General features: G+C 45.7%; 4 protein-coding genes and 1 long non-coding RNA gene across 8 annotated transcripts in view; 1 reads left to right on the top strand and 4 right to left on the bottom strand.

Moving 5' to 3' along the window:
- IRF1 (interferon regulatory factor 1) overlaps positions 1-1,396 on the top strand; it is a 6,871-nt gene extending 5,475 nt beyond the window's left edge. For both annotated transcript variants that reach the window (XM_048319480.1, XM_048319481.1), the window contains exon 10: positions 317-1,396. In XM_048319480.1, coding sequence (XP_048175437.1) covers positions 317-417 — 101 coding nt within the window. In that variant the 3' untranslated portion in view covers positions 418-1,396. The remainder of the gene's footprint in view (positions 1-316) is intronic.
- A 13,255-nt stretch (positions 1,397-14,651) lies between these two features.
- On the bottom strand, positions 14,652-32,298 carry LOC125333541. The gene is made up of 3 exons (XR_007206899.1): positions 32,200-32,298; positions 31,178-31,240; positions 14,652-15,305 (listed from the first exon to the last, which is right to left on the bottom strand). It is a non-coding gene; the product is annotated as an uncharacterized LOC125333541 (long non-coding RNA).
- Positions 32,299-34,399: 2,101 nt separating this feature from the next.
- LOC125333694 (solute carrier family 22 member 5-like) lies at positions 34,400-62,005 on the bottom strand. The gene is made up of 10 exons (XM_048319826.1): positions 61,525-62,005; positions 52,886-52,989; positions 50,181-50,335; positions 48,655-48,826; positions 47,562-47,688; positions 43,902-44,002; positions 40,891-41,105; positions 39,444-39,626; positions 38,855-38,990; positions 34,400-38,286 (listed from the first exon to the last, which is right to left on the bottom strand). The coding sequence occupies exons 1-10, from the start codon at positions 61,915-61,917 to the stop codon at positions 38,199-38,201; spliced, it is 1,674 nt and encodes a 557-aa protein (XP_048175783.1). The 5' UTR covers positions 61,918-62,005; the 3' UTR covers positions 34,400-38,198.
- A 1,466-nt stretch (positions 62,006-63,471) lies between these two features.
- On the bottom strand, positions 63,472-87,924 carry SLC22A4 (solute carrier family 22 member 4). Of its 3 annotated transcripts, none has more exons than XM_048320121.1 (10): positions 87,459-87,924; positions 81,290-81,393; positions 79,496-79,650; positions 75,718-75,841; positions 73,654-73,780; positions 71,639-71,739; positions 70,444-70,658; positions 69,607-69,789; positions 67,062-67,197; positions 63,472-65,934 (listed from the first exon to the last, which is right to left on the bottom strand). In XM_048320121.1, exons 1-10 carry the CDS (start codon positions 87,849-87,851, stop codon positions 65,859-65,861), a joined length of 1,614 nt encoding a protein of 537 aa, XP_048176078.1. In that variant the 5' UTR covers positions 87,852-87,924; the 3' UTR covers positions 63,472-65,858. The 3 variants fall into 3 exon arrangements, with proteins under 3 accessions (XP_048176078.1, XP_048176077.1, XP_048176079.1); XM_048320120.1 differs by having other exon boundaries at positions 75,718-75,889; positions 87,459-87,923; XM_048320122.1 differs by lacking the exons at positions 75,718-75,841; positions 79,496-79,650 and having other exon boundaries at positions 87,459-87,923.
- Positions 87,925-95,536: 7,612 nt separating this feature from the next.
- On the bottom strand, positions 95,537-142,814 carry PDLIM4 (PDZ and LIM domain 4). The gene is made up of 7 exons (XM_048320086.1): positions 142,637-142,814; positions 128,789-128,940; positions 120,378-120,462; positions 105,749-105,927; positions 102,987-103,144; positions 99,147-99,267; positions 95,537-98,232 (listed from the first exon to the last, which is right to left on the bottom strand). Exons 1-7 carry the CDS (start codon positions 142,727-142,729, stop codon positions 98,028-98,030), a joined length of 993 nt encoding a protein of 330 aa, XP_048176043.1. The 5' UTR covers positions 142,730-142,814; the 3' UTR covers positions 95,537-98,027.
- Positions 142,815-144,179: the final 1,365 nt, after the last annotated feature.

Here is a 144,179-nt window from a genome sequence, read left to right as displayed (position 1 = left end):
AATTAGTTGATAAAAAGGAAAAGTCAAAAACACCTCCAGTAAGAAAATCCTATGGATTTCAGGGTTATACATGTGTAAGTTAGGTCAGCTTTCAGGAACTCCTTGGAATACAACTAAAGAATTTCTTCTAGCAATAGCTTAAATGAAACAGTTTAATAGAAAGTGTTTGATGTATTTTAGGAAAATAATAGTCTAAGGTATTTACTCTCATCTGAGAAATCTTTCAATTTTTGATATTTATTTTTAATATATATATACACACTATTTTGCTCTTGCTGCATTAATTCAGTGCCCATTCTTGGTTCCTTTTATCTAGGAGAGGTGGATTTGAGGTTCTTTGACCAGAAAAGCAGCCTAGACTTCTCCTGGCTGGATACAGTGAGGCCAACCATGCAAGTCATTCCCTGTGGGTTGTAAACCCTTGACTTCCTCCAACCACAAACTGCTCTTGGATAGAAACTTCAATGGGCGTGGAGAGAATGGAAGAAATTCTTTGTTACTGACTGAAGGAAGAAAGTAACTTTTCTATTCCGTTTCAGTTGTAGGCCTGGAAAGGTTAGCATGAAAACACCATTATCAATGTAAAAAAGGAACCCCATCTCATTAGCAGGACTCTGGCACCGAAGATGCTCAGCTGCAGCTGCCACCTTATTGCTCTGGAGGTGAAGCTTTTGCTGGAATGTGTCACTGTGCCGTGGAGTCTGACCTAGTGGGGTACCACAGGCCTGGGGAGCAGGTTACCATCCTCCCCATGTGTGGTGTGATGAGCACTTTACCCAGAGTGCTTAGAGGAGACACTGCAGATAAATCTCTGACCTGTTAGTTTTGGTTGCTGCTTACCTGTGCAACACTGGTGACATTGAGCTTAATGACTGTCATTACACTTAAGCAGAAAAATTGCACTAATGGGCCATCTCTTCTTTGATTTACTCCATCATATAGTTCATCTTTCAGACCTTTCAAACTCTGTAAATAGACCATTAAAATGTGAAAATTCAGTTTAGGCTTTGCTTCCACCAAGTCCATTCCCCAGGTGCACTCATAGGATGCTCTCTGCCACAGGCATGCCCTATCCCTTTCCTCATGAGTTCAAGAGCTGCTGCATGAAACTATTTTGCACTGATGGGGCAGAGCTCTTTATTTTTACCATGCCTTTTGCAGATCCCTTCTGGCACTCTGTGGGGATCTCTCCAGTACTGCACACAAGTTTTAACATCCCACAGATCCTCTGGACCAGCATGTGCAGGCAAGTGCTGGATGGAAGAGGTTCTAATGTGTGTGTGTGTGTAATAGATAGGAATCAAATCACTAAGCTGTAACAGACTATTTTCTTGTACATTTTATTTTTGTATATAAAGTGTTGTATATTTGTTTTAATAAAATGTTTTATATATGACATGTTTACTTTTTCTCATAGAAAAGCTCTGAGGATGAATTCCAGCATCCTTGAAAATACCCAAACAGATGCACTGTTAACAGAGACGGAGGGGTTTTTTCATGACTCATGAAAGCACAAGGAATTTAGTTTGCTCTCATTTTCTACCCCCCAGCCTCTTCCAAGTGCAGCTGATGGGTGCAATCCTACATGTCAGGGAAGGGGAGCACTGGTGCTGTGTATTGTGGGGTAGTTGGTTTGTATTTGTCATCATCTGCAAGTCAGACCTGACTCAGAGCAAGGTTACAGGCAACACTAAAAAAATCCTGTGCAGCAAGTCCCTGCTATGGATGTTCCTATCAGCAATACCATTGGCTTCTGGGATTAAATCAGCAGTGAAGCCCCAGTTAAATACCTCAGGTTTGCCTAAAAAGAAAGCACAGGCACAATTCAAACGGCAAGGGGAAAGCAAGCTGGTTTTCCCCTGAATATTTGATGCATTTGCTATACTTCATGCTGTAAAGGTCTAATGTTATTGTAGTGGGATCCCACATGTAGTGGGATACAAGTGAAGCTGAGGCAATGTGTGAGAGCCACAGCCATTGACACTGCCTGGAAAACCCCTGTGCTGTTCTGGCCTTTGGAGAATAACTTCATTTTCTGGGCCAGAGCTGAGGAGAATATTGGGCTGCAGGAGAGGAAGACCCAGCCCAAAGGGCTGGAACAAAGAAGACATTTCCTACTGCGTTTGGCACAGGCTCTACTGCAGTCTGACCTGCAGGGCAGGGACAGATGTGGGGCTTACTGAGGGAAGAGGGAAAATTGAGTACCAGGTTGTGGGTCTCAAATCCAGCACAGCAAGGTGGAGGGGCAGCCTGGGGAGGGGGAGGCTGGGCAGGGTCCCTTTGTCCTGTTAGTCATTAACCACCCCTCCCTGGCACAGCCTGAGGCAGGCAAGCTCAGGAAGCACCTACCGGGTGACAGGAGCAGAGAGCAGCTTCTGATGACCTCATCCTGGCCCTGCAGGGGTGGCAGTGTGTGTGGGGACTGTGCTGTCCCCCCAAAGCTGTCACACTCCCTAGCAGGGTATCTGGCCTGAAGGTTCACATCTTGGGAATCCCATCCAGCTGGGAATCCCCAGGTACCTGGGCTGCCTTGAATCACACACACCTGAAGTCCTGCAGATCTAGAGCAGGAACATTTTGTGCACAAGCAAAGAAATCACCCACCAGATTCTCAGCCTTCCAGTACTTAAAGTGAGCTTATAAAAGAGACAGAGAGCAACTTTTATCTCGGGCAGACAGTGACAGGACAAGGGGGTATGGCTACAAACAGGGCAGGGTTGGATTGAATAGATATTAGGAAGAAATTCTTGACTCTGGAGGGTGCCCAGAGAAACTGGGGCTGCCCAATCCCTGGAGGTGTTCAAGGCCACGTTGAGAGGGGCTTGGAGCAACCTGGTCTAGTGGAAGGTGCCCATAGCAGGTTGGAGCAAAATGAGCTTTAAGGTCCCTTCCAGCCCAAACCATTTGATGGTTCTATGTTTCCATGACCAGATTTGTGTCCTGGTCAGCTGCAGCAGCAGCTTCTACCAGAGAAAGAATGCGGGCCTGCAGGACCTAGAGCTACCTGTAGCCCTGGGACAGGACACCAGCTCAGCATCACCAACACAAGGAGGAAATCAGTTTTAAGAGCCCTTGCAAGTTTACCACACGTGGGGGGAGGAGAGAGAAGGGAAACTTTCTATGATGCAAACACTGCTAAAAATAAAGTAGAGATTAATTCACCCATTCATGCCTTAAAAGGGGCATGCTTTTCACAAACATGCTCAGATACAAAAAAACCCCCCAGCATTGAAATGCTTACAGATAAAAGGTTAGATCAAGATCTGGGAATAGAAGAAAGCAGCAGCAAGTGCCTCACACCCAGGGACCAGAGACATGCTCCAAGACTATTTTATCAGGACGTTGGAAATGCTTTCCCTTGTTACCTCCCAAGGTACCTGCACATATGACTGCATGTTTGGTATTTTACCAGTGAAAAGTGGTAAGGTCCCATGACAGAATTTGGTAGTTATTCAGCCATTGAGGCATCTGGATGGATAAATTCCACCCCAGGTATTTTGTTGTTTTGAACTCTTTGGGAGGGGGAAAAAAACAGAGTGGTGCTCTCCAGCTCATGAGTGGGGTGACTTGGAGGCTGCTACACTGAGCTGATGTCTGACTGGCTCCTCCATCACCTCCAGGGCAGGTGGGACTTGTAGGAGCAACAGACTAAAGAGACTTTTAGGCTGCTTGTACACAGAGGAGCATCATCAGCTCTTTAGGATAAACTCCCTGCATAGACTATGTGATAGAAAGAGTTTTAAACCTTGACACTGGATTTTTCTGAACTTGCCTATCCTAATCAAGCTCTTCATAAACCCAGTAAACTTCTGTTGGAATAAGAGTTGTTTTCACCTGTCATTAAATTCAACTGGGAAGTATTCACATCGCAGGAGATCAGGTCCCTGGGGAGAGCTCCTCAGCCCTTTCAAACCCAGTGAGAGCAATAAAGGCAAGTTCCTATGGGTAGAGCTCAAAGGGCAAGCAGCTCTATGCTATGAACCTTGCATGATGGAGAGAAAGATCTAAAGGCAGTGAAGCTGTTGTAAAAAAAAAAAAGATAACTTCTCTATGGTGGAAAACAAAAGGAATCGTTGCGTAATCACTGGTCATTTAGGAAATGAATGGAGCTATTGCTGCAGGCTTGGAAGGCTGCTCCAGCAGAGGCTTTCCATTACCTGCACCATCCTTACACCATCACTAGCTGCAGCTCACTTGTAAGCCTTGAAACCATTCAAAAACAAACTAAAAAAATCTCTTTATTTAGCTTTAGAGCCTTAGACCATTAACAGTACAAAACTTCCTGAAAATAACACATCAGTAAACAAGGAGTTGTTGCTTTCCCCCCAGTCTTTGTCCAAATGGATTCTTAGTGAGTGGCTCACTAAGAACCACTGGTGCCTGGAGAAGCCTCTGGCTCTTGGCTGCCCAGAGCAGTGGCACCTTATATAAGCTTTACCCACTAGGCAGCAGAGCCTGCAGTTCTTTCACCTTTGTTTGCTGTGGTGATTGAATCCTGATAATCAGACACATTTCCAGGCAGTCACATGATTTACAGTATTACACCTGGAATGGATAGCAATGCTTCAGGTCATAGGTATGAATTTATAACTGAAAAAAACAGTGGAATATTTATTTGGTTGCTTAGAAAGCAACCAAATGTCTTGGACTTCAAACATTTCTCTGCTGTCGAGGATCATTCCTCCTCTCCAGTTCCACAAGGGCCCATTCCCCCCCCATATTTGTAAACATAACACAAGGAAGACAGAAACTTTCTAAGGGCAAAAGCCTCTCTCAGAGACTTGGGAGGGCCAAGGAAAGAAGTGTTATCTGTAACTAACTTTTCTAGAGCTTAGATGGGGAAACATCTTCCCTAGAAAGGGAGATAGGGAGGAAAGTCACATTTTTCATGGACCAATTGTATCTAAGTCATATCCCTTTCACCAGTTGCTTCAGTCCACTGCCTGTACCCTCTCCCACCACAGCGCTGCACTTCAGAGCTGATTTTTCTCCCACATTTTTCTACCCCCTTTAATATTTCTCTCACTGTTAACTCATCCCTGCCCCCCTCCTCCCGCCCCCCCCCTCCCCCCCCAAGCCCTTCTATGTGCAAAAGCAACAGTAAAAGCTCATTGGTGCAGCTGCATGGTGCAGGTAGCTCCAGTTACTTGCACTACCACTAACCTTTGGTCTCATTTGTTCTGATAAGGTCAGGATGTGAATTCAGACAGTGTGGTTCCCTGCCATGCACTCTGTCCTAGCACAGCTTCCCCAGAGAAGGGAGGAGCTGGGAAGGAATGGGAAAACTTCCCATGTCCCCTTCCAGAGTTTCAACAAGAGCATGGCATGCACTGCCATCAGCTGAACTCTCAAAGGCATATCAGCCCAAGCCAGCAGAAGTCATAAATTGCCTAAAACCTAGAAAATCTTCTCATCCTGCTGTATTTAGTCACCAACTTGATATAAGCAGAGATGTCACATACAGTATGAAGGACTCAGGGCTGCCAGGCATGAACATTCTCAACCACTGACTGCCTTGCTGACCATGGTGGAAGGGCAGTGCCAGATCACAGGCAGCATGACAGGAAGATGGGGTAGCCAGGAGGACCTGTAGCCACAGGGCTCAGAGATGAGGAGGGCCAGGGACTGAGCAAGGAGCAGATCAGATGACCCACCCATCCAAAACCTCTGTGCCAGAAGTTACAGACAGAAGCCTGTCTCTGCATGAACACCAAGGCAGTTACCATCCATTCTAGTGTATGAGGCTGGAAAACTAAGTCAAGACAAACACATAGATGAAATAGGCACTGGGAAACCGTTAGCAGGAGATATCCAGGAATAAGGAATCTGATCTGCAGAGGAAACAGGACAGCAAATCCAGCCTCTCTCCTTGCTCTCTGACAGCTGACACAAACAGTGCAGCTGTTCTCAGCCTTTTTAACTTCAGAATGATCTACTACCTTCATTTTGCTCATGATTCATACAGAAACCTCACCATGAAGCTTACTGAAGAGCCTGGCAGTCAGCACCCGACCAGCCCGAGATGTCAGATGGGATGAGGGGTGAGATGTTGTCACAGCCTACTCAGCATAGACACAACACAGCATAGACCAGCCTCTCACAGCTCACCAGTGTCTCCCAGCAGCCAAAAACCAGTAGGGAGGAAGTGTTGAGTTGGTGGCCCACCAGGCTTCTGGGGCACCCAGCTCCTGGTCCAAAACAGCAGCAACATACATTACCACATGAGCATCCTGAGCTGTGATGAGAGGGTGGGTGCTCAGTTGTCACAGCTCACCACCTATTTTGGGGTAATAGTGTCACACTTCAAGCAAGGACTCCTGCCTATTGTGCTTGTTCCCCATCACATGACACACTGTGGGCACATGGTCACAGCATCAAAGCTGGGGCAAGCCAAGATGTGTCCAGCATCTTCTGGGGACCTTCCAGGGGAATTCAACCTCAACAGCATTACACGAGAGCCTGAGCAGAAACAGCTGCCTGCCCACCACAGGCATAGGCAAGGACTTTGTTTGTTCTATTTGTATGGATCAATGGTTGAAAACACAAAAACAAGGGAGTGGTAAAAGGCAGGTTCTCAAAGGCAGGAGGAAGGAGAAGGGTCTGAGGAACTCTGGGCAATCAGAAAGTAGCTGGAGGTTTTGCTCCCTTCAAAGCATGGGTGGTTTGGCGTTGATAACACAGAGAATGAAGGCCAGAAAACAGCATAAGGATGCTGGCCCTAATTCAAGCTGAATCTAGCACAAGCATTACACATAACAGCTATTTGTGAGCAGGGCTATTAAATAACAAGAGCCAGGTGAACCACAGCATATCCATTAAATATGCCCAGTTCCCATATCTCTATTGCAAGAATATGTTTCACTGAGTTTGTTCTTTCATCAGCTTAATACTACAAAGATTTCACCAACAGTCTTCAGACAGCAGAAACTAACTGAGAAGACAAGTCCAGACAGGTACAACTTTGTTTTCACCAGCTTTATTGCTGAAGAAAGCAGGGAGCAGAGTGGAGACTGTGCTGGCCTGTTCCAGCCTTGTGACTAGTTCTTAGCGTATTTTTATCAATTCTGGAGGGATGTCGCATAGATTACTAGTGGCAATACTTAAAATCAGCAAGTGAACCATTTAGACATCTACATTTCACACAAATAATAATTCTGTGTTATATCCAGCAGCTGTCATTCCTACGCAGGGCAATCCTTCACCATCAGCTTTAGAGGATCCTCACTGGGTTTCTCCTGCCTAGCCCCATGCTTCTGGAAGCCCCCAAACAGGCTTCCCACAGAGAAACATGAGGAGCTTTGCTGGAAGCACGGGCTGAGCCCCTCAGTCCCATTCCTAATGAAGAGCTCACCTCACTTCCCTTCAGTATTTCACTTGTGTTAAACAGGTAACAAATGTTCTACCTAATCAGCATCCTGAGACAAGCAGGCAACCAAGGTGTTTGATTACAACACACACACCTTTAGGTAACAGGAGCATCCAGGGGTTAAAGAGTGGGAACAGCCCTTGAACTGCTCACAGGTATGAGGAAGCCTTGAAATAACATTTTTCTGGGTTCCACAGCAGGTGACATCTCCTTCCACCACCAAGGAGCACAGCCAGGCTGAGTGGGTGTCCTGCCAAGGCAGTGTCTCCAGGAACAGGAATGACTCTGCTCTGGCAGATTTTGCAGGGACTAAAATGGTCTGGAGAAAAGGAGGCTCAGGGGGAACCTCATTGCTCTCTGTAACTCCCTGACAGGAGGGTGGAGCCAGGTGGGAATCAGCTTGTTCTCCCAGGTAATAAGTGATAGGACAAGAGGAAATGGCCTCAAGTTGTGCCGGGGGAGGTTTAGATTGGATATTAGGAACAATTTCTTCATGGAAAATGTTGCCAAGCCCTGGAATGGGCTGCCCAGGGCAGAAGCAGAGTCACTATCCCTGGAGGGATTTAAAAAACAGGCACTTGGGGAGACGGTTTAGTGGTGCGCCTGGCAGTGCTGGGGGAATGGTTGGACTCGATGATCTCAGAGGATTTTCCAGCCTAAATGATTCTGGGATTCTGTAGCTACAGACCCCCACAGTAGGATGGAGGCAGGACCCTGCTGCGGTCAGGGGAGCTGCACATGGCTGACATTTGACCATTCCCCACGCCAAGGCTGGAGCACTGATGCTGTGCCACAATCACATTGCATGGAACCTTACAGATCCAAGTAGAGACAAAATTTCTGTATTTCAGGGGAAACAGCTTATTTCCCTGAGGAAGGTCCTTGTTGTGAAGAGGAACAACTTGCTCCCTAAGCCATGTTTAAAAGTTGAGGGGTCATATTGGAGCAGAGGTGTTTCCCTGTTTTAGAAATTAGGAGGTATCTGCAGAAGCATTGGGAGCCACCAGGGTGACAGGTGGCAGGGGCTGCGCTCCCACCTCCCACAGCCTCGGCTGGAAGGAGCCAGCTCATCATCTCCATGACTTATTCACATGGCCCTTGAAATGACAAGGAGGAAGACGCTGGTCCTCCAGTTTGTTTCTTTTTGCTTTCAGAGCAGGACCTGATGAGATGTGAGTGGAAGGACCGAGGTGTGCCCTTACCACAGCACTCTCCTCAAAGTGGAGATGTGCGGGAAACCCACTAGAGCCCTCCCACACACAGGATGAGCACAGCACCCACTCGGCACAGACCTGTTCCTACTGATTGGAAATGGCCTGCAAGGGCTCATCTTCAACCCCTTTGCAGAACAACAATGCAGGGGCAGCTGAGCCACCTCTGTGGCACAGTTTCACAATGAACTCACTGCAGTTCAGCAAACCTCAGGCACCTTGTGTCTGGGGAACAGGAACCTCAGCCACTGAGATCTGCAGGATGTGAGCCCAGCTCTGCAGGAAAATGAACTTGCTACAGTGTCAAAAAGTCAATAAAAAATTCAAGAACTTGGCACACAGGACACTTCTGCTGCTGCAGGCACCCCAAGCTCACAAGTGCCTGCTGGGGTACCCCACTGTGTGCCATGAAGAGCCCTGCACAGCTTTCTGCTCTGGAAAACAAACTCAGAAAATTGAGAAAAACTAGGAGAAAGGCTCATGGTACACTCGATAACAACTTACAGCCTCCTGCACCTCTGCTGAGCAAACCACCATTTCCTGAACTGTCAGGCATGAAATATTTCACATACTGGAGCAACCGTCACCGTCTGCTAAGTGACAAACAGAACTTCAGCCTTTCCTGGTATTTAATGCATTAATCAGGGCGTGTCCTGTGTGTCTGTTTGTGATTCTGTAATTGAAAACTTGCTGTCTTGCTTGGGGAGGCAGCAGCAAAAATGTTTGTGTAGCCAGTGTAGATTTAGCCCAAATGACTTTCTGGCCAAGAGTTTCTATAGTGTGCAGTCTCATGCTGCTGCTGCAGGAGCACTGCCAGAAGTACCTGTGGGCATCAGGTAAGGCCATGTCTGAAACACCAAGAACATGCTTCCTTTCCCCCATTTATCCATTCCTTCCACTCCACATCTCACCAATGGGAGGTGACTCAGCTGTAACTCATGAGCTCATGGATCTGGCAGGCTGATCTCTGCAGAAGCATTTATTTTTGTCATTATCCCTCCAGGCCCTCATTGATTATCCCACCAATTCCATACCCAAAAGTGCCAGCAGCCAGTGTGGTCTGGGGCCACCATGTCAGCTCCTGCTTGGGTCTCCAGTTCACACAGCCTTTTCTCTTCAGGCCTCCATATGGATATACACCAAGAGAAGCACACCCAGAAGATGGAAGAAAGGGATTCTCCCCTCTACCTAGAATACAGCAGACCATGCCTAGAACACTGTGCCCAGTTTTGCATCCTTCCAGTACAAGGAAGACACTGACAAAATGGAGAAATAAGCCCCCAAAGCCTGAAGCCACCAGCACAACCAGGGCACTGAGCCCTGGTTGAGAGAGGAGGGGACAAGGGGAGTTGTTCTGCTGGAGAAGGAGAGGCTTTGCAGGCTCATAACACACTCCTGCCAGGGGCTTCTTGAGAGAGCAGACCCAGACTCTCCCTGGGGCAAAAGCTGAAATAACAGATTTAGCCAGGATATCAGGGGATGTTTCTTCCTGCAAGGTCAGCCAAACAGTGGGACAGCTCATCCAGAGAGGTTTCTCAGATTGGAAACAGCTCAGGGCAACTTAGTCTAACCTTGTGGCTGACCACAAGCAGGATGCTGGAGTACAGCCCTCCCGAGGTCCCTTCCCAGACAAATTATCTTACAGGACTAATTCTGCCATGTTCTTCATATAGAAACCAGATCTTTGCAAGTGGTGCAGCCCACCAGAAGCTCTCTGCTTTCCCCCTCCTACTTAGTGCACTGATTTACCACCTGTTTATCATCTTTCTTTAATCAGCAGCCAGCTTCAGACCACACTTACAGAGGAACTATTTTTCTGTTCAATTTTGATAATATTTCAGTTAAAGGTTTATGGTAAGCCTCCTGTTCTTCCACTCCTGCCAGCCACAGGAATACCGCTATCAGTAGCCATTCCCCCACTTGTTATGTTTCTCTGCTGCACAAGTTCAACATCGTAAAGCTCCCAGGTGAACCCATCCATATTAGCTCCAAAAGCAGAGGTGAATCCCAACAGACTGTACATGGCATTTCTATCAAAGCCTTCCACACCAGCTATGGCATTCTGTACACTGAAGTGCTGGCTTAATATTTGCTTTATCACACTCCAAAAAAACCCAAGGATTCTGAACTTATTATCCAAGAAAAGATGAAACATCAATAACAAAAACACTCTCCTTCCCCAAACCAAGAAATACTGGACCAAAAGCTCTCACTGAATTGGAAAGGGGGAATTACCTTCACAAGCTGAGACTGCTGTTGGAAGATGCAGAGGTCCATCTGCTGCCCTGTTTCTGGCTCCAGATGAACAATGAAGAGAGCACAACCAGCAATTCTGCAGAGCTCTAAGAAGCCCAACCTGTCCTGGGCTCTGATGTATCACAGCTGGGCTCACAAGTGCTTTCAATTTCTCAAGAATTTAATTTCTCAAAAGATCTAGATGCAAGAACTAAAGCACAGGAGGCCCCTTGCCCTCTATAAAATGTGAAGGCAATTTTAATGTGCGTTATTGCTAGAATAAGCCACAGTACACAATTCCTCATTTCTTAGTGAAGTATACAGGAGTGGAGGGTAATTGGCACAGATGAGTTAGAAAGAGGCAGTTGGTGCCTTGGAAGTTCCTTCCTTTTTTGCATGATATTCCTATTCACACACGGCAGACATTGCCTGCCCTCATGCTCCACTGGAAGAGAGGAACACAAAAAATAAGCACAGAAAAAAAAAGAACACGTGCAGGGAAAGACAGGGAAAACCGGAAATATGGAAGAAACAAAAAATAGAAAAGGAAAGTTGAGAATCAGTAGAATTTGGCTTCCACTATGAATGAACAAACACCAAAACAAAACCTAACCAAAACAGTTTCATTTCAAAAATGCAACACTTATTGTGCCAACGACACATTTGTGCAGGCAGCTCCACTAGAACATTTTCCTCATTTCCTTCTACTTTTCAGAGCACTCAGTACTGCTCCTAAATCAGTTTGATTCATGACAACCCATGATAGCCTGCAGCACCCACTGAATGGAAACCAGTTTTACTGATATTCAGAGGGTAAAACAGAATCAAATCCAAGAATGACTGCAGCAGCTTTAAGCCACTTGCAGTTCAAACAAGATACAAACTTCCTTATATGTATTTCTAAAACAGCACTGGAATTGCCCGATCAAGAGTTATTAAAACTACAGGGTCTGGGTTTACCTGCCCTTAATTCTTTTCCCAGTGTCCCAGTAAATTAGTTTGGGGTCTTCTCTCCAACCCCAGTATACTGGCAAACCAGTGTATCCCCACTATCAGGACTGCACTTCTGGTATCTCTCAACCACTTCTAACCTTGGGTAACAAGCAATAAAAATTTCAAATTATATTGGAGTACCTTTGCAGAGAGGAGCTGATGTGCTGCCAGCTCCCAGCCTGGCTCTGCTGCCTTTGGGAGCCCTGCTTCCAGATAAATGGATCTATTGGCTCCTTTCCCTTCCCCCTGTGCTAAATAACATCACTGCAAAGCCCTGGCTGATGGCAGGATGCAGCCACTGAGAAGTGTTCCTGGGTCAATTGCACCATGGAAAACCCCAGTGCTGAGCTCAGCTGAAGAGCTGCAGCTGCTGGTTACAACACTCAAATGCAAATGGAAATAAAAAGAACATTCACAAAGTAAACAGCACCACAATGGAGCATGCAAAAACGCATTACAGCAGCATTACTTCCTATTTCATTTTCCTTACAGCTCTGAAAATAATAGCTGCAGAAGTCAGTGGGGCTTTTGGGGACAGCTGCTTGTAATCAGGCTGCTGCGGGACTGCCTGAGTACTCAGGAGCCATGTACCACAGACCCACCACTTCTGTGGGATCATCACTTAGGGTGGAAAAGCCCTTTAGGAACTATGGCCAGAGCCCTGCAGATAGCATGGCGTAAATATCTTAGTCTAGCTTGTATTGCATGTAGTCATAAAAGAGAGAAAACTTATGTAGAAAGGGTAATAAAAACCCTTTTGAAGACAAAATGCAATAGGAACAACAAAGATTCATTTAAAATAGCTCAAGTATGTCTTTATCCAAGGCTCAGAAATCCTTGACAAGCAACTGGGAAGAGGACATGGAGACAGTGAAAGAGGCAGTATTAGGAAACGGGAACTGAAGCAATATCTACTGATGGGAAAAGAGAAGTGACTGGGATATTTCTCAGCCGGTTTCACATCCAGGCACCTCCTTTCATGCACGATCACTCCTGCTTTATAATGGGTGGGAAAGTGAGAGTTTGGAGCCAAACCCCAGATTGCCCAGGGTATGAGGCTGATGGAAACACGCCATCATGTGGGGGGCTGATTTATGAGGCACTTCTGATTTAAGAGAGAATTTTCCCTCCCATGCAAAAACAGCAGGCTGCCAGCAGGGATACTCATGCTTGATGTGGTTGTAGCATCTGCATTACCTCCCTCAAAATATGTGGTTGTGGGTTTATTTTAGAATAGCCAAATACAAAGACGGGTTTATGTTTCTGCTTTCTTATATTTACATATAAACAAACCACTTAAATATACCCCAGAACCACAACAGCCAGCAAACCCAGCTACACCCACGGAGTCTGGGCTTGGTTTAATTTCTAACAATTCTGCCAAGCAGGGACTCCCCACTTCTTCCTATAGTAACTTGTGGTGATGTACTTTGTTTAAAGACATGGTTGGAGAGGCTGTTCTATTGCAAGTGTTTCCTCAGTACCAATTTGTAACTCACATTTTCAGCCATCAGCTGCTTCATAGAACCACAGAATGGTTTGGGCTGGAAGGGACCTTAAAGACCATCTCATTCCAACCCCCCACCATGGGCAGGGACACCTTCCACTAGACCAGGTTGATTCAGAGCCCTGTCCAACCAGGCCTCGAACACTTCAAAGTCTCCCATTCAAAGCCTCACACCACTGGAACACTAGGAACCACTGGGAGTCCTATGATCAGTGGCTGGGGACTTCCACCGTGAGCAGCTTTTTTCCTTCCATCAAAGAGAAATCTTGTATCTCCATAACAATGAGCTGATGCAAGATTTCTAGTGCAAAGGAGGAAAGCCGCACAGCTGGAAATGCAGGGACATTCAGGTAAATCCCAGCAGAACACATGGGATTGCATCCACCGTGGGGGTACAACTGAGGGTGACCTGAACACACAGGTTCTGTGTTGTGTCCCCATCTGAAAACACAAGGATGATGCAATTTACCACAGGTTCATTTTTCACAGTCTTTTATCAGAATAATTTAGAAACACCAGTGGACTCTGGCAAGAGGTGGTGTGATGACTGAGCTTACCCTCACTTTGAAGCAGCCTGGGAAATATTAACCACAAACATGAAATGAACATACCACAGCCACAGGGGTTTTTCTTGTTTTTTTTCCCCTTTTCTTAGTTCTTTGGGGTTTTTTAGCTCATCAGCCATCTTACCCTCTATAAAGGTATTTTATAGATGTAGAAAAGAAGAACTCAAAATTCCAGAGGTGCATTTCATGCAATACAAAATAGGGTTTCCTTCAGTTTACTATCTTAAATGTGACTTTTGCTGTATCCCAGTATAATACTCAGCTTGAAAGGAGCATATGTTATAATGGCATATGTGAACCAATGTGTTACATGTACAAAGGAGAAATGACTCCTGCCAACATCTTTGAGGACACTTTAATTACTAAAATAGGTATTCTCCTTTTCCAAAACTTGTTTTATTTAAATTCCTTTTTAACACCCTTAATTTAATTTTCAGTGCAGCAGCCAAATAATCTCTAGATAATATCTGACTAGGGTATAGTACTCTATTTTTAGGATAATAAATGTATATGGACTTGCACAGATAGTTAAGTGAAGAACCAAAGCCTGGTGTGAGAACTGATCCACTGATCCCTGGTTCAAACCTCCTTAAAAAAATGTAACAGCCCCAGAAGGCTAGATAATTAAGACACAATGTAGACACTCATGTCCCCATGGGCCTATGGGAATATATGATCTATTTTTCTAATTAATAAAAAATCCAATTTCTAATGCATCAGGCGGTTCCAGGAAGGCAGAGACCTTCTCAACACAGGGATTAAACTGAGATGAATTAATTCGGCAGAGGTTGGGCTTTATTTACTATCAGGTAGAGGGAAGCCCTTGCTGCAGACTCCCACCTTCAAGCATTTGGCCAGTGGAATCCAGAGATTGTCTGATAATGGTCTTGGTAGGGTTGGTGTCTGCACATCAGTGAAGATAAATCAAGTGGTAACAGGAGTGTGAGCAAGGCCAAAATCTCCAAGAGCGAGACGATGTAAGGTGTAAAGTGTCCTTCATCCCACCCCAGCACAGCTGAGTATCAAGGTGGATGGCTTGTTCCGTCAAAATGAATACACTTCTCACACACCCAGCATGCTGGCATTTCCAGAGCTCTTACAGAGCAGACACAGGTTGTATTCTGGCTGCAGAATGCACAGGAAATTAAGATCTTAATCTTCACCAGTTGCAAAGCCATGGCTGTAAACCTCCACTCAAATTCAGAACTAACTCAAACCTCTTTATTCCACTTGTCCCTGTGGTGTCCTCTTGTCACCTCAGACACCCCAGTGAGAGTTCTCCCATGGCCATCTGTAGCCAGAGCTGCTGGGTGTGGAGACAGTCAACTGCTGCTCCATGAGAAGCACATCCCTGCTTCCAAGAGGGGGGATTTCCCAGCCTTGCCTTCATCCCCTGCCTCTTCCAACTACAATCCATGTATCAAGAGCTGTAAGGAAAAGGACAACGTTAACATATTGATTATCACTGTATTTCTAGATCAGCTTATAGAAAGTATTCCTTCTTCAACAAAGTGTATCCATTTCTTCATGTGCTTATACTCAGTCTCCCTGCAAGTGTTGTGTGTGTATCTGAATCTGTATCTTATCTGTTTTTAAAACACTGACTTCAAGGCACCTGATAGCACTTCACCTGTGATATACTTTATAAAGCATTTCTGCCACTGGCACGTCTGTCTACACCCTCCCATCTCACAACCTTATTCTGGCTATATCAGAATGACCCATATTCTTATTTAATAACTTATTTATCTACACAAAATGTTTAGAGTTGCAAGTCAATATGCCTGCCATAGAAAGGACAGCCTTCAAGACTTGGACCTGTAAAAATGGCTGATGACAGCAGATGGACTTTTCTCAGCCACAGGGTGAACAAAGTATATAGTATAGTTTCTTTTTAACTATTATTTTTTCCTGGTTAAAGTAGTTCCTCTGTCAGTTACAAAACAAGGAGGCTGGAAATAGCTGATGTCAACTCCAGGAAAGCCCTTGCAGAAGCCTGATTGCTTCTCAGCCAGTTATGATCCCCTGAGACTGACTCATGCATTGTCCTGGGAAGAGCTGCACTGGTATCCTGTATTTACAAGGCTTCAGACCATACTTAGGCTGAATTTCTCTGGACAACAGGGGTGGCTGGTGGCATAGAAAATTATATAAACAGCATAATTCTCATGGTCTCTGTCACCTGCACCTCGTAACCTGCCAGTGCTGGTGACAGTGAAAAACACATGAACATACAGGAGTCACTCAGTTATGTCATTAAACAAGTTGAAATCAAATACTTCAATGTGCAGAGCATTATTTGTCTCGAGTAACTAAAACAAATTTTGAAACAGGACTTGTTTGGAACTTTCTCATCTCAGCATTTTTGGCCTAGAAAACATGAATTCAATCAAAAGGAAATTCCTCACAAGTACATTTGAATTTTGCTTAAATCACCCCATATAAATATAAAATCAAAATAAAACATTTCAGTTGTGTTTATTAAAAAAAAAAACAAAAAAACCCAACCCAACAAACAGCACAAAGGACAGCCGTCTTATTGAAATGAATGAATATATTTAATTTTTGCTCAGCCTGACCATGACCTGTGTCCATCTGAGCTACCATCAAGCCATGAACCTTCTAAGTAATTTTTGCACTTCCTGACCCTGCTTCTGTGGCCAGAGTCCTTACCCAGGCTACATCACTCATAACACAATCTATTTAACCTTTAATTAATCTTGGAGCTACCCCGTGGACATTCCTGATCACTAGTGAGACTGTTGCCAAGGGATGAACCCCTGATTCCCAAGGCACCCTTCCCTGTTTCAATATTAAGGTGGGTGACTGCTCCCAGAGCAGGACTCAGTGGAGACCCTTTTTTTGCTGTATATGGAAAGGGTGACCACTAACCATTTGGATTTTCAGCTTTGTACCTGACAAATTCTTTTCTCTCCATTAATGCCCAGTAGCACACTCATAAGGCAAGATAAAGAGAAAGCATTGAGACCAACAGTGACATAACATGGCTAATATTAATAAGTTGAGTCACAGTCACTATGTTGAAATTTCCTGTGAAGATTGTGTTTCATTTTCTTATGGTATTGTTTCTTTTTAAAGTTGATGGAAACTCCTTTTAAGTCCATCTAAATACAAGCCAACAAATGCAAGTAGACTTTCAAACATGCAAAATGTTAAAATAGGTTAATTCCTCAAGGCAAACTGAGCCCTCACCAAGAACTGTGCCATCATTTTCTTCCTGTCACCCCCTGCTCTTCACACTGCAGCAGCAGCATCCGCCACAGTTCTCTGCAGCTTTGCTCACCACCAGCCCTGCATTCACAGCTATTTTTGGCACTGCTGCTGTGCAGTGGCCAAGTTCTCAGACCTTATTTGCGTGATTCTTCAGAACTTTTTCCAACTAAGTGTTTGGGTTTTTTTCTCCATCCTGACTCAACATTTTTATTCTTCCTGGGTCAACCAGCAGGCATCTAGCCTTGGCATCATTCCTATCTGCCTGGGCCAGTTGCAGCAGTTCTTATGACCGGTGCCAGTTCCCAGGTGGGTGGAGCAGGGTGGGAGGGAGGGGGGACCTGCTGTATTTACTAAGAGCCCATCAAAAACTCTACAGAGCAAACTTAGCCCCTCCGGAGCTAAAAGGGCATGGATTTGGATGTATCCCCATAGGAAGGCAGTTCCCAGGCAGCTTTCTGCTGGGTACCTGCTTTGTGGACTGAAGGCAAGGTCTTGGGGTCAAGGGCATCACCAAAACAGAAGAAAAAGTCATTAACCCGTTCTACTCAATGCATGCCAGACCACATGTGGAACACTCTCTTCAGTGTGGTCCCCACAAAGATGTGGACAAGCTGGAGAGGGTCCAGAAAAGGGCCACTAAGATGACCCAAGTACTGGAAAGTTGCTGCAAGAGGAAAGGCTGAGACAACTGTGGTTATTCAGCCTTGAGAAAAGAAGATCCCAGAGGAGAATTTAGCACCATACTTCAGTATTTCAAGAGTGGCTACAAAGGAGATGGAGACTCCCTTTTTACAAAGAGTCACATGGAAAAGACAAAGGGTACAAGTTACTCCTGGGGAGATTCTTTTTAGTCAGAGGAGGAAAACATTTCACAATAACAACAATCAGCCATTGGAATAATGTCCCCAGGGGAGCAATGGATTCTCCAACGTTGGACATGTCTACTATTCAGTTGGACAGGGTGCTGGGTTATTTTGTCTAGAAAGTGCTTTTGCCAAGAAAGGTTGGACCAGATGATTCTTGGGATCCCTTTCAATATGGGACTTGAGGATTCTATTTTTCTTCCCATCCCTGTTTTTTACACTCATTGTTGAGCTTGTGCTGGGTTCCCTCCTGCTGAGGACTTCACCCAGCACCTGATACATGCCAAGGCTCTGAGTTATTGAATGTGGAGGGGAAGGCAGAGGAAATGACACTGTGGGAGGTTAGTGCAGAGGTGCTGTGAGCAGACAAGCCCCCATACACCAACAACATCCTGCCAAGCACAGAAGGCTCCATTCACTGACAGCCCTACAGATCCCCAGTGTGAACCCTGTGGTACACAAGGTCTACACAAGGGTCCTGGGTGCAAGTCAAACGAGTGCAAATATCACATTGTCCATGCTTGCTTTACAACAGGGGACAGCTGACCTCTTTAATCGTCCACTCTTGTTCACTAACAAAGCACCAAGTGTAGGCTGGGGGCAGGCTGGAGGCACCGGTGCTGCTGGGACAACCTGTGCCAGTGCCTCACCACCCTGAGGGAACAATATTCAGTCACTTTTGGCCCCTCAAGTTACTGACTCAGGTTCAGTTCCTGGTGAGCTCCTGCTGCCCCCAGGCAGGGCAGGGCTGCAGGAAGGACAGGGCACACAGCCAGCAGTTATTGCAGTCCTTAGAAACAGCTGAGTCAGCCCTAATACATGATAAACTGTTGACTCATATTTTCAGTTTCCTTGGTTTTAATCAAAATGCAACTGTGGAGAAATCACATGATGCCATGCTCTCACAGGAAAGCTCCAAATGGATTTTTATCATTTGGAGTAAACTCCATGCTTCTCCCTTATTATCTGGTGACCTTAAAATGTTAATTGCAGCATTTTTCAAGAGCAAACACAATTCCAAAGTTCCTGTTTTCTAGAAAAGCCCAGACACCTGGTGAGGGTACAGATGGCAGTAAGGATGAGATGAAGCCATTGCTCAGAGAGAGCACCACACAAGCAGTGTGACCTCAGCTTTGAAGTTCTGAAGGCACAGAAGAAATTAAGAGGCGATTCCCAGGCAATGCCATGAGAACAATTAATCAGAAACGGGAAATGGCACACATAAAAGGAGTTAACCACAGAAACATGCCTTTGGTGCTACCTGCCAGGATTACAAATGCCAGCAAGTGAGTTAGGGAATCAGTGCACTGCTGGAAGCCTCCACCAGCTTCACAGCATTTGCTCCTTTATCTGTAGCACTTTGCCATATGGGCTTGATCCAACACCCATACAGACGTTTTCCTGCATCCCTAGCAGGCTTGTTTCTATTTTTGGTGGATCTAGAAGCTTACAATCCTTGTGTGTGCCAGTGTTGGAAAACATACCAGTTTAAAAATTTTTGTATGTGACTTTAGCCAGGTTTGTTCACATTTGCCCTAGGGGAAGGGAACTGAAGCTTCTTTCTAGGGCATTGTTTCTCTAGGTGAGGCCTGATGGGATTAGCATTTCAACAGACTGGAGTAGCCCCAACGAGATAAGGCCATCAACAGAACATCAGCGGCCATCTATGAACATTTACTCCAGACTCTGGCAGAACTGGAGACATCTCCTCTGGAAAAGAGGAGGAAATAGAGATAAGAAAATCAAGGAATCTAATTCTAATTAACATCAGAAGCGAAGAAATCCGGATCCAATAGGAGATCAAATACTAAGAACTACACAACTTGAGACCAATGAACACTGACCCAATTAGTTTCTATGAGTTTTGCCTGTATTAAAGATCTGAAAAGCCTAGTAATGTTATGTGTCATGGAATGATTCTCTCTGCACACCCCATGTGAAAAACGAGGTTCACTCTCCTGTTAGAATTTAAAGAGTTTAATATAAAGACAATAAGAGACACATAAAATAAAGCAAAGGGATAACAGCCGGGTGCCTTGGCGCTCTGCCAAGAGCACGCCTGATGCCCGAGGTGAGTCCTTTTTATACCATTTTTACTGTCTGTTCTCTATTCATATTAAAACTTTTCCAGGAATTGATCTGCATGGCCACTCTTTGGGTCCGCCTTTTTAGAGCATGCGTAGTCTTCGGCCTTGTGGTTTTATTTCTTTTGATTCTTGGGGTTGGGCCCGCTAGGTAAGAGTCGATGGTAGGGTGGATCTCTTAATTCCTCAGACAGTCAGGGCTGATTGCAGCTTTGGGCCTCTTTGCCCCCCGGGCAGAGCGGTGATAGCGGCTCTCGGACCCTCCTGGCCGCCCGTTCTCCGGGCGGAGTAGCCTTTGGGCCCTTTTGTTCCCTGGACAAAGTGTTGATTAGCAGCTCCTTGGGCCTCATCCTCTGTTCGCTTGGAGGTTATCTTACTTGCTCACACTTGCTAACATTCTTGCTAAAACGAGAGAAAACTACATCCACACAGCAAAAAGCATTTCTAACATTATATAATATCTACTTTAATACTTTGCGAGAAGCCAATACTATAATATATGTTTATAACACCCCAGCTATGTGTGGATGAGATGATTTCTGTGGTACATCCTGGCCAGAACAATATCCTGGCCAGAGAATAAAGTAATGCCTTGACTCTCTAACATTAAAAATGTTGTTGGAGGGCTTTTTTGTTTTTTTCCCCCACAGTTTCGGTGACACCAACATGGCCCAAACTCCTGATTCTGAAGAACCCCAGGCATTTCTTGTGCTTCCTCTGATGCGCTCAGCATCAGCTCCTGTTAGAAATTCCCAACAACTCCCAGAAGTTTCCAAATAGTTGCCACATCTGCAGGCAAGACATGCTGGGCAACAGCTTGTTCCTTGGGGTTGCTGGACGAGCAGCTAGCAGTTCCCATTTGTGGAGCACGTGTATGTCTGCATGCCCAAAAGCTTCCCATCCCATTCTTCCCATGTCACATAGCACTTCTTTTCAACTCTGAGAATTCCTGTAGGAATAACGCTTCATCTCAGGAACACCTGAATATCTATTATCACCTTAATTGAGCTTTGATTTATTCAAGCAGTTAAATTAAAACAACAAACTAAGGCTGAGAGTATAGAAAAACCTCAGCTGCTTGGCTATCTACCTAAGAAACTCTGATAATTTGATTCACCTTAATCATCTGAATCAATAATACCACCAAGGTCATTAGGGCAACTGCTGTGCATGAACAGGAAGCACAAATGGTGCTTAAGGCAGATTAGGATCAGGAAATGTGCCACTATTTGTTTTTCCTCTCTCTCCTGTACATCCATTACCTCTAAATCAGTAATACTGACATTTTTCCTAGCCTACAGTTGCACATTAACAATTATGGAGAGGTTCAGGTGAAAAGGGCTGAAGATGTGAAACCACAAAGGTTGTGAGTGGTTCAGGAGAGCTGGAACCGTGGGAAGCACTTAGGTGCCAAGCGTGAGTGTTGGCTGCATAGTTCCTCTGCAGACAATGCTTGATGCAAAATAAGCACCAAACCAGGAAAGAGTGATGCTCTGGAAAAAAATGAGAGAGGCAAAAATCGACAGCTAAGTACCTCAGGAGGTGTCCCAGATGAATATCCCTTTTTGAATTTATTATGTTGCACAGGTTGTTAGAGACTTAAAACAGTGGGCTTTATTTCCCCCTCACTGCCTAGAAGTCAGAATTTCTTGGATCATTGCTTCCTGTCACTGGAGTCTGGGACAGAAAAGATGCTTCACATGGCAACTGGAATGGTTATTACAGGGTTAAACTAGTAAAATTAAATTAAAGCTAATTTATTTAAATAACTCTAGGAAATATTGGCTGTAACACAACTGCAAACCTAAAGTGCTAGCCAGGTTTGTTAAATAATCATAATTAAATCAAATACATCTCCATTAGCAACTTATCATGCTTTACAACACAATTCATTTAGCAAGATGGTTCAAATTTTTATGAGTTTATTTTATAATACCTGGATATCAGAGTAAGTTTTTTTGTATGCAGTCCAGAAGCCAAAATTATGATTGCTTTCAGGCTGCAACTAATCAGCTATGAAGCACTCTGCTCACTTCACTGTGTAAGCACAAGGACAAGCCAAAACTTTCCTGCCAATCTGGGGGATTTTTAGCAAAAACCTGAGTTTTTGATGAAGCTGTTTACTTGCAGCCATTATTTTCATTTCAGAAGAGTTCCCTTGGTGGTATTTTTAATTTTCAGTGGGTTAAACACTGCTGCAGCTTTCTGTGAGTAGTAAAGTACTTTAGCTTTGCCATTTTCTTGCACATGGGTACACATTTGTACCTCGCTTTGGGCTGAGTTGTTTCTTTATCCAGACCACACCAAAACAGTGCCCTCCCTGCCCCAGCCGGTTCACCCCTCAGCTCTGCATGTCTCTGCTACTTCACCCTGATCTACGGGAAGCAATATTTTACATTCTGATGACTCAAGGTTCACACAGCACATCGTAGTTCCCTATTTATGGCACAGTGACCCTTTGCATGGCTCCCCACCCCGGCAGGTTTAAAGCCACCATGGACACTCCTCAACACGGTAACCCTGATCCTTGAGGTTGGGTTTGTTCCTTCACACCACAGGATTTATTCCTGGGGTGTCTCATTCTTGCTTAAAGCAGCCTCTGTGTCCAGGCTTCCACAGCACAGCTGGTGTGACAGTGACAGCACTGGGGTTCTGCTGGCCTGTTGTGTTACAGGCACAAACAAATAGCTCCAGCACCCTGCATGCACTGAGTTATTTCTCATTCCCTTATTGCTAGGTTTCCCTAGTTACACTGAAACTATAGAGGATTTGATTACATACTTCAAGATACAGCCCCAGTAACAACCAGATCATGAGAGCAGGAATCAATGACCCAGCAGCAGTAACCCCAGGTTTATCACCTCACCTGCCTCCTGCCAGCTCTCTGTGCTTTCATCATCATCAAAGTGGCATAAACACAGAATGGTTTGGGTTGGAAGGGATCTTAAAGCTCATCATGTTCCAACCCCCCTTCCATAGGCAGGGACACCTTCCACTAGACCAGATTGCTCCAAGCCCCATACAGCCTGGCCTTGAGAACTTCCAAGCTTCTCTGAGCAACCTGTGCCAATGCCTCACTACCTTCTCAAGGAAGAATTTCTTGTATATATTCAATAAACCTCTGCCCTCTGCCAGTTTGAAGCCATTTTGCCCCTTGTCCTGTTACTCCAGGCCCTTGTCAGGAGACCCTCTCCAACTTTTACATTTGCTGATCAGCTTCAAACCAGAACTAAAGGCAACACAGAATACTGCTCCTATTTTTTTAATCTTCGATTTTTCTTTCCTTAGCAGGGTATGTCTTCCAAGAACACAACACTAACAAAGGAAAGCTTCTGCTAACACAGACTCGGGTCCTCAGGGCTATCTCTGCACTGCAGTGCAATCTGTCCTTAGAAATGCTAGTGCCAGGAGGAAACCAGACACTTTTGCAAATAGGTCCAAATCAAATATGTCAACATTACAAGCCCTAACAAACAAAAAACTCACTTGAAAGCTACAATCCTTCCTGCTCAAGGCCATAATACAGTCATGTTCTTGGGCTCACCTTCATCAGGCTCAAAATAGCCCAAGAGTCCCCAGCCCAGTGCAGCCAACACCTGTGCCCAACCTGCACCAGCAGCACCAGCCTGACTCCAGTGATGGAGCCAGTACAGCACATTGGGAAGGCAGAACTCATCCTGGATATGCTCAGGGTCAGAAACACATAGGTCTGCCAAGTCATCCAGCCTTGAGCTTGAGTGTATTTACAAGGTGGTCTAGCAAGCCTGACTCTGTGTCTCTAGCTGTCATGAAGAGCTGGATGCTCCTGTTCAGCCCAAATGCCCTCTAATGGAAAGCAAGGCACAGGGAGAAGGGGAACAGTGTACCTCTGCCTTGACATGGAGACCCAGGACCAGGACTCCTACAGCCCACAGTGTACAGTGAGCAACAGTTACAGACACAACTCCCAATCCAAAATCTTATCTATACTCCAACTGTATTACTTGCACAAAAAATAGTGTTAGCCACCAGGGGTTTTTTTTCTCTTTCCCATGATGTTTCCAAGGCAAAAGAACAGACATTATCAAGCAGGTTTGATGACTATAAAAGAGAAATATCCTACCACTGAACACTCACATAGTCTTTTTTGTCCCTTTCTCCATGTAAATTCTTAGTTCTAAACAAAGGAGAGCAGACAAGATAAATTACAGAGGAAGATATACTTGAACAAATAGATATACTTCTTTTTTCCTAAAACTGTCTCAATCCAGTTTATACTGGCTGGGAAACAGCACCCTCCATTCTCCTCAAACAACAAACAAACCCTGGGCTACTGATGCGTTCTGCAATCAAAAACAGGCCTGGTTTTGCTGGAGCAGGCACTGAATGCTGTACTTAGGGCAGAACTCAAAACCTCATGTAAAATGGGCTAAGAATCAACAAGTTAAATAATCTGCTGAACAGGAGGAAAAGCACTTAGGGAATGTTTTTCTCACAAAAGAAAAGAGGAAAGCTTATGGGTCATCTTGAGTGCTTCCCGCAGAGGAAGCCACAGGGAGGGCTGTACTGTAGCGGCAAAGCTCCTCTCCACCTGGGTGAAACCAGGACTTTGCTCTATCTCCTTTAGGCTACACCCAACCAGGAAAGAGGGGATTTCAAAGAGAAAAGGGATGGCTCACCACTCAAACCTGTCTGCAAACATAAAAGTAATTTCCCAGCTGTGAAATTCACTTGGGGTGTCAGTGCCTTAAAATAACAGCTGTGACTCGGCACCGCAAACAGTGGCTGCTCCAAATAAAATGCTGGATGCATGGGAGGGATGAGCACCAGGGATGCAGGCCTTTAATTTATTAGACTATCACTATCCTTGCCTGTCTGGACTAAGCCCATGAAAAGCTGCAGGAATGAGTGTCCTCAGGAGCCCAAAGAGGGCTTGGTAGTCCTGTGAAGACATTTTTCCTAATATCCAACCTAAACCTCCTCAAGTTTGAGGCTATTTCCTCTTTTCTATCACTTGTTACCTGGGAGCAGAGACCGATCCTCACATGGCTCCAACCTCCTGTCAGGGAGTTGTGGAGCGTGAGAAGGTCCCCCCTGAGCCTCCTTTTATCCAGGCTGAGCCCACCACAGCTCCCTCAGCTGCTCCTCATCAGACTTATGCTCCAGGCCCTTCCCCAGCTCTGTTGCCCTTCTCTGGAAACACTTCAGCCCCTCAATGTCCTTCTTGTCACAAGGGGCCCAAAACTGAACCCAGGGTTTGGGGTGTGGCCTCACCAGTGCCCAGCCCAGGGGGACAGTCACTGCCCTGATTTCTGCACAGCAGGAGCTGGTTTTATCTGCACTGTGTATTTGATATAAATTAAAGCTCTGTTTGAGACAGCTCCTCCAAAGCTCCTTTATGTGCTGAGGGACCTCCCATATTGACGCTTGTTATCATCAGGCTGTCCCAAACTACAATTTTATCTTGTCCAGAGGAAGATGATGCAACAGCTGCATGGGAAGTGTCAGCTATTTTATGCAGTGCTGTTTATTGTTTCAAAAAAGCAACTTTTAGAATGGAGTGGTTGCAGCCATGTTTACTGACCTCCTCAAGAAGGCTTTTGGCTGTGCCTTTTCTTTCCTCTAAGGGAGGGAAAAATACGAGCATGAGAGAAAATTGGCGTATGGTAGTGGAGAAATCAAGCAGGACTGTCCCTGACTTGGGCTCCTCCTCTGCACCCATTCTGGCTTCTCCCAGGGGCTGAACTCCAAGGGTTGAGCAGATAAGACAATCCATTTCTCTATCTTATCTCTTGTTCATTGCATTATCTTAGCACAAACACAGTTGTTTTCTCCACTGCTCAGTTAAATTCCCTCGGAGGGAGCAGCAGCCACGGCATTGCCTAGGATGCAAACAGGGCTGGGGGAACTGGTCCATCCTCCACTGACTTTGCTGGAAGACGTGGCAACACTCTCCCAGCAAAGGAACATTGCCCCATGCAAATAACTCACTTGGAATTAAAATGCCTGCCTGCTTTCTTTTCTGGAGCTTGCAGTTACCCTTCTCATTCAGGGGCATAGAACCAGTTCAGCTTTATCGGCTCCAGCCACCTCCATCATCACTAACCTCATGCCATGACAATATGACATCACCCCTCAAGAAATAAAGGATGGCAGCAGGATTTGGGCTCCTGAGGACACATATTCCTGCAGCTTTTCACAGGCTTGGTCCAGACAGGCAAGGATAGTGATAGTCTAATAAATTAAAGGCACATTGACACCACATTAAAATCAATTTCAGGCTTCCAGAAAGGCCAGTTCAGTTCTTCCCATCAGCAGGTGTCACTGCCTCAATAATGACAAGCAGGTAACTAGCAGGCTGTAATTAGCAGGCTGCCCAGGCCCACACACCGATGCTGGCAGGACCATGCATCCTGTCCCTCAGCATTATGGTTCAGCAGGACTGGGGAAGGATGAAGCCCAGGACCCGTGCATCTTTAATTTCCAAGGCTCACAGCCCACATTCCCCAGGAAGGAGCAATATTTTAATTGTCTCCAGGAAGGACATTTTTTTAAATTTGCAGGACATGGAAGTCACCAGGTAAATGCTTTAGGTGGCATTTCAATAGGTCTTATGAGAAACCCAGAGGAAAGAAGGCAGAAGTTTAAAGTTTTTCAGCTCCAAATTTTCCTGTTCTGTGCCTTCCACCATCAGATGGTGCACAGGAAAAATCTGTTTCATCTGTGGAGCCATGAGCAGACAAAGCTACTGAGCCATGTCCAGGAGTCAGCAGCCACCTCTGATCCACTCAACAGTGCTATGAAAATATGGTATTCAAGACGATCCCTTCCCTGAAACAGACTGGGAAAACTGGTTTTGCAGCCCTTCAGTCATGCTAATTTGCTGACAGAAAACAAGGTGTTTGTAAGGGAAAGCCAGTTATGTGGGCTTTACTCAGCTTAATCACTGTATTAATTGTATAGGAGATGAGCACCATTTAAGTTGTATAACTAGTGTACAAGTCTCCTTAAGCAGGGTTCACTTAGAACAAGAGCATCTCAGCCATGAAACCACTTTCTCTCCAAAAGTGTCCCTCCTAATAGCTGGAAGAGGTAAAAAGAGAGGAGAGGCTGCCCTGAGGCTCTTCACCACAACCATGAAGGTCAATAAAGTCACACAAGGCGTTCCCTTTTCTCCAGCGACAAGGTTTCAGCTGCAAGAGGTTTACTTGGGCAGAATAAGCTGTGGACATATTTTGCTAAAATAAATGCAAAGGCTCTATAAGGCAAACGGGACTGACTCAAACTCCTCTGAAGTAACGGAGTGCTTTTAGCAGCAGCTTAACTGCTCCGCAAGGGAGGACACCTCACATCTCCTTTGCCTGTTTCTTCAATCAAATCCACCTGCAGTTTCTCTACCAGACCCAGCCCACTTCTGCTCTCCTGCAAACCCCTCGTTTGCATCTCTCTTCTACAAATAATCCCCCTCCAGGTTTCCTCTGGTCCTCCAGGCCACACGTTACTACCTACACTCAGTGTACAGTGATTTTCCCACAATGGTCCATAACACTCATTGAAAAACCTGGAGCATTCAAAAAAATTACTGTATTTGCTTTTTTTAGCTGTTGTAGCTGAGCTGCCTCCAGGATAGGGCTGTGTCTGGCAGGTCTCCATAGCTGCTGTGAAGTGATAAGTGCAGCAGCCGCTGCAGCTCAAAATGGGACAGGAAAGGGTGGGATGGGTGTCAGAGTGAGAACAAGCCATGACAAACATGAGGCAGGAGACTGAAACTCCTGGTGAACCAGAGCCACTGACAAAGATATCCACAGGCCTCCAGGGCCATGAATGAAAGGAACCCCTGCAGAGCTGCCTGGCACACATCATTGTTCCCAGAATGACACAGAGACAAAGCCGGTTCTGTTTTTCCTGTCTTTATAGATCTCTCGTTTCAGCCATGTTGCAGTCTTTGCTGTCACACCACAGACCTGAACTTGACCTAGAACCCTGGGGATAAACTCAACACAGGGGTAAATCCAATGGTTTGACTTGCAACCCGTGGAAAGGCCCCAACTTGGGAGATGTAACACCCATCCAACAGCTCAAAGCCACTGCTGGAGGATGATTTTGGCTTCCAGAGGAAAAAAAAATGGACAAAACCAAAATGGACCCATGTCTAGGTTTTGGGAACTGGGGTGGGGGTGAGGAAGGGGCTGACAGGTGGAGGTTTGGGAACTCCTCCCGGCTTGCCTTGGGTTGCTTTGGGGCAGCTCCTCCAGCACCCAGGGCCACCTGCAGGTCCCGTGGGCGCCACTGCCCTCTGCAGTCCCCAGAGGAATGCACAGCTCGCCTCCACACAGGACATACCTTCCACCCCCTCCTTCCAGCCTCACCTCACGTGGGCTTCCCTATGAAATTCCAGGCCAGAAGAGAAGTCATCCAATAAAAAAGCATTTACCTGCAGCGGGAGCACTGGAATCAGCACTGGGGGGCAGGAAGGTCCCTGTCCTGTGCATCCCCACACCTCGGGACTCTCCAGCAGAACTGAGGTTCTTGTAGAATGTGCTGAGGAATGGCCAAAAGCCCAGAGCAGAAAGCACATTGTCCCACACTAATCTCGCCTCCCATGCCCTTTTGCGGGAAACCCGATACCTTACCTCAGCCCTGAGAACATGGCTAAAGGTGCCCTGCACATCCGAGAGTGGAGCTGTGGCTACACGCTGCCTTCAGTCACACAGTTTGGGGCACGCTTGACTCTGCATAGGTATTGTGGGCTAAATGGGATACTTGAAGCTGATTTAGAGTCAGTGAAGACTCAGTGGAGCATAGCACACTCAGCTTGAGCTCAAAATGGATGTTGAAGCAGTTGCGGTGGGTAGGCAGAGAGCAGCACCAGGAGAGGACACATTACAAGGATAATCACCAAAGATAAACGTTTTTACAACTTGCATGAAAGTCCTTGAAGTTTTCTAGATCACTGAGATATGGCTGGATCAGGATCTGGCAGAGGGCAGGGAGTGACAGCCCAGAGGGAGCCAGCACTTCTGCAGCCACCCATGGAGATGCATTGCTCTAGAGGCAGAGAGCTGTGAGCCGTTGGGACAATTCCGGAGTCCCTGCTCCTCCCCAGCCTGCACGGAGGGACCAGGAGAAATCCTCATGGAGTCTGCTGGCTGCATGGGACCTATTTTGGAGGTGTCCTGGGAACTCCTGCCTGGCCCCCTTGCAGGCTGCCAGCCAGGACAGAGGTTGGTCATGCTGGTATGCTGGGAGCTGTGGTTTTGAATAAACATTTCTGCTCTGAAGGCTTTTCTGAAGTAACCCAGTCGGATTATTACACAAAAAATCTACACCTCAATGCAAAAAGCAGAAATAGAGCCAGTTTTATGTGTGTATTAGCACACAGTATTTGCTTTGAAGCAGCAAGTTAATCATAAAAGCAGTCCAGTCTGTGGCATGTTTGCAAAACAGAAAGCAGAAGATAAGAAAGGGCATTTGTGGTGAGGGTTCTGGCACCTGGGTGTTTTCAACACAGAGACTAAACCCCACCCACGACTCCTATGCACTGTCCCCCCCACTGTACCCAGGGCAATTTTGAAAGCCCTGATAATACTGCTGTTACAAATACAGCAAGGGAAAGACACTGCAAGTCTGGGCTTATTCCTGGGGGAGAAGTGGAGGAAGGATGCTCCTTGACAGAGCTGAAAATTTAGCTCTTCACCAGTGTGCCCTGATCCCAGTGCAGTGTGCTCAGCTCTCCGTAGCATAAACTGGTGTCAGTGTCCAAGACTTGATAAGCTGAACAAGCACCCATGGGCCATACTTAGCCAGCATGTCCAGTGTCAGAGCTCATGCACTTTTCCCAGTGATGAAATTGTATCTTTAGGTACAGAATCATAATGGGCTCAAGTAGTTTCCCTTGGGAGCAAGGTTTTGATGGAGAAACAACAGAACCATGGTCACAAACGCAGACTCTGAACATTGAAATCCCCCAATGATCATTACAAGACACACAGGCAACATCAATGTGTCTGTGCTGTTCCTTGCCGCATTCCCTGCAGCAGCCAAAGGGTGCTCACTTGCTTACACTGTTTCTCTGAACTGCCCAAGCCTGGTGATTTCTCTGTGCTGGTAAAACCCTGCTCAGAGACAAACTGCATCATCTCACCAGCTCTTCCAAAATACACACTGCCAGAATACTTCTTCTGCAATGCCAGGGCTGGGCACGGCAGTCTCATTTCCTGATCTGAGACAGCACAGTAACAATAATATTTTCCAGTTCTACTGACTGACCTACACCACCTAATTTCCAAAAGATATCAACAAGCACTTTACACACCCAAAGATCAGCTCTGTGGCTGCTCTGACCACTCAGCAGTTCTGAAAGAGCTTCTCCTCAGGTGTTGCTCCTGCCTGCACCATCACCACCAAGCACCCTGCAACCAGGCTCGGCTCTGGAGACAGCCAAGTTCTCCAACTGCTACTTCTAGAGCACCCTCCATCCCAGCTCCTGAGCAATACGCACAAGCCTAGGACAGGGATGCCTGAGCATCTTTCACCCAGCCACTGCCCAAAGTGTTTGTCTGGCCCTATAGCTTGGCTCCAGCCCTCTCAGTGCCTGCAGGTTACCTGGGCCAGGTGCATGCCTGAGGCCACCACACAGTTTAAAAACAAGCAAATGTGAACATATGAACACATAGCAGCATGAGTATGGGCTGAACACAGCCTGCCTTTCCAAACACATCCTTAGCTGTAGTGGATCTGCTCCCAGCTGCACCACCCATTTTTGCCTGCTCCAGCAGCCCTTTGCAGGGGAAGCTGAAGGATGTTACTTGCTCTTCACTAACTTAAAGCTGGGCTGGTGCAAAGGCAAGTCCTAAGCATGGCCTCAGCTGCTACATATTGAAGGCTCTGCTCTCAAAAGGAAAACAAAGATCACAGCAGTTGCTAGACGAACAAACTTAATTTCATCTGCCAAGGCCAGGGTAAAGCCTGGGGCACTGAGCTCCACAGCAGCTACCTGTGGGGAGACCCTGTCCTCACTGGTCTCCATCCTCAGCAACTTATAGTGTAGTCTTAGTCCAACCTCAACATTATCCCCTTATCCCAGTCCCCAGCTCACACAATGCCATGGTGTGAGCTAAACCCACATTAATTACTCACCCTCTTCAGATTCCTGACCTTTTCTTCACACTCTGGCTCCACCAGCAGCAGTGTGTACCAGAACTACAATCAATACATGACAGAACAGAAGGAAATTAAATTTATAGTTTATTATAATTTGTGCAAATCAGCTTATGCTTGGGCAACAGATCTTTGCAAAATCTGTTCTCCCTTCCCAGATATAAATTCCTTGCTGGAGTTAAGAAGGATGCTGGGCAGGCAGTGCTGTTCCAAGGAAAGGGCACCAGAACTATGGCCATCTGAGAGCCAAGGGTCAGTCCCTGCCTCCTTCTTGGATGGAAGAAAATAAATGAATATAGAAAGGAAAGCCAAGCTGAGGCAGTCACCCAGGTCAGAACATTTTCAGCTCAAACAACTAAAGCTGGCAGAATTACAAGCAACTAGAAACTCGAAGAGAGGAACTTGCTGTGGGATAAACTGAATCATCAGAGCATTAGGCAGCAGTGACCAGCTCTTCAGCAGTTTGGGGAACACATGCACCAAAGAAACCCCACAAGCAGAATCACAGAACCACAGAATCGTGTGGGTTGATCAGGACCTTAAAGCTTGTTCAGTCCCAACCCCCTGCCATGGGCAGGAACACCTCCTAGACCAAGTTGCTCCGAGCCCGATTCAACCTGGCCTTGAACAGGGATCCACAGCTTGTCTAGGACATCGAAGCCAGTATTTTACTACCTTCGAGTTCAGCGGGAGCTCACAACACCCAGTCCCTGGGGCGCAGAAGACGACGGGACCCGGCAGCGGCCGGACGGGTGCGGGTGGGGGGCGGAGGGGGGGGTCATCCCTGAACGGGCAGGTACCGCTCCCGAGCTTGTACCTGCCCGCGGAGAGGAGGAGCGGGAGGATGAGGAGGCCGATGAGGAGGATGAGGAGAAGGGGAGCGCCGAGGGGCCGCGAAGGGACCCGGCTGCAGCCGCTCCCTCCGTCCCCGCTGCCAGACCCGTCGGGGTCGGCACCCTTCCCGGGACTCCCCGGCCCGCTCCGCTCCCGGCCCCGCTCACCTCCCGCGGGGTCGCCCGTCGCCCCCAGCCCCACTCCAGCCGCGGCCCCGCTCCTCCGTGTGACACCGCGCTCCGCTTTCGCTTTCCCTTTCCTGGCGAAGGAGGGGCAGCCTCGGCTGCCGGCCGCCCTCGGGGAAGGGTCTGGGGGAGCCGGGGCGGGGGGAGCCCAGGGGGACCGGCCTGGAGCCGGGGGCACGCCTGGGCTGCGGGCAAAGGGACTCCCCCAGCCCGCCTCCTACACAGCGAGTTTATCTCTTCCCCAGACGCCTGATCGCAGTATTCCCCTGACCTGGAGTAGGACAGGTGAAGAAGCACTTCGATTCGTCACCGAAGGGACCAGAGGGGTTTAACAGACATGTAGATGTGGCACTTGGGGACAAGGTTTAGTGGCGGGCTTGGCAGTGCTGGGGAAATGGTTGGACTCAATGATTTTAGAGGGCTTTCCCCACCTGAACGATTCTATGAGTCCCTGTAGATATGGCAGACCCAGCTCCCAAAGGGTCATTTATCTCTTGGGACTTGAAGTGGAGGCACTTGGGATGATGGGAGCGTTGTTCTTCATGGGAAAGCAGCAGTCCCGTAACAGGAGAGCTCCCTCTGACCAATACCCTCTCTGCAACTGAGAGCAGGAGCTACATGAACTCTGGTGGCTTGGATAAAGCTATCAGAGCTCTGAAGAGTTCTGATGGCTAAGAAAATTGATGAATTAAATTAAATCAAAAGGAAATTAAGTTGGTTCACTCCAGGGGCAAAGAGCCCTCCAGATGGTTACAATTAAGATGCTTCAAGAAGTCTCACTTCTAGCAGAAAACCAACATCGACACAGCAAAGGGGAGAAAGGCTGGGGCTCTCAGAGGTGCTTAGTAGGAACAAAGAACATCCTCCTCAGCTGGTCTGCAATACCTCTCCTGCACAGCTGCTCACTCCAAGAGGCAACAGCTGCTACCAGGAATGCTCACTCAATGACTGTAGGCTTTAAAGGCATTTTCTTCAGGAATTTAATCAATTACCTGATGTTCTTGGGCAGCTGCTGCTTATCACTCATTATTTACCTTGCCTCGAAGTAAAGCTGATCTAGAGAGTCAAGTGAGGGAGGTAAGACTTGCTGGCCTGAGACGTGAAAGACATACAGGCAAGTGAGGCAGGAAAACTGTTTCCCTGCAGCTATGGACATCCATCTCCAGAAACTACTGGCTCTACACAGTGCAGTCTCTGGGGTTTTTTTCTTTCTCTTCTCAGAAGTACTTGTTTCTGCATAAGGATTTCTGGAATGCTGCTCCCAGGCTCTGCTCAGAAGAATGACCCCAAATGTAAGAAAAACCACAGCACACAGGCTGCTAGAGGCACCAGGGATTTTACAAGAAGCCACAGACTGGTTTGGGTTGGAAGAGACGTTAAAGGTGATCTCATTCCAACCCCTGCCATGGGTAGGGACATCTTCCACTAGATCAGGTTGCTTTAAGCCCTTCCAACCTGGCCTTCAACATTTCTAGAGATGGTCTAGCTACAGCTTCTCTGGGCAACCTTTTCCAGTAGGTACTTGCCCCTCCACAGGCGAGAATTTCTTTTCAATCTCTAATCTAATCCTGCCTTCTGTCAATTTAAAGCCATTCCCCCTTATCCTGTCAATCCAGGCCCTTGTCCAAAGCCCCTCTCCTGCACTCCTGGAGCCCCTTTAGGCACTGGAAGGGGCTCTAAGGTCGCCCTGGAGCCTTCTCTTCTCCAGGCTGAACAACCCCAGCTCTCTCAGCCAGGCTCCAGAGCCATCAGAGCATCTCTGTGGCCTCCTCTGGACTTGTTCCAGCAGCACCACATCCTTTTGATGTTGGGGGCCCCAGAGCTGGACAGAGCACTGCAGGTGCAGTCACACGAGCAGAGTAGAGGGGCAGAATCTCCTCTTTCGACCTGCTGGTTATCCTAAAAGGGCTTGTTTCATTTTGCCCAGATCCCAGGCAGCACATCTGAGTTGCACAAGTGCTGCTGACACCTCTGGCTGGGCTCTGGGCTGATGGGCTCCTGGGCACTGCAGGACTGTTGCTATTTGGATGCACACAGTGACCTCTTACACAAGGATCCAGGGTACAGACAGTCCAAGAGATCTCAGACTGGCTGTTAAACAATGAAACTTCACACCAATAGCCTTTCAATAGATATTAGGATGTATTTCTAAACATGAAGATGAAAAAACAGAAAGAATATGTAATTTTAAAGATAATTCCAGATATTTTATTCTGAATTTTACAAATAACAAGCATTTCTCTATAAAAAAACTAGGGTAAGAATCAATGTAGGTACAGCTAGGAATATTTACATTCTTAGAAGAAATTTATATATCTTTCTATATACAAGGCTGTGGCCATTACCAGTTTAAGGTACTCCCAAAGACATTTCTAAGTAAGGCTTTATGGTCCTGAGCCGATTCCATGCTTCTAGAAAATCATTTACAACTGCCAGGGGTAAGGTTCTATTTTACAAATACTGAAACAGGTATTGCAGTCCAGCTCCCTAGGCAATGCACCCCCTTCCTGTGTACCCACCCACCCCAAATGCTCACTTGGAAAGGGGGGAAGGGTTCACACCTCTTCACAAAATAATGTCAGAAGTCAGCCAAAGTTGCCTCATTGTGGAAGATGAAATACTAAATGATGCTCATGGGAGCAATTACATTCACTGTCAGGAGAGTCAGAGATTCTAACAATTATTGACTGTGGAACACAAACATCACAAGCAGTTGTGGTACCTTTTGAGTTAATGGCATTTCCACTTGCAAGCAAAGAAACTGAAGTCACAGGATTATCTGACATGCCTGAGGTGATGACAGGAGTCAGCCTGAGATCTGGAAAGGAAGAGATCCTTGTCCCCAACTTGAGGCCATACACTATTTCCCTTGGTGAAGGTAACTGCATTGTGATTGTTCTCTGGCAACAGGAATCCTACCTAACTAGGTAACTATAACATGGATTGCTGCTGTGATACAGGTTTTAGGCACCCAAACCATGCAGGATTTCCCAGGTTAAGGTCAGTCTAGATGTCAAAGTCTATTTCATCTTCCTCCTCCACAGCATAAGCACACAGGTTTGTCACAACTCCTCTTCCAAAGGTCAATTCTGACCTTTCTCCCTATTCTGCAGGTGTATCTGTCGTCACACTCTATGCTGCAAATCATATCTGTTGCCAGCACGGCTGCCACTCTAAAATTTGCCCATGACTGTATCAGGTCCTTTTATCTATATCTTGTCTATTAAAATATTTCCTCAGTTTCTTTTGGAGATGCCTGTTAGCTGGATTCTATCTACCCACTAGAACAAGATCCTCGGTTTAGAGCTGAACTTGAAAAGAGTAGGATAAAACAGTAAGTACAAAATAACCCAGTCTGCTGTATCAGTTATGTTCTACATTTCTGACTCAGACTTTGTTTTTAAAAACATAAGCAAGGGGAAAAACCTTTTTTTGACACAAAGTGATTGCCATTGAGTTTTGTAGCATTAATCACAACCAGGAAATTCCCTGATTTTTCTGGATTAAAAAAAACCAAACAAACCAACAATAACAACAGAAAACCTCACAAAGAACTTCAGTAAACATTAAAATATTTAAATATTCAAGAGCAAAAGTCTCTCTTTCAAGGCACATACTTTGATAAAACAGTGAGTAAGAAATTATACCTGAAACAGATGTTAAATGGACATTGCACTTTAGGACTGGAATTTCCAGACTAAATCATGTATCAGGCAAGCATGTATCTTACATTTCAGGGTATTTTCTGAAGCTGTTTACAGGAATAGAGTTATGGGACATGGTTGTTTACATTGGCAAATTCATTACAAGGAAGTTGCAACTGAATGTGTTTTGCCTCAGATTCCTGTGGTTATCAGATTGTTCTTCTACACACACACAAAAAATGCTGCTTCTCAATGTTCCAGTTCCTAGACATAAGGTTTACAAAGGAAAATATCTGTACGTTTTACAACATACTCTTATGTTTGCAATGAGTTAAGGCTGTAAGCCTTACAAATCAGGTCATATTTTTGGGCAAGGGGAACTGGCTGTTACATGCACTCCCCTGACATGTATTTGCTCATGTCAAGGCTGTTCTGTGATGTGCAGTGAGGCTTGTAAAATCCAGATTCTCAGTTTTGGCAGTAGCCTCAAATCACACGCTGCATTTTAAACCTGCCTGCTCAGGGCTTGTCAACCTACTAAATAGGAGTGACACAACCTGACCCAAGCTTTGGATTTCTTTCCTTGGAAAGCTGACAACACTATGTTTGTCAGTATCATTCTCTGGCCCGGTGATATCGGTCAGCTTCCTGCTGCATTCGGACATTAAAATCCTAAATAAAGAGGTGAGAAAATGCAGGAAAAGTGAAGCAAACCCTAGAGCTCAAGACACTGGTAGGAAGAATTTAACCAAACCAAACCACTATAGTCTATACAGCATTTCTGCTTTCTTCCTCTGACAAGCAGTCCAAGGCACACATCAGTCCCATTGCTGGAGTCTGTTACCAAGGCCAGAATTTGGGATATTGATTAATGAAAGACTGGAATCAGCCAACACTACCTACATATTTAAATACCATAGGAAAATGCAAAACTTCCCCAACCAGCTGCTGCAGTAGAGTAAGGACCCTGAGAGTTTAGGCTACAAAGATTTAGGCTGTTTATTATTATTGTCTTAATTTAACAAGACAGAACAAAACACAAGTGCCATGAGAGAGAAACCTTTCACCGTTCACACCTGTCACACTATAACCAGCACAGCACAAATAGAGACTGTGTGTACAGATATAATGTATATTTAACAAAACACAGGTAATGCCAAACTCCACAGCACAAAGAACAGTATCTTGGCAGACTGTCAACAAGATCTGTGGGTTTGCTGGGTTTTTAAAAAACAATTTAAAAGCAATTCAGTGATTCCACAAGTTAAATGGAACAACAGACCTCACAGCAATCATACAGTTGATGCTTGAGGATCGAGAACCAGTGGTCAGAAATATATTCGGAGTTTTGTTCTCAGTACATTCCACGACGAGGTCAATGCAGTGGCATGATTAACACAAAAATTTACAACTGAATACATTAATTGTGTGAGTGTGTATATGCACAAGTGGGAAAACATAGGACAGGAGAATTGTTTCCGTCATCCAAATTGCACAGAAAACATTAAAACAATTTACACATAAAACTTCCACCACACACTGAAAGGGGAGAAGCCCAAACTAACACCACTCCCTCAATACACAGGTGAAACCATTTGCATTATTTAGAATAAATCCAGCCTGAAAACAGGCCACATCCAAGGTCAGATGTAAACAACTTCACCAAGAAGGTACAGCTGAAATCCAGCACTCGAATCAAGTGAATTTTGTGAACAAAATTTCAGTGCTAAATACTTTGAGCAAGACAATCCTTTCAGTCTATGCTGAATAAAAACATATCAGATTTTGAGAATTAACTCTAACCTTTCTTTGCATCTTTCTCAATTTGGTAACAAATTCAGCACATGCAAAGTCATTTGAGGAAGATCACAGAGAAGCGCATTCTCATAACCTTCACTATAATAAATAAGTTTCCTGTCCAGAAACAGAAGTCAAGGAACCAAAAGCAATGAGCAGCTTTTTCAGGCAATTTTTACCTCTTGATGTAAGCATTACCTCGGGGGAAGGTTCACTGAATAATCCAGGCACCTTGCCAGCCCTTGAACTCATTTTCAAGTATCTTTCAGCTGAACTATACATGTAGAGTTACAAAGGATTGATCAGATTTTGCTCCATGGTAGTACTGCAGGAACACAACCGTGGCTGAAAAATCTCATTGAAGGCTACAAAAGTATTTATGTTCATATAAAAAGAGAATGTTGGGAACACAGTGTTTAAATTAATAAATAAGGTTAAAATTACAGAAAACAAAGTGTTGCCACTAGCCCTTTCTAGAATGAATTTCAGAAGAAAAGTCCATTTAACTTTCAGTCCACCAGGAAGTACATAGGAGTCCCATCAAAAAGCTGTGCTTTTAAAAATATCCGGATTTTCTTCTTCCTCCTTGGAATCCCTCGTGCTACTAGATGGAGGCCTGTATTCTAATCTGGGGGTCAAAGAAAGAAAAAAGAAAATAACTTTAAAAACAGATCAGAGAACTTAGAAAAAAAAAAATCGGAATCCTGTCTGACATTACAGCCTCCTAATTTTAATATCCTGTTGACTTCAGTTGAACAGGTCTTATACTACTACATCTACGCTCATGTGTCATCTTCAACCAGAGCCATGACAAAAGGCCAAGCGCTCTCAGTGCCTCTTAGATTAGCTGAACTAAACTGGAAAAGTTCAGCTCTTCCCCAGCACTTAGGACACTTTCAGGACCTAAAATAATAGATTATAACCCACAATGTGTCCCTATACCTTGATAAAGCAACACATTTTTAAAATGCATTCCTCAGATGTACTTCTATTAAGTCATCAGAGTCAAATGATAAATTTGGAGCTGAGAGATGTACACATGAACATTTATACTTGGGAAGAAGGACCAAGACTTCAGCCAAGCTTTTGTTCAACAGAATACTACCTTTGCTGCCAAAACCAGCCTCTCCCTCTGATCATACCTAGGCGAGTCCACTCCCCAGAGCAGAGCCGTGTTAAGATCAGACAGCACTTACCCTTTCACCAGCAGCATTTGATCAATGGTGTCAGGAAGAGGCATACCGTAGCTTTCAGGCAGAAATAGTGTCAGAATTCCTGACAACACAGTCAGGCTGCCCATCAGAATATAAGGCAGGAATCGATCATAGGCACCTAGGAAAACACACACACACACGAAAAAAAAAAAGTAGCATCAGCTCTAAGTCTCTGATAATTGCCCAGAGAAGCTGTGGATGCCCCATCCCTGAAGTGCTCAAGACCAGGTTGGACAGGGCAGGGAGCAACCTAGTCTAGTGGAAGGTGTCCCTGCCTATGGCAGGGGAGTGGAATGAGATGATCTTTAAGGTCCCTTCCAACCCAAACCATTCTGGGGTAGCGTGGTAATGTTTGTACCAAGGTACAGGGCTTTACCAGTGCAAGATTTGTGCTTTCAGTAAAAACAAAACCAACCAACCCTCATCACAGCCTAACATTCAAAGTATATGTTGTTATAAATGGTGTTGTAGGAACTCAAGAGAGCGGAAATAAATAGCTGTAAGAAGTGTCCTTATTGAGGCAAGAGAATTGAGTCTCCAGAGCATCTCTCCAGCAGACCAGTTAACTCACCAAGGTAAACAAAGTAAGGCGAGAGGATGCTGCCCAGTCTGGAGGCCATGGAACTTGCTCCAACTCCCATGTTTCTTACTACTGTTGGGTAGAGCTCAGCCGTGTAAACATAAACCATTGAGAAGGCAGATGTGATTCCAAACTTCCCCAACATCACCAGTAGAATAGACAGCGCACGAATATCTGAATTCCAAACACAGTAAGGACTTTAGCTCTCGCAATTCATGGTATTCCTTAATTCCTTTGTGTTTGTGGAACTCCTGCCTAATTAACTGCAGTATCTGGTGTCTTTTTTCCCTGTACATATCCACAAACATAAGCAACGTTCTTTTTTAATTTTTTATTTTTTAAATAACTAGAAGTCAACATTTCCAGTTTCTCTTGAGAATGGGGCTTCCTGCCAAGTAAAAAATAAGAAGAACAGAGCCAGAACTGCTGAGATCCTCTCAGGTTTCAGGGGCCAGACCTCTGCTGTTGCAAAAAAAGCCGTATATCCCTTTTAAATAAAGTGAACGAAGTAAAACATTTGAAACAAATAATTTTATTTTAGGTTTCCTAAAAACCTGTTTTTTCATTAACATTCTTAGCTACATTCTTAGTTTCATTAACATTCTTAGCGATAGTAATTTAATTATAGGAATTTGGGTTGACTAACTGGGACAGTTAAGATTTGAAAATCAAAACAGATGATATCAGTGTCCAATTGACTCGAAGAACAGGGAAAAAAAAAAAACAAACCTGAGAATGCAGCACACATACTACCTGTATAAAATAAACAAGGTAGCTCTTGCAAGTTCTCCTTTGTATATTCTTTGATTTGTAAATGAGTCCTAGGCAACAACACCTCCCCTTATATTCAACATTATTATCAGTAATGACTCCACAGCCCTATTAATCTAACTGGACTAAAGATACATACAGTTTGAGATCCAATAAATGTTACTTGGCCTTCCTTTTCAGTTGCTACACATTATTTTAACTATTAACAGTAATTCAGTACAAGCATCTCTGCTTATCAAAAATGCTTCCACAATGACTTCATTGAATGTAACACTTTAAACAAGTTCTAAAGTCATCAATAGCTGCTTGGGAAGTGAGTTTGGCAGCCTCTTGGTAACTTCCACTTACCAAATTCTGATTAGTCTAGTCCTGGTTTTACACCTGGACCTTACCAGGACTACAGAGATGTTACTTTAGAGGCAAAACTGGACTACAACTCTAATCCCAACAGATCACAAAGCCAATGCCCCACCTTTCAAACTGTATCTGAATGACATGTTGTGGGAGTTCCTTGTGTAGAGCACTGAGAACCAAGGAAGAGGGGCAAAGATAGGACATTAGTATCTGTATTTACTTCCCTGAGGACACTTTTCCTCCACATCCGCCCTGTGCACGGTACTGCACGTCACCTATCATACATATGTGAGATCAACTAATGATTCCATACGTGAAGGCACCAGCTGAATGAAGAGAAGAACACAGCCTCCCAAGAATAACGCAGCAGCCATTGAGTACCGTCGGGGCAGATTGCGAAGCAGCAGCCAGGAAATGATGTAGGCTGGGACTTCAATCACTGCTGAGAGGAAGCAGTTCACATACACGTCTCCATGCAAGTTAGGTGTGTCAAGAGAAAGTCCAAAATAGCCAACCGATATTATCATCCTGAAAGAAACAATAGCAGGGTCAAACAAATCTCTCTTCTTCCTCAGGTTGGCATGAACCTCTTCCACATTTCCATCAAGCACAGAAATGGCTGTGTAAGGCAAATTCAGCATCTGGCAGACTTGTTCACCTCTGAAGCAGCTGAAGTGCTGACTTCAGAAACAGCAAGTTAACAATTAAACCATGCAGATGCTTTTGATCTTTCAGACTGCTCTTGATTTCAAAGAAAAAAATACATTACCCTGGGAGGAAAGCGATGGTCATTCAGACTGCAGTAATGCAGTAGTTACCATTCCTATAGTTTATAGCCTTAATCTGAAAGTCTGAGCTGCTGAGGCCTACAGCAGCTTTCCATATGAAGTCAGAGAAGAGGAGTATGGCATCCTGGCAGGCCCAAACAGCCCATGATTTTCTCTGCCATGCCCCAAGTGGGCCGGGCAGCATCCAAATCACATTGGCATGGCTGGGTGCCTGGGCTGGTCAGTGCAGCAGGACAGAGCTTGGTGACTGGACCACTGCCATCTTAATTTCCTGACAGATGAGAGCTGGCTTTCATGTGATCCAGGGAAATACACAACTGGCCTTGGAGACAAACCCTGTCATATCTTGCGAGATGCTGGGTAGAGAAGGTTAAGCTTCACCAACAAGTATAACGTGGTAAACAAGGAAACAATGGGCAGTGGATCAGGACATGTCTAGGTGCAAACATGACGCACAGAACACTTGGCACTTCATCTCCTCCAGCATCTACCTTATAACAGAACCTGGAGCAAAATCACTGGCACAGCACCAAGTGCACCACTGACAAAAGATTAGCTCTTCCTCCTCCTCACTGCATATTGGAAGAGCCTTCATGGTCCAGTTGCTTAAAATAAAGTTGCTTAATGTACCTAGGAAGGTATGAAGTGACCCAGCTGAGAGTAACCCCCTCCCTGCTGCTGTGGTGCCCTGCCCTAAGCTGTTGTTCTCAGAAGTAGTTCTGCAGTGTTTTTCACACCCTGTGCTCCTTGGAGTTACTTTTATATACAAACTGTAATGCTGGGACTCCCTTTTGGTAGCAGTTTGCCTTAGCTTATCACACTGGCAAACCTTGATATAGTTATATATTTTGTAGGAAAACTTTAGTGGTAGTTACACATCCCAGGGTGCCAAGAAGCCAAACTTCCTCATCCCTGGTACAAACCCTGCAAAGGGTATAGTTTAATGGCCTGTTACTTAGTCAAAATTAACAAAACACTCAGCACTACGTAAAGGTGATATACTGCTGTCTGCAATCATCCTCTTTTATAGCCCTTTTTTGTGAGAACTTTTAATTAATGACACAGAATATACCATCAGTATATTTCCACCATGGGTTGGAAAACCATGTGCTGTGAGGAAGCACAGGACATTATATCTTTCTTTTTTGGGAAATTAATTTAAAGGAGATCAGGTCACTGACATGCAAATTAGAATAGCGAAAAAATTGCCCAACCTAACTGAATACTTTAATGCAAGATGAGGTAAGATTGTGCAAGTCAACTGTAGTACCTGTTTGACTCTTCCTGCCTATCATAAAACTTGATTTTTGATGTGGTAAAAAGCCCTTCAGTGTGGGTTACTGAATCCAATAGAATGTATTACATATTGTCATGTCAGTGTTTCTCTCAGCTGGTTCATCCTACCAAAAATGCTGTTCAAACAGGTTTTACCTTTGATTTCTACAACCACACAAACAAAACTGGCTGTGCCTAGGAGCTACTGCCCCACATCAAGGAGATGAGAAGTAGGGCAGTCTCACTTCCGATTAAACATGAGAGTCAGTGACTGGACTTGAGAGGTAAGACATTATATAGACACCTCACTGACATTTCTGCAAGGAACAAACATTACTCTACTTTTTGAGCTGTTTTTTGCACAGGTTCCCTTCTCAGTGCTTGTGGCCTTGTGCTTGGTGATGGACCAGAGAATCTGGCTTAAATATTAGCCAAATCATCCTCTGACCCAAGATGCCACATCATCTTGTATGTGCTGGCAGGTCAGTGGACTGAACTCCAAGGCTCTGCCTCACTAAGGCGCAGGAACTTTGTTCAAAAAAGGCAGCATATGAACTTAGTTGGCTCCAAAGCACTTGAGGGACCTTCTTGGTTTGGTCACTAGGTACATGTACTAATTAAACCTCACTTGTAGAGCCTCTGGCAGGTTGTAAGTTACCCTCTCTGTTTACAGCTTTACTGAGATTTCTAGTAAAGGAAAATAACAACCATTTAATCAAATCGAGCATTAAGTATGGCTTCAGCTAGTGAAAACCAAGCTGAAGATGACAAGTAGACAAAGCAGACAGCAGGAAAATATAGGGAAAACTCATATGAGAACTTAAAAGGCAGCATTATCCCTTTAAGAGCCAATACAAAAGAAATGGAAAGATTCTCCCCTAAGTCAGGCATTATGTTCAGATCCCTGGGCAAAAGTTCTCTGGGCAGAAGTAGTCTCACTGGGGGTAGGGCATGACTCACTCCTCTAAAAAGACTTTGTTACCATCAGAAGAACATTCCCCAAGGCCCAGGCTCAGGCAGCATTCCCACACATCCATTGCCAGCGGATCGGATTCTTGCTCACTTCAGGATAAGCCTGACTGCTTCAGAAAGGAACACCAATCCAGATGTGTTTCTACACTGTCACCAAAATGAAGAACCTATGTAACCGGAATTTTGTTATTTCAGCCAGCTAGTCATTGATTTTTGAGCTGTTTTGTCCGTATCTCTTCAGAATACCTTAGTATTTAAAGTTACATACTCCTGAATCACACTTGCTTACCAAAGAAGCACCGACATAATTGTGATAGTTAGGATATTTCGGGTTTTCATTAGATCCAAAATGGTGTATGTCTGCTGCTTCTGGGAATTCACATCTTGTAGCTGTAAAAGAGCAAACAACAAACAAAACATGGGAACTTTAACTTCCTGAAAAAATAATTATGAAACCAACTTATACCTCAGTATTTTGATCTGCTGAAACAGGTGCCCGACTTCTAACAAAACACATGTAAGAGCCAACTACTTGTGAAAGTAGAAGCTCCTCTCTAATTTAAAGTCACTTAAAATTTAGACTGAAACTCTTAATTCCCGTGACCAGTGACAGGACTCAAAGAAACTGCGTGATGCGAGTCAGGGAATGTTTAGGCTGGGTATCAGGAAAAGGTTCTTCACCCAGAGGGTGGTTGGGCACTGGAACAGGCTCCCCAAGAAAGTGGTCACAGCACCAAGCCTGACACAGCCCAGGAAGCATTTGGACAATGCTCTCAGGCACATGATGTGACTCTTGGGGTGTCTTGTGCAGGGCCAGGAGTTGGACTTGATGATCTGTGTGGGTCCCTTCCAGCTCAGCACATTCTATGATTCTATAGCAATAATTTTCTTTGCCTGAGGCTTCACAAAACAACTGCATTTTGTTACTTGAATTATAAAGCAACAGCATTAATTCATGATTTGTATGTCACTACTGGAAGGGTTCTTATGTCCGGTTTTGAGCAGTGCACCTTAAGAATCAGGTGAATCAACTGCACTCATACTGGGAAGAGAGTAATAAGGATGATGAGACTTTTGAAAAAAAGTAGAGGGTTTCTTTAGCCTAAGGGCCAGAAGACCAAGGACATCTTAAAAGACCCAGAATAGTCTTCAAACACCAGGAAAAAAAGTGATAAACTGTCCTCTATGTCCATTGGAGACACAGCAACAGTCAACAAGATTAAACTGCAGCTGGGCAGTTAGTAAATGACTCCTCAAGCTGGACCTAAGAGTAATGTATTTAAACTGAGACAAACTGGCTAACAAGCTGAAGAGTGCCCATCATTATCTAGTCTGTTTTTGAGATCATCTTCTAAGAATATAAACAAAAAGACAACAAACTTCTCCTTTTCCCATTAAACTTTCCAGCCCCTCAATATAAAATCACTTCCATGTAAACAATGCAAGGGTAATCATCCATGAAGTATGAGAACAAGTTTTGTGCTTGGTAAGACTGTAAAAAAAGAAAGGTTTTTTTTTTTTTAATTAGGACTTTAATTTAGACTCCTAAAGAGGGGGACCAAGGGAGAGATTTTTCAAAATATGGAAAAGGTGATTTAAGAGGATAAATTCCGTTGATTAAAACTATCAGCTCTGATAAAGCAACCTGGAGTTTGTGTAACCTCTGCAGTAATTTTTCTAAGTGACAGCTGGTTCTGAAGATCTGGATAATGAAATAGCAGTCTGGTACATGCCAAATTTCAGTGTATTTGCTTTCATAAATCCCATTTTCTACAAAAGGCAAACAGTCCTTTACCTTTACTGCCTGCAGGCAAACTTACATCACACAAACTGTAGTCACTTCACAGCTCATAGCCCTTTCTCATAAATCACATGATCTTTCCTAAGTATCCTCCAGTTCTGCCACTATTTGTTGCCAAGAAACAAGAAAAAAAAAAAAAAAAGAAGAAACAAGCAAACCATAAAACAAAACCAGGAAGAGAAAAATTCAGTCAGTTGATGAGAAAAAGGGCCCTTGCCTTTTAAGAGCTGGATAAGCAGACAACATAATCTTTACCAGGACAGGCTCAAACAAGAAGCTATGAGAGAAGGGCAGGGAAGCCAAAATGATGGCTCGAAATGAAACCTATCATCCAAACATTTCTGTCCCCCTCTTAAGGCATAATTCAACCAACCAGGCCCTATTTGTGCTCCGCAGCTGGTTTGTGACTTGTCACCTCCTGGACCTCAACTGGCTTGAAATCTCTGGAATCAAAATTCTGCAGTTGCCTCTCTCCAGCTGCATGGTGTTTGAGGGACTCTCCAAACATAAGCTCAGGTGGCTCCTCCATCCCAAATGCAGGAAGGCAAAGGGCCAGCCAGATTTCTGAGCACCTCTGCAGGATAAACATGCTTCCTAAACCCTCAAGAGGCTGTAAGCCTTCTGCTTTCCAGCTCTTCAGATAGCAGACACAAGAACAGCATAAACACACCACTGATGCAAAGGAGTTTTGCACAGATCTTTTGGCCACAGCACAACTTTTACCTTAGAAAGTAAAGAGACGGACAGAGTTCTGCATGTTGATCAAGCTCATTTTCCTTTGATCGTCAGAAAGTTAGTACATTTTTGAGAGCTGAGGTGCTAATGTCTGTAAATATGCACTACATTCTCCAGCCCACCCTGCTGCAACATCAGCATTTCCCCTTGTCCAGCACTCTCTGGAACAAAATCCCTACTCTTGCCCCTGCCTTCTGCTGCTTCACTAACCAACCCCATTCAGAGACAGCAAACATATCAGTGTTTCTAAGAACGAAAGTGAAGATTCCGGGAACAGTGACCTTAGGCAGGTGTTGGAGCCAGAGCTTATTTTCTGTTCTCCTGCTGCAGTGCTGGAGATTAGTTTTCATGGCTACAGCATGAGAAAGAAAAAGAAAAAAAAGGAAAAGGTGTATTCTAATGAAGATCCAGAGAAAAAGGTATCAGGAGTGTGTTTTCTTGGCATTCTCACTCTGTTCCAGTAAGATCAGGATGTTTGCCCTACTATCTACTAATAAGTCTGGACAAACAGCTTTGTCTGCACCTCAGCTGACTTCAACACAAGGGAACCTGTTTCAAATCTCAGTTGCAAACACCTATAGCCTAATGGCTTCCCATTCTCCTTAGCCCAGGACAGAGGCATTGTAAAGCAAGTAAGTATATTCTACTCGTTATATATATATATCATAAGTATTCTCACTTAAATGACAAGACACTGTCAATTGTCAACCATCAACTGCCCAGACAGATTCTGGACATCTGTCAAGGAAGGTGCCCACTCTCCTGGAATATGCAAATGGTTTGTCTGACTTTTGGAGGTCATGTTTGAATGTGTATGGAACTGCTTCTACACCATAAGGGCACCCAACAGCTCAGACAAAGGGAAGATTTCCAGAGAAAACAGGGACATGTAGGAAGAAAGAGATGGGAAAGATACCTGTCACTACTTCACCTGAAAGGGGCTCAAGTTTTGCTTTCCTTAACGTGGATTAGAAATTGGAATTGAGTATGAACTAGAATAACAGTATTTCCAATGTCACTGGCCAGGATTAGCCCTGTGTTAGACTTATACAGAGTTATATTACAGACTGAGTAAGTACAGAATCTGTTTGGTGCAAGTATTTAGATCATTAAGCAATAGGCACCTCAAATTCATTATCCTCCCCTGCAAAATAGAGTTTTAAAGGAAAAAGGGCAGCTGTAAACTGGATGAAAAAGATGTTTGCGTTAGAATTCATGTTGGCATTCCCATGGGAAAAGGCTTTGCAAATCTCAATGAAGGGAAAGGGTATTGTGCTTTTCAGCAGAAAATGATGATCTTTCACCCACTTGAGAAGCACATAACACAGTGCAGGCATAACTCCATTCATCTGTCTGGAATTAATTGCTTTACATAAAGTCCAGCAAACAACTGGACTGCCAAACAAATCTTACCTCACTAGGGTCAAGTATTACATCTGGGGCTGTAATGCCATTAGTTTTTGCAGCTTTTCGGATGATGTCTTCTGCCTCCTGAAACCTCCCCTGGGAGATCAACCACCGTGGAGATTCCGGAATGACCCTGCAGAGAAGGTTCAGGATAACAAGCCTGCATTTCCATAGAAAGCACTGCTGAAGGCACCAATACACATTGTTCCAGGCAGGCAGGAAGATCTCCAAACATGCCACATCTTGCAGGAATTAGTGCAGTGACAACAGAAATCAGATTTACAAGAGCAGACTAGTGAATGGAACAAGACCAGACTAATATGCCCTTATGGATTTCAGAAGCGCTGAAGGAATTAGCAACAACTCAGAAAAAAGAGCAATCCAAACATTCAAAGTAAGGGAAAACATTAATTAAAGAAATTCAGAAATGTGAACACACAAGCAGCACGCTGTATGTTAAGAAGCATATCCTTAGAGGCTAACACATATAAAATTAGTAACTGGAAATTCTGTCACAGAAAAGCAAGTCAGAGAGCGGAATTCCCCACCCATTCGATTGTGTAAGAACCCGGATGGAAGCACAAACACAACTGCTACTGTAAGTGAAGGAACACCACCACCACGTGGACTACTTCAGCTTTACATGCCACCCAAAAGCAGTATTTTAACAACTACAGAAGAAAACACGGAAGCCCCACAGCTGCGCAAGTACTGTTTTGTAGTTTGTCATATCTGTGTCACCTTACCAATGCCCAGAACAACTGGCTTTTCCTTATGCCCTTAGATCAGACCTATACTTAAAAGCCTGTGAATTTCAGTTGGTGCAGAAGTATGAGTTTTATTGACCTTTTTTTGCTTTCTTTGCATGTACAAGACTTAATTTTACAAAAGCCTACAGAAAATGAAGAGTAGGTTTTTTGGGCACCAGTCAGATCACATACAACACCATGGACTGACAGCTAAATGACTGGGAGAGTAAAGGACACAACATCCATTCTTCACCCACCCATTCCTGAATTTCATTAGCTTGAAGTGATCTTAAAAATATGCAGACAGGACCTTCTAAAGACTAAAGTCTTGTAAGTTAGTTAATACTCACCACCAGAGTGGGATACAGAGCAGCCCAGGCAGGGTAAGAGCCAGCAGCAGCATCCGCCAGTCTCGGATGAAGAAAGCAAACAGTGGCAGCAACATGTAACCAAATGAGTAAAATATGCACACACCCAGTGTGCAGAACAGCACACGGATTGATTTGCCAAGGATTTCTGTGCCTGTTCAAAACAGCAAAGGGATATTAACATTTTAACTTAATAGCAACCAAGTAACTTAACAAAAATACCCCGGGCAATTGGCTTTGAAATGCACTGCAGAGCTGTAGGATACAGCACTCTGCTGAAGCACCACAGAGCTGCTTCATGCTGCGATCCTGCATCAATGGAGGTAATTACACGAGTAAAAGAATGAGAACTGGGCCACATAACATTTCTGTAGCTCAGTATGTAGGTCATATTTCTGTAATTTTATCTTTTTAGAATCTCACATTTTACCTGAAGAGCTGAAATCACCTGACATTCTCATCAGTTAACCTTAGCTTGATCTCCAGAATCCTCTCCAGCTTATGAAGAGTAACCAGCTTCTTTAAAGAATAATTCAAAGGTGCCTAAAGTAAGTTCCCAACCTGTATCACCCTCTAAAAGACTATTTAACCAAAAAACCTCACAGTCTTTTTGGGTAGACATATGGAACTCATGTTGGTCACAAAGACCAGGCTACTGGCAGGGGAATTAAATGCACAAACAGGGGTCAGTGCCCCCCCCTGAAATGTTTTGGGACCTGCAAATCAAAAGACAGAGAAAAAAAAAATACAATCTTTCTTGTTTCCACAGAAATCAAAGAAGATTCCAGCAGTTGCAGAAGGCTGGGTGCAGTGAGGTTAGCTAAGCACTGCTTTCACTCCTGAACTGGCCTTCCTTGCCTCAAAAGGAATTTATTGCCACCATTTGGTACTTTGGACAGTGAGGTCACTGAAAATAACACTAATCATTTATTTTTTTAAAAATCTGAGATTCATGAGGTAATTCACATTCCCATGATTAAATAAGGTCTTAGGTAGCTTGAAAGTAATACAAAGCAAAAGTCATGACGACATTTGAATTTTTACTATAGGCTGTTTAAAGAAGAGTTTATAAAAATTACTCTACCTATCTTGGTTCTCTTTAAACTGAACAGGTATTTAGGCCCCAAAATGGACATCAGAAATCCCTGAAAAATCATAGACTCATGGAATGGTTTGGGCTGGAAGAGACCTTAAAGATCATCTAGTTCCAAACCCCAAAAAATCATGTCTCACATGTCTTATCTCTCCAACTAGAAGATGGACTTTATTTCAAATAGTCAGGTTCTGGGGCTTCGCCTCTTTTAGGATGGTCAACCACAGAAATAATTCGAATTGCACCTCTATCAGCTGGAAGTTTCCAAGGAGAAGGCAGGTTATCCACGCATGGTGAGACCACACTCTTAACAGCGTTGCTTGGCAAAACAAATCAACCCTAAGACAATACCGAAAAGGAGCAGGAAAAGCACAAGATGAAAGGACACATGCAGTGCCCAGCAGGACTTTCATACCAAGAACAAATGCTGCCACGTAGTTAGATATCTGTCCCATGCCAACCAGCACAAACAACACTGAAAACATCTCCCAGCTGGTAGAGAAGACCTGTATGAAACTGAAGCCAGTCTGCATTGCCAGAGTTGCAAACAGCACATTCTTCCTGCCAAACCTTCCATGGACAGATTAAAAAAAGAAAGAGAAGGGGAAAAAATATATGATTAAACAACAATGAATGAAATCTTCAGAAACAGAAAAATAAAATTACTTACATGCATACTTAAAGAGATACAAAATGTCTGCAAAAAGCAGAGGTTCAGGAAATGTGACACAGGCACAACTATTCTAAACACATTAAAAAAATCACTGGCCAAGAGAAAGTAATATTCCAAGGGCTGCTAGTTAAGTTGTCTTTAAGTATATGCTGGAACACTATTCCTTTCTTACTGATAGGATGAGCCGGGAAACAAATCATCAGGAACAAGTTACTTAAAGTGCATGAGTATCCAATGCTTCTCCTCCTCCAAGGAGCACAGAGTCCATGACACAGATCAACATGTTGAAAAAGAAAAAAAAACGAAGGCTTCTGGAAGAGAGGTAAAACTCAGATTTGGAAGATGCTATTGGCAGTCAGCGACCCCATGCCACAATCTTCATTCCATTTGGTTTAAAAATGAACAAAATTAAGGGATTCTAGAAGATCTCCTGATGAAGTATTAAAAAAAACCAACCCAAAAAACAAAGAGAAAAGAAATTCAACTAAACCCATCAAGCTGCTCTAGGAGTGGTTGCTGATGTCCTGGCCCAGGCAGCCACACGCTGCTGGGACAGGACATGCTGAGTGCAGGTTTCACAACTCCAAAGTCCAAGTTGATCTGCAGGTCTACAGCTAGTGCCATGGGCATCAGGTGGGTCACAATGCATGAAGAACAGACTGTTACTTGAACCCCCCAAATACTTTGTCAACCTTCGTGTCTCAGGCTCACCGCAGGCAGCAGAACACTGTAGGCAGCCTCACTGGAGCATTCTCCTCATGGAGAGAAGGAGCTCTTGACCAGGAGCTTGCTGTCCTTCAGTGGCTACAAGTAACTGGATGAGCTGCATCGATGGCCTCCTCACCTGCACCTGGTGAGGATCTGTGCTACTACGGGAAGGAGATGCAGGAGACTGCCAGGAGTGTGAAGGTAGGAAGCTCATGGATTCCAGCACCGGAACAACTCCTGCTTCACCTGCCGGGTAGTCACTATGGGAGGCACTCGGGATCCTTGTAGCAGACAAAGACCTCTTTGGAAGGAAGTACCTGAACCTTCTGAAGCAGTAGGACCAGGAAAAGGTGGTGAGAGATTCCCCACAGGGAGGAGGGGAATCGCCCCTCACATGGGAGGGCAGCAGGAAGGCATGGAGCTCTGCCTGGGGATGGGTGACAAGCCAGCTGAGATCATGGGTTGGGATTAGCAGGGGCGGCGGGTGTCTGCTGCAGCCACCTGATCAGAAAGAAGCAAATAGGGCCTGCTGCAGGGCACCACAGGAACCCTCCTTATGTCCAAAGGCACTGGCCATCATAAGGGCTTCAATCACTCCAGGACACGCCGGAAGGACAAAACCCAGGAGGTTTCTGGAGCTCACCAGTGATGACTTCCTAACACAGATGGTTGAGGAGCTGACAAAAGGGAGACACTGCTGGACTTCCACGCAAACAAGGGAGCACTGTCTGGGGGTGTGAAGGCTGGCAGCAGCCTGCTGGCCATGCAGTGCTGAAGAGCAGGATCACGAGGGGAGGAACAAAGCAGAAGGCAGGCTCACAGAGAGAGCAAACACTGGCCTGCCCAGGGACTTCTTTGGAAAAAAATCATGGCATATAGCTTTGGAGAGAAGTACAGGAGGCCTGGCTAATTTTTAAAGATCACTGTCTCTGAGCTCAAGATTGGTCCAACCTGATAGGAAAGAAACTATGGAAAGGCCTTAAATGATGCCACAAGATTTGTGGCATAGAGATTATGTTTCAATGAAACAGAAACTCTGCAAGTATCAGCAAATTAGAGGACCACATACTGTTCTCAGGGAATTAGGAAGACAGCACACAATGCATTGCACAGCAAAGCCCAGGGAGAGAATCAGAAAAACTGAGCTATACAAAATAGAACCAACTGGTGGCATCACAAAAACTAATAGCGCCTTCCTTCTTTTCTAATGTTTGTACCTATAAACAAGAAAGTTTTGTTTCTCTGGAGTAGCTGAACAGCATTTATGCTTTGGAGCTTCCACAAACACAGATCATTGGACTTCAATGCTGTATTTCATGATGAGAAAGAGAAGCTATAGCTGTTTATAAAAAGAGGAATCCCAATTTGACCTAAAAAAAAGGAAAACAAGCCTCAGGGATCCCTGTGAACATAGTCCAAAATAGAAGAGAATGTCATTGATCCAATTTTTCCAGACAAAACTTATCTCCTATGCCTGTTTTCTGGCATAAAAGCAGTTTGCTCTAGAGTGATTTTGTTGCAAGAACAAACAGATATAGATAACACCTACTAACAATCTTTGTAATATTCTGTTCTAGTTCAGGACATTTCTCTACACACTCTGTATACACTCAGGTTAGACATTCACAGAACAAAGACACATTAGTGGTTGCAGAAATACACTTGTAGGAAAGCTGACATACAAGAACTGCCTACAAATGAGCATCAAAGAGACAGCAGCTCTGGGGTATATACTTTACTTGTCTGAGAGCTGTCCTGAGATGAAAGATCCCAGCAGGACACCCACAAAGAACAGGGAGGTGCTCAGAGGTCCCTTCCAGTCGTTGGCACATACGAGATTCCACTGCAGGGAGAGAGAATTGGAAAGTCTTTTAATTAACAGGATTTCCCCTCCCTCCTAAACTCTGCTGAGCTGGGTTTGGAAGGAGTGAGAACAGAATTACAGAATAGTTTGGGCTGGAAGGGACCTTACAGACATCTCATTCCAACCCCCTGCCATGGGCAGGGACACCTTCCACTATCCCAGGTTACTCCAAGCCCCATCCAACCTGGCCTTGAACACTTCCAGGGATGGGGCAGCCACAGCTTCTCTGGGCAACCTGTGCCAGGTCCTCATGACCCTCACAGGGAAGAATTTCTTCCTAATATCCAATATAACCCTGCCCTCTGTCAGTATGAAGACATTCCCCCTTGTCTTGTCACTGCATGACCTTGCAAACAGTTCCCTAACTTGATTTCCCTGCATATAGTAATGTTTCCTATTAAAAATTCACAAATTTAAGAAAAACTGAACTATTGAAACAAGAATATAGAAAGAAGGAGCCTCTTTATTACATTTTAATATGGTTTTGAGAGACAGGAGACTGCTCATTCTTCACTGGAAATCTAACTAACTTCAATTAGAATCTTTGGAATACAAATTGAAATATACACCAAGCAAACAAAGATTTCAAAAATTAAAACAAAAATGAGGAATAAAAGAAAATATTTATTATATAAAGTCTTCAATAGTTTTCAAGCTCCTACCCAGTTCAGTCAGATGCTTTTGAAACAGCACTCATGTTATTTTTCCATCTACATAAACCACTATTATTCTTAGTTCTGTTTTGGTTATCTGGGGGGAAAAAGTGTGTAAATATTAGAAGAAAGGACAAAACCCAGCAGGGATCCCTCATGCCCTCCTTCACAGCTATGCTGTGACTGGAGGAGTTCCCAGAGCTCTCCCAGTACCTGCTGCCAGAGGGCAGGTGCTGCAGCCCTGCAGGAGAGAAACTGGGAGGCTGCAGATGTTTCTGATGTGAGACCAAACCCTCCTGAGCTTAGTTATTCAAACGGCTCCCTTCTGATGTTTTAGCAATGGAAAATTTTACGTTTTAACCTGTATTAAAAAGGCTTAAATGAAAATATTTACCCTTACCTTAATAATTAATCCGCCTTGTCTCCCAATTACAAATAATTCAGTATATATTTTTTTCAAATTGTACTGGAACACCCTTCAATGCTTTGATCTGCTCCATAAGAAATGCAGTTGCTGTGTGTCCCAGCTCCCCCACCCATCTCATCCGTAGTCCCGCATGTGGGAATGCTGATGTTTTGCTGTCTGCCAGCCCCACCTCCTCAGCACTAAGCCTTTGACTCCAGGAATCTCACAGCCCTCAGCCTGTTAACAGTCATGCTACAACTACATCCTAGTCCATGTTTTAAGGCTGGAGGATCACTTAAAACTATGCAGAGAATGAACAACACCAGCAATGGCCTTCCACTGCCAGATCCCTGTGTCAAAATGCAACTGAGCCATCACTTATTTCATGGAATAGCATCCAATTTTGAATTAAAACTGGGAACTGTTCCAGAGATGAAATATTGCCATTCACACAGGCTGCACTCTCATCAGCTGTCTAACTTTAGCTGCCAGTCCTTACACTATCTTATAAGAGAGTCATCATAATTATTATTTTTAAGGTCAAAATGCACCTTTTTCCAATTTGTAACTGTATTCAGGTCATTTCATAATCTCTCCATTGATAAATCTGTTTGTGGTTTTATGTCTGTAAAATCTCTCATTCTATCAGATTTCATAACCCTCAACATTTCTTCCGCAGACCTTTCCAGCCTCACAGCACCTGAAGCTCAGGTACCAGCACTCCAGCAGTGCTCCAGTACATCCCACCAACACCATCGATTAAACATCACTACAGAAGCTCCTTCCAGAACTGTGGCTTTCTAATGTGTTAACAAATGTATCCCACTCATGTTAAGGAACTGAACTTACTATAGTTATCAATATCATTTAGATTATGAACTATAATTAACATTTATAGTTAAATCTGTATTATTCAACAAAAGCTGTACTTCATTATAGATTAAAGAAAGTTTGAGCCTTTCTGTGATGACCACAGAGGCTAAACCAGCTAGGAAGCTTAAGTAAAATATACATGGCAACTTGGAAATACCAGCAAATGATTGTTATCAAATTTATAATTTATACAGGCCAAAGGTTTCAGTGGTTATAATATTCCTCTGTATTGATAACACCTACCAGAGAAACAAACACCACAAATACAAATCCTGCTGTTATAAAGACTTGCCTAGTCACAAGAAGTTATCTTTGTATCAACTACTGAAGTCAAGACATCCTCAATAACTCAACTAAAATCTTTCTTGGTGATTAGTCTGTGATTATTAAATAGGTCATTACTTTCCAGCTGATTACCCTGTGCCTGTGAGTCCACCATCTCCTTTCATCTGTCCTACACCCTGCACTTTGGCACAAGGCTTGCAGAACACTGGGATTTCCAGACACCGGCATGTTTGTATTCTATAACAAACATTTTCATCAGATCACTGGAGACCTTTCTTGGAAAAGTTCATGGTATTAAAACGTTTAGCACAGCTCTGCCAAAACCTTCTTGCATTATACTGAGCATTCAAATGTGGCAATGATTACCAGATTGTTTTTCTGGCCTCTCTGTTAAAGCACGGTGAGGAGCTGTCATGCTTGAGACCACTTGAACCGGGCACCAAAGTGAACTTCAACACCAAACTTCCAAGTAGAACTACGTTGGTTGTTCAATACCAGTTATTTACAGACTCCACAGAAGCACAACAATTAGAACAAAGGGATTTTAAGGTCCATTACCCTTTGCCGCAGTAAATAAATGTCAAAGTCTTCAACTTATTAATGACACACCTATAAGGTCTATTATATTGCTTGTCAGTGATGATGGCATCAGCCTTCCAGAATCATTTTGCAACCATATCCTTCCCTCAACTGCACATTGTCCAAGAGGAAGTCACCAAAGCATTACTGCTGGAAGACCAGCATGGAAAAGAGCAAGTGTCCCAGGAGTAGTTACTAATTAAACCCTGCTGCTGGCAGTGCTGTTTGGACACAGCATAACGTGACCCAGTGCTCTAAAATCATGTGCTATTTTCACTTCTTAGTATCCTTTGAACGAGCCTGCTAGCTGTAACAGCCTTTGCCCCAGTGAACAAGATAAGGTTAACCTTGGCAAGGTATCTGGGCTTCAAATGGGAGAAAAACATTTCCGCTCTGTTTTCAAAGAGCAGCTGCTGATGTTGTGAAGCATCGAGCTGCTCAACACTGGTACCCAATGGAATAGAGCATTCTTGCTCTATTTTGTTATAACTCTAGGGCATCCTCTGTTGCAGTTTAAACTTGTCTTCTTACTCATCTTAGAGATATTTTGTGATTTTTGTACTTCCTAGGCAATTCATCAGGTTTGGGTGATGTCTGTCAGCAGCCTCACACCCAGCATAAATGATCACTTGTGCACTGGAGTTGGGGTGTGCTTATGCACCTCCATAAGCAGATTCCTGGCTGATGACAGTCGCTGGTGAAGACAGCTGGGAAGAGGGGATGGAGAAAAGAAGACAGGCTATGGACATGGCCAGGAATGTGGACAGTTTGGGTTAGAAGGCAGGGGGACCAAAAAGGAGAGGGACTGAAGCAGTTGCTTCTCAAGCACAGGTTTGGGGCCTGAGTATGAAACAGTCCCAGGCACTTACAGTCATCACTTACACACCTCTCTAGGAGAGCACTTTCCAAATTCTGCTTCATCTCTTACATGCCAGCTGCCTGGAACCATGTCTCCAAATCCTTTGCTATAAAGGCAAGCCCAGTGACAAAACTAAGAAAAATAAAAACTCTATAAATTACTCCCTCAGATCTCCTCCCTCCCACAAACTCAAGACCCTTCCCCAATGCCATTACAAGAACCCTAAACAAAGCTGGACTGCGACAAATACAAAACTTCAAGAGCCTCACTTGGTTATACTCCTGTCCTACAAGGAAAAGCCTTATAGGAAAAAAATTTTACAGCTATAAGATACTGTCTTCCCATTCCTTTATTTTATTTTTTTAAACTCTTTTCCTGTCTTCCTGAGAATAACATGCATAATTGAAAAATTAGGTGGGTAGTTCCATGTATTAATATTTTCTTTTTAAAAATCAACATGTTAGCAAGACTTTTTGAAGCTAGGCCAATACCCTGTATTCTCTCCTTCCACTTGCTCCTCTCACCAAATAGAGGCAGATTCTTCAAAAAAATCTCAGTCTCACAATCAAGTACTGACAACCTTTGATTCTGAATCTGGTTTTGTTTATATCCATACAAGTATTCTCTGCTTACTTGAGAGTGATGAGTGTTATTAAACACCCTTTCCTCTAAAAACACATTTGTATATTCCAGATACTTAGAAGTTCTAGATGTTACATTGAAGCTTATTATCTAAAGCAAACAGAAGTCTGTATCTACAAAACACATATTCTGCTTGATTTTCCCCCCTCTAGTTGTTTTACTTTTTTACAGAGATAAAACTTGCATAGAACATGAAGGAAATTGCCAAATATTTTACAATTCCAGCGCAGAAACTGAACTGTTCCCCATACATCACATTTTTGAGATGGCTGGAGAAAAAGGAAATGGGGCACTGCCATCAGCAACTGAGAAGCCTGAGGTGAGTTTGAATTTAAAAGTAAAGGTGACATAAAGGGAATTTTACCTTGTCATTAACTGTCCACAGTGCCTCTGAAAGAGCACTGCTTCCATTTAACAATATCAACTGCAGGCCTATCATTCTTTAATAATACTAATCTTATTTTATATTGCAATGTCAGAAATACCTGCACTTTGTACAATTCTGAACAGTACTGCATGATGTGCTTTTTAAATCACACCTTGAAAAACACAGCATTTTACAAATACCTTTGTATATCTGTCAGACATTCATATTTACCTATTAAATGAAAACTAGACTTTCTTTTCCTTCTTCTGACAAGACTAATAATACTAAGCTTTTGTACCTGCAAATCACCTAAAGGTCTTCCCACAGCTTGACCAGCTCCCAGAGCTGAGAAGTTCTCAGTATGAACTTCAGCCACAAAGATAAGCAGATATTAACCTACAACAATAACAAAGAAGCACCTGTTTTAAAAGATGATAAATAATGGAGGTGGCTAATGTTAATGAAGAGTTGGGTGAGAACTGAACCTGGATGACACAGGGTTGATTTACAATTCAGCTGCTGGCTCCACTCCTGCAACAGCCTGGTCTAGTGGAAGGTGTCCCTGTCCATGCCAGGGGGTTTGGAATTGGATAATCTTTAAGGTCCCTCCCAACCCAAACCATTCTATGATTCTATGACTCTATAAATTACAATGTCTAGCATAAGCCTGTGTTTTTATTTTGGCAAAGTGAAACAACACTTTTCTTCACTTGCTGCCTTCCAACAGAGTGAACATTGAAACCTCTGGTTAACCATCTGCGCCACAGAGGCCATGTGTCGTCCACATATCACTGCTGCAGTCTCCCCTTGCTTCCTGAAGCCCCGGCATAACCCACTCATCTCCAGGGAGTGGGGTCTGACAGCACAGCAGGGCACTTGAATCCCTGGGGGGCAGAGAATGGAAACCTCTGGGCCCTTGTCTCTGCACAGAGCTTTCTCTCCCTGAACACCCATACAGGATGGAACACCAGCCCTGCACTAAGCCTCCGAACCCCTGGCAATTCCCACCATGTGCATTCTTCCTCTGCAAAAGCCAACAGTCCCTAAAGTTTGCCAATAGCAAAACAGAAACAAACCATGCAAATCTGGCATATACCACCTGCACTGATTTCAAACTGATGACCAATATAACAACTTTTTAAGAAGCTGAGGATGAATAAGTGTATCCAAAATTCAGTGTCTGTTTATGGTTCACTGTTTAAGAATTACTCTTGTGTGAACTAAAATGTTCAGACTGATGTATCATCTAACACCCCATTATATCATATTTCTAGTGCACTCATGCCCTTAACTCCACTGCTCAATTCTACTCCAGGTTATTCTGTATAGCCCCATAACAGCCATGACTGGCAGAAGTTAACCTTTTCCCTTAATTACTCCTGGTTTAATCCTTTTACTACCATGTATGAACTTTTACTACTCCTACATTCATTTTTTACAGGACTTGTGGAGGAATTAGAATTACACAGTTGGCTTCTTGAGCCAAAATAAAGCCCTTCTTGTCCCCTGAGCTACAGCATTTCAAAGAGTAAAAGATAGAATGGGATTTTGTTACACTGGAGCTGGTTAAATACTGCAGACTGGCTAATAACAACCTTCTGTTGTTAGTCTGTTAGAAAAGAAAGTCTCTCTTCAAGTGAGAGAGAACTGAATGTTTTAAGTCTCCCCTGAAAAGCAGAACCATAAACAAGGTTTCTCTAAATTCATGAGAGATTCAGCAAAAAACTTTCTTTAAAAAAAAAAAAAATCCCCCTTCCCCCTCCCAGTGTCAGCTATAGAAATCTGGGACAAAGGTCCTCATGATTATTCAACAAGTCAGAGATATGCAACTAAACACAAGATTAGTTAATCATAAAAGCAGCACCACCAAGCAAAGAAATTAAACAAGTTTAACACTGAAAACCTGTAAGTGTGTGAAAGGCCACAGCTCTTGCAAAACACCCTCAGAAGCACTGATATTAAAGGAGAAAAAAATACTGCCTCAGTGCACGATGCCTGTGCAGACAAACATTGCCTCCCACGGACACGGGACATCTGCCAAGTCACACAGACAACGGGCCAGGGCTGGGGGAGTCTCAGCACTATGTCAGCAGCTCCCTATTCTTATAGATTGTAAAACTCCTGGATGATACCCCAATAGCTCAAGACATTTTAATTTATATCAAGCCAAAGCTGAGTGAAGCTCCAAAAACAAAGCACCACATCTAAGCCAGGATAACCATCATAGCACAACACTCAAAACAACACCCGTGTGTCCGCCTGTGAACAGGCCTGCCTGAGAAGATGCCAACTGCCTTACGCTGCCCTGAGAGCACTCAGCCTTTCACAACAGTGCATTTTAGCAAGGACTGCAGCCTAGAAATTCTGAGCAGCTTTCCTCTCGAGGAAGACAGCAGTTCATTAGAAACAGATGAGGCAATGCCTTGCGCCACTTGTCAGAATCGCTCAAACCCTTGACTGAGTTTTCAACAACTCCAATGTCCCCATTTCCAATCCTCCCTGTGCTGCCATTGCTCCTCTTCTGTGTTCCCCAGTCACCCGTAGTCCTCTGTGCCCAGATCAGCTTATGATCATTTAGTACTCACATTCATCACTATCCAAACACTGATCACAACCCAATTTGCAAAGCAAGAAAAAATGGCAGATTTTTATGGAGCTCCAGCTCCATAAAACTTATGTCCAGGCAATGGGAGTGTACAAACTTTGTAAGCCTTCTGAAAAAGGCTTATACTTGTATTGAAATTCAAGTATTCCTCAAAAGTACTCCTCAAAATCCATTTTTTTGCTCCTTAAGTCAACCTGCAGCTGTGGGCCTGGACAGCTTTCATCTGAAAACAGAGTGACAATCAGCACAGCTTCACCTTTGGTTGGCTGCCCACACCCCAGACTTGAAACTCAAGGGGTGTATCTGCACAGACAAAAACATGACCTGTCCCAGCACAGAGACCAAAGCAGAGGCACTGTGGGCACACGGCAAAGTTCAGGGCGCTTTGAATAAAGCATCAAACCAGGACTCCCCAACCTGTGCATTTTGCACAACTCAGGATGACTCTCAACTCTGAGAGTGGTGACACATTGGCACAGACTGCCCAGAGAAACTATGAATGCCCCATCGCTGGAAGTGTTCAAGGCAGGGTTGGACAGGGCTTGCAACAATCTGGTCTAGTGGAAGGTGTTCCTGCCCATGGCCAGGGGGTTGGAACTAGATGTTTCTTAAGGCCCCTTCCAACCCAAACCACTCTGTGATTCTATGAGTTCTACCACCTTTATTTTTTTAAAGGAAGAACACGAATGCTGTTGGCTGTTGATCTCCACAGTTCAAAGAGACATCTCTGTCACACCAAGCAAGCTGAACCCAGTGCTGACCCTGCTCCAGCCCGTTGCACAGATACCTGATGAATCAATAAGCAGTTACACACGGTGACCAATCTCGCTGGGTAAGGAAACAGGCTGCACTTCGAAGCTCATTATAGAAACAAAGAATGTTAATGGATTGGAATGGACCTTAAAGATCATCTAGTGCCTGCCATGGACAGGGATACCTCCCACTAGACCAGGTTGCTCAAGGCCTTATCCAAGCTGGCCTTGAACACTGGGGATCCACAACCTCCCTGGGCAATCCAGGGTTTCACCACCCTCACTATAAAAATTTCCTTCCTCGTTTTTATGCAAACGAAAGCGAACAGAAGACCTCAAAATAAACTCCGCATGGCAAGTTTCACAGCAGATCAGTGTGCCGGCAGAAACCCCAGAACGCGGCGGAGCTGCACCGGTGCTGCGATAACCCCACGGTTCTCCACAGCACCCCGGGGCTGCCCAAGAGTCCCCTCCCGCTCCCGCGGCCGCGCACCTCGGTGACGATGGTGGAGCGATAGACATCGCGGCTGTACTCCCAGCCGTCCAGGCACGGCTCCTGCTCCACTGCCTCCAGCTCTACGTCGGAGCCGGGTCGCAGCCCCAGCGCCGAGAAGTTGGCGAGCGCGGCCAGGCGGTAGCGGCGGCAGCGGCTCGGCGCCTCCTGCCCGCCCCGCAGCTCCAGCGGGATGCTGGCGTTGCGCCACTCGCCGCTCAGGTTGGCCCCGCGGGGCACGACGCACCGGTGCTCGGGGGTGCCGGCCAGGAACACGATGGAGAGGCCGTTGAAGCCATTGGGAATGATGCTGGCGCTGAGTAGAAAGAAGATGAGGCGCTGGAAGCGGCCCCACTCGCCCAGGAAGGCGGTGGCAGCATCGTAGTCGCGCATAGCGCAGCCGAACTACAGCCGCTGACCCGCGGAGCGGTCTGGCGCGGGCAGGAAGCAACCACCCCGCGCCATGGGCCGGGCCGGGGGTGGGGTTTGCAGGCGGAGGCCGCCCAGGTGGCGCCGGCCCGGCGCAGGCGGGCCCGGCGCGCTCCTCCCGAAGGCGCGGCGGGGGCGCGGCCGGGCTGGCACCGGCCGCGGCCGCCACCGTGGGAGAGCCTTGGGCGGGCCGCGCACGCACCTGCGGCGGGCGTGTGTCACGCACGGGCTGCTCTAGGCGGCCCCAGAGCCCGCCCGCTCCGGCAGTTGCTATCGGCACCCGACGCGGGGCTCCGCTCCGGGCCTGGAGACGCTTTCCAGCTCCCAGGGCTGGGGGACAGCTCCCCTGCCCTTGGTGACTTGTGGTCAGGAGCGGCCCATTAATATAGGCGTCGGATCCCGTATTTACTGCCCAAAGAATTTAAAAATCAGGGTGGGGATGAATTATAGTCAGTGAGGTTGCAAAGGGCCTCTCAGATCATCGCATCCAACCTGTGATTGAACAGCACCTTGTAACTTAACATCATGTCACCGAGTGCCACGTCCAGTCTTTCCTTAAACACAGGGACAGTGACTCCACCACCTCCCTGGGCAGCCCATTCCCACTGAGTGGTAATTGGGCTGCCTACGTACATGTGAACCTGCTTGGGGTTCTTCAATAAAACCTTGTTGGGATCAGTACCATATATGAACCAGAAGTCTTCATAGATTGTTCTGTTCATCAAAGCAAGGCAGTTACTGTAAGTTCACGAGTTAAAGAGTTCCTCATTTCATTCTGTAGCACCTTTCCACAGCTGCCATCATCCCTTCAGCAGGATCAGCTCAGGCTGTAAAAAAGCTTTCCTGACCCTGACCCTATTTTCTCAGGCAATGTGTACTACATGCTTGACAAATAATAAATTCAATAAATAATATTCTAATCTTAGGCCAAAAATCCCAGCTCAGTACCTAGTGGCACTGTCAGGAAGTTCACAGACTCCCATATAGATGTCAGTTCAAAAGTTGAATTGTATCGCTGCAGAAATTTGGCCTTGCTCTCCATAATGCTAATTCATATTTTCAAGTGGCTTTTTCTGGGTGATATTCTTTCCCACCTCTAACTGATAAAAAACTCCCAAAAGTATACTTTTTATAGCATTTTTTGAACACTGGCATTTAAAATGATCTTTTATCCTGGGTTGGAATCACACAGCTGTGAAAAAACTCAAAAGTAGAAAATGAATGACATAATAGGAGTTAAATTACAAAATCATCCTTGAGTCTGGCCAGGGTGAGCTTCCAGGGATTTGCAGGATCAGGATTGAACCACGTGAAAAGTCAGAAAAACTGTACCACACCATCATAATCTTCCTGTGTGGAAGAATGTATTGGTGGAAGAGCTTATTTTAGAATTTTATTTTCATACCTGATCCATGCTAAATACCTTTATTTATTTATTTATTTATTTATTTAAACTTCTTGGCACCAAGTGTTTAAGTTGGGAGACTTGCTCTTCAATTAGGAGAACCCAGACAGGAAGCAGGTGAAACAATGCCAGTGCACATTTTTATTACAATGAAGACAGAGGTCAATGACTGACAGTTACTACAGGTTCATATAGGCATTAGCAGATCCAGTAAGCCAGCTGAGGATCAAAGGTTGCACAGAGAGAACCCAGTAAAGGTGACAGAGGTGACAGATGAGGCACAGCGTGATGGCCCTTGCATCAGTGAGAACAATCCAGCTGGGGCTTCCCTCATTTCCACTACACTCAGACACCATAAGGCCTTATAACAACATCACATACTTTAAGAAAGACATTCCACTCCTCTGAAAGATTATTAAATCTGCTGCAAAAAATACTAAAACATGATGCTAGCTCGAGATCAATGGTTTAAATAAGAAAAATGAGACTGGTTGAAACATGGTATTTTAAAAAACATGACACTTTTTGTTATTTAAAAAAGGAAAAACAGGTTTTAAGATACTGAAAGGCTCAAGAGTACAAAAATATTTACCTTTTAGAAATACCCAAGCCCACAATCACATAAAATAAGTCTCAAAATAAAAATCTTCATAAAAATATGGCCTCCTACATTCAACCCAAGTCCTCAAACCTGTCCTGTGCTGATGAAAAGGCTTTCTTGAGAAATGTAGTTACCTCTAAACAGTCATTCTTTAGATTAACTCTGTAAAAGTAAAAACAAGATTAAATACTGCTGTTAGTAGAGAAATTGACTGAGAAGGGATGAGAAGATCAGGAGTCACAGGACAACGGTTCCCTCATGCCATGTTACATTTATGGCAAAAATGTAACTGCAGGAAATTGAAAATAGTATTTCCACTCCCAAAAGCAGCTTGAGTTAATTGCACAAGTTCCTTGCATTTGTTATAAAGCTTAATATTTGTGCTTGAACTTCAGGGAGAGCCTCATTCTTGTGCCAAGGGCCAGCACAAGACAACCTACCCTGAACTCATGCATTAGAGATGAGACACAGTGCTTTTGTTGGCCCTTATAGAAGGTGAATCAGGGCTCATTGTTATTTATAGAGGATAAAAATCAGTCTACCGGGTCTGATAGACTTTATGTGACCAAGAAGTGCACATACAGCCAATAAATACAAAAATAAAAGGAATTACTGTCTTCAAACGACGTAGTGTTCATAAAACAGTAGTAGCACAACTCTAAGCTCTACATTTATCTTCATCCAATCTAGTTTTGCCAAACTTAAAAAAAACCCAACAAACCCAAACATACATAATCTGTAGGATATGAAAAACAAAACACTGGTTTTGTTGGTGTTTGGGGTTTTTTTTAAAAAAAACCCCTGTGGTCCCAAATTAGTCCTTTTGAATTTTTAATAACTGCAGGTGAACATATCCAGTACAGAATATCAGATTTTTGTGAGCATCAAATCACCTTTAAGTTTGTAAATAGTACAAAAGTTTTGCGAAAGCTTTTGAAACTGCCATGAGTGTTCTCTGAAGGCGTAGAACGAAGTAGTATATATTCAAAGGAGAAATTAAATACTTCGGGAAAAAGAAAAAACAACACCTCAGGAGATCTAATGAAATGCTTATAAAACCTGAAAGCTAAAACTGCATGGCACGTTTGGACAGGATCACTGACTTGGTACAGCTCACTTTTCTATTGAAAGTGGGTGTGGCCCACCAGAAAGTCAGCAAATTATAGTCCTTACCCAGTGCTCAAGATTTCCCCCGTACCCCAAAGACACTGAAGATTCACAAAGCCAAGGGTTTTGGGTGGGCTCAGGCTTTACAAAAAAGCAGTAGCTTTTACAGGAACAGGGGGATCCCAGGTCCTGGGAAAAGCAAGTGACATCTAAAGCCACTCGGATGTTTAAAACCCATGTCCTTACAATGAAGTCTATGCCTACTCTGCCATGAATGAATTCTGACTCCACTTAAGTCTATGGGCTTTGGTCACAGATTTCACAGGAGGACAGGATCTTTCTTTCAGGTTTTGAAAGGCAGACATCCAGTTCCCCTTCCTCCAGTAACACACAAAGTGAGAAAAATCACCAGCATTATGTTTGGGTTTTTTTTTCCTTTCAGCAGCTTTCATTGAGTACCTGAGTGTCTCCAGTCACTGCTGTATTATTCCTAATGCTCACTTCTAGCTTACTGCTTGACTTGTGTTTAGCACAGGCAGACCCCCGTTTCTCAATGGGGACCTGTGTTTGCTGACAAACCCAGGAATCAGGACATTGAATTACAGACTAAAAGTCCTACAGGAATAGACAGCATCTTGTCAGTAAACTATGTAATTTGAGGACAATAGCACAGGGGATAGATAACAACTATGGTGCAGTAGCTGTTGGGTTTTGTTCATTTTCCTCTGGCAGAAAATGCATTTTGAGATGATCTTGTTCTTCTTTCAGCCCCTCTGAGAGGTGTGTCCTTCTTCACAAAGGTGTTATCAGACTTCTAGGACTCTCCTTGGAACTCCTAATGCCAATGGTTTGTTGCCCGTTTCTGAAACTGAAAGCAAGTAAGAGACTGAGAACTAGAGAACATTTTCCAGAGTGTCATCAGACACTTCTCTCTCCTATAAGCACCACTACAACAACCATGTTACACTGCTAATATCAACATTAGATGAAATCTAATGCTCTGTACAGTGTGCCTTGCTGGATGGCAGCAGCAGTGCAGCAAACAACGCTTGGATCTTGAATGTCATTCAGCAACTATAATTCAGTTACTTCAGGCTCCTGATGCAAGAAGCCTCCGAGGGGAATCTGGTTTGACTTTAGGATTTCTAGCTACAGTTTGTCAACTGCAAAGCTGAAAAGCCACAGGTCAGACATGTAAGAAATCCCTAACTGTGATAAAGAGCAACATGTCCTTTCTCAAGGAACCTGGCCTAGGAATTTTTCTTATTCTGAAAGCATAATGACAGATAATACAGGGAATTCTGGCTTTTTCAAGCCATTATTGCTTACAGGGGCAAATTCTGTTCTAACACCAGTTCTCACTGAGCTGAATGGTGGCTGTGCAGCTGCTCTTTGGTTAATTCAGTTTTCCTCTGCTGCTCTCACACTGTAGTGGATATGCATAGATTTGAGCAGAAATGTTTGCTCAGGGTACCCTAAATAGAAATGTTGGTGGGGAAGAGAACTGTCATTGCTTACAGCTAAATCATATAAACCAGAGGAAAAGCTGTCCTGGCCAGTCTCTGGCTGCCCAGAAAGAGGCTAGAATGTTGAAATCTTGCATTTAATTTTGAAAAGTACCTAAAGAACTTACACTGGAAGAATAAAGTCTCATAATGCATATAATCCTACTAAATAAATAGTTTAAAGGAATAGTTTAAATAAAGAGTTAAGGAGAGTGAATGATATAATAGGATGGAAAGTGTTTGGAGATCTGAAGCAACAGCCTCAAAAGGCTGAAGGTCAGCCTTGCTTTGCCAGCACACATCAGCTCTCAGGTTCAGACATTCTGGAGAAATTGTATGATGTCACTGTCTGTCAAATTAACAACCCTAAAGAAAACAATCTGAAGGGCTCTTTGAAAGCTTTGAAGTTTTGCAGTGGACCTGAAGAAACATGTTTCCCGATTGTGTTCTGAATTCCTGTGAAGCACAGGATGAATGAAAGCTGCCTTACCATTTCACCTTCAGCATCTGCTCAAAGCTCTCAGGCAGTGGATTGCCGTAGCTCTCTGGGAGAAACAGGGTAATGATCCCAATCAGCACAGTCAGGCTTCCCATCAGGATATATGGTAGGAATCTGTTGTAGGCACCTGGCAGAACACAGAATATTCCAACAGTACTTAATGTCCACAACTGACAAACCCACATGTAAAATTCATATTCCAGACATTGCTGTAATGCAGAATTAATTTGGAATAATTAGCTGGAAGATTCATCAATATCAAAGGTGAATCCAAAGCTGAGTCACATCTATTACCTGCCAGCAGTCAAATTTTAAAGCTTCAACATGTGCTCTTGGATAGCCGCGCCTACCATAATTTTACGCCAACCCCCATGTTTGTATAGCAGCTACAAGTTTGGGTTGCTTTTTTTTGGTTTGTTTGGGTTTTTTGTTTGTTTATTTGTTTGGGTTTTTTTTCTTTTACATTTTCAACTGGGATAATCAACATCTTTGCAAGGCAATAGCTCTGCTGGAGTCTTCAGTGCCACACTGTCATCAAGAACCAAATCCTCTGTTAAATAGTACAATATGAGGGAATAAAATTGCTTGTAAGCAATGAAGCACTCATCACTGCCTGAGATCGTGTATCTTGCTGGACTGATGCAAAAGAAGAGAAGAGACTAAGTCAGCTGAACAGCTCAGTTACAGACTAACAGCTCATTAATGGGGAAATGCTTTAATGCCTTCTTTATTGCAAAGGGAGAGAACATCAGGCTTCCCGAGACGCACATGAGGCTCTGACCTTGGTCTACTCAGAACATTATTTTGGACTTGAAGGCAGCTGCCTCCGCCAGCAGCCAAAGCTGGCACACAACCGTTCAGGCAGGATGCAAGATCCTCTAGTCACAACAGCACAGCAATGAAAAGGTCTTTCAGAAAAGGGAATTAAAGTATTGAAGATAGAGAAAGTACCAAACTGGATTTGACAGCTTTATTTTATAGTTGAGATAGAGCAATATGCTTTATAATGTATGGAATAAACTCAGATTAAAGAGAGGACCTCTGGCTATGTCTCACAGAGATGAAATTTTGATCTGATCTCTTCTGTGTTTTTGAGCCGGATGAACTGCAAGGTCCTAATTTAGCTGTAGCAAATAGCAGCAGCTGACAAGTTTCTCCTGAAACCTCTTAAAGTTTAAGAAACAATTTTGATGTCTGGAACAAGATTTCTTAAAGACTGAGCCTATGGATACGTGGGAGAAAAAATCCCCACAAACCCACAAAAAACAATCAGTAAAAATCTTATTTTGTATACATTTCTCTCTTAGTGCTGCAATGGAGACTGAAGGCCTTAAGGAGAGTCAACAGTCCTGCTGACCCTTTTACTTTACATTTGGACTGTACAAGTATGAAACTAAGACAAGGTATTTTCATCATTTTTTGGTACATTGTGTTCCAGTTACACTGGAATGCAAGCGTGAATCAACCCTGATTAGTTACAGATAGTCATCTCCTCTCCCCTTTCCTGGCATGGAGAATCAGCACTAACCCCTCAGCAGTACATCAGCAATGTTCTGCCAGAGCCAGAAAAGTCATGCTCATGTTGTATCAAAGATCTCAGCAGGAAGCAAGACTCGTTAGGGGCAGAGAGAGTTGAGACGCGTCCAGTGATGGCAGAAGGAAATAAATCGTGTGAATGAAAGAAAGAGGAGATTGAGCACCCCAGACTGAACAGTAGGTATTCACAGATACTCCCACCCTTAGTCCCCTGATCTCTATCACTCTTTCCTGTCTGCAACATGAGGAACATTTTCATGTATTAAACAAAAAACCAAACCAAACAATATTTGTCAGTTAATATATGTGCCGCACTCAGAATGTGATGGCATTGAGTGTCAAAAAAAGTCTATGAGGAAATCAATAACTCTGCTTACAGAAATATCAAGCAATAAGGAAAAGCAAAATGAATGAATGCTGAGGTGACTGGCTTAGAAACTAAAAAAAGTTTTTAAAAAAAATCACTTCAAGTAAACACACTTTCATGCTACTTAACCTCTATGTTTTCCATGTATTACTTTAGAGAGCACGAATCCTGGGAATGTTTGGATTCCCACCTGGTTTATCTCCCAGCATACCCATCTCGGGATGCACAGGGACAGTATCATGCAATGAATTTCCTACTGTTACCTTTCCTTACTTTCAAGACCACTTCTTGTCACACAATCCTGGGAAACTAACTGGCATAACAAAATGTGATTATCATACCAGCCACTCCATTTGTAGTTTATAAACATCATCATTGTACTGGGCCAGCTCTAACCCACTTCAGTGATATATGAATGGTCCCCAAAGGAATGAAGTGCCTGATCATTCTGGGAAGTCCAGGGAGCTCCACTTAATTTCTACCATGTGTGACAGTGAACTCACACCCAAGCTGAGAGAAGGGACTGAAAAGACAACAAGTGAAGGGACTTAAAGCTGAGCCTGCACTGCAGAAGCTCAGACAACTTCTCTGGGCAGTTGTGTGGCGCAAGGCAAGAAAGACAAGATATCTCACCCAGGTAAACAAAGTAAGGAGCAATGATGCTGCCCAGCCTGGAGGCTGTGGAAGTCGCTCCGACTGCCATGTTTCGCACTACTGTTGGGTACAGCTCCACATTGTAGACATAAAGCATTGAAAATGCAGCTGTGATGCCAAACTTCCCAAGCATCACCAGTCCAACAGAGAGGACATTAAGTTCTGGAGGAGAAAAAAATAAAATCAAGGTGAATAAACAACACCCTGTGCTTATTACTTGTATTACTTCTACATCCAAAAGACTGTATTGCTGTGTTTTTCCTAAAGGTTGTGAGTTTGGTGCTTTAGTTTTTTTTAATTATACAAAGTATTAACCCCATCCCTAGATGACTCCAAATTCCCCACTGAGCATAATGCTCAGGTTATTTTGTATTTTTCAGATTTTGGTTGTCTTCATGTAAAACAGTGTTTTTGAAATGGAACAAAACTCTGGGTTATGCAGCAATAAACTACAAGCTTGAACCCACCCCTTTTTCACAAAATCCTATGAAGATTTACACACAGTGAAATCTGGATGCAGGTTTTTGTAGCCTGAAAGCACAACCAGATAAATCACAGTACGCTTTTGGCTCTCATTTTAGAAGCTGGTTCCCTGAACTATATAAAGCTCAATAATTTGACACAATAAATGAGAGTCAAGTGTGACTCAGCATATGCATATGCAATACAAAAAACTAAGGCTGCAAAGGATCAGCATAACTCAGCCTCAAATTCTAAATTTGATCCTGGTTTCCAGTAATTTTGCAGAACTATTACACAGTACCATAAAATATTTTGGGTATTTCATATACTTAAGTCACACATTTAATTTTGTACCTGCAGGAACCAGCTGAATGAAGAGGACAACACTTCCACCTAAAAAAAAGGTGCCAGATAAGGAGTAGCGCCGTGGGAGGGAGCGGAGGAGAAGCCAGGCGATCACATAAGCTGGAACTTCAATAACAGCTGAGAGGAAACAGTTGACATAGGCATTTCCATGCCAGTCTGGAGTGCTCAGGGACAGGCCAAAGTAACCAACTGATGTGAAAAACCTGAGAAAAGCAATAAAACCAAATTATTCCAGAAACAGCAGTCTCTGAACGCCTCCAGTGTTGCCTCAGATGTTGTTACAAAAATAGGATTTTGCAAAGCACCGCCACAGGTATTATGGCTTAAAAAAGTCTCAGTGGCAACCCCATCTTTCTGTCATCCCATTCAGTGATCATATCCACAGCAGCTTGAAGACACCTCAGATTTCTCTGTCCTTCCTGCATACACTACACCAAGTAAAAAGCTTTGTGGAAGTCATTCACAAAGGCTTTTCACTGCAATGGTCTCAATGACACAATGAAACTCTTGCAAGCTTCCCAAGCCAACTACATTCCTACTTGTAGCCAGTGTCAGGATCTCCCACCCTCAGCAGTTCCATTACATCTTATTTAATGTTCACAGAGAGCTGGATGTTCAGGTTTCAAATCTCAGGAGTGCCTTACTATGGCATGCCAAGTGTGCTAGCCAGTTCCTTTCTGCTGAGGGTAATATGGACAGAAAAGGGTCCTGGTTTGTCTATATGGCATTATTGGGTCCTCATTTCTCGTGGCTGCCCAGGCAGGGAGCAGGATCTCACTGAGATGGGCACAGTACAGAAAGAGAACAAAAATGCTGGCCATGGGTCTGGCTCTTGTTATGTTACTGAGTTGCTGCCTTTGCTTCAAGACGAACATTTCTCTTCAAATAGAGATTACAGAGATGGAAGCATTTGAAAAAAAAAAAAAGCAATCTACTTCAAAATACACAAGTTGTTACATATAGTTTTCTAACTATTTTACATCTGAGTCAAGGCTACTGTCTCCATATTCATATTAATCACCCATATTAATGTGGGTGCGAGGACACTGAGGGCCATGTACCAGCCAAGGACCATTGGAGCTGGGCTCCGAGGCTCAGACTTATCATCTAAACCTGTGGCATGTGCCCTCAAATCAGAAACTGTTCTATTGCCTGGGTACTGTAGGAATACACATTTCCTTACCACAAAAGTAATGACATAATAGTAATAGTTGCAATGTTTCGGGTTCGAAACAGGTCCAGAAGGATAGCCTTCTGCTGCTGCTGAGGCTTCGAATCCTGCATCTGAAGGAAAAAGGAAAACAAAACCAAAAAAATTCCCACACACCTAAGAGCAAAACAACCGCTGCTACCCACAGTCTGGGCAGTTACGAAGTTATGACTATCAGGGGATAACTAGTCAGCCCAAGGGCCACTTCTGCACCAGGGAGCGCGGTCCTTAGGTGGGACTTATCTCTGCTACCAACTGTATTCATGCGAGTTTCCATTGCACCACGATGACTAATTAGAAAGGAGTACCAGCTGACCACACAGACAAGTTAATGTTTCCTTAAGGATCTCACACAGTACTTGCAGAAGTAACCTCATTACCAAAGGCATTTTTCTGTCCATTCTGTGCACTGTCCATTCAACTCTCTTCAACCTTCGTAAGTGATGTGAAATAAATGTAGGAAATAATCCAGTTTTGCTGCCTGCCAGCACCCTGACAGGGAGAGGAACGGATGAGAGAGGTTGGTGAGGTAGCCAGGGCACATCATAGGAGCATCCACCACCTCAGATTGGAGATGAAGAGTCTAGTTTGAGGCTTGAAGCAGGAATCTTTTGGGTGGAGTTAGGGTGCCTTCCTGCCTGCACATTTTGCCTTTGCTAGGGCAAAGCCAGCACTTGTGGCCAGGCTTCCCCCAGGCCAAAAGAACAAACCACCCTGGTTCTCCCTACAGGACTATCCAGGAGATAGCCTTTCCTAGGAATAGATGATGGTTTCCAAGGAATGTCTTTCTAGTAATGTTTGAAAAATACTTCCAACATGAGACTTAGCATGCAGACATCATCCCCAGGCTTTTTTGGACAGACGCTTTGGCACACAAAATTTCCACTAAGCAGGTGTCTCCTTGATTTAAGAAAATATGCAGGAATGAAAATGCTGCAACCCAAAAAAGTCATGTCCAGTTTGAAAGACATCTGAGGCCTGGCTGTGAAGTAAGGGAAGTGCTTTTCCATGGCTGGTGCAGAATGAGCTTCCCATAATTGGAACATGCACTTCAATTTACACCAAAACTCCCACTTGGGAAAGAGATCTTCAGGCAAAATGTGACAGTCAAGTGACAGATCCTGCCCAGGGGAGGGGTAACTCGCAGACACTGCAGAGGAGCACATAGTGCTTTGCTTTCTGCTCTATCAGGAGACACAAAACTGAGGTGCCAGTATAAGGCAGTAAAGGAAGATCTAACCTGCATACACATGGTCATTGACAATGCAAGGCTGGAAGAGTCTGCACAAGAAAAATGTGCCTCTTTGGGAGGTGCTCCAGTGAGGGCAGAGCCAGCAGAGGGGGAGATGAGCAGACGAACCAGCCATCCCACTGTGGCTATACTGCTCCCTGCTGGGCTGCCAGGTTTGCACTAGACTTTCTTAACCAATAGTTATGAAATACAAGAAAAACACAATTTTGAAGGGGAGCTTCATGTTCTTCACCGTCTTCATTCACGTCGTGGTTTTCAAGCCCCCTTGTAGCACTCAGGTGCTTTGGCTGGTCTGTGCAACCTGAAGAGTCCCTCAGGCTCCACGCAGCCCCAGCTCACGTGGGTGCTGATTTAGGGTCCCCTACACAGCCCCCCTGCAAAGGGCTGTTGCTCAGCTGCAAACCACTAATAATGCACCAAACTGAAATGGGCACAAACACATTTTCCTTGGATCTTTGCAGTGCCAAAAGGATGAAGCAATCTGGGTCACCCTTGCTTTGAAAACCACAACAAACCACTGCTGAGGAAGAGAATTTTACGTAAAAAGCAAACCAATAAAGCCTCTCTCTGGGCTCTACTTTGATCTCACTAACCCAGCGCTTACTGCAGACCAACAGTCACTGCCAGCCCAAGAGCTGCTGGTGCAAACTAGGTCTCTGCTGGCATTTCCCAACAAGTCAACTAGCCAAATGGGGAAGTGCCAGCAAGGTAAAGTACCAGGATATATGAAACATACCTCTGCAGTACCGAAAAGCACAGACGGGGCTGGAATGCCATTTATTTTTGCAGCCTTTTGGATAATAGCTTCTGCCTCCTTGTATCTTCCCTGGGAGATCAGCCACCGAGGAGACTCAGGAATGATCCTGTAATAAGTTTCAGAATAAATGACTCAGTGCTTTCCCAAAAGTAAAAAGTTATTTATAACATATTTATTGTGTCTATGAGTTACACTCAGATCTCACAGATTGCTTGGAGCAGGAGACAGCACAGAAGCATGCGGGCAAGGTAATTCAAATATATGGGACTGTTTTATTCTCATGCTAAAGGAGATGCTTTGTCCTCAGTGGGTTTTTTTTTAAGGAATAATTGATGTCTACCAGATGTCACCAGATAGACAGAAAGGATGGGGGTAGCTTAGCCAGTGTCAATCAAAAAATATTCTTAGGAAACTGCACACAACGTAGAAATGCTTCAAATATGCACAGGGTGTATTTAAAGGTTCTGTGTCCTAGGAACCTTATATACAAACCTCACCATATTACCACAGCTCTGAGGCAGATTCTCCCAGGCAGAGGGCAGGGGCCAGTGTCCCCTTGCAGAGTTGATGACATTTTCTAATCAATTACAGGCACATGTTGAGTGAACTAACACCAAACACAGGACAGAAAACTTTAACTTTCCTTACTTAAATCCTTTGGTCTTAACAGATGCCACCTTGCTCCCTTTAGCCAGCAGCACTTTTTCCTCTCCTTGGAAAAAAGCAAGTCAGACCTTGTTTTCTGATGAACCCTAAGGACTGACTCAAAGCCAGGCCAATAATTTCAAACATCAGATGATTTATATCTGATCATTAATCACTAATGGGACTTTCTGTAAGATGAGCTGCCTCTACCACTCTTCTTACTGGGAAAGCTGAGGATCTTGAGACTGCAGAGACAATGCTGGGAACCTTCTGGAGAATTTGGAAGGGAAATGAGTAAAAGAGCAAGAATGGCACAGAGCAGAGGGACGTACACATCACATGGCCCGTGGAAGCAGTGGGTCCACATGCCCAAACGCCAGCTAACACCAACCTGCCTTGGCAGAGCTTTGCCAGTTCACCTTGGTCCCCATCTACCCCGACATCGACCCGAGACAAAGTGCCATCAGAGGAAGTTTTTGGCATTTTTAAGTGTAAGCTTTTAAAAGGCCTGGGAATTCCCATTCCACAGATTTCAAAGCAGGACTCTGAAGTCATGCCTTGGGGACAAATTTCCTGTGCCTCACAGTGCCTGTTCTATAGCAGACATGTGACAGGCTCCTACCCAAAACCAGCCTCCCCAAAGAACAGCCGCTTGGTACAGAGGGAAATGCTGCTGTGATGAAGGAGTTTGAAACACATCAAGTTAAATAAACAAACTGACCCTTAAACAGAATCAGAATGTCTTTAAAATCCAATGACAGTAGAGGTGGAGCTGAAAACCATTTTAAAGGTTTGGTTTGAAGACTATGGTTAAAAAAACCCCAACTAACCAATATACCATCAGCAGATGTTTCTAACAAGACTGGGACATGCAGGAGGTCTTTCAGACTATGGAAGAGTGTGTCTAAATCACTTAACTGTTATAAAGATGCTAATTGCTCACTTATAGGTATAACTTTTTCAAGATAGCAAGAAAAAAGGAGTTCCCTAAATAATATGAAAGAACTCTTCCTGTTGTGAATTATCCTTATTTTAAGAGTGTGAGTGATACCTTGCTTTTCCTTTCTTATTTTCAAACACCTGTCCCTTCAGAACACAGCAGATGCCCAAGGCAGCAACAGAACAGGGCTATCTGCCCTTCTTCAGTGCTTTGGTCCAGCTAAAAAGAGCAGGGCTTCAAGCACACAGACAGCACACACAAAAGGCTCTCCAGGTACTTACTCGACTTAAAACTGGCAAGAAAAACCACATAAAAAATGCTCCCTCAAGGCAAAGCCGTCTCACATGGTGAAGAGAAAAGTGCCCCTCCTCCCTGACCTCCTGCCATTACCCAGAACCTAGCATGAAGAGCATCAGGTGGGAGGGGAGGTGGGAAGTGTGGCCTTGGCATGGACTCACCACCAGAGCGGGATGCAGAACAGCCCCGGGACAGTGAGCGCCAGCAGCAGCATCCGCCAGTCTCTGATGAAGTAAGCAAACAGTGGCAGCAACATGTAGCCAATTGCAAAAAATATGCAAACTCCTAATGTAGAGAATAGAATACGAACTGATTTGCCAAGAATTTCTGTGCCTGTTTAAAACAAGGGAGGTTGGATTAGCATTTTAACTCTTTATTTTCAAGCATGACTAAATACTTTATTGCATTTACGAACAGAAAAATAAGCTAAACAATCTTGAAAGAGCAGCACAGCACAGACCCGCCTCTACAGAAAAGCTGCTGGGAGTATTGGGAACCTTCAGATAAAGAAGCTACTTCTGTTTGCTTTGATTAATGCATTGGCAGAGGCAGATAAGGACAGGCATGGGGGATGGTCAGCAGACTTCCCAGAAGCCTCCCCCACACACTCACCTAGGACACAGCCTGCTCCCCCACTTAACCCATCACGATTTAAGATGCAATTCACTGCTGGGCACTTCTGGAAGAGCAAAGGTCTGAGCACAGCAGACTGACGTGGGATGGAAGGATGTGAATTTACAGTGAGGTGAGGTGGGAACAAATTTCCCACCTATTTTTTGGAAGAGAAGAAAGGTTGGAATGTTGGATTGGCACATCATGGGCTGAAGGACAGAACCAGGGAAGATGCCATCCTCTAGCAATGTTACTGTACCAGTAGCCAGGCAGCACTCAGGGAAAGCATCCTACAGCCACTGCACCATGCAGCAACCTAATATTGAGTAATAAAAACTGAGATTGTTCTAAGCCTTCAAGAGCAGCTAAATTCTTTTACAATAAAACACCCAGCCACTGCTTAATAGAATCCAGTGATGCCATCAGGCCCACCTCACTTCTCCTTGAGCTCTCAGCCCCTGGTCTACAGAGCTCTCCTTCACATTAGGAACACTGCAAGGGCCGTAACTGCCACAGTTTGATATTCAATTAAAACACAAACGACACTGAGTGAACAGGAGAGTCACTAAGTGTGGAGAGCGTACTTGGGTTGTGTATCATGGCAAGAACGCCAACATTTATTATTGCAGAGAAGATGGAAAAAACACCCAAGACTGGAAAACCCTCCTACTATTTGATAGTTACATGAATTCCCATTTCAGAAACCTGGAGTAACTGAATAAAGTCACAGTAAAAAACCCTGAAAATAAGAATTTGCTAGGCTAAAATGAGTGTGTGGGGATAAATGATACCATCTTCCTCTTGACTTGCTCTTGTTTAGAGGGGCTTTCTTGGGAGAGGTCTGATACTTGAAAGATTGGTTTATGCCTGTTAAATGTTACATTATAATTTGTGCCAATTCAAAGCCAATATGAAATGACATCTTTCATCTACAATTCCCTTGTCTCCTGCCTTTCCTCTACCCTCATTCTCTTAGCCATGGAGTAACAGTTCTTGGACAATACCAACATGCCTTCACAAACCTCTGTAGTGTTTTACAGTCCTAGAACCTGAACACAACAGTTTTGAGCACAGAAAACAACTGAGGCCTAAAGCTAAGAAAGAAATTTCACAGCATGTGGTTGAAAAAACCCTAACATTGACTACAGAAGTTCACCAACAGCTCAGGAGGGAACTACTCCCATGAAGGTGGGCAATAGTGCAAAGGGCAGCATGAGCTTGGGTGACTAAGGATGCTGAAAGAGGGTCTGAGCTACACATTGTGAGGCAACGCAGGTTTGGATGTTTCAAGTTTGAATGAGAAGAGGAACCTGCGCTGAACTTGGAAAAAAAAAACCACTGCTCTTGGGGATGGAGGGTGCCAGGGCTGCAGCATGGCCAGGATCAACAGGGCCTTTATAGGTGCCACTGCTCCCCTCCCAAGCACAGGTCAGCCCTGCCTGCTCTTGGATGAAAGAACAGGAGCATCTCCAGCACATCCTGTAATCAGGATGGGCTTTCTTAAGGAGTCACTTTTCTTTTTATGGGTATATTCTCCTATTCAGCACCTCTATCACGCGCAGCTTCCTGGAAGCTCCTGGGTTTCCCTTGCCACAGGCAGAAGTCACAGTGCTTATGGGGACATGCTGGCTATGGAGTGTAGGGTGGGAAGAACCACCCTCCGTAGGTACCTCCCTCCTTACCCATGACAGTCAATGGCTCACTTAAATGAGGAAGCTAATGTCTAAATTAGTTTAGATTAATCCTGCCCTTAGAACCAGCCTCAAGACTGCTGGGGAATGGCCAGCACTGCTGGCAAGTGCCCCAGGCATCTGACTCTCTGCTCCCTGGGATCCATTGCTGCTGTGACAACTCTACAAAGAAGAGGATGGCAGAAGAGACAACACAATAGGGTGAGGGCCAGCAAACAACAGCTAAGCAATTAAACAAGCCTAATGATACCTGGAGAGACCCAGACCCTGCTCAACAGTAGGACCATTTGCCCAGTGGGGTGTTTCTGGCCCTCCCTTCCAGCTTTGCTTCTGCTGAGCACTGAGGCAGCATCTCAATCCACATCCAGCTGTGCCCTTACATTCCCAGGGGAGTTGGGAACTAAATTCCTGCCCAATCAGAACCTGCACCTCTGTACAACACAACACCCATGTTTCCATAAGGATTTTGAGCTTTATCCAGTGCTGTACCTCCCAGCCTTCCCATGGCAGGCATTTGTTCCTGCTCCATCAGCTCCACACAAGAATTAAACTACCAGGACAGTGGGAGCAGTGGCAGTGGTGACAGCAATGGCGACAGCAATGGCAGGAACAGTGACAATGGTGATGGCAACAAGGGATCTCCCTGCTGACAGCCTGACCTTAATCCTCCCTGCCACAGCAGCAGTGACTCATGACTGCTTGGGGACACAATGCTGTGTCCTCTTCATAGCACTGACTTCATATTATGCTCTTCTGAACTATTTTTTTCCCTGTTAAAGCCTCATGGGGTAGGAAAGACCAGTATTAACTATTAATATACAATTTTGGTCTAGCTCACATTACGATCTACAAATTGTAATGCTGACACCAGGGGTTTAAAGACAGTCATAAATATATGTATGTGTTAAAGACCACTCTTGAAAATCCCAGTTTCCCCCCTGAGACCTGCATCACTCGTCCCCATAATCTGCCCATGCATTTGCCTTTCCTGAAACCCCCATGCCTAGTGGGAGCCTCTGTGGGGTCCCCTTCCCCATGGGGTGCCTCGTTCCCTGCAGGGTCCCCAGGCAGCAACTGTAGCCATGCAGCTGCTGCGTCTTTTTTCCTACACTCCCCATAGAAAAGAAAACAAACCTTAGCCTCTAAAACTTAGGACTTTATCACTGATCTCAACACTGAGAGCAATGACTTTTTGGCTAATGGCACCCACCCAGCTCCTCTGCTCTGGTCCCCCTGGCACTCATTGTGCCTGGAAATGCTGGTTTGCTCCAAGGCTTTGCACTCAGGTATGCACTGAGCTCTCTGCAAAGGGTGCAGAGGGAGGCAGGGATGAACCCAAATGCCTTCTCTATCTCAGACCTGCTGGTACTGCTAAACCCTGAATGCTGTCTTGAATGTCTTCTCCAAGGAGGAATGAAATTGATGTCTATTTAGACTCTTCCTGCTCTCTTTTTCTCTAAACCTATAGAAAGTACAGGCTTGAAGAATCACAGAGAAAAAAAAATTATACTGGCCTAAAGTAGGAATTTTACCAGTGAAGATTTTACCACTGTGTAATTAAATGATCCAGGTTCAGAGGGGAAAAAAGTAACAGTACCTTAAGCAAACATTTAATCTAATGCAAACATATTCATACCCAAAATGAAGGCCACCACGTAGTTAGAGATCTGTCCCATCCCCACAATGAGAAAGAGCACTGTGAACATCTCCCAGCTGGTGGAAAAGATCTGGAGGAAGCTGAAGCCAGTCTGCACAGCCATTGTCAAAAAAAGGATATTCTTCCTGCCAAACCTTTGGTAAAGAAAAAGATTATTACTGAAATAGCATGTATTTATGGTGGGGGCTATGTAGGAGGGCACAAGGCAGAACAAATATTCAACCTCAAGTGATGCATCTTAGCACAACCTGAAGTTCTGTTCATCTTAAAGAATTTTATTATTTTCATATGCACTAAAAAATATTAAAATTTCCAAGACCCACGAGACAAACAGAGAAGAAAAGCCATGAGCAGAAACTTCAGGGATGCACTAGACAGAGATTAAGGAGACTAGGCAACAGTACAATAGGGAGACACATGCAGGCTGCAAGCCACACACCTGAAAGTTAGGAAATGATGGCTTTTAGGCTACTGGCATCTATACTTTGCAACACCATTATCCTTAATGTGTTAAATAGCTTTGTCAATTGGTTTCAGTCCGAGTTGCCACACATACTGCACCCTTTCCCTCACCTGTTTCTCTGCATTAGGATTACATGGCATGTTGTCCTGGAGAGGCAGAACAAGTTCATGTATGGGTTTTCATACCTGTGGGCACAGATGCTGCATGGGCTGCACCACCTGCTGCCTGCAGCAACCCTTGAGAAAGGCTTCTGTAGCAGACACGGGGAAATTGCTCAGGTACAGGTTCAGATCATACCCCTTTTCCTGACAAAACCCCCAAATAATCCAAGGAAGCTCATGCAGGAAGACATGAGCCAGGCTCTCAGTGGCTGTGCTGCCACCAGGGCAAACACAGTTCCTCAAATGCTCCCACTGCGCAAATGGCACCACTGGGATTTAGTGATTATCTCATCTCCCTTTCAAACAGTAACACCAACTGACTTCTGCACTGGGGCAGGAGTCAGGAGATTAAATTCAGATCACATGGAATTTAATGCTGGAGGCTTTAGGATTAAGACTCCCAGTGAGTTTTGAAACCCCTCTGATAAGCACCCAGAGGACTCCTGCTACCTTATGACATCCTCATTCTCAGACAGCAGTCAAAGCAGGATCAGAGATCACATAAGAGTAGGGCTCAGGGCTGTAGGGAGAGGGGAGCAGGGACTTGTAGAGGGAATATTCTACATTCAATACTTGTAAGGCCAAAACCTCAACACTGCTGAGACAATTATCAAATGTCTGTAAGGATTTTTTTTTTACATTTTATATCTACTTAGTGAGATGCTATGACAATTGCTATCCATTTTCAGGTTATCTTTTTTCCTTGCTTTCATATATCCTTACTCTATCCTACCATATAGCAAACCCTCTATCCTATGCAGAGAGTCCATTCAAAGGGCAAATTTCTATCTTGCAGCTCTAACAAGGGATTATCAGTTAATGTGCAACAAAACCCAGCATCTTTTAAACTACTCAAAAGGCTGGATAAAGAAACAAATAGGAACTGGGTTGTGAAGGGAAATCCATTGCATGAATCTGCAAAGCAGCCACATGGGTTCGTTTTGGAGATCAGTCCCCGGGCTCTGAAGTGCCCAAAAGACAGAAATCCTTCACCTGGGATAGACCAAGATGGGATTTTTGGAAGAAGCCAGGCCAGTTACATAATTTTGATCAGAACTCAGAGTATCAGCCATTTCATTCCTTTTGTGTCTTAAAAACAAATGCACCAGCTGTGGCCCCAGGTCTGCCCTGCTCTGTCCATGACATTACCTGTCTGAGAGCTGCCCCGAGATGAAGGAGCCGATGAGAACCCCCACGAAGAAGAGGGAGGTGGTCAGTGGGGCTTTCCAGTCGTCCTCACACACCAGGTTCCACTGCAAGAGAAAGGCCTGTGCTCAGATACAGCCCCAGTGCTGTGCCGAGCCTCATCCAGCACAGGAGCTGCTGGTTGGAGACACACAAATTTCCATGCAATGGAATTCTCTTTCCCCATATCCACACTTTCACCTATCACTGCCACTGTTTTCTTAGTCAAGGTCACTGTTGGAACATCCTGCTTAAAGCACAGGAAAAAGAAGGGAAAGTGACTGCCTCCCCAAGGCAACTCCATGAGGCCAAAACACCAGCAGCTGTCTGACAGCCCCATTGCCTCTGAAGGGGATGAGTAGCCAGCAAAACCAAACCTGATGGGAACCTGTGTGTGCAGCTCAGGTACTGCCCTGGACCTGTTTCCAGCACAATCCTCCCATAACATACACACCAGACCCCTGGACCTGGCTCCCTGTGGTCCAAGATGCTCCCACCAGTGAAACAGAGCAATGGAGAAGGGTAAAGAACCGTCCCAGCTAAGGACAGTTTCCAGTTTACCTCTGCCAGCACAAAACGTGCTGCATCTCTATAAATTCTGGCACTGACAAAACATATGTAAGAAGACACACAGAATGAAATATCTTTTCTTGCACTCACATATTATCAAATTCTGTTCCACCCCACAACCTGCACCACTGACTTGCCACCCATCACTCACAGCCTCATGACTGCAGCTGGCTGGGACTGCAGACTTAGGACAGTAGCCAGTGTGGAAACTTCCACCTAAAACTACTCATAACCTCAGACAAGGTTTAAAAAAAAATAAAAATGGCATCATGAGCCTCTGTCCACTGAAGTTACAGCTGAGCATGTCTCTGCCAAGGCTTGCTCCCTTCCTGGTGACTAATCTCCTGGTTAAGGCATGCCTGCCAGGAACACTTAGGGAGAGGCTTCAAATATGTCACTCTCAGATCAGATAATTCTACCACAATGGTAAGTTAATTAGATCACAGATCAAAGTATGGCATAATTTTAATAATCATCCATGCTATCAGAGAGTGGGGCCGTCGCTTGCAAAAGCAGTCACCCTCTGCTTGAAGAATGCACAGGCCAAGCACAGGCAAAGGCTTGGTGATGGAGCAGAAACCTGCCCTCAGAGCTGCTCAGGCTCCTCACTCAGCTGCAGGTAACAAGAAGCAACTCTTGTGTTACAGAGACACCCAGGTGCTGTCTGATGGCACCACAAATCCTGCCAAAAACGAACCACTGGTGGATTGGTGGCTGAGCTTCACTGCTGCTGCAGAACAGGCAGGCAAACCCCAAAACAAGGGGGAAGGTTTGATGCAGTTTGCTTTAGACTGTAATTTAGGAAAGAGAGGCAATCAATGCCTATGTTCAGGCAGAAGTATGCTGCCAGCAGAGGGGAGTCAAGTACTTCTGCCCTTTGCCAGCCTGCAAAGTAACACCAGCTACATGACAGAAAAATAAGTTGAGGTTAAAAACACAGCCCATGCCTCTTCCTTAGGAGCACACATGTCTTCAATGCAGGAGCAAGGAGACTTACTAAAACGTGCTTCCAAGACTTAAATCTGATTAAGAACAAAAAGAACCCTATGGCGGCATTTTCTGTAAGGTATTTTCTCTTCCCTTCTGGGAACGGAGAGGTGATGAAGTTTGGGCCTGTCTGGGCACACATCTGCGCTTATCTGCACTGTGTTTGAGAAGGTGGAGGTTAGCATGTGGGTCAGTGGGGCTCTGGTACGTTCAAGGATGCTAATTGTGAAAAACAGATGCAGGGATCTGCTTCACTTGTCAAAGAAATCAGATTCCTGTAAAGAAGGTTGGTGGAAATCAAGTCCAGTATTTAAAACAAAGCAAAATTCAGCTACAAAAACCATGGCATTAGAAGTACACTGCAGAGGTCTTTCACCACGTCCTGCTGCACCTCCCTTTCCCCACTTGGGGAAAGCTGTTGACTAACAGTGTGGCAGAATTTGCACCTGATACAAACTATTGTTAATTATCTGGGTGCTGAGCACCCTGGCCTGGGGCCACCAGCACGGCGCCTGGTCCCGGACCTTCAGACTTGAGTTGCTCGAGGTTAAGGATCAGTGTTTTCAAAATATCTCCGTGGTGCCAAAGGCACTTTGGCTGTAAAATAAACCCAGCTAAATAATAACTTGCCCATGAAACTGCATTGCCTCCTTGGTGCCAAATGCCTCCTATCCAGGTGTTCGCTCCATGACATATTGCACACCCAGCAAAAATTCACTGTACAGGGTCAAGTCTTTAAGATTTGGGGGATGTGGTAAACAGCACACAGCAGCTGGCTGTCCAAAGAGGGGTTACTGTGTACAGGAACTCACTGCATTTGACCAGAAAACACACAAATACATCAAATCCATCTAACTTTAAGTATACCTGAAGCTGCTGAGTGAACAATCCACCTATTTTAGCTCCAATACCACATGGTACCTGAGCAATACAGCCCTACTCTACAGGTACACCTCATCTCCCAGATTGCAACCTCCCATCCCCACAGGCACTCGCTCTGACTGAGGCTCATGCCATGGCACTGCAGAGTGATCAAGCACATATCAACATGGTAAGGTTTCACTAGTGCTTCAGTGTATAGGGAAAAGTGAAATGTAGCTTATTTGACCCCTTCCTCAGAGGCTGCATCCATCATAGACAGCACCAAGCACACCATGACTACAGGAGCTACAGCCCAGCCACAGCTTAACTGCCTACAGCTACAACTTCCAAACTGTCTCTACTGGGCTAATTATACATTAACCAGAAAATAAGTAATTCTGTAATGTCCCTGGCAAAGCAGACTGGGGAGCAAAGTTCATGTAAGATTCCAAGCAAGGCCTCTGAATGCTAGGAATAGGAGCTGCTCAAGAACACTGTTTTAAATCACTTTTATTCCCATCAAATCCCTACAACCCTTTCTGACAAGGTCCCAGCTACTGGTAGAGCCAATTCTGCTGCGTGCTGCTGGTAGATGGACAGGCTTTCTGAAAAACTGAAATTGCTGTAGAAGGTGCCCTGACTGCCCAAAGTACGCCCCCCCCCCCCGCCCCCCCCCGCCAATCAGAAATCACTAATTAACATCCTGAGTACAACCTATTCACATCAGAGGAGAAAACACTAGTGGAGCCTTGTGTAAATGGGTGGATCTGCAAACCAGGGAAAATCTGAACTTGTTTCCAAGAGTAAAGCTGACGATGAATAACTCAAGAAGTGTTAATTATTCACAGATGGCCCCATCCTGCTCTCTGGGAACCACGGCCAGCAATGAGACCAGCTCTGCTCAGTGCACAAGTGACAAGCACAGGCACCTCCATGCCCGAGCACAGGGTGGGCTTCCAGGGCTGGGTAGGGCTGATCTCCACTGATGGAAAGAGCCATAACAGAACAGAAAAGGCCTTCAGATGCCTTCAAACCTCAGCAATTCCTATCCAGTCTCTTGCTTCTGCTAGCCCCAAAAGCTTCTGGTTTCTGCCTTCACTAACATCAGTGCCAGGGCTGGGACAGGGACTGAGCAGGGTGACACAGGTGACAGACCAGTAGCCCCAGTAGAGCCTCTGACACTCACTCTGCCCTTGGCAGGGGCCTCGAAGTGGTGTCTGGGGTACATGCCATACCCCAGTGGTGGAGGGCAGCTCAGTGTGTCCCCAGGGAGTGGTGTTGGGTGGCAACCTCCCTCAAGGGAACTAACCTAATGCCTGCTCCTAAGGGCAAAACTGGTGCTTGTCCTTGAGCCTCTAATTCATGTTTGATCTGAGCATCATTATCTGGAAGTAAAAGAGAAGTAGATTAAGTTCCAGAAAAGAATACCAATGTAATAGACCCCAGGAGCCTGCCAAGAGGAAAAGGAAACCCTGCAGCCTCTTCATCTCAGCCAAGGGATCACTCTTGACCCCACAATGACTCACATTTCCACTTGCTCACCATCATACTTACAGCCCCTTTCTTATATCATCCTGGCCTGATGATCACCTGTGGACACATCCACTTTTCCCCATCATCTCCATTTTAAGACCATGCAAATGACCCAGTCTGGGATTCTCTGTTCCCAGAGTTCAGCATGTCCTCATAGACCAAGTAACACAAGGTGCTGAGCTGGCATTTCCCACTTCCCTTCAAGCAGCAATAACAACAGGATTTAATGCAACTGAACAGATCAAATAAAGTCTCCAGTGCTTAATCTTATACCATCAAGTTCTGCTCTTCAACTGAGTTTGTGAACTGAAGCTGTTTCTTCACTGAGCTCTTCTGATGGCATGTCCTGGCTTGTCTTTCCTAATACAGAGAAAAATGTTGGATACAAAAATAAGCATCTCAAATTTATCTAAACTGCCTCTTTCCAGCATTTCAACAGTGCCTGTTTTCCTTGTTTTGAAACCAAATTCTGCATTTTTTCCAAATGTCTATGACAATTTTGAAACAAAACAAGTATCCTTCTTTTCCATCTGGTTTACAGATGGGAACCTGGCACTTGGTTTCCATCTCTGAATGTGCTATTGCCTCTCTGGCATGCCCCAGGCCCAATGGCAAACCCCACTGCTGCATCCCATCCGAATCCTGCACAGAATGCTCTATTTGGCATCTGCCAACATAAATTATTTACTGTTCATTAAGAAGAATCACATTTCTCCTCCTTTTGCTTCATTCTCGCAGAGCAAGCACTGACTCCAAAACAGAGATGACAAGTTCATAGACACCCCAGGATAAACTGACCTCCCTCTGGCAGTGAGAGTGGCATTGACTGTGCCAGCAGTGGCCACCAGGCTCCCACCACGCAGCTGCGCCAGCCCATGGGTCACAGCCGGGAAAGTGGGCAGCACAGGCTGCTGCTTCAGTTTGCCCATGGACAGGAGCAGGGCAAGCTTTCCATGCACCCCTGCCTTGATTTGATATTGTAAGGGATCTCCAGCGACTGAGTACAACTGTCAGCACAAATGGCAAGTGTCACGTGTGCCAGTGACTTCCCTTTGAGCAGGTAACAGGAGACTGACATCCCCTGCCCACATCCTGCCTGCCTGGCATGTGGCTGAGCCCATGTCTGCACACCCCAAGCACAGACCTTCTTCCTGTGTCCTCAGGGCACAGACTCCTCGCCTCATCATCAGAACCTTTCCTGGCTGTGCCATCCATTGATGTTTTTTTGGTGGCAGATGTTGCTGCTGAGTCACAGGGACTTGTGAGGAGGGTTCCACACCCATTCCCTGCCATGAACCCCGAGGGTGAGCCATTAGTGCATGAGGAGGGTGGCCCTTGGCTACCTAGGGCACGCTCAGCTGAAGGACCGCGGAGCATGCCAGCTGCCATTGCCTGGGATGAGGGTGAGCCTGTTATTCCCTGAAACCCCTTACACAACGCAGAACAGCAGCAGCACTCTTACAGCTTCAGAGGAATAATTTTCCTTCTCTAACGGAGTTTGACACTCCGTGCCAGCTTTACAGAACAGCACGTCCCGGCGACCACACCATGGCACGGCTAGAAGACCCAAACAAGTGCTTACATGACCCGGCACCGCTGATGTTCCCACATGACACTCTGTACAAATGATGCCACTGCAGAGCCTTACAAACTGACCGGACAGCCTGGGAGTGACCACGGCACCTGCCTCGCACCAATCCCAGCGCTGATGGCCACGGAAGCCAATGGCATTCCAGGGTGCGGGGCCAGCGAGGGTCCACTGTGCCCTAGCTCCAGCCAGGCTGGGTGTGTGTTTACCTGAACGTGTCCATGTCCCCATTCAACGCCGCACTGAGAACGAGCAATTCTACCGCATAGAAAATTTACCGGGATGGTCAGCGTGTGGCAGGAGGAAACTACCGGGCTTCTATTTTCAGCCTCTGCCTCCCCCTCCACACAAACCTGTCTTCGAGTAAAACAAGCTGGAAAACACAGCTGGGATGGCGAAGGTGGGCAGCTCCTTTGGCAAACCCTACATCTCGCATCCCTCCCGCTCCTCGCAGCATCGTGCCCACCCGGACCCTTTCCCACAGGCACTTCACCCGCTGGTTCCTGCTCCCTGTTCGCCGCCCCCCAGGCAGAATGACATGCCCCGGCCCCAGCAGAGCCCGGGGTAGGAGCTGCCGCTCCCGCGGCCGCGCACCTCGGTGACGATGGTGGAGCGATAGACATCGCGGCTGTACTCCCAGCCGTCCAGGCACGGCTCCTGCTCCACTGCCTCCAGCTCTACGTCGGAGCCGGGTCGCAGCCCCAGCGCCGAGAAGTTGGCGAGCGCGGCCAGGCGGTAGCGGCGGCAGCGGCTCGGCGCCTCCTGCCCGCCCCGCAGCTCCAGCGGGATGCTGGCGTTGCGCCACTCGCCGCTCAGGTTGGCCCCGCGGGGCACGACGCACCGGTGCTCGGGGGTGCCGGCCAGGAACACAACCGACATCCCGTTGAAGCCATTGGGAATGATGCTGGCGCTGAGCAGAAAGAAGACGAGGCGCTGGAAGCGGCCCCACTCGCCCAGGAAGGCGGTGGCAGCATCGTAGTCGCGCATGACGAGCGCGAAGCTCCGCGTGCCTCCCGCGGGGTCTGCGCGCTCCGCGGAGGCGGTACGGGCAGCTCCGCCCCCGCCCGGCCCAGCCCCCGCAGGGCGGTGCGTCTGTCCCGTCGGTCCCGGCCGGAGGAGAGTGGGGGCTCTGCGCCAGCCCCGGGCTCTGCCGGCCCCGCCTCCCCGCGGCATCCCTGGAGCCTTCCCCCGGCCATCGCTTCTGCCCCGCCGCCGGCTCCGGAGCTTTCCGTAGGAGGCGTGTCCCGGTTTTTTCCATTTATTTCCCTGGGCAGCCGCAGCCGGAGCGGACCGGGCGGTGCCGGTACCGACAGGACGAGACGGGGCGGCTGCCTCGGCAGCAGCTGCCGGTGCGAGATCAGCGCCCGGTGGGAGCGCGGCGATAGTCCCACCGCCCCCAGCCTTCCCCGAGTCCCGAATCCCTCCCTTCGGGGACCCAAAACACGCTACCCTCTGTATTGCTGCTGCAAGATGGATGCACAGCGGGGCACAGCCGGGCATCACGAGAACAGTTAATAGACAGAGAACTGGAACAGCGAGCCATCAGCTGGGAGCTGCCGGGGCTGCCGGGGCCGGCGGGGTCTCTTTCCCCGGATCATTCCACGAAACGTAGAGACGGCAATTATGTGAGCCCTCCTACACACTGGCACAGAGGAAAACAAGGATCAGACACAGCTTTAGGAATCAAACGCTCTCACAGCCCCTGAAATCCTGTCCCTAATGCAGCCCCGTGCTTTTTCCCAGCAGTGTTTACTCTCGGCAACAGACAAGGTCAGCAATGTCTGCTCAAGGAGCCTGTAGCAGCTCTGGCCTGGGGAGAGGAGCTTTTTATATTCCCATCTCCTATCCGTTTACTATTCCTGCTCTACACGTGACTCTGGCTTTGCTTGCAGTCGGATACGTGGATAGCTATCAAAGCCATTTCAGAAATCTGAACAGCGCTGTCATCTTCTGAAATAACTCAGGGGGCACTCAGAAACCCCGTGGTGTCTAAAACAAGCACAGTGCTTGCCCTGCTTGGACAATAAACTACCTGGAAGTGTGAGCAGGGCAAGCTGTGAGCAGGGCGAGCCCAGACGAGGATTCCCGTGCCAGCCTCATGGGCGAGAGCAGGCTGGAAAGCATTGCTCCAGCAGAGATCACAGAGGGCGACGCGGGAGTGTGGGAAGGAAGCACGGAGTGGGAGCGATGGCTTGGCGGTGCTTGGGGAGGAGAAGCAGATGGTAACATTTATCTGGCCAGGCAGCGATCTGCTGCTGCTTCAGATGTGGGATGAAGAACCCATGTCGTGGGAAGATTCAGGTATCTCCTGTTTGGAGAGAACATCCTCATGCTGGGCCTGGGCTACTGAACAGTCTAAGCTGTCCCCAGTGATAAGAGGAGGGTGGGGGCCAGTTGGGACAGATCAGGGGTTCTCAGGCAGCAGCAGGCAACAGCAGGCAGCAGCCCTCCACCTGCCCTGCCGTGCCCTGGGGCTGTGCAAGAACCATACTAAAGAAATGCAATGCATGCCTGCTCCCATGGGGAGATTAGGGTTGTGGACTGTATTGTCTTAAGCATTAATGTTAATGCAATCTTAGTAATTATTCAGTCAACAGTAATTTATTACAGAGGACTAATTTGCAGTGCTCAGAAATAACTGTGGTTAGGCTGCAAATTTAGCATATCAAAAGTAAGTGGTAGACATTGACTCAGTAAGTGGTAGATGACATGGTTAGGTTTATCTGGTTTGCAGATGTATCCTTAACATACTAAAATTTCACGTGTCTGACGTGAAAACACCACAGTGTTTTCTCTTAAAATGTGAACCTGCATAAATTAGCAGTTATAGAAATCCCTCGTGTTCTAGCCAGCTGTACTAGTTTGAAAGCAAACCAGTGAGACACTCTAAATCAGAACTACAATTTAATAGGAAAATTAAAAATAAATGCAGTAGTACAGAAACACTGACAGAGACAGAATATAACCTGACACCCTGTAGGTCAGGGTGGTGGTAGCAGTCCGATTAAATGGTGGCTGCAGTCCTCCTGAAGTGATGGATGTGGTTCTATTGAAGTGGTGATCCTGTAGAAGGGCCTGCTCTTCCTCTGAAGGTCCAGTGGTGGTTATGTAGCTCTTTTCCTCTGGGAACCCAGGAGGTAAGGGTTGAGTGCGGGGTTCCAAACCTCAGATTATATCCAGTTTGGGATGCTTGGTTCCTCCCCCAGGCAGAGCATCTCAAAATGGGATGATGTAATTTTATGAGTCATGCAGTGAGGCTTGATAGCCCATTAACAGAAGATATGTCCCGGAGGGAGTTATCAGGGATGTGTCATGGAAGAGATAAAAGAACACTGCTCCGCCTGGTTTTAACATGTTAAGATGGTGATAGAATACATACTTTTGGTTACATTTTGCACTGTAACTTAAGACACAAGCTCTGCCACAGCACCACAAGCTCCTGCTGCAATCACCATAACCCAGAGTTTTTGCTGGGTGCTTGTGGCAGGACATCCTCCTCTCTCTCATGGCTGGGGCATTTGGAAGAGATAACTCAGGCCAGTTTAATAGCCCAGCAAGGGGTCAGAGAGCCCAGTAAGGGGTCACCTCCAGGCGCCAAGAGTCTGAGCCCCAGCCCCAAGTACACATCGTGGTATGAGAGCAGATGTGGAAAGAGATAAAAGAAAATAAACATCGGTGACCAAAAGACATGGTCCTTACGTCTATAAAAGTCCACATGAATTATCACAGAGGCAGAAGTCTCTTACACACTCCTTGGAACGTGTGAGAAGATTTCTTCCCGAAGCTTGGATGCAACTTTGTGGTTACTTTTCTGGAAATTGAGGGAAAGGATTTCGATGTGTGCCCCTTCAACAATTTGGTGGTAAGAAACAATGGATCCTAAGTTATACTATTTCTTAGCTAGCTGCAAATTTCATGGTACCTTTAACCCCAAGTGTATAATACTAGTATTCCCATTTGTCTTATTCCTGTGTAGTAAAAGTCTGTTTTAAGTCTGACATTTGTTAGTTTTGTGTCTATTAATAAATAATTCATTCTATAATAGACTGAATCAGCCATTATTAAAGAACTTGCAAATGAGAGTGGGTCTTGGGGTGCTGGCCACCTCAATAATGCAACTGCCTGCTGCCAGAAGCCTGGACAAAAGGCAGGGACTTATTTAAACCCACATCATCCATTCATAACAGTGCTCCCCAGCTTGCAAACCCCACTTGTGATCCAAGCATGGAAATTATGAAAACCACATGGAAACAGTGGCCAGTGAATGGCTTGGACAGTTGTGGAGCAAATTCACTGTAGGGGAAGGACCAGTCCTCGTTCTTCCAACTGACCCTTCTGAAGGAAGTCAGTGCATGTGTCCAGAGAAGGGCAACAGAGCTAGGGAAGGAGCTGGAGCATAATTCTGATAAGGAGCAGCTGAGGGAGCAGGAGGGGCTCTGGAGTATGGGAGGCTCAGTGGAGATCTTGCTCTCTACAACTCCCTGAAAAGAGGAGGAAGTGAGGTGGGGGTTGGTCTCTTCTCCCAAGGAAGAAGCAATAGGATGAGAGGAAACAGCCTCATGTTGCACCAGGGGAGGTTTGGGTTGGATATTAGGGAAAATTTGTTCATGACACTGGCATGGGCAGTGGTGGAGTCACCATCCCTGGAGGGATTTAACACACATGAAGATATGTGACTTGGTGACATGGTTTAGTGGTGGGCTTGATAGTGCTGGGGGGCTTTTTGCACCAAAACAATTCCATAATTTTTCCACACCCTTATAAAAGACATTTTCAGCTATTAGATGAAGAGCATTTTATGGGAAATGAGGTTAGGGAGAGTCCTGTAAACTGAAATCAGACACTGAAGAGCCAGCAGAGCAAAGGAGTAGTTCATTATAGAGGGAGATGGAACAAATCTTTGAATGGCTGAGACACCACCTCTGGTGCAGGCACTTGGTTCTTGTGGAAGCAGAAAGCTGCACCAATAGCTGCTGGATGCCACAAGCTGCCCCTAGCTGTGGAGCAGCCCAGTGCGGTCACATTACCCTCACCTAGTGTGACACTGTGCTACTGCTGGCATCAGAGCTCCTGCTCTGCTCCAGAGTGGGGTGGTACTGCTCACAGCAGCTCTGCTTTTTCTGCTAGGGCAAAGCTCCTTTGAAGGGATCCTCTGCTGTGGTGGGATAGCTGTGCCACCCTCCCAGTAGCTGTCTTGAGAGCTGGGAATTAGAAAGCACATGACAGTTTAGAGTTTTGTGGATTGCACAGCACTTGGATCATGTGGAAACTTGCTTATCAAAGCAAGACCCATTTTGTATGTGTCCTCTGAGGGGCTCTGTACCACATGCTGGAGCTCCCATGCCACCCTGCTGGAGTGTGATAGAGCCCTGCTCTGCCCAAAGCCCTGGCCTTGCCCTCCTGCCTGCCCTGGAGTTGGTGATCACATCCATCAGGGTCACATCCCACTGGACCAATAGCATCTGGGAAAAAGTTATCTTTAGCAGCCTTTAAAAAGGCTCTTATCTCTGCCTTTCTGCTCTCTCAGCAATATAGTGCAAGTACCCCTGGAGCAGTGCCAAGAGTTGCCTGATGTTCACTTGAATCCAATTTGTGGGACTTGGAGCCCTTAGGGGCATTATGGCCACCACTTCCCAGTTCTTGGTAGTGGTGAATGAACATGTCTCCTCCTAAGCAAAGCCCAGCAGACAAACATTTGGTGTGAATGATTTTTCATCTTATTTGTGGTAGGAATGCTGTAAAAGAGATGGATTAAAGAGATGACTTTAGCATGTGTGTGAGGATTTAGGATAAACCCTCCCAAAGCCCACCTACTCAAGTGCAGTCAGCTTTCCCAAGGCTATCCACCACCCACAAAGGACTTCAGTAATTTTCCTTGGTGTAAGGTCACTCCAGCCAGGGAAGAGATATTGCTTTGGCCCTGGTGGGGACCAGCACACACTTCCTCTGCAGCAGCAGCAGGTGCATCGAGGCAAACGTGTCCTGCTTCCCTGGCCCCCAGCCTTTGGGTCAGAGCTCAGTGATGTGGGTCAAGGGCTGCATCAGAGCAAGGAATCGCCAGAGGTCTTGCCAGAGAAAAGACAAGATACTCAAGCCCATCACTACGTTGTAAAACGACCTCTCCCGGAGCGATCATTGCCAGAGGTTTCCCGAAGCGCTGCCCTCTGGGTGGATTTGGATGTTCTTTCTTGAGAACCTCCTCACCACGCCGGGACTCCTCACAGAGCTGGCTCTTGTCCCATCCTGCTGGAAGCCGCTGGATATTTCAGTTTTCATCACTAGATGGAGCAAGAGACAGCACAGCGCCTGGATGGAGCTCTAACTTGCCCCACGGCCCTGCATCCAGACAGCTCCTCTGCCCCTCATCCACTCCCCACATCCTCTATACACCCCTGCATCCCAGGCACAGCCATTTACCACTGTCTCCCCTACACATCCCATACATTCCTCTGCACATCATGCATCCAATGCCTTCCTTTATACCCCCTCCACTCCCCCAGATGTTGGGGGACATACTGCCTGGGGAAGCTCGGATTCTCCATTCCAAGGACAGATTAGACACCTTTTGGGAGGGTCATGGGTGGCTGATACTGCCTAGGGACACAGACAAGGCGTGTGTGGCCTCCCGAGAGCCCCTCCAGCCGGATTTTCCAGTGATGGTGTCCATGTCCCACTGGTGAGCCCAAGTCCTCCCAACCCACGGTCCCACAGTGCCAGCAGCTTGGGGAGGACACACTCATCACTGGCCTCCTGGAACCCTTCAGGTTTGGGAGGGAAGAACTAAGATGTTTCTTCAGAAAATAGTTATTCTCATTAATAAAGCCAAAAGCCTGAACCAGGCTTGAGCAGTATCTTTGCAGAGTGAAGTGCGACCCTGTGCACATCAACTGCCCTGAAAGTAGTACTGACCCCAGCCCAGGCCCTCCCCACTGGGCTTCCTGCAAAAGGAACTGCTTTAGAACTACTTAAAAATTCAGAATATTTAAGTGTCCTGGTGGAGAAGCTATTCCTGGGCTGGAAGAGCTCTGAGAGTGTTTGCAGGGGAGAAACAGAAGCAAAACTACTTGCAGATAAATTTCCTTAGAATCGGGAGCAGTTTTCTGGGTTTTACTATATGTGTAGGGAAGATTTTTTTCCTCCTTGAAGTAATTAAAATAGTTCTTTCACAAATGAGAAAGGGAAGAGAGGGAACTTTTCCAAAGAGCCTCTTTCCCTCAATCCCCCTCCTATGGCACAGGACATTTATCCTCAGAGGAACGGATGGACTGAGATTGAGTCCCTGGGACAGACAGGCAGTAACAAAAGCAAAGGTAAACCACTCCAAACAAAAGCTGCAGCAGAACAGGGGTGTGGTGGTGGAAATAATGCCTGGCGGAAACTTTAATGATGATACATGGAAAAAGTTAAAATGATTAAAACTTGAATCAGTCTGGCCCTGGTCCCACCTCATTTAGTTAATAAATGCTGTGCTTCATCATGGTGGAGCTTACGCCTCTTTTTTTCTAAAGAAGAGAGGAGGCTCCCAGTGTTAGGCTAGTCAGAGTAGCTGCATGGGCAGCAGAGGATCTGGGGGCCCCAGTGCTGCCCAGGCCCTCTGTACCCTTCAGTCTCACAGTGGGTATCACCCCAAGGGGCTGAAGCCCCCCACCATTAATGCCCAGGGCAGAGAGGCCAGGGATGGTGGTGGCTAAACCACAGAAATACATCCAACAGGTGTGCATTCAAGGGTGAACAGAAAAATCACTAACTGCAGAGTCATAAGCATGTTAATTATTTGAATACGTGCACTAATTAGACATGGAGTTACACAGACCCACACTATGAAAACCTTTCCTGCCACATGCAGATTCTCAGAGATTGTGTCTTTTAAATGTTTTAGGCACATACAGACAATTTCCATATATGAACACTTGCCAAATAAAACTGTTTAGGTTAAATATTGGAGGCACTTACCTCATTGTCCCTTCTGACTTTCCCATACACCAGTGATTTGAATCCCAAGCAACTATTAAAACCAGACCCATCGAGATTGAGCTACAGAAGCAAACATCCCTCTGACACAGCTGCTAACCCCAGCCTGCCCTTGCCTCCCAATCCTCCACATTCCCACCACCCAGTGGGCTTCTGTACTCCAAGGGTCAGCAATAACCTTTCCTTGGGAAGAAGGCCCAGATCACTCCAGCAGTGACAGCAGTAACACCCCCAGCACTGCAGAGCCTAGGACATCAGGTGGGAGAAGGTTCCCTTGGAGTGTCACCATGGCTGGTCAAACATCACCAAAACCACTGATTCACTGGCCTTGTGCAGGGGCAGATGCAGCAAAGCTCTGGACCATCACAGGACAAGCTGGGTCACAGTGGTGGAGAGGAGCCAGGCACCAGTGGGGGATCATGTAACAGGCAGAGACACAGTGGCCTTTCCCATCTCCACACCCAATAGGATGTAGGATCCCAGGAAGATCTCAAGTTAAAAAAACCCCACACCAACTCCCTCCAAAACATAGGCCAAACCTCAAACGAGCTCTCAATGAAATGTGAAAAGCAATTCACATTTGCAATTCGTACAGAGATGCAATTCATAACTCCAAGATGCTTTTTGAAGTTTATCCAGCTGTCCTCACCTGGATACCAGGGGAACCCCACACGTACAGACCAGGCAAAGGCCAAGTGATGTCAGACAAAACCCATAATACAATTTTATTTTTTTGTTTCATACAAACAGCACCCTCCCCATATTTTACAGAGTTTAACAGCATTATCTGGTGACACAGAAGGTGACACTTGCCTGTGGCTGTTCCTGCAAGCCTCACAACAGTAATGGGGTGGCCTGAAGCCAGGAAACCATGTGCCCTGGGATGGGCCTGTGTGAGGCAGCTCCAAGCTCTGCAGGGGGATCAAGTGAATTGATTACTCCTAAGAAAGGGTATCATGAGAGGCCATGTGGAAATACTCATTTGAGGGAACCTGGGATCAAATTAAAAGAATGGCTCCATGCCCAGCACTCCCAGTGCTGTACTGGTGTGCCAGCCAAGCAAGACCACCAAGGGTGCCCTGGCTCAGCTGGGTGTTTAAAATGAGGGCAATGAACCAACTTAAGAACTTCTTGGCATTCCCTGTATCAGGGCTGCTGACTCCTGGCATCCTGAAGGATATGGCCACCATGCAGGTGGAGTCAAATGGGGACAAAAGCCTCAGGGAGTGACAAACAGCACCACTGGCAGGTCCAAATGTCTGCCTGGAAAAGGGGGAAAGGCACCCTGTGCCATTCACGTTGAGTTTTCCATCATGCAGCTGAGCTGTATTCAATCCTATTTGGGTGAAGCCCGAACTCTCAAGCTACAGGCACCAGAGCTCGAACCGGCTATGTGTAAGGATAACAGAGGAATTCAGAATAAATGTTTCCAACAATGGCAACCTAAGGAGCTCCAAGTAGAGCCCTGCAAACCAGGGCAGTAATGCTTCCCACCTGATTACCATTAGTCTCCTCATTTACACTTGTCCCAAACATTCCCCTTCAGAGAGTCCAACTGACCAAGCAAGGTCATGCAAATACAAGAAAAACATGGTTCAGCTCTGTGATAAAAATTTCCATGTTTCTTGTAATTTAATAATTAAAAATTCCTGATGGCAGAAGGAGGGGGAGATGGATGTCCGGCTGCTAGCAGGAATGCACACAGCCAGCATCCCTGTGGTACCCAGCTGGAGGGAGCCCAGGGCTGCTGGGAGGCTGCGGGACGCAGGGCAGGAGCTGCTGCATCTCTGTAAAGCACTGCATGAAGAGATCTAGATGGAGACCAGTAACACCCTAAAATTCCTTCTGGGGTGCAGAACCTGTAGGAAGAAATTACCTGCTCAGCCCCAACTAGGATCATGCTCCCAACCCTCCTCCAATCCACAGTTTTCCCTCTTATGGAGAACCAGGAGGGAAAGGGGTGAGGCTCTCAAAGTGAGGCTGTTGCAAAGCAGAAGTAACCTCATGGTAGCAAAGACACAGCTCCCATCACCTTGCACAGCAGTACTCAGCAGCTGAGCAACTCAACTCTCTCTCTCCTTCCTCCAAGTATTAACATGAAAAAACCCACATTTCTCTAACAAAGCAACATTTCAAGATCCACAAAATCTCTTCCCTGTCAAATAAAGTGGATGATGGATGTGGCTGAAGGCACAGCCTTGGGAGATGGGTATAAAACTAATCCTGCCGCCCTGGGACTTGGGGCTCACCCAAGCTCCAGTTATTCCCTAAGTGCCTGGAGGGATTTTATCACCCCCTCCCTGCTGGGAGGCAGACCCAGATAGCAGTGATCTGAGGATCTAGAAATAAAGGACTGCAAAACTATAGCAAAAACTGGGGAACAGTCACAATGGCCAAAGCAAAGGCATCTGTGGGCAGAAGTAGGGATAATCAAAGGGTGCTCCAGACTACTGCAGTGTCCTTTCAAGGTGTGCTTGAGTGATTAGATGACAGAACAATAGAATTAGGAGTAGAAGAAGGAAGAAAAAAACCTCATCACACACTCAGTGTGGAGATCTCTTGGGGAACTCAAATCAGTCCGTGTCAGCTTCAAACTGCACTGCCCTGGTCCAGGGAGTTTCACTATAATTACTGCTTTAAGAGACCACCCTTCCTTGACACATCTGCTGGGATGCAGCTGACTGAGGCACCCACTGGTATCGTCCTGACTCTCAGGGATTGGTTTTTAATCACTGGGGCAGCCACAGGACAGAAGATTAGGGTCAGGACATAAGAGACAGCTTCTTTTGCTAAAGTGCCTTATTTTCTTTGAGCTTTTAAAACATCTTCTAAAACATCTTCAGTAGAAGGAGGGCACAAAAAAAAAAAAAAAAAAAAGAAAAAAAAAAAGGAATACAGGTTTTTATATGAAACAGAGTAGAGAATTAATCAATATTTACACAGATCTTGGATAAGACTATAGCACAGACTAATAACCCAACACAGCAAAAAGCAGAGTGCCAAAAAGAAGGGAAAACCTGTTTGAATGCTTTCAACACCATTCTCCAGAGATCCCAAGTGTAAATGGTTTTATCTAGGAAAAAGCATTTTAACTTGGGCTTTGGTAATCGGAGTTGATTACAGCCCCGCTGCTCACAGCTGGCAGGAGAACGTGGGTGGGCACACCCGACCTCTCCAGAGCACAGCCCAGGCTTAGACGAGTTCAACTTTAGCGTTTGGATAAACAGCGACCACATCATATCCCTCGGGGGGTTTAACCCTCTCCTTGGCGTGCGTCTCACAGTACAGCTGCTCCTCAATGAAGAAATACCCTCTCTGCTTCAGGTTGAGGCCACAGTCGTCGCACATGAAGCACTCGGGGTGGTAGAGTTTGTCCCGAGCCTTGACGATGGTGCCCCTGGGAGAGATGGGGAAAGCTTAGGTGAGGTGGAGAAACAATGTGCATGAACAGCTTTTCCTGCTGCCTCAAGTAAAACAGAGTAGGTGGAGGAAAGCAGCATGCAGGGACATGTAAGGGTGTTATCAGGGGTTCTCATCCCAACATCTCAGCCCACCCAAAGCTGCCACCTCATTCCAGGTATGGCTTCACTATGCTTCTGCGGGAAGGGGTGCTCCACACCCGGCAGCACTGCTCCACAGCTCGATGCAAAGCAGAGCCTTAAGTATCTACAGTCAGCCTGGATCTGAAAATCAGGAGCAAGCATCCTGCAAGGACTGGGGCTGTACACTCACAGGCACTATGACTTATGGAGCAGAGACCCTCAACTCACAGCACCAAGAACACGGTTACAGTCATTTGCACAGCTCACACTCAGCCAGCATACCTGGCTTGAGCAGGATGTAAATTACAGCAAAACCTAAGTTACAATAGGTCATAAATTACAACAGAACCAAACAGAAAAACACCTATACTTTCTGAAATAAACATCCATCTGTCAGACAGTAACTCTTCAACAAACAAAAAAACCAACTCACGGCTCTCTTCTTCTCAACACTCATGGTGTTTCTCCCCCCAGCCCTTGTAAGGCAGTGAAGGAGGGCCAGTGCTGTGGTGCTATTCATAGTCCCTGGGCAGCTACTGTGATAAGCAGGGCACAAACCATCCCATAAACTATCCCTTGGGAGACTCCCTTAAAAGGGGCAATCCAAACTGTATTGCTCAGGTTTAGATATGGTTAGAAAAAACCAGAAAGGGATTCAAGGTATTCTCCTATAAATTATAACCCATGTGCCTGGCAGGACCCAACCCAGCTGTGTTCCAGTGTCACCATCCCCACTGCACAGGAGGCTTTGGTGAGGCAAGACACTTACACAATCCCATTCCCACAGCGGGTGCACTCGGGAAGCATCTGCAGCCCGGACATGGGACCACCAAGCTTTGGCACCGGGGGCTTGATGTTTCGGGGGTTGCTCAGTTTGTCGAGTTTTTCACCTGCCAAGAATTATAAAGACACAGATTGAAAACTCTGCCTCTCAGGGCTGTTTTTTTCTCTTTTTCTTCCTTTTCTTTTTCTTTTCCCTTAAGGAGTCCAATGAGTCTCTGTGTGTCATAACAGGATCTGCAACTTCCTTGGAAGTTCCAGGATAGCACTAGCTCAATAGACATGGACCTTGTCAAAATACAAAGCAGCTGTGATCTAGAGATGTGAGGTTAATTTGGCTGTAACACTACTTACTAAGTTAAGAATAATAAATAGTGAAGAGCTCAGAGAAGCTCAAAAAAAAAAAAAAAGGTTCCATCACACCAACATTTCAGGCACACTTGGTAGATCCACCATCTCTCAAGGAGATGGAGATGAAAGCCTTTCAGAGAATGAGGCAAACTGAACCAAACAATAATAGAATCACATGCACTTTTCTTCCTAGAGCACGCATTTAAGCTCAAATAATCTAAACCAAAATATTGTGATAGAAGATAAGGTCTTCTGAGGCACCAGGCCTCCTTTCATAAACATCCAACAATGGGAAAGGAAGCAATGAAGATTTTGTGCATGTGAACAGTATCATAGCAGCGTTTTCAGTGTTGCTGCCTGCACTGCACTCCCTACAGACGATCTACCATCTGCCCTCCAATTCTGGACAACACCAACATGCTTGTTACCAACCCCTGGGATACTTAAAAGCTTCCAGTAGTGACTGCACGGTTTTCCACGGCTGACAACTGACTGGTCTGTTTGGCATATATCGATCTATGGTTCCTCTGTGATGGCCTAAGTTCATAGAAAGGAAAAGCTCATGAAGAAGGACCATTTGGCTCACAGTTTGGAAAAGCAGCAGAGGAGCTCTTGGATGAACAAGTCATTCTCCAGAGTTCTAATTTGCCACACTCCCTGAGCTTCCAAGATGTTTCAGTCCAGGGTCCATTGTAAACACATGCTTCAAGCCCTGACTCCCAGAAGGTCTCAGTAGGGCACAAGCACTTTCTGACTGAGCTATCTGCACATACTCTGTGCCAGTTTTGGCAACTCCAGAGCAAAATCCAGTGCAAGTGCCTTCCGTGGCTCCAGGAACATCTCTGCCTTTCCTGAAGGGAACTTTTAATATCTGGAGCCAATGCATTGTCACTGCTGGTTGTTCACTGACCCCAGGCAGGGTCACACAATAGATACAGTTTGAAGGGCATTGCTCAGAAAAGCTTTGTTCCATGGAGAGACCCCTGCTCCTCCATCCAGTGTGTCTCAGGAGTGCTTATTGTCCTGGGCCCAGACAGGAAGGAGGGTGCACACCTGACTCATCCCCTGGGGTGCACAGGCACCTTCACACCACAGCCCCCCTCTCCAGCCATGGCTCTGACAAAGAGACCAATGCTTCCAGCAGTTCCAGCGAAGTGGGTAAAACCTAAAGGACCAACTTCCCACCAGACCCCACTTCCCCAAAACACAATAGAGTGTTTAGCAATGCCAAGAGCTTTGATACGTGCAAGAGTGCCTGCCCAAGAGCAGAGCAGGGCTACTCCACCCCAGGAGTTTCCCCCAGTGCTCAGCTGGCTCCAGCCAAGCCCCTTGCTGAATCCTTCTGCTGCCTTGCTGGGAATAAAATGAAGCAACTGCTCAAGCTGTTGGCTTCCCCCAGCATGAGACACAGCATGCTTGGACTAGACATGCTCCTTTGCCAACATTTAACAGTTAAGCTGTCGCTGCCTCTCATGCAGAGTGCTTGATAAGCTGCTTAAAAAAGGAAGGAAGGGGAAAAAAAAGGGATTTTACAGCAAAATGAACCCTGCAGAGAAGGCTGCTTCCCATCTTCCTGAACTGTGGATCATTTTCTTCTATTTACCAGCTCAGTCTAACGGTGATTCACAGTCTTCAGCAGGGCAGGAAAATGCTTTAACTCCACAACCTCAACCATGCCATCCCCGTTATGGCTGGAGGGTGTCGTTCCTGGGTCATGGGTGCCTATGAAGGTGGGCACTGCCATCCCTCCAGCCTCCACCTCAGCACAAAGCACTGCTCCCTAAGGGTGTGGGATAGGGCTAAAATGCTTTCAGTAGAAACACATTCCATATAAAACAGATTGTTGTCCAAGACACGCAGCTCTTCAGGAGAGGAGAGCTTGACTTTAAAAGGACGATGCAGAGCAGGCTTAAGTCAAAATGTGTAATTTTAGGCTTAAGGAAAAAGCAGTGGTGGCAGCTGTAAAACAAACCCAGCAGGAACACTTGGGATTGAAAACATGCTGGAACATCACAGAGCTTCATGCCAAGCAGAGATGCTTTTCACTTAATTTTTCATCCCTTGTGAAATAAATGAATGACCAAGGCATGAGTGGGGCTGTGCCTGCAGGCAGTCACACATTCCTTCCACACCAATGAGGGGGAGAGGGAGGATGGTAGAGCCCAGGAGGTGACAATGACTGCTCCAGCCTGTCTCATGCTGGCTGGTACCCGACAGCAGCCTCTCAGGCTCCAGTCGAACAGGTGGTGTTGCACTGGTGATGGGCTAGTGCCAAGAGAATGCTAACGAGCACACATCCAGGACTGGCTGGACAGTCCCAGGATGTGGGGACTTGTCCTGACACCTCTTTGTTCCCCATTCCTCCAGTCCACAGTCTTTTCTTTCTCCCTTCCTCCTAGCAGTGGGTTGCTGCCAGCCCAGGGCTGCGGGATGCAGGGAGAAGCAGGAGCAAAGCTTGAATTTTGTTCCCTTTCCCTGGCACAGAGAAGGGAGGCAGTCAGCAGCGTTACTAATTGGGATTAACAGTCACTTCCCATTTGCTTCTTCCTAATGAGGAGACTGGGGGAGCAGCAGGTTTGTCCTTGCTCTTGGTAAAGGACTTGAAGGTCCAACTGGGGCCTGTATTTAACATCAGTTTTTCTGCCAATCCAGGGGCTGTAATACTAATACTAAATATAATAATAAACCCAGTGCTTCTGAGGTTGGTCCTGTCTCATGCTTTGCAACTATGGCTCAGTTCCACTGAGAAAACCAATGCTGGTAGAATTCCATGATGATCAGAAGTTACCTGCAATTGTGCTTCTTGTGAAGCAAGAACCAACATCCTTCTCGTCAAAGAACGGACTTCTCCAGCACTTTAGATACACAGAAACTGAAGTGCAGCAGCCCAGCTCCCTACCTCTCACAGCTTCATAATGAGATTTACAGTAGTTGGTATTTTCCCATAAAATATACGTTCCTGGATTCCCATGATTGGAGTATGGGGCCCTTGGAAGCAAGCAGAAAGAGAAGTCTTGCCCTAATTACTGTAAAGCAAAGGCTAAAAGTTTGAATATAAAAATCCCAATGGACTTAAGGTTGAAAGGCAAAAAGAAAAGGTGAAATGTATAGATTGGGAAGCTTATTATTTAATGTGTTAATGACACGGGCAGGAAGCTGTGACAGACCTGAGAAGTGAGCCAAGAACTCCTGATCTCTATCCCTGCATTTCTGAGGACCATCCCACATCCTTATGCAAATGCCATTTACTTAACCAGACCAGGTTCTTCAACAGTGATCTTAAACAACTGCTTAAGGCCATCACATTTCATAAACCGTCTCGGAAAAACAGCTGCCACACTGGTTGCAAATCCAGCTTTCACACGGTGCTCAAGTCAGCCACAAAATTTGGCAAGCCAGAGTACACAAAACCCTGATTTGAAACCTGCCATCCCAGTGGTTTCCTCACAGGAGGGTGCTTGGGTGCCAACCTCCTTACCATTCTCACCGGCCTCCAACATTCCCTGTAAGTATCGGAAGGATCCCGACTGCTTTGGCTCTGAAATGGGCTTTTCATAATCCTGAAGCATTTTGTAGACATCTGACTCCACATCAATCCCATTTCTGTTCCGTGGGAGAGACTTCACGGGGTCAATGCTGGTTTAAAGCAAAGAAAGAAAGGCTCAAGTCAAACAGAAACAGCTACTGTAAGCTCATCAGGCAGGTACTGAAATCTCTACATTCCCACAGATTTAATTAAGCACCTCTGTTCCCATGTGTTTCCCTGCCTGGACGTATGTCTGGCCCAGGAACAGCTGCTGAATCAAGGAGGTTAAACTTGTTCCCTTGTTGGGCTCCAATTGAGCAACACAGCAAGGGCTAGCCCAGTTACCAAATGCCTTCAGGAAAGAGGGCAGCTGCTTGTAAATGCTGTAAATTGCTTTGCCACCCATGGAATTTACTGAAAAAATGGGAAAAATATGCATTTCATTAGCTATGCAGGGCCAGGGCATGCACTCACCCCTTGTAAGGGCATCTGGAGAGCATGTGCCAGGCAGGACAGCAAACCCTCTCACCACCCACAAGTGCCTCTTGTGAAGCTGGTGTTACCATAGGTACATCACAAGCACAGCCCACAGCTTAACTGAGAAAACCATGCCACCAGAGAGGGGGACACTGGGGCTGCCCTGTAACCCCCACCTCCAGCCTTCAGACTGGAGCTGCTCCTGGTCTGTATGTGAAGCATTTGGGATGCACAGACAACAAATAACAATTTAAACCACTATTCCAGTCCAATACATCAAAACAGGAAAAGCATGGTCTGGAATCAAAAATATTTCAGGTACATGTTTAAATGTCCTGCTGAGAAGAGCTGAATCCAAGTGCTGTTGTGCTCCAGAGGCCCCAACACACAGCACAGCTCTGGGCAAGGGGCTCCTCCTCCTTTTTATAGAGGTCATCAAGATCATTATAAAACCAATAAAAATAGCAAGAGCCCTGAAATCCATCAGCTTCACATACTTTAGCCATCATCTGGATAATTTTCTCCACCAGTATTATATTCACATCTGCTTAAATAAATAAACAAAAGAAATAACATTCACTTTTAAAGAAAGAAAGAGAAAAAAAACCTCCAGACAAAGGTCACTTTCAAAGAATGGCCAGAGCTCCACATTCTGGGAGTGACTCCCCAGCAGCTCTGGTCCCTGTGGGAAGTAAGGGCCAGCCTGGGTGGTGGGGCTGAGCCACGCTGGGGCAAAGCCATGGACTTATCCCCATGACTCCCAGCCAGTCTAAACCCTGCATGTGCGCTCCAAGTGCTTGTCTACCCTGCTACACCTCACTCCTACATCAGTTCACACATTTTCAATGGGAAAAGGCAGGTTTTGGCCAGCCCAGCCTCATCAAACACCAATTCAAAGAAAACGCACTCCTGCCCCAATTCTACTCAAAGACCCAAGTGAATGTCCTGGCTTTCGGCTCACTTGCAGATAACGCCAGATTTTGTTCTCTATATTTTTTGTGCAGTTCTCCTCTTTCCAACTTCATTAACTTTCCTGGAGCAGCACAGGGAATAAGCTGTGCTGAAATACAGATTCATGCAGACACAGAGTTCCCAAGCTGAAAAGAAACTCTCTTTGCATGTGATACAGACATTACTTTCTTGCAGGATATTTTGCCAGTTTGGAGGAACATAAATCAAGATCCTCATAAGCCATGTGAAAGCATCCCAGCTCACAACCTGGCTTGTCTCAAAGTCTGAGTTATCCACCCAAACCATTCTTGGCTACACAAAAGCCTTTTCTTTCCTAGGAGTATTATTTATTCCTCAGCCTCCCGGATAGCTGTACTGAACAGATATAAACATCCCAGTTACTGGAGTTCATCTTTTCAGCCGGTATCTCCAGTTTCCAGGGCAAGTGTTGGCTCCTGGGTCTGTGGCAAGGTGATCCCCACTCCTAGGAGGGCAGCACCTTCCATCCTGCCTTGGATATACACTTTTAATAAACAGTGCATTATTGTCTGTGACACTCACAGCCATGGAATTGTTTAGGTTAGAAAAGCCCTCTAAGATCATCAAGCCACATCATTCCCCCAGCACTGCCAAGGCCACCACTAAACCATGTCCCCAAGAGAAACATCCACATGTCTGTTAAGTCCCTCCAAGTATGGCGACTCCACCATCGCTCCAGGCAGCCTGCGCCAGGGTTTGACAACCTTTTTGGTGACATTTTTGCTAATATGCAATTTAAACCTCTCCTCCTCTTGTCTTCCCTAGCATTAATCCCAGTACCCAGGGGCCACTAATCTACCTACTCACATCAGCAATAGAAGGGTCTTAACAGAGATCTGGAGAATGAGCACCTTCACCAAGATGCATACCTGAGCATTGCATCAGCATCACAAGCCTCAATTCAATGTTGCAGTTGCTACCTAGGTAGATGTGGCTGTTTTGTTCAGAAATTGGTGTTTCCAAACCTTTTTTTTTTCCTTTGTTTTGTTTATTTGGCTAGTTTCTTTTTTTTTCCTCCCACCTACACTTGACCAGTGAAGCAGGGGTCCAGCCCAGCATCTTGATGGACTTGGCAGAGTTAGGTCAATGGTTAGCGAGGATGATCTTGAAGGTCTTTCTAACTGAAATGAGTCTAAGATTCCATGATATCTGGAGCTTCAGGAGCACCACAGCTTCTGTGCACTCCCTGAACTGGAGTTTGCAGGAACAGCAGCAGACACAGAACGCAAGCCCTGCCCTGGTCCTACCTGTGGGCAGGAGTGATGTGGAGTCCACTCAGCTGGCCTGGAAGCGCTGACTCAGAGCTGTTGTTCACATGGAGCCGGGTTGGTTGGTGATGCTGCACATTCAGCATCTGCTTGTTGTCCATGGGGCTGCCCTCAGATCCATGGGGAATTGACCTCCTGCTCTGGGCAGGGCCACTGTCCTGGAAGAGAAAGAAAGCAGAAAAACCTAAAATTTATAATGTGTGATGTACATGGAGGGGCTGTGTTGGGACATGCAGTTTGCAGTAATAACATTTTATGTGTGTTGTGGAAAACAGGCATGTGCAGCAGGAAAAGGAAAATTCAGGCTTGACCTGCAGTTAAATTGTGCTGAATCTACACAGCTCCCCTTGGTCCCCAAACAAATGAACTTGCTGTTTCTCCATGGTGAGCCACTGCCAAATATTCTGCATTTACTCTCCTGTAAAAGTGTATTTGCTATTTCTTTAAAAGAAAGGCTCTTTAAGTGAGTCTACTTCTTATTCCACATTCCATCACTCTGAGGGCACTTGTTGTGCTCCTGCCTTCAGGGCCATCACTTCCATTTCCATCAGCAAAACAGGATAAATCCACGCTAGGCAGCTCCACTTGTAAGCTGGGCAACACCTGAGGCCAAGGGACCAGTCCTGGGATTTTCACTTGCAGCTATCCATGTCCACACAGATCCATGTTCGTTTAGGGAGGTTTTCTCCCCAGATAAGATCAGCCTTTTACAGTATGAGCAACACATCAGTCAAGGGTTTAGCTTTGTATTCATATTTCCATTTGCTTTTTAAGTCCCCAAGGTAAACTGTAGAAATCTTTTTGTCATATAACCTCAAGTCAGGAACTCAGATGCCATTAAACCACAAATTTTCCCCATTACTTTACCATTTTACCAATGTCAAACATTACCTATGTGTTATTCCACACACATGGAATTCTATGTATATGGGTTGTTGCAGTGGGGATCCTGCAACATGCATATACCAAACCAGGCGTCCCGTGGAAAGGAAATATATATGGACAGACAGATTCTTGCTAGCTGTTTCAGAGATGTTTATTTCTCCAGCCGCATGGCCGGAGCTCTGCTGAGGAACTGTTCCAGTCACGGGACCAAGGGTCCTTCTGCCCGCGCAGGGAACACAAACCAACCAATGGGAACGAGGCTGAGCAGGGACAGGGAAGCCCCGTGTCTGTGCCCTCAGGGCCCCTCTCCCAGGGCTACACGGCAGGGGAGGGACCCCAACACCTCACCCGTTTTATTTTAATAAAAGGAGAATGAAAACAACTGGATAAACATAACAAGAACAGTTTCAAGACAAAACAAGCCACCCTCCTGAGTCTTTAAATGTCCAATCAGATTCTGTGGAACATCTTAGGGTTGACAGAAGGGAGACAGAACTCTGAGCATGCTTTGTGGGGAAACTGAGGCAGGAGAGGGTTTAACTTCTTCCCTCCCCCTTTTCATCCCCCACTCGGCATTGGAAAGGGATTTTTGGGGAAACAATTGGCAAAAGCATGGTTTTGTGAGGGAAACCATGGGTGAAAAAACGGATTGGGAATACACTGGGGGTAATAGGACATAGGGTAAAAGGGAAAGGTGGGATTAGGAAAGGGAGACTGTAGGGGGGGTTTACAAGGGAGATATTGTCTAACATGACTACGATTTTTAGCATATATACTGCCTTTCACAGAAACACCATCAGGCCCAGTGACCTGCGATGCTTGTAACCCTTTTCTACCTCGTATAATTTTGAATTCCACTACCTCTCCATTTCCCAAGCTTGGGATGCATTTTTCAGGGTTATTCTTTTTAATAGCAGTTCTATGCACGAATATGTCTTGCTGGTTGTCACACCTTGTTATAAAACCATAATTTTGCTTAACATTATACCATTTTACTATCCCTAAGATCTTAGTTACTACGATCTTTTCCTTTTTCTGAGTGGCTGCTGTTTTCTGTCTCACTGCGTCTTTGCTCTCTCTTTCGGTCGCTCCCGTGTTGGAATTGTCGGAGCTGCTGGTGCCTGCGCGCTCTTCCCGGGGTCGCGTTCGGGGCCGCGCGGGCCGGGCCGGGCCGCGCCGCTCAGTTCTCCGTGCGTCGCCTCCTCTGGTCGCAGCTTCGCTGCCGATGCCGGGCGCTGTACCCACGTCTCGGCCGGGCCCCCGAGCGATGACCCCCCCGCGCCCTGCTCCAGCGCGCGTTTTGGCTGGGCGCGGCTCCGCTCCACCGCCACCGCCGCCAGCCACCGCCCGCGTGCCGCCTCTCTCGGTCAGGCATTCACGGGGCTCGCTCCACCACGCGCTGCGCGCGGCCGTGCGGGCACTGCCGGGTCCCGCCGCTCCCGCCGCGCCTCGCTCCGCCACCGCGGCTCGCGTGGCTCCGCCCGCGCGCGGGAACTGCCTCGCTGCTGCTCGCAGAGCGCTCGGTGCACGTGGCCTGGGCCGCACGGTCCCTGCGCCAGGCTTCCCTTCGCCAGGACACAGCTGACATTGCTCAACAGTCTCAGTAACTAAATAATATTCACGAAAATATTCTTCCATCGGCATATATTTTGACTCCAGTATTAACTGTGTCCAAACGGTTTTCCAAAAGCCCTTGGTAATAATTAAATCCCAAGAAACATAGAAAAAGTTCTTAAACAACCATGCCAGGAAGTGTTTCAGTTCTTTTTGAGCTTGAATCAAGCTAAAATTTACAAATTGTTGTTCAAGAATCATTTTAAGTTTAAGATAAATGTCCATATGCGGCTCTGAGAGCCAAGAGTCTTCCCACGGTTCCTCCATAGTTTAGATATGGAATAGCAAAGCAAAACCAAGAAGAGGAATCCAAAGTTTCCAGGGTTTACTCACACAAATCAGTCGCTTAGGGATCGGGGATCGTTCTGCCCGCATTCTCCACCATTATGTTGCAGTGGGGATCCTGCAACATGCATATACCAAACCAGGCGTCCCGTGGAAAGGAAATATATATGGACAGACAGATTCTTGCTAGCTGTTTCAGAGATGTTTATTTCTCCAGCCGCATGGCCGGAGCTCTGCTGAGGAACTGTTCCAGTCACGGGACCAAGGGTCCTTCTGCCCGCGCAGGGAACACAAACCAACCAATGGGAACGAGGCTGAGCAGGGGCAGGGAAACCCCGTGCCTGTGCCCTCAGGGCCCCTCTCCCAGGGCTCCATGGCAGGGGAGGGACCCCAACAATGGGTGTGCTATTAGTCAGTCCCATCCACACCCATAAACCAAGCAGTACCTACTGCTAATGTCAACTGAGCCAGGCTTTACCTGCAAAAACTCACTATGGGGAGAGGAGCTAATTCCAGCAATTGGGAAAAGCAGCAGGAAGCTGGACACAGCCCATGGACACACGCTGGTTGCTATTTCCAGCCATGTGAGTCACAAACATGCCTGGACTGATGAAAGACATAGATGCTGTGTAAAAAGCTGGAATCTGTTTAATCTGGTTTAATTTGTTCTAGGGCAGCTCCCCAACAGAGCTGCCTTCCATCATCTTCTCAGTAGATTGAAGCTGATGAAAAACCAAGCAGGGAAATAAAACACCATCCTGTGAACAAACAACAAAGTGCATATTGTGGGGCTCTGATACAAAGCTTACTTTTGACTAAAATAATCCCATAAATACTAATTGGAAACAAACGTCTATCACTGGTGCACAGGACAACACACTGGCACTCCCAAACCTTGTAAAAACGAACAGCTAAGAGAAGTAAAAAACAGATCCTGCCAGAAAACGGTCTTGGAAGTCCAATCCTTCAGTTCTTCCTAAGGCAAAACACCCATTGATAAAACCAAGCTTAGTTAAGAACTGCAAGATGGTGCCTTTGAGGTTTTTTCCCTACCATCAGCTGAAATCCAGCAAGCTCCCAGCAACTTCCCCAGCTCAGAAACTGCCTGGAGCCCTCTTGGCACAGTTCCCTCCACACCATGCATGCACACACACGTGGGGAAAACTGCTTCCAATATAATAACTTCAAATTGTCTATTAAAAAAGAAATTTTGCTGCCAGGAATAATATAATTTTAACTGTTCCCCAATTTATATGCTTAAAACAAATATATATACAAGCAGGCTATGGGTTTCTAATTCCCAGATTTACATTATCATTTCAAGGGCAATAAAGAAAAGACTCAACCATGACGCAGACAGGAAAAGAAGGATCATACAGATTTTTTGGGAAAAAAGCAATAGCCCATATGGGTGGCAGCACTGAGAGCTATGAAAGCCATTACCTTTAATTATCTGTGCCACATGGCTCAGATTCACACTCCGTCCAGGGTGGCTGAAGGAGAGGGTCCTCTCCTCTGACCTCATGTGCTCCTGCACACTGGTTGCCATCCAGACATTTGCTGGGGAGCATGGGACTGGCAGCTGTTTCCAGCAAAGGACCTCCAGACCATCATCTCCATGGACTTGCTTAGATCCAAGGCAGTTTGTAAAGTGTTGCCCCTTTGTCCCTGTTAAGCTCAGCAATTTGTACATCAAGACCAAATGTTGCTGTAAAGCTAAAACTTATTGCTTGGGCACTCTCCAAAAGGCATGGAAGGCCAGTGATGTAACAGAAAAACAGAGTCCTTCCTGCACTGCTTGGCATCCCCAATTGCCACTAGCTCTCCGTCCCTGTGAGAGGAGGATGTTCATGGTGGTGGTAGCTCACCTTTCCTCTGCTCAGTCATGTTATAAAGCCACAGGTGACCCACCAGCATCCATAGGGATCAAGAGGCTTCTCCGGTAGCACAAAAAGCTGTTCCCAGATCAGAGCTCAGTCTCCTCTTCCTCAAAGGCTGTGAGACCTCTGCAAGACATTGCTTTGTGCAAAACACTCACACATTCACCCTCAAAATCCCAGAACCAGATGGATTTCTTTTCAGTTGTCAAATTCAAGATCAGTTCAAATTTCCCCCCTTTGGGACCTAATTTGCTTTTCTTTGCTGAATTTTCTTCCTGCTTTTTATGGCCTTTTTAAAACTGAGTTCACAAACCCTTCTTAAGGGTGGCCTGTGGACTTTCACCAAGGACAACTCTTTTAGCCTACAAACCAGAAACTCCCAATTTGTTTTCTCATGCTTGGTGGTTTTTTTAAATGCATTTTGCAAAATATCCTATTTGTCCTTCCACCTTTTTTCAACTGCAAGTCCTTAGCTGTAGAGACCACAGAGATTTAGAGAACATCAGACTTCATATTCCGATCCAAAGCATTTAAAGTTCATTCACTTCAGTGTGTTATAAATTAGACTTTTAAAAGACCAGAAGTACAAACAAAATAATTAATCTCCTTTTTCCAGACTACCAGACAGAGATTAAAACTGAAGATTGCTAATTTGAGAGGTCAACATTGGCTCCTAGAACCTCCAAGCAAGCCCCTCCACCCACAGCATGATTTGGAAGAGCTTTGAGCAATGATGGTTTCAGTGCATCTAAGAAACCTTCCTTGGGAGCAAACTCACCAGCTGCAGAGCTGGAAACATCTCCTAGATTACACCTCCAAGCCCCAAATCTACCCTCCATCTGCCCATTTGTGCAACGGTGGTGGGAGATTTGCCCAGACAGGACCAGCAGCAGCTCTGTCCCTGTGATGTGGGAGCTCATCCCCACAGGAATTGCCTGAACCTTGTTTATTTTCCTAATCCTGGGCGTGCTGGTCCTGTTCTCACACAACACATAAGACTCAAACAGAGCTGAAGGACATTAACGCTTGGCTCAGCCCAAAGCAGTTTTCTGTTTGATTGTCTTCAGATCTCTTCTCAAAAACAGAGCACAATGGGCCAGTGTCACCTGAATATCTGCTGCCAAAATGCTGAATTACAGACACAAGCAATGCTATTTATGCACCAGGAGATAAAGCACCCTTCAGCCATAGAGTCACCCAGAAGAGGTGCCTCTTGTGACCTGTGTCCATCATCCAGCAACAGCAGGACAAGCCTGTCTGCTCCAGCTCCTCCTTTGGCTTCTTTCTCCCTTGCTCCAAGCTTAGGTAATTGAGTCCCAATTGATTCTGGCCTCTCCTGGCAGAGGGCTTTCTGAGGATGAAGTTTTACTGCCTTCATTATTTCAAGTCCTCTGTCATGCAAATGTGCCAAGCAATTAAGCCTGAAGACATATCCCAGTACATCCTGACACCCTCAAGCCAAGATTCGGCCTCTGCACAGAAGACAACTGCAATGCTGCAGTCCCTCCTCTCCTTCCCCCAGGTTTTCAACAGTAAAGATACTGTTTCATCTCTGATAAACCAGTTCAAAAGTCCCAGAAATGGAAATCTTATTATTACCCCACAGAAGGGGCGCATGGGACAGACAGCATGGATTTAATTTCAATGCAAGTAAGTGATTTACACTGTGGCCAATGGCCACAGGAACAGGACTGATTCTCCAACAAAAGCCTCAGGAGAAGTCCCACGGGGAACTCTTATAACAAAGGCTGCTCCCAAAGCTTGGAGAAAAGGATAAATTTTAAAAGCTACACTCATTTTAACACGTATTTCCCTATAAGCACAGTTCAGATGTTCTGTGTATATGCTGCTTTTACAGACTAAGGAGCCTTCAATCTAACTTTCAAAAGCTCCAGTAAGTATGATCCCATTACTTCGCTCAGGTCAGAAGATTAAGAGAGAAGGAAAAAAGGTTGAGTCTCATTTACTGAGGCTGGATAAACTGAGTGTGTGGGTTATTTTACAAGACAAATTTCAAATATTCTGCCAAGCTCCCCTTTCAGTGTATACCACAGTCTGAAGGAAAACCTTATCCATCACATCCTTCTCACTACACTCCTTTCACAGTTGTCACATAATACCAAATTAGTTTTTCAGATCTTTTAAAGTAAGAGATCAAACTCTTAAAATCAGATGGTCTTTTCGTACAAAGGCTGAAGACAATGTTCATGTGAACATGACTCAAGCTGGAGCCTGGTGGAGCCCCAGCCCACCCATATCCCCAGGCAGTACTGCACAAAGGCATGTAGTGACAGGACAAGGGGGAACACCTTCACACTGACAGAGGACAGGTTTAGATGGGATATTAGGAAGAAATTCTTTCCTGTGAAGGTGGTGAGGCCCTGGCACAGGTCGCCCAGAGAAACTGTGGCTGCCCCATCCCTGGAAGTGTTCAAGGCCAGGCTGGATGGGGCTTGGAGCAACCTGGTCTAGTGGAAGGTGTCCCTGCCCATGGCAGGGGGATGGAACTAGATTAGCTTTAAGGTCCTTTTCAACCCAAACCGTTCTGTGATTCTGTATAGCACAAGGTACAGCACAAGGCCAGCACACATTTAACCCAGGAACAAATCTCTCACAGTCAAAGAGCAGTAACATTTCTCCACCTTGGAGCGGCCATGTGGATGGCCACCAGCAAGGCTCTGATGGATGTTTTCTCCCACAGCTCCAGGGAAAAGCTCCACCCCCATGCAAATTAAAGAGCTCAGGAGAGACTCCAGCTGCAATGCCAGGATTTTACCCCATAAGCTACCTTGCTCCCCAACAGTCTCTTAAAAATCCACAGCAATGGAAAAAAGTTACCTGTCAAGATTAAAATGTGTTTGCATTTATCTTGCCTGCAGCAGTGCAGAGGGCACATTTTTAACATCAAGTGTGAGAGTGGTATTTACCCAGCAGCCAGAGGAGAGCTTTGTATGAATGTCTTGGTAGAAGAGCCTTGAAATTTCCTCCTTTCCCCAGCAGCAGCAGCAAGCTTCTGCCAGGTGACTACCTCACTAGAGCTAGGCTCAACAACAGTCTAAACCCTAGAGAGGACTTTCCTTCTACTTCCCAGTCTTCAGGGTCACCTTCCAAGCTCAGGAACAGGAGGACATTGCTCAGTGCAGGTGTTGGACTGATGCCCCCACCATGCACAGACTGCTGTTGGATTAACTTTCCCACTGACAGAAAATAATATCCACTACAGATGGAAAAATACCTGAAACCATCACAGCAAGTGTCCACCTGCCCTCCTGCCTGCCCCCTTTCTCCCAGGGAAGATGCTACTGTTTCCATTTCAGTCCATGCTTCCACTGAATCACTTTTCTCACCATCTGGTGTTTGGCTTATAGGACAAAGTTGGTGAGCTTAACACTAACAGGCTATGTCCTGATTTCATGCTTTCCAGCTTACTGTCTCTCTCCTCTTCCTCATTTGGGGAATTGTTGCATTTTCAGGTGTTACCATATCACACTTTCTGATTTTCTTTCCATAATCGTTATCAGCAGCTAATTGAAACTAAAAGCTTCACTGGCAACAAGCTAAGCTTCAGGCTACACAAACATTACATGTGTAAAACCAAAAGGTGCCTACTTCACCAGAATGGCTTATCTGAACACCTCTTTCTGTAAAAACCAGGGTAAGGTACACCAGAAAACACAGCAAAAGCAATAGGTTAACATATTTTTTCATTTTGGAATGCCCCAACCTTTTTTTTCCTCATTAATAAAAAAAGATAAATTCAGGTAGATTCAAAAACACGTCTCAGCCTTTCCCAGCCCTCTGTGGCATAAGCTGCTTTAGAGGATGGGAGCAGCTGCTTCAGCCTGATCATCCCGAAGGACCACAGTGAGCATCCTTCCACCATCCAGTATCCCCCCCTTGCACCACTGGGGATGGCTCTCTCCACATCTGTCGTCCCAGCAGGTTACTCAAGTGACCTCCAAGAGCAGTTAATTCCTTTTAAGTGAGACACAAGGAAAAATGAGAGGGGATAAGCTGTTTTTCCTGATGGATAAGAACAGAAAACACTGAGCTACACCTGTGCTTCCAAACACTCAGCACTTCTGAGTACACAAGCAGCAGTTTCCTTACCTGTGTTAACAGAGTCATCACTGAAACTGGTGTTACCAAGTAAAATAACAGAGTGTATGTCTGTGTTAGCACTTAATCCAACAGCATTTTGTTTTGTCCTAAACCAACCCCCACTGTTATCATTTCAGTATAATTCCTATGTACCTTCAATGAGAACAAATTATTCAAGTTACCTAGACAGAAGAAAACACCATTTTAAAGTTTCCAGTCCCATTTTTTCCCTCCTTTATCCTAATAGTGGTTTTGCCTCTTTCATATACCAGGACTACCAAAACTCACTTAATGCTAATTTATATAAGACATACACAGAGAATTTCACATAAAAGATTACAGCTTCAAGATGTTACAGTGGTACTCAGAAAACTCCTCTGCTTTCAAATGCTGCAATACTGTATCACAGGAAAAAGTAAACACAAGTGCACAGCTATGAGTGTGTAACCTCTTCACCCAGTAAATTAGATCACTGATATTTTGTGGTGTAAAACCCCAATATCTGGGTGTGAAATGTTGCCTGAGCACCCGGAGCTCACAGCTGATGCACCCACAATGGCTGTCAGGATTCAGCATGTTTCTGCTATTAAATCAGTCCTCAAAAACGAGTTGAGAGCTCCCATGGAAAGGAACCCGCATTTGTGCCAGGGCATTAGCTCATCCTTTGTTTTCCCCAAAGCACAAGGCAGACATTTTCCCTCCTTCCGTCAGGAGAGTGCTGGTTCGTGCCCAGCCAGTTGGGACAGGAGGTCTCAGCAAGACTTTCCCAGAAGCAGGCACGGCCCATCCTGCCCTGCGAGCAGGGGAGGAAGGAAGGTCAGTTGCCTTGAGAAAGGAAATTCCACCTCTTCAGCAAGGAGGCTTTAACCCCCAGCTCACAGAACTCAGCATGGCCTATGCCAGGCTTTTGAAAAGAAGTTATGTGTAAGTTTCCTGCACGGCAGCAACCCACGGAGAACTTAAAACAAATACTCCATTTAATTAAAGTTAAATTAAACTAAATCCATTACTCAGTTAATTAAGTGAGGAGACATTCACCCTTAGTAAAAAAAGAAAAAAGATCTAGCAAAAAGCAAATATGAGCATATTTAAGACATTTTTAAAGGTGTTAAAATCAGTGCTAAGGGACATGTTAGCAGCAAAGTACCCTCCCTGCTCTACTGCGGGACAACCACTGCTGTCCCTAGGTGCCCAGAGCTGGGGCACCAGAGGCTCAGACTCCCCTGAAGCCCACATGTAATTTTATTTATGTAATTAGGAGCAAGCATGATCAGCAGTGATACTATTTGTGAGGTCAGGGCAAGTATGAAAAACTCCTAGGAATGATGCTGCAGAGCCCATGCTGCGTGGATGCCACGTGCAACAGAAGGTAGCAGCTCCTCAGTCCTGCAACCACACACATCTGAGCCCCTCTGGCAAGAACAAACAAAGGTGTATTCACATTTCCACTGGCCTGGCTCACACCCAGCACTGGGTTTCCTGCACTGACTGGATTAGGCTGCTCAAACAGCTACACTAAATGCAAGTTTGCCCCAGTTCCTCCTCTTCACCCCCTTCTGGCTGGCATTTTCACATGGCAAGCCACACGCCTTGCACCTGATTTTAGTCAGGACAAACTAACAACAAATCTTTGTGGACTGAGAGCTGGGTGTCAAGAACAGATAACACATAGGAAAAATAATTCGGAAGTGATGAGCAGAAACAGCCTTCTCATCATTCCTGTGCAACTCCCCTGATGCTGTGGAGAGACCAGCTCTTCTCCACTGCCCAGAGCTCATCCCCTAGTCGGGTGGTCAGGCTGGGAAAGCCACTGCTCAGGACGCAGCACAAGAGACATCCAAGAGCACTGACCTACCTCCCTCATCCATCCCCTGAGAATGACATGGGGGCTGCTCTGCCAGCTGAGTAGCACCAGGATGCCGTTCCTGACAGACTGCTCTGGGAAGTGCCTCTCCCTGTCTGCACTGCCAGCGGAAACCCAGCCTTTCACCCCACATAGCTATTTCAGCGAAGCATCCAGATCTGGGAGGACTCGCATCCTATTCCAGCTCTGGCTACGCGCTGCCAATTTAATTTCTGCTGCAATTATTCTCCCACCCACACGCTTGATCTACTGTCAATCAGCACTGACAGGGTCCCCATAGCCCAAAGCCTGCATTTCCAGCTCCCCTGGGCTAGAGAGCTGCTGATTCTGGCAGTTTGAGAATGAACAAGAAAATAAATATGTTCTCTTTTTATTAGCACTGCATAGGGGTATTTTGACTAGCAAGTTGATGCTACAGGAAGCAAAATCAGTGGGATCTCCAGAAACTGACGGATAGGTGCTCCCACTCTCCCCATCTGCTGGGGAGAAGTGGCTGGGGCCCATGCCCACAAGGACATAAACACCATGCCAAGTGAGACTGGGGATCCTAACATATCAGCAGTGATGTCATGTCTGCATGATGGAAATCTTGACTGCTGGCTGGAAAGCTCTGAGCTGCCCTCAGCATGCCTGTGGGTCCCACCTCCACCCATCTCCGTGTCCAGTGGACAGGATGCAAGTCTGAATGTCACTGCATTTGTGGCCTCCTCTGTAGATCCTTGCTGTTAAGGACAGATTTGTCTAGTGAAACCAACTGACAACCAAAGCCTGCGTAAAAAAAAAAAATTCCTGAAGGTGACTCACTCATCCTGTTCAGTATTATTTCTGCTAATTATGAAAAAGCAGCTCTCCAGTTCCAGCTTCTTCAGTTTGAGGGCAGCTATTCCCCACAGTCATGGCATTAATCAAAGTTTTAATAAGGAGGATTGATTACATTCTTGGACTCTGAGTAGGGATTTTCCACAAAGCTCAACTGAGAAACCACAACAGATTTAGAAAGAGGGGAGAGGAAAACTCACTGGCCACTCCATACCTTCCAAGTTCTCTTGCACAGAAGATAACTACAAATTTCACTGCCTTCAAGACAAAGATAATACCTAAACAAACTAAATTGTAATAATAGAAACACAGATTTTCCAACAAATCACTCAGACTGAGGCATTCTGCTTAAGCTCACGTTTCAGGGCCTCCAGCAAGAGTTACTGTAGTCACAAGTCAAGATTTTCAACAGATCTTTGCTCAGGATGATGAAAAAGCATACAGAGTAAAAACCTGGAGGAAGGAAGGATATGTGCTCCACATTACTGCAAAGGCCACTGGGGTAAAACTCTCAAAATCTTTTGCACGGACAACCCCCAACCTCTTTTTGTGATTTGAGGGCAGAATTCCAGCAGAAATTTTTCCCTGTGTTTCAAAGCAGATTGCTTTTTTCCAGATGCAAGGAAGTGCACCTAAAGGTTGCACATATTGAGCAAAGTTATTACTTTACAATGAGATTTTTCCTTCGCACAATCTAGTAAGTGCCTTTGCTAGAGGGGCTGAATGAACACAGCACAGGACAGCCCTGGGTCACCTGGCATTGCTCCACAGGGACTCCAGCCATGCCTGAGAGCTCTGCAGCAAGGGTTGGCTCTCTTGGGTGCTGATGGTCATCCTCAGCCTCACACAGGTCAGAGGACATCAGTGATAACACTTGGGTTAGCACAGCTGTTGGCATGTGTCCCAGGCTGTCAACATGAACAACACTGGAGGCACAGGCCATCTGGGGAGAAGAGTCAACCAGCACATCTTGGGTGCAAGCACCACAACCTGGAGGTGTGCATGGAACCACCTTCACCTCCTCTCTGGGAAACCCAAAAAGCCACTAAGGAAGACAACATATGGAAACAGGCACCAAAAAAAAGAGCAAGAGCAAGGATCTGCTGCCTGTACTTGTGTACCCTTGTTCACACACCTCTCTCGGTGCCCTACCACAAACACATCTGCTTTACACATCTACTCCCCAGATTTACAAATTTTCAGTGTACATCTAGATACAGAATAGTCCATCCCTATCCCCTTCATTATATTCTACAAAACTGTCTAATTTTTAAAAAGATCCATATGTAACATATATTAATAGTCAGATTCAAATCCAATCTGCATTAAACCTCAGAAATGTTGTATCTGGCAGTGGAACTGCTGCACATTTGTTCCTCATTTAATACTATTCATAGGGTTTGGGCACATTGAAGTCTAGTAAGAAAAAATATCTGTCAGAGAAGATGGCTATAACTGATAAATGAAGCAAACATGGCCAGAATGCAAAGCCCAAGCTCACACATCACCCTGTGCTGTAAGTCAGGGCAGGAAAGACAAACAGTCCCGCATGTCGCTGGTGTCCGGTACTGGAGCAGCTCTGCTGGTGCTGCTGTTGTGCTGTGCCTCTACCCAGCAGGAATGCAGAATATCTGCAAATTCCACAACGCTGGAACAGCCAACAGACTCAATGGCCTCACGCTTTGGTCAATTTCTCATTGGAGGATCTCGCCCCATCCTGATCACTCGGTGGGCTCTCTGCTGCTAGTGCTTTCTCCCCATTCCTCACCGAAGGAAACACCATTCCTTGTAGCGCCATCCCCTCTCTTCCACCCCTGCAGCTCTTGCATTCTTTCTGGACTGAGCCAAATGAGGGCTGAGGGGGCACCCTGGGACCCTCATCAGGACACAAGCCTCTCTGGAAAGGAGCAGTTGAGCTAAACCAGCAGATCCTGCACACAGGCATTTTGTAAGGGTTCGAGAAAAAGCATGGAATAGCATATGACATAAACCACCTCTGTGGAGAAGGAGACCATCTGAGCAATATTTGAACATTCAGAGTCAGCCAAAGAGCGCTCAAGTGCTTCTGGGGCAGGCACAGGGGACTATGTCCGCCTGAACTGACATACTTTGGTGTTCTGAGGGCTGCAGGCAGCCCCAGGGCCTCTGCAACTGCCCTGAGTGGGGTGGTCAACCTACAGCAGTGAGAAGCCTCAGCAGGCTCCAGCCCTGCCATCCCTGACCTCGGGTGCCCTGGGAAAGTTGGCAGCATGTGCATCAGCTCAGCACACATTCAAGGGGCAGCCAGACAGCAGGAGCTGCCCTCTGCCTATCTATCCCCCTGGTCTCCTCCTTGTTCCCCAGATATCTCTACAATGTGGACCAGCTCATGCAAAAATTGACAATCCAGTACCTCATAAGCAGAGAAGAAGAAAAGAAACCCCATGCCTCTTTCCATCAAGAAGCCAAAGGAGAGTGAGAGTCACCTTTGACCTTGCTAACAAGCCATAAGTCAAGAGATGGGTAGGAAAGCTGGGGAGACCTGCTCAGCTCCATTCACCGCCTGGCTGCTGCAGGAGACGGGGTAGTAAGGCAGGGCAGGATATAGGCAGAAGGTTCCAGGGAACAGAGCTGAGGACAGAGGGAAGAGAGAAGCTGCAAAGCAGAGAGAAGGAGTGAGAGAGGAAAAAAAACCAAGGCAAAAGATGAGAACATTACAAAAAAAAAAAAAAAAAAAAGAAAAAAAAAGAAAAAAAATCCACCATCATGGGAGGTGAATCACTGTCATGGGATTGAGAGGGTGCAATAGATTTTGGAAGCAGCCAAGAGGCACATCAGCTGAGGTAGATGCAGACAGACTCTGCGCATGCTGTATCCCGGGACGGGCAGGCACCAGGCAGTCAGAGGACTCCCAACAGCTCCATCCAAAATAACACTGACTCTGAGCTTGGTCACGGCTTCAGGAGGGTCAGTGCTGCCCAGCCTCCTTGTGTCCTTGGCAACCTGATCCAGCAAAGCACAGATAGACCTGCATGGAACTTTAAAGCCACACATGGAAAGTCCTTCACTTCTGGAAGGACCGTAGGCAGAGCACAGGGCTTTCCAGACTCCAGACATGGATGTCCTCTCCTCAAAATCAAGTTGGGAGAGCAGCAGGTGTGCAGGGCTGCAGCTGCCATACCTGAGAGTCTGGCTCGATGTTGATCCGGTACGCTTGAGCCTTGCCATCTTCCAGGACAGGGGGTGACCACGTCTTCCCTTCGGCTCTGCAGTGGGAAATTAAGTAAACTCTACTTAAATGGCTTTTAAAAAAGCCCTAACTAAAGCACTCCACTCCAAACAAACAAAATCCACAAAAATCCCAAAGAAAGAAACACGCTCCTTAAACAAAACAAAAAAGCAATAAAACAAATTAAATAAAAACCCAAACAAACAAACCACAAAAGAAAAAAAAAAGCCAAACACATATATAGCACATATTAATTCCCTGGCAGGCCTATATTATATATGCATTTCTCCAAAATTATCCTCAGAAACAGTACAATGGTAAATAGAGAAGATGACAGTTTCACGCTATTAAAACCATGAAGCTCAAAATCATCCTTGAACTACTGGCTCTGTCTCAGTTTGGGGTTTAAGAGACAAACTTATTTTGGTTCAAGAAATCAGAAGACAGGCTCTTGGTAGCTCCTGTTTTTCATATTCCTGGCTTTGTCCCTTTATTCTGCCCCCAAATCCAGAAAGTATTCTGATTACATGTGTGTATAGATATATGTATACATACATACATGCAATCCCTGGCAGGCCTGTGTACTAGACCACATCAGGAATTCTATAAACAGGGACAAGGCTTACACCACCCTGTATGAATCATCTTGACCCTTTCAATAGTTGCCAGACAGAAAAAGCCCTAAAAATACAGTTTCCATTCTGAAATGCATCTTCAGTCCTGCCAAGGCAGAGCACAGTACTGTCACTGTCCAAAGATTTTCCATGTGCCTGACCAATTTTTTCCCCACAAAGGCATCTGGGGGCATGGCTGAGACATGATCTCCAGCATAGATCTCCAACACTCAGGGTATGAGGGAGCTGCAGGGGCCCAGGCAAGGTCCAGCAGGCTCATATACAGGCTTTTCAGGATGCAAGAAGGTTAAGTTGGAAGATGGAAATTCCATTAAGTTCAAGATACAGCTTTCAACATGCGAACTATTTTGTTTATCATCGCAGTCTGTATATGCACCACTTCACAAAAATAGGTCTTGCTCCATGGGCACAGATGCATCCAAGCATCCACTGTGGACTCTCACCCCTGCCACATACCACATTCACTTTCACTTTAATTATCTGCAGAGTCTAAGTTTGAAAAATAAGGAGCATGATTTTAACCCAGGAATTCTTGATGTGATTTTTACCTTTTTCACAACTACACAAGTCAGCAGACAAAGCTGCCTTTCCAAATCTAGGATCCAACCCCTGAGGATTTCAGCTTTTTTTTTTTTTTTTCAGTACTGCCATTATAGCCTTTTCAACAGGGAATGATTACTCTCTCTCTCATAGCTAGATATCTTGTTCTGATAATTTATCTTTACTGTAGTTATTTGATTTTAGGCTGGGACAATTCACTATAAATTGGTCTTTCCAAATGGGACAAAGGAAACAGTCCCTCCCAGGAACATCAGCATTCCCAGCAACCCCGACTTGCTTTTTGCCACGATCCACTGCTGTGTATATTGCTTCCACACTGAAAATCAGATCTGGAGGCCCAGAACAATGGAAATGCCTAATTACATTGGCAGGGATCACCATTATTATTTCCATGCTTTCCTGAGCCAGCCTGATGAGAGCTCGCGGTGCCCCGAGAAGGGTCCATGATAACTTTCCCCCCACTCAGCTCTGGAACCCACATGCCAAACACAGCTTAAAGCATCCCAAAAGACTTCAACCTGCCAGTAAATAAGAACAGAGCTTCAGAAAGTGATTCTGATTGCAGAAGATAAGAGCGATAGCAGTAAGTTCATTCTGTGTGAAGGTAGGGCATTCGGTCACCAGTATTGCCCGCACTTCCCGGTTCTCCATACCCCTGACAGAGATCACACTGTCTGTACCAGAAAGCAGATAAACTTGTGCATTCTAAAAGTCATTATGGGTATATTTACACTTAATGACAGACATGGACAGACTTCAGTTTGCATGGAGAAGCCCATTCACAGTTAATGCTTTAATGACTGAACTCAAGGCTTCACCATCAGTTCTGCAGTGACCAGAAGCCCTTGGTATAATGGAGACCAATTCTGAGAGCTTCCAGTGACAGCCTGAACAAAACTAGGCTCACATTAGACCCAGCTTTCACTTGAACTATACTCAAACAAGCTGATACAGCACAATGTGGGCTCCACTTGGCACTTTGAAAGGCAAAGCAAAGGTGAATGGGAGAAACACCAGCCTCACCAAAAAGAAAGTCAAGTTGTAAGTTTGATGAGCATTTATGTTTACACAGGGAGACTTCCTCTTTTCCCTGGGAACAGCAAAATACCATGTAATCTGAAATAATCCAAAATAATTAAGAGATGACTCTGCCTGAGAGAACAATGCTACAAGCAGATACTGCAGGAGGGGCTGATGCTTGGAGCTCATGCTCCAGCCCTGGCTGCAGGAACACCCCATGCCCACAGCCCCAGCAGGACCAGCAGCACACGGGTGCCCTGCACCTCCCAGAACAAGCCCCAGAGCAGTGGGGACCTGGGGGTCAGCAGAGTCACCCCGAGACCCCCAGCAGCAGGGTCACCCTACCAATAGTCAGAGCTTTGTTTTTAGGCAACAGCAAAACCCCAACACACTTTTCATACGTCATAGGCAACAGATCAGGCATCACTCAAATGTTCTGAGTTGCTTAATTTACAGCTCAGGGACAAGAAAAGTGTTCTCTGATGTGTTATAGGGGATTAAAGGCAGCTATGGGAAAATCACTACCCTGCACTTACACCACTTTGCTCTCTTAATGGCAGCTAGGACAATCCCAAGAAAAATACCTTCTCCTAGGTTAGTGCAAGGCCTTCCACACAGGGCTTCGTGGGAAATGGACCCATTAACAGAACATCACTAAAAAAACAAAGTTGCAGACACCTTTTATCCCACCATTTGTTTTCTGAAAGTTTAAGAGTCATTCTCAAAAGATTACTTGCATATGCTCACATATTTTACCAGAATGTTTTTTCACCTGGTAGTGATCTGCAAGTCTCACTCTCAACATTTGTAGAGCTGCTTTTAAGTTGCAAGAATTCCTGTGTCTTACCAAATTTCTGATTTCTCCATCCCCTTAAAAACTAACATTTATCACTTGGGAAGTGCCAGTCTGGATCCAGGTCACTGCCATCTGTGACCATGCAGCCGCAAACCACCAGAATAATCATGTTGCTATATTTCGCCTGCTTTCTTTGGGGGGTGACTCCACGGTCCTGCCTTCATCTGCTCTTCATCTCCCACCATGGCGCATCATGATGCTCACAAGTGATTGTTATCACTGATATGACCATTAGCCTTCTAGAAGCTTAATTCAGTCTAGAAGCAGCTACAGCCGATACTTCAAACTTCCCAGGATCGTGAACCTCACCACGATAACCCTAAGGCGTTGGATCCACCCTCTGCAAGGCAGGTGAGCAGCACAGGAGCTGAGCTCTGCTGAGCACCCCGAAGGACCCAGCTCGTCCAGACTGTGTGAAGAAGTTGCAGGATTTCTCCTCCTTCATTCCTCTCAGCTGAAACCACTGTGTATTGCTCTGGAAAGCTGCCGGTTTTCCTCTCTATTAGTCTTCAAGGAGCTCCAGAGGGGAAGCTGTGATTCATTTTTTCAGTTGTACTTTTACTGGAAACTTGAGAACATACATTGTCATCCTTCCCATCTTCCAGCAGCTTGCCTGTGCTGCTCACAGCTAACAGACCCCAACAAAATCCCCAGGAGCTGAGGGAGACGGAAGGAACATCAACTGCATGATGTTCCAGGGACTGTTAGGGTTACACGTCCAGCAGATTCATTGCTGGGCTTTCTCACACAGAAACTTTTAGAGAAAGTCCATCTCTGTACAAAGAGCAGGAATAGATAGAGAATCTTCATAGTCAATTCTCCAAGCAGACTCAGCATTGGCATACACACCAAACAAAGGGGGAAGAAACTGCTTCCATGATTTATTTTAGATAGAAGGAATCAAAGCCAAACCTTTGAGGATTAATTCTTTGACACCACAGTCAGGAAATAAATTCAACTCAACCACCCTGGGGTTCTTAGCTGCACCTGGGGCCAGGCAGATGCTTCCAGTCTTCCAGCATCAACCTGACCCTGTGCACAACAGCCCTAGTGCTATCACCAAAAGAAAGGGCTGGAACTGGATTGGACTGGAAATCATAAAATTGTGAAGGTTGAAAAAGCCCTCTTAGACCATCCAGCCCCACTGTCACCCCAGCATTGCCAAGCCCACCACTAAACCATGTCCCCAGGTGCCACATCTACGTGTCTTTTAAATCCCTCCAGGGATACGAGTTCCCTAGGCAGCCTGTTTCAGGGCTTGACAACCCTTTCAGTGAAGAAATTTTCCTTAACAGCCAATCAAAACCTCCCCTGGCACAACACACTAACACACTTCTTGCCTCTTAAGGAATTTGTTGTATAACTTGGAAGCAACTTCACAGTGAGTGAAAAGAACAAATTTTGCCAGGTGTTTGTGAGTAGCAGTTCATGGGGCTGCTCCAGACCCCCAATCTTCTCCAACCAGCTGCCACATAACTGGCCTGACCCTTCCTGCACTAAGGCAGGCAAAGTACATCCCATGCTACCTTGGCTTGAGATTCAACAGCTGGGAAGATGATGATGGAACAGCTGCCTAATTTATCATCAGGGCAGTCTGAACCATCCCACTAAATCTTAATCAGTGCCATCGCTGCCTCCCCCACAGCCTCAGTAAGCCCATGTGAACTCCTGGCCTCCCATTTTGGAGCCATTAACCACAGCCTGAACATCCAGCCCTTGTTCCAGGGATGCCCAAGTAATTCCTCACACCTCACATCAGTGCCCATATAGGCATCAATGAGGACTTTCAACCACTTTGTTTCAGAACAGTAAGGCCACTGTGCTGCTTTGCCTTTCACAGCCTCACTGCCCAAAGACAGCCTTGCACATGTTGGGGCAAAGCAGGACCCAGAAAAGCCAGGGACAAAACACCCATTAACTTCAGGGAGGTCGGGGTCTGGCCAAGAAAGGATTTAGAAAATGGAGGGTGTGAAGAAGGAGGGAAAACCCCCTCAAGAGATTTGTCCTTGATAAAGGACAAAGAGATTTAAAAAAAAAGAAGTATCTGCTAGTCCAGCCTGAGAGCAGCAGCTTCACAGATACTGACACTGACTGTTGGCTCCAGTGGCACAGGAGAGCCATGGAGCCCAACATGCTTGAAAAGCTGTGACATCCCCCCTTGCCTGCAGTTTTCCCAATGCCAGCATAGGGCCAGTTTCTCCAGGAAAGCTGCAGCACAAGCCTTCACCCTCCCAGCTGGCAGACAACAAAAGGTTCAGAAAAAGCTGTGGGACTCGCCCTGGCCCTCTGGGACAGATGGGTTGTCTAGACAGAGCTGCCAAGGGTTTCCCGGCAATCTGTGTCAGCAGGAACAGCGATGCCACAAGGTCTACCGTCCCACACCCAAGGTCCTCAACCCTCTGCTTTCAAGTAGTGATTTCATCAAAACACAGCTCCGACCCAATTTTATGGCTACCTTTATTTGATGCATGATACTTGGTCTTGGTCAGGCCACTCAGTAACTCCCCCTTCTTGTTTTTCCCACATTCTGACTTTCCTACTGAACTTCCTAGTCTAAGGGCACTTACTGACCAGAGTCTGAAAACAAAACCCATCTTGTTCTCTATCTCAGTAACATATAATGTCAAGGGTTGATGGAGAAAGGGCACAGAATGGAGCAGTCCAGACAGCACCAGCACTGTGCACCTCCCTGCCCTCTCCTTCATCCCCACGCATGCCCAGATGGAGGAACCTTGCTTTGACAAAACAGAGTTAACACCAAATTTCATGTATCTCCACTAAAGACATACAACAAACAGGCATGTTATTTCAAATGTATTTCAGACAAACACATTTAAAAATAAATCTCCTTGTGTTGACTTGCAAACTGTATTTTGTTAAAGGCAGTGTACAGAAAAGATGCTGCTTGAAGACCATCCTCTCCCCAAGGGAAAAGATACTAATCCACACCCCCACAGGCAGGGCTTTCTTGGAGCTCAGCCTCAGAGCAGGGTCCAGGGTGTTGATCCATAGCTGTGACAAACAGCAGTGGCTGGACATGCACACAAACCAACAAAATCCCTCATCACTGCCAGAGGACATGGCTCCCTGAGCAGGACCAGGTAACTCCACATTCCAGAAGGCAGATCCTGGAGCAGGCATCCACTCACACCTAGGAGAGAACGCCAGATGTGCTTCCAGCAATGACTAACAGTTAGGCAACAGGATCCAAGAGGTCACTTGGGAGACAAGAGAGAGATCCAAGAACCAAGTCACTGTGCACTCACTTTGGTCCAAACTAAAAATAGACCTAATAACGCATCACTGGAGCTGCTGTCCTCACTGCATAAAAAAAACAAACTACTCAGTTTTTCTGTCAAGAGAAGTGCCACTTTCATGGACATCTCTGGGCACAGCCAAGGTGAGTTCTGCCCTTGGAGAAGCCACCAAACTGATCCAAGAAGAGCCACCCCATGCTGAACAGCTCCTCCCCTCACCATCTGTTCCTGCCTTGTAGAGCCCTGAGAATTTATTTTTGCCTGACTGTAAGATAAAAAAGTCTTTAAAATCTGCATTTATGAAGACTTTAAGGCCTGACAAAACCATTGCAATCCTCTTGTTTAGCAAAGCCCACCCACTGCAAGGCTGTGGGCCACCACCAGCCACACCTCTATCAGAGAATTCACCTTCTCTGGATGTAACACAAGGTCTCACTGTTAAAAATATCCACACCTTGGTAGGTACAGTTGGGTAAAAACAACCTGAAGCCACAGCCCCTCCACACAGCATCTTCCAGATCATCTAGAGGTCATAAATGAACATTTCTGTGTCTCAGGAAAACCAAGAAGACATCATCCCTAAACCCAGCAAGGCACATACCAACACTGTTGTGAGACCATTGTGACCACAATCCCTGCCCTGTGCAGGAATCACCACTTAGGAAAGGAGATGCACTTTCACAGAGATATTCAAGGGTCCAATCTGAGCCAAAAAAAAAATCCCACCAGTTGATACCAGTGGCTAAAATGAAGTGGAAAGGTGGGAATGCAGTCTGTCAATTCACACAGCAGAAACCCTCATCCATAAGAATAAAACATTGCCACGCTGCAGGTGAAAACTGTTTTCAGCAAAACTTGGTTCTAACTCCCAATGAAGCTGTTCTGCTGCCAGACCACCCCATCAAAACCTCCTGTCACTACATATGGATTTCCACCTCTTCCAAGGAGAGCTCCAGCAGCCTGCAGACAGTCGGGAAAGGAGCCCTGGTCCTGCCCTGGGCCCAGGTCCTCTTGCAGGTAGAAAATCACCTAGTCTCCCTAAAACTGCTCCAGATGGAAAGCAAAACAACCACCTTCCTTGGCTATGGGAAATTCCACCTGTGTGAAGGGGTTTTGCTTGCTTTCCTTATTTTCTTTCTGTTGTAATACTGAAGCCACATCATCTGTACACCATGGGCTGAGCTCAGAGGACTTTGCTTTAGACAGGCAGCTCAGAGATGCCTGTCTGAGGAACCATGAGGAATCACAGAGGGTTTGCTCCATTTATGGCAGCACTCCTTCCCTGCTGCCCAGGCATCCAGTCAGAACTACATGGTTTTCCAAGAAAAGTATAAACAGTAAATGATAGCTCTTTATAGCAGGAAATGACTCCTTAATCTGAAGTGGAAAACTATATCCACTTATTTAAATTTATTACAGATAATATTAGCCATTTGTGAACCTTATAAGGAGAACTCATTTTGCCTGGGTAATTTGTGATTTTGCTACAGAATTAATTCCAACAGAAATCAAAAAACCCCCAAGAAAACCAAACCAACTAAACAAAAAACCCCACAAACAAACAAAAAACCACAACACACACAAAAAAACCTTGCTCCAACTTAAAAAAAACCAGAACAACCAGAAGACCCCCAACCCCCAATACCAAACTCACGCTTTCATTTTGCTTTGAAATACCCTAAAAAGTTCATTTGGCAGGACCTTCAAAAGTGTATTCATTGAACAGATGCTTAAAATGATGGGTGGATGTTAATGAAGTGGAAGGGTTTGCCAAAGGAGATTATGATTCCCATGCTACTCTTGCTTCAGTTGACACAACCTCAAAGATTCAACTCAGGCCACAGCCTGGACAAGCCACTTTTTCTATCAGTAATCCATTAAAAATAATTTTGTTTTACTGTTTTTGAAAACACATGACAATTATCCAGACCATGGGGATGCTCCAAGAACCCAGCCTGAGAGCACATCTGCTCCAGGGCCAGCCAAAAGCCTTCTGAGCAAAACTGACGCAGGAGGACATCAGAGAGAACCAACCTGTTCACAGAGAGCAGCAGCTGGTCCACACACGCTTTGATCTTGTTTTGTGCTTCTAGATGTGTCATGTTGTCCGTGTTCTCTCCATTGATTGCCAAAATAGTGTCTCCTGGGCATAGGTCTGCCATGGCTGCTTTACTTCCAGGGTTAATCTGGGAAAAATAAAAGGGTTACTTAAAAGAATGCTGGGGTTTTTTTAAAAGAAGTCCAGTTTCTTGGAATAAGATGCAGGTAAAGGGAATAGTTATTTCTGGAGAATATGTTTTATCTACACCAATGGCATCTACCTGAAGTTGGATGTCAGAGCTCTCAGGTACGCCCCAGTTCTCCAAGGGCCATCCCCTGCAACAACATTCTCTGAAATAAGGGATTTCAGTCAACTCCAGCTACTGTGTGACGAGGTCTCCTCCTCACATTTGTCTCGTGCTTGAAATAAATGCAATACGCTCTTTCCAGAGAGATGCTTCACACTCCTTTGGCTTGCAGACCTTTCATGACGCTGCAAGAGTCAATCCCCAAGAAGCACATGAAACCCTCCCCTTCGATTAACCACCCATGGAGAAGTGCCATCCCCTGACTGCTGCCTGGGGAGAGGTCATGTTTGACACCACTTTTCCTGGACTGTCATCCAAATGACGTGTCTCTTTCTAGTCCTGCATGGTCACCAATCCCAACCCCAGAGGGATTTAGCAGATGTGGCACTTGGGAACATGCCTTGGCAATGGTGGGGTAACAGCTGGACTCGAGGATCTTTAAGATCCTTTCCATCCTAAATGATTCCATGATTCTATTCTATAAATATCACATGGCTCTTTAAGCCTCCACAATTCTTTCCTTCTGGTTTTGTAGGAGTGCCAGAACCTTATAAAACTTCTAACTTTTTTCCTGAGGAACTAATGACAGGTCCAGGTACTGTTTGTGGTCAGCCACAAGATCAATCCTGGAGCCCATAAAAGAGGTTCTAGAGAAATTTCATTTCATTTATCCTTCCATCATCCCAAATGTGGTTTTAATTTTTACAATAATATAAAATGATGCAAGGTATAGTCAGAAAAGGTAAACATGTCTGGTTAAACTCTTAATAGCTATGTGTTTGCCCTCTAATTTCCTCTTCAGAGCATCTGCTAACCAAACACATTTTATCAACTGAGAAGTCATGGCGAGCTTGACTTTTGGTTATTCACGTGTCACTGCATTAAAGCAAGCTGGTGGTTTGATTCTGTTTACTCTTGATTTACACAGATATAACTCCCTGTCTTAGGTGGTGGGTCTCTGTCCCACCCTCCTTGAGAAATCCAGACAACAGGAGCACTGCTCTACCTACCACCTCCCCTTGGACATGGCTTACAGTGCATGACAGCAACCAGACAGACCAGGTACAGTTTTTCAGACAGTAAGACCAAGTGGGGCAGTTCCCCAGTGTCCAGAAGCCCCCCAACCACCACAAGCCATCATTAAACAGGTGGTTTCTTAGAAAGGAGGCATGCATACATCCCAGCTTACATCTTGATTTCACAGAATCCTACAATGGCTTGGGTTCGAAGGGACTTTAAAGATAATCTTGTTCCAACACCAAGGCACCTTCCACTAGATCAGGTTGCGCCAAGCCCCATCCAACCTAGCCTTGAATATTTCCAGGGACAATTTGTTCTACTTTTGTAGGGAATTCAAAAGGATTTAAGTCTTACCACAACAGCCCCTGGCGAGAAACAGACAGCCCCCAGTGTAACATGGGCCTGCTGCACTGCTCCCTGCGTGACCACAGCCACAGGCACCACCGAAACACGAACCTGAAGGTGTTTGAGAAACTCCAAACCACTTCTGATAGTTAAGTAGAACTGGCAGCCCAAGTTACAGCTTTTGTTGCATTGTCAGAGTAAATCAGTATTTGCTATTTGCTCTTCAATAGTTTCAACTGGGCTGTTTGGCTCTAACAAACCTGCCCAGGCCAACCCCTCATGGGCTGCCCAATGACTCAGCTCAGAGCAAACAACAGGAGATGTCTTTCAGCTCCACACACATTAGATGAGCTCTGACACAGGACATTTCAACGCAGGACAGGATTATTTTTCCCCTGGCATCGTTAGGGTTTTTTGGACCCCTGTATCCATTCACAGGGCATTAGGGTCCTTCTACAGCCACAGAAGCTGCCAGACTCATCAGAAAGTGAACCTGAAGCTCAACCAGCAACTCCAAGGAAGCACCTCCATGCTCTTGCCTGCTGTTATCTGCTTCCCTCAGTGTTCACCCCACAGCCCTGGCTACCAGCTAGCTTTTAGACTAACAGACCTTCAGCTTGACCCAGGACAGCTGTATTTTGTTCTTGTCTATTCAGTGCTGTCTAGATGTCTGATGCATTCTTCCCCCTGCACTGATCTTAACCAGGTTGTAGCTTTCTTGAAGAATAAGCTGTTCTCCAAAAATGGGACTCTTAGCTGTTTCCTACTTTTAGCTTCTGCTTTTCAAATTTCAAATTATTTTGGCAGTATTTTCATGTTAGCATTTTATGTTAGCTGTGGAGATGACCGAGGGCTTGAAACAGAGCTGCACACCAAGAATCCATTTGAGATACAGCATTGGTGTCTTAACAGCTTGGGAATCATTATTGTAATGCCTGTCAGGCACAAAGTTTGTATTTCAGTGAATAACATTTAAAATACTGTAGACTAAGTTCTCCTAACCCACAGCTGTGCAAAGCCATTGACACCAAACAGTCCACAGAAAGCTGGACAAGTCTGGTTATGGGTCAGTGCTGTGCCTGAATCCTCATGCAGGGGTTCTACCTGCTTTGGACATGGTTAGTGGTGACCTCAGCAGGGCCAGGTTAACAGCCAGACTCAATGGTCTTAAAAATCTTTTCCCACCCAAGCATTGTGATTGTATGACATTAGAGCCTGGCAGTGCGCAGAGGTTTTCGGATGGAGCTTGTATCAGAGGCACTCGCCTCTCTCCAGAGAGCCCTCAGGTCTGCCCTGAGCCAGAACCACAGTGTGTGTGACATCAAGGAAGCACACACAAGTCTGAGAATAATCAGGTATGTCATGAAGTTAAAAACACTGCAAAAAAAACCTGCACTGAGCCACTGCAGCCCCATGTTCTTGAAAGGGGCCTCCAAAGGAGCTGAGGTTTGAGGACAGGAAAGGATTAAGAAAAACAGTGGTAAGATTTTATTTGGTTTTGAAGTTCTCCATCTGTGCCAAGAACAAACCATTTCAAAAATCAATGCTGAATGTACACAGACCAAGCCCAGACCAACAGATAGGTAACTCAGGGTGGTGTGAACGATCTGCCCACCACAGGTAGCAGTGAGTACCCTAAAGCCAAGTCCCATCTCATGCACCAGGGCCTAACGCAGGCTATGTCCCACAGTGCCCACTGCGCCCTGCATGTGCCATGCCTCATCCTGCCTGGGCTTGGTGCCTGCCAGGATTTTGGGCTGCTTGTGTGCTTTTCTCCAGTGAACAGCTTGGGCAGGGCAATTACACATCAGCAATGAGTCAGCCCAGTCCCTCACACCCTGCTAACTCCCAGGGCAGCGGGGCCCCACGCTAGTGTTGGTGTTTCAGGTGGGGAATTCTGTGGGTGGATAGGGTGGTCTTAGCCCTCACACCATCAGCAGCTCAGGAGGGTCTTGCTCCCTGTGAGGCCATGTAGCTCCCAAAGACCTCTGTCATACCATGGGGTGACAGCAACCTCAACAGACCTTCAGAGCAGTTAAGTGCACAGCACCAAGAGCCAAAACCACAGCAAACACCACAGGCTTAAAGAAACACCAATATTTTTATTACAATTCCCCTAAAGGTATTTATTTTTCAATCAGACAAGAACCCCACCTCCTCTGGAAGCTCTGAGCCCCCAAAGACATAACTTCAGGAAGCAGTGAAGCAGCACTGAGGTGAACGCCCAGCCATCAGTTAACTCACACTCCTGGTTCATGCTGTCCTGCATGCAAAGGTATTTTCCCAACAACATAAATCCAAAGCCAACTAATGGAGACTTGGGATGAAGTTGCCCAACACAGACAAGCCAATCCCACAGAAAGGGGAGAGGACCTTCTCTCTGCATCTTCCTGCTCCAGGAGTGCCATCCAGCCTCTTCCTTTGTGCCATCCCTGGTGCTCAGCAGGTTCTGAGGCACAGCCTGGGATGCAATCCAGAAGAGCTGATGGTTTCACAGAATCACAGAATAGTTTGGAATGGAAAAGACCTTAAAGATCTTCTTGCTCCAAACCCCTGCCAGGGGCAGGGACACCTTCCACTAGACCAGGTTGCTCCAAACCCCATCCCACCTGGTCTTGAACACTTGCAGGGATGCAGCAGCTGCAGCTTCTCTGGGCAACCTGTCCCAATGCCTCACCACCCTCACAGAAATAATTTCTTCCTCCTATCTAATCCAAGTCTTTCTTGCTTCACCTTAAGGCCACTCCCCCAAGTTTTCTGCGAGTGAATCAAAACAACTCAGAAGAATGGGTCCAGTGCAGTGGACCTGTCATCAGGGACTAGGGCAGGGCTGGAGTGAGCTGGTGTCGAGCTCTTCATGAGACGGTTAAGCAAAGCCCACAGTGCTACCCACCACCTAAGCACTGCTGTATTTTCAGCAGGAAGGAACCAAGCATGAAATATGTACAGAACCAGCTCACGTACTGGGTAGGTCACTGGCACTTGTGGTTTCACAGCTCCTTTTATGCCCATAGAAGCACTGGTGTGTTCTCTGCCCAAGGCAGCCATGCACACACAGCACGGCCGCCGCTCCGGGAACGCAGTGTGCATGCCTGACAGCTTTACTGCTCTCCCAAAATTAAATAAAGAGAGAACAATGTTCTGTGTTTAACCCCTCCGCAAAAACAAGCAGCTGCTTCCTCACTTCTCTCTCTCAAAAAATGAAGATGCTTGGAAACACTTATAAACAGAAAATACTAAAAGAAACAAACCACTTGCCCAGGAATGATACCCTAGAGCAGAGCATAAGGGGCTGTTTGCAGAGCACGTGCCCCAAGTGAGCAGCTCCAGACTCTTGAGATCCCAGAGAGCAGCCCCTACCCACACAGCATGCCTGTGGAGGGTGCTTCCTCCAGGGATTTGTTCCCCTAGAAAGCCAGAATGTACTTTTTTCCCTCTTTTCTAATAAACATATTATTCCTCCTAATCCCCTCAGGATATGTCTCATTTGTGATATCTTTCTATGTCCTCGACATAGCACTGTGGTTCAAAAAATACCAGAAGTCCAATATTGGTGCCCGTCTCAACACCCTCTATTGTTCCAGTAAGAAAAAGATAATTTTAAATAAAGAGCTCCCAGTGAACAGCCCTTCTTTCACTGTCCTCTCCCTCTTCTGTCACCACAGAAGGTTCGGTGACAGCACTGCAAGCATCACCACCATATTGCGGCGACCCAGCCCACTGTTGGGCTGGGAGAGTTGAACGCCAATCAATTCAGGGCTCTCCCTTGGGTGAATTTCCCCACCCAGGACAGTGACAATGAGGGTGGGTCGGTGGGCGGCACAGAAGCCTAAGCCGCATCCCCCTGGGCAGTACCCCAGTTCAAACCGCCTCCCCCTGTTCGAGAAAGTTCTCTGTTATTCGGTTGTTCACTAGCTCCTTGTTGTAACTCCCGCCTCCCGGTTTCCCCCATTGGTTCTTGTTAAATTGTATCCTCCCCCCCGGCTCGTATGGGTGAGAGCCCATAATCCCCCAGTTCAGTTATCTGCATACTTTTGTATGGTTGGTTAATGTTTTCTCCTCCCTATATTATGTATAATTCTTTGTATATTCATCTTCCTTAATTTAATATGTATAAGTTCTAGAAGGTTCTGTCACACTTAACACCCCATTGGTTCCTTCCCTAAGTCCCTCCTTGGTGTTATTTCCACTGGTTCCCTCAGCCTCAACCCCACCTCCTGTCAAGTATCCAATTGGCTGTATCCCTTATCCCTGCCTTTCCTAACCCCACTATAAAATCCCTGGACACCCTCAGATCTTTGGCTCTATGTCTCCTCCTCACATTGTTGCACTTAAATAAACCTTCTGCATGGAACCTACACAGAGAGTCTCCCCTCTCTCACTTCTTCACCTCAGCCTGCGTGCTCTCCCACTCTGCTCAAGGGACAGCTCCCTCAGGTGACGAGCGCCTCCCCGCTGATCCTTTTGTGTGTGCCGTTGTAAATCAGAGGCTGCGTGGCTAGACCTCCAGGCTTCTCTTCGAGCCAGCACACGTTATTACAGCCTGTTATTACAGGCACACAACTCCAGCAGCACTCCCCACGCTGCCTCTCCTGGTCACGGCCACTCCAAAGATAGGTTACAGATTCTGTACTGCTTTACTGCACAGAACAGCCCAATTCAGCAAATACAGCTGCTACTACACTTAAATCTGCTTTATATTTACTCTGCCATAATATAGGGACCAAGGCCAGGGAGGGACAGCCTGCCCTGGGGACACCAGTGAGCCCTTGATGTGGGTGTGCTCGGAGCACTGCCACAGTCCCTCACATACCACACCACTGTGCACCTCTGCGCAAACCAGTCTGAGCAGCATCACACAAAGTGTTTATGACCATGTTATAAACATATATTGTAATATTGGCTTCTCGCAAGTATTAAGGTAGATATTATATAATGTTAGAAATGCTTTTGCTGTGTGGATGTAGTTTTCTTCCTTTTTAGCAAGAATATTAGCAAGTGTGAGCAGGTAAGATAACCACCAATCGAACAGAGGATGAGGCCCGAGAAGCTGCTGATCAACACTTTGTCCAGGGAACAAAAGGGCCCAAAGGCTACTCCGCCCGGAGAACGGGCGGCCAGGAGAGTCCGAGAGCCGCTATCACCGCTCTGCCCGGGGGGCAAAGAGGCCCAAAGCTGCAATCAGCCCTGACTGTCTGGAGAATTGAGAGATCCACTCTACTATCAACTCTCACCTAGCGAGCCCAAGTCCAAGAATCAAAAGAAATAAAACCACAAGGCAGAAGAATACGCATGCTCTAAAAAGGCGGAACCAAGCAGTGGCCATGCAGAACAGCTCCGGGAAAAGTTTGAATATGCATAAAGAACAGACAGTAAAAATGGTATAAAAAGGACTCACCTCGAGCATCAGGTGTGCTCTTGGCAGAGCGCCAAGGCACCCGGCCATTACCTCTTTGCTTTATTTTATGTGTCTCTTATTGTCTTTATATTAAACCCTTTAAATTCTCACAGGAGAGTGAACCTCGTTTTTCACAACCAGAATTGCTTCATCTCCTTCAGAGGTTTAGGACCTTCCCCCTCAGACACCCATCAACAAGCAGCAGGGCTTCTCGAGCCCTTCTCAGGAGCAAGCCTTAAGCGCTGTGCAGAAGACATGGGGGAACTGCTTGGAGTTTGCCTTCCAAACCATCTGACTCTTGGCCAGGAAGGCAGGCTGACACTTTCCTTCCCATCAAAAGGAAAGTGTACACAGAGTGATCTCCAAAGCGAAGACAATTCTTCAACATAAAAAGTTTAATATAGTTGGTGAGCAAACCTGAAGTTTCATTCTTGCAGCACACTCAGGAGTTAATAATCATACACTGCAGGGATTTGCGCCTTTGCTACACAGTTGCTTTCTCCCACTTTAATGGTGAATGTCAAGTATTTTGCAGGGCTTGGTCTTTTGAACCAGAAGCTTTACACATGCTAAAGACTTCTAAAATGTTTTGTTGCTTATGGTAAACAACAGCATGCAGAGCAGTGTCAGCATCCTGCAAACCTCCCAGCTGACCGTGTCCTCTGGTGTTATTTGACCAGTCCTGGAGTCAACTGTTCAAGACAGCTTCTCTTTTAGCTGTGCACTGCCCATATCTGATAATTAAGAATAACAACTTTAAATAATGTTCTTTAATCTGGTATATTTTTCTTTCTGAAGCTTGGGCTGTAAAATGTCATTGCCACATAGTCTGCTATTAATCCACACAACATGTAAAACTACTTAAAGCTTAATGGGTGTGAATGCAAGTTGCTCTGGTTGACAAGAAGGATTGAGTGTGGTACAGGCTGTGAGGCATCCTTATGGTGTTTGGAAAACTCATTGGCTGAAATCCTCTTGAACACCACTTTCTATTTTTTTCAAATAGAGCTGTGTTCTCTGTGGGGAGAAAGTGGGATTTGTTTTGAGTCTCTCTTGGCTGTAAAAGCTCCTCAGATGCCACACTGTGACTTGACATCTTTGCAGTTGCTCAAGTAACACAGTGAAAACTGTGCTTGAAGTTTTTGTGTAAATTCTGAAGTAGAAACCAAACACAACCTTATCTACCAGGGCTTGGGGTAAGTGGGGTGTTAGGGGCTGTGTACAAACCCACTACATGATCAAGCTCAGTAAGATAGGGGGTTTGCTCTGGCACACATCTGGCACTGACAACAAATCAAGCAGAGTATTTTTCTGTGAACTTGTTTGTTTTAACCTTTTTTTATCAACACTGCTAGATCTTGAGAGAGCTACTGTTTTCTTTCACACTTTAGCACCTGTGGTCACAGACGACTTAAAAAATAAAAATGTTTTTACTAAGTGTTTGGGTATCTGAAAACCATCAAGGCATTTTGTGAGCTCAGAAATCAGACAACAAATTCAGTTAGAAATATTATATTGCTCCTTCTAGGATTTCCCGTGACTCTTGTGAACTTGTGACATGTATTTTGTCCCCAAGCTACCAAAAATGAAATTAAATTGCATTGGTCTGCATTAATTCCACACAATTCATAATGGCGTATTTGTATTAAAATTAAAGGATTTATCCAATTTCAGGAGGACCAGGATTATAAATATCTGTTGTGTTATATAGCAAAAAAAATTTAGGGAAAAAAGAAAAACTGCACATATTTCCCCCTGTATGCTTCTTACACCAACAGGGCTGTTCTAGTAAGCCTGTTATCTTAACTATTTTCTTTAACCCATTTTATCAAGTGGAATATAAGTGCACACTTCTACAAAATAATTTTGAATACCTGTCTCAACAGGCAATCTTTCAATCTTCAAGGAGAACTGACATCACCACCATTTAAACAAAAAGAAGGGGGGAGGAAGAAAAACCCCAAACCCACAAATCCCTAATCCCAAATACCCAGGGACACTGAACCCATACTGCTTCGTCCAGCCTGGCAGAGGCCTGGCGTGTTTTCGAGGGTGTGCTGGGTGTATTTTGTTAACTTGTCCCAAGGTCAGACCTTGCCTAAATAGATCTACATGAATCATTCTTTCCACCTGCTTTCCCACTTGGGATTATCAGCATGCTTAATTACGGTAATTAGTATTAGGTTTTCATTCCAGCATGTTCCACCATTACTGTCTCCTGAACCAGCACAAGCATTTATTCTTCTCTTTCAGTTATTAAGCAAAGCCTCAGTGATAGAAACACTTCAGCATCAAATACATTTGTGACATATTTCTGTTAGTTCTTATCTGTAGCTCAGATTAACTGTTCCATACCAGCACAGCTTCACACGTAACCACCCAGACCTCCTGCCCCCGAGTTTACAGGACAGGAATGATGAGAACAACAAAAACTGACTAGCAGAAGTATTTCCTTCCACTTGAAAAAATCATCTCACTTGAAATACGAGAACAAACATTACTATGCAACCAACTGAAGGACAGCTTTTGTCACTCAGCTCTACACAGGCAGTAAACCCACCAAAGTCAGCAGAAATCAGGTGGGGGCATAGTTCTGGAATTCAGCAATCCAGAGTGACTTCTTCAGTCCATTTGGGAGCTCTGACCAGAGAGTGCATCACTTCCATCTAATAAACTATCAAATACAAAAGAATTATGTGAAACCAACAGAAACCTTATGGAAATCAAAGTGAAAAGCCCTGTTCCTTTTGCTGCTGTCTCTGATTCTTACCTTCTCCACCAACACACATGGAATTCCTGGGGTAACCAAACCTGTTACTCCCAGCCCGAGCTCTGGGGAGTCCCTTCTGCTCAGCCATCCCCACCCACACAAGAACAAATCTCACAGGCCTCCCCAGATATTATACCACTGAGTGGGTTCTCTCTGCATTCACACAGGATCACACCATAGACTTGGATCTGCCCTGACAGAGTCAACAAAATCACTTTTACTGGAATTCCTTCCTCAGCAGAATTCTTTCTCGAGTATCCTAACCTTTAACAGGACACATCTCTGCTCAAATGCGAAAGCTGCTTAAGTTTAAAAGTCAACCTTAACTCAAACAATACCTGGGTAATGGATTGCAGACCAATTATTTCTCACCCTTCTTGTGTTACAGTTCCAAGCCAATGCTGAAAATTACATTTTTGCTGCTCGACTAGAGACCAGTGGGTAAACCAATATTGAAGCCAGTAGACAAAAGAAAAATTGTATTAAAATCTCATTCAAAAAATCCTGGAATTGGTCTATTTGTCAATTGTCTGTTTAACCAAGTAATTTAGCTATGATTTCAAAAGCAGCAAGTGCATGGATTAACACTGGCAGAGCTGGGCAGATGATGACATCGGCTGCTCTGGAAGCTGAACAAGCAAGTTCAAGTGATTAAATGCATTCAGCTCCTCTAGTTACGCTAATGACTGATTATCTTTTAATCCCGGGCAAGGGGTAGATCAACTGTGATCCTGCACAGAACCACAGCACTCATTAATGTGGTTACAAGCACAACAGTGAGAACAGCCGAGTTATTTCATTCCTGTTCCTGAGCCATGGCTGCTGGTCAAAAGGAATGTTGTCACTGGAGTAAGAGCCGCAGAACCTCCTTTCCCACAGAGGGCAAACACAGCACTCAATATTACCCTGCTCAACCAAGGAAAAAGCAGCTGTTTGCTACCAGAAATTTAATTAAGTCTTAAAACCACTTTCTGTCAAGTCATTAAGGCCAACTTGAAGGAGATCTTTTAGATCATTCCCTACCCCTATAAATATCCTTAGGAGGAATAACCATTAATGATGTGATGTCCTACACCTAGTGTTAGCTCACTGTAACAGTGGGTATAAAACAAACTGCATTTCCCCCCAAGAGCACAGGCTGGGGCTACAAATCCATCCCCTACACTGTGCTGACAACACACCAGTATCACCCTCCAGGGCTGCATGCCCCCAAACTGGCCCAGCAAACTCCAGCCCTGCTCATCTGGGTCCTCCTGAATATAAAAGAAGAAATGGGGGATAAAAGGGTAGCTATAGCATACCTAACTTTTCATCTGACTGCATGAGAGAGATGCCCTAAGCATGCCCTTCTGGATTTGCATTTATCTTTACTACTGAGGAATTCAACACTCCACCTGGAGCCCTGGCCTCTCCAGGGCAGAGCTCAGCATCAGCTGCTCAGCAGAGCAATCAGATCCTTACCCCATGTCACTTAAAGCTGATCAAATCACAGAGGGAAGTGACCTGTTTTCAAGAAAAAAAGGCCACTGCATAGTGTCATGAGCCTATTTGAGACAGCTGCAAGGAATAGACTGAACACCATCAGCACCTGCACAGACACAGCCATCTCACAGGGGCTAAAGGCCAAAGTAAACCCTTGTGAGCGAGGCAAGTCCCATACCAAAGCAGGATGGGGTCATCATCATGTTTCATGCTACCAAATCCATATACTGTCATTTATCTCTTGACAAAACTGTCACAAGACACTTTTGTGGACCACCTTCAGCTTTGCCCCGTCTCATGCTGGACACCTCTCTGCCCCGCATCACTGTGCCTCTTCCTCAGCTCAGCCTGGCAGCTTCTTTCGCTATTTCCAGCTGCTCCATTATTTCCAGCCTCCAGCACCCAGAGCTGAATGTGGGTGGCTTTGGATGTCTCAAAACCCAAACCACAAATGATTTGCTGGCAGAATTTCTGCTGTTCCAAAGATGTTTGTAATTTAATGGCATTTTAGTATAAAACAAATAAAATTGAAAGTAAAGAAAAAAGGCACTTTGAAGGAAGCAGAAGTCAGCTGAAAGCCTCCACAATTAGCAAGAATCTCCCTCCTGCCGTGAGCCAGCCGAGGCAAGGGGGATGTAGGCTTCTCATTCCTGGAGACAGGAAGCCCCCTTGCCCATGTTTCAAGCCAGAAAGAACAGATTTCCTGGACAATTACAGAATAAGAGGGAATACAACAGCCATGATCAGTCCTCTGCACAGTAGCAGGGTTGCACAGACCCACCACCAAGCAAAGCCCAGGCTCCCCAGGGAGCCCTACAGCAGCCCCTTCCTGCATTCCCATGGCCAGGAGCTGTAGCAAAAGGTAATTCTTCCCCAGCTATAACATTTTCAGGTACTATTTGTAAAGCAAGCCATGTCTTCTCTTGTGTTTAGAGACTAGAGCCCAAGCAGAGCAACCTACATTTACATCCTAGCAAGTTGTTTACCATCATTCAGGAGCAGCCGTTAGAGTATGGCACATCACCCCACCCTTCAGTGGGAGCAGATTTTAAAAAGGATCCAATTTAAAAGGCTGCCAAATGGAATAACACCCTACATCTGCTTCTTGTATTACAACTCCTTGTGATCCACAGCAAGACTGGCCTAATGAGAATCGTCCTCCTCACATCTCCCAGGTTTGCTGAATCAAGCAAGAAATTTGGCAAGCCACCTGTCTAGGCAGAAGCAGATTTAGGTTTTTCTTGTTTAATATTAAACCAGTTTTTTTTCCAAAGTAACAGGAAAACAGGCTCCCTCCACTGAGTTCAGATGTTCATTTTCACAACAGGAACATTTCTACAGTTGCTGAGAAGTGATTTGTGATACATCCCATGTTACCAGGGGAGAAATAGAACTCCCCATGCCCAGACGGTTCAGGCTGAGCCCCAAAAGCCAAGTGCCCCCTCTCACAGCACAGCCCCCCAGTTACTCCTCCAAAACAGCCCTCACTGGAGCACTTGGAAAGGGACAGCCCAAAGTAAAAACAGAGACAAAGCCATGCAATAGACATATATGAACATAAACTAAATCTCTTTAAAACATGCTCTCTTCCATAAGTATTTCTTTGAAACTCAGGGTACGTGTTTTCTCTTTTCCGTCACAGCTTTGGCACACAAATGAAAAGATGGCAAACAGCTTGTGTAAGTTACAACAGTATTTTTAAGTTATAGCTCCTTTCAAATGCACTCAGGGTTTGTTCCAGAACTTAACCAGCAGCTGCCCAGTGGAGCTCAGCAATCGTACACAGCCTGACCTGCCGGGAAGGCAAAGCAGCTTGGGGCATCCAGCCCTTTCCCGGAGCAGCCCGACGATGATAGAAACACTAGTGCCCACGGGAATGTGTCCAGCTCACACACAGCACCTCATCCATCACATAGCCCACCACACCACCTCGCTGCGCTCCTTCCTGCACAGGGAATGGTTTGTTTTCACATATATCTACATATAACGCCTATTTTAAGCTATCTGCGGCGTCTTAGCAAAGAATTTTCCAGAATACATACTTGTGAGGTCGAACACAAGTGTGAGTACACTTACACAGTAATTATTACCAGCCCACAGAGACCCCAGAACGCTGCAGCCTGCATGGAGAAACTTCTTGCTGACTTAACTCATGCCTTCTTTAAAAACCCCAACAGCCTATGAACTCAGTCCAGGGCAAGAATCCAAACTCTATGAACACTAAAAGCTTTGAAAGCAGATCCTTATGAATTAACAGCCAAAAAAATAAAGCATGGAGAACGCTGTAACACTGGGAAAAGCAGCCGAAACAGTGCAAAGCTCAGAGGGAAGCACTTATTTGAGTGTATTGGGTGTATACAGAATGATCTGGAGTTCAAAAGAGTCCAAGCGCTGCTACCCGCTGGCCCCGGGTACAGTCCGCCCGACTCCGGGTACCACCCGCCCCGCCGCCCATCACTTGCGGCCGGCCCCCTCTCCGCTCCGTTCCGTTCCCCTCTCCGCTCTCCCTCCGAGCTCACCCTGGAGATGGTCAGCGGGGCGCTGAAATCTTTACCGCCCACCAAACGAAAACCCCACGGCGAAGGGCCACGCAGGACCACCGAGTGGGACATAGCGGCAGTGGAACACTCCCTACCCACGGACGGCTCCAGCTCCCACTCGCGATCACCAGCCGCAACTCCTAAATGCCAGGGCGGACCGATCCCGCCTCCCCGGCACGCCCCGCCCGCAGGGCGTGCCGGGGAGGAGGGATAGACCCTTCCCGGCCGTCGCTGGGGGAGCTTTAGCACGGATTTCCTCCTGAAGCGTTTTGTAAGTGGGGTTCGGAGCGATTGCTCGCTGTGGTAAAGTCTCAGTACTTTACTAGTAGTAAAGCATACGTTTGGTGTGCTCAAAGCCCCTCTCACTGCAGTTTCATCCTCTGCAGTGGAAGGAAAATAATGCAGTAGGTCAGTAAACGTTTGATTGTGACTGTTTTATTCATTACAGTAAGTCTCTTGAAGAAGAAAAAAGTTCAAGAAAATAACCAGATTTGGTTTAAAGCACTTTGTGAAGCCTTCATGGTCATCACTTGGGCAAAAGATAAACTTTGAAGAAAATAATCACAGAATCACAGAATGATTTCATTTGGGACGGTCCTGAAACATCATCTCATTCCAACCCCCTGCCACAGGCAGGGACACCTTCCACTAGACCAGCTTGATCCAAGCCCTATCAAACCTGTCCTTGAACGCTTCCAGGGATGGGGCATCCACAGCTTCTCTGGGCAACCTGTGCCACGGCCTCACAGAAATTCTTCTGACAGGAAGGAATTTCTTCCCAATATCCAGTCTACCTCTGCCCTCTGTCAGTTTGAAGCCATTCTCCCTTGTTCTGCCTCTCCAGGCTCATGCTCCAAGTCCCTCTCCAGCTCTCTTGGAGCCCCTTTAGGCACTGGAAGAGGTTCTAATTTGTCCCCAGAGCCTTCTCTTCTCCAGGCTGAACACTCCCAGGTCTCTCAGTCTGCCCCACAGCAGAGGTGCTCTAGCCATTAGAGCATCTTCATGGCCATTGCACCCCAACATCACTGTGTCCTTGCAGGGGTCTCTGGAGCAGCACCCGGCACTGCAGAGGATCTCAGTTTCCTGGTGGTACAGCACCTGTTGGAGCACCATGGAGATGTCCATGCTGCCAGTGGTGTTTAATGGGATGGTTTGCAGGCACAGAGCAGTGGGTTGGAGGTGGGGTGAGTGGTCAGTAGAGCTGCTCAGCATGTCCCCCAGAAGCTGAGAATAAATCTCAAAATGTCTGTACAATTTCCTTTTCTTTCTGAAAAGGGCCCTCTTGAAAAAAAAGGACTGGAATATCCCACTTGAAAAAAAGGACCTAACAAAGTATTCATTGTTTTAAAAGTCCAGTTTCATTGAGCACCTTCTCGCTGCCTGGTTTCTGCAAGTGTGATTTATGTGCCATTTGCTGCAAAGTCTCTTTGTTCGTGACCCAGGAAGGTTTGTGTGACTGGCTCATTGCTGTGCCCATTTACTGGGCTTTGGTCTGGGACAAGGATGGGAGATGTGACTTTTA

This window comes from Corvus hawaiiensis, chromosome 15, assembly GCF_020740725.1.
Source record: "Corvus hawaiiensis isolate bCorHaw1 chromosome 15, bCorHaw1.pri.cur, whole genome shotgun sequence".
Lineage (NCBI taxonomy): Eukaryota > Metazoa > Chordata > Aves > Passeriformes > Corvidae > Corvus > Corvus hawaiiensis.
This window is presented reverse-complemented; position numbering and strand designations above follow the sequence as displayed.

Coding starts and splice junctions, on each gene's coding strand:
- LOC125333694 (XM_048319826.1), bottom strand. CDS start 61,917: ATGCGCGACTACGATGCTGCCACCGCCTTCCTGGGCGAGTGGGGCCGC. Junction 41,106..43,901: donor ATTATGTCGGTGCTTCTTTG/GTAAGCAAGTGT, acceptor TGTTTCTTTCAG/GATGATAATATCGGTTGGCT. Junction 39,627..40,890: donor CATTCAGCTGGTGCCTTCAC/GTATGGAATCAT, acceptor TTTGGAATTCAG/ATATTCGTGCGCTGTCTATT.
- PDLIM4 (XM_048320086.1), bottom strand. CDS start 142,729: ATGTCCCACTCGGTGGTCCTGCGTGGCCCTTCGCCGTGGGGTTTTCGT. Junction 128,941..142,636: donor CCCCGCTGACCATCTCCAGG/GTGAGCTCGGAG, acceptor TATTTTTCCCAG/ATTAACCCTGGAAGTAAAGC. Junction 99,268..102,986: donor GTTGGAGGCCGGTGAGAATG/GTAAGGAGGTTG, acceptor AATTCTTGGCAG/GTGAAAAACTCGACAAACTG.
- SLC22A4 (XM_048320120.1), bottom strand. CDS start 87,851: ATGCGCGACTACGATGCTGCCACCGCCTTCCTGGGCGAGTGGGGCCGC. Junction 70,659..71,638: donor ATTATGTCATTACTTTTGTG/GTAAGGAAATGT, acceptor TGCTTTTCTCAG/GTTTTTCACATCAGTTGGTT. Junction 65,935..67,061: donor CAGATGCTGAAGGTGAAATG/GTAAGGCAGCTT, acceptor ACTTGCTTTCAG/TTTCAGAAACGGGCAACAAA.